General features: G+C 47.8%; 4 protein-coding genes across 4 annotated transcripts; all 4 read left to right on the plus strand.

Annotated features, from left to right (window-relative positions):
• The first annotated feature begins 560 nt into the window (after positions 1-560).
• On the plus strand, positions 561-22,126 carry LOC130032356 (TRPM8 channel-associated factor 2-like). The gene is made up of 8 exons (XM_056123937.1): positions 561-597; positions 1,233-1,872; positions 14,059-15,041; positions 15,661-15,758; positions 16,985-17,198; positions 17,701-17,940; positions 20,698-21,035; positions 21,872-22,126. The coding sequence occupies exons 1-8, from the start codon at positions 561-563 to the stop codon at positions 22,124-22,126; spliced, it is 2,805 nt and encodes a 934-aa protein (XP_055979912.1).
• A 21,978-nt stretch (positions 22,127-44,104) lies between these two features.
• On the plus strand, positions 44,105-45,424 carry LOC130032357 (TRPM8 channel-associated factor 2-like). The gene is made up of 2 exons (XM_056123938.1): positions 44,105-44,189; positions 44,781-45,424. Exons 1-2 carry the CDS (start codon positions 44,105-44,107, stop codon positions 45,422-45,424), a joined length of 729 nt encoding a protein of 242 aa, XP_055979913.1.
• Positions 45,425-72,970: 27,546 nt separating this feature from the next.
• On the plus strand, positions 72,971-77,860 carry LOC130032358 (TRPM8 channel-associated factor 1-like). Its single transcript, XM_056123940.1, has 3 exons — positions 72,971-73,240; positions 74,869-75,119; positions 77,647-77,860. Exons 1-3 carry the CDS (start codon positions 72,971-72,973, stop codon positions 77,654-77,656), a joined length of 531 nt encoding a protein of 176 aa, XP_055979915.1. The 3' UTR covers positions 77,657-77,860.
• Positions 77,861-95,834: 17,974 nt separating this feature from the next.
• LOC130032359 (TRPM8 channel-associated factor 2-like) lies at positions 95,835-115,941 on the plus strand. Its single transcript, XM_056123941.1, has 7 exons — positions 95,835-96,463; positions 107,822-108,804; positions 109,479-109,576; positions 110,802-111,015; positions 111,519-111,758; positions 114,516-114,853; positions 115,687-115,941. Exons 1-7 carry the CDS (start codon positions 95,835-95,837, stop codon positions 115,939-115,941), a joined length of 2,757 nt encoding a protein of 918 aa, XP_055979916.1.
• Positions 115,942-143,236: the final 27,295 nt, after the last annotated feature.

Here is a 143,236-nt window from a genome sequence, read left to right on the forward strand (position 1 = left end):
CCGAGCTGGGGTCCAAGTCTCATCCGACACAGTGGAGTCTTGACAAGTCCCCAACTCTGAATCACAAGCAGCTTATATAGGGTTCCGTCAAGAAGCGGTTTATATGCTGGTCTATTTTTAACATTGGTCTATTACAACAGTGGTCAGCAATTAGACAGTAGGCACCAGTAACGGTTTGGGGTTCTTTCCAAGAAGGGTGCGGCCACCCCTCATGACTGACCAGATCCAACTGCCCAGTTTCTTATCTAGGTGAATTACTCAACTGGGAGTTTACCAGAAACTGCAAGTCCTGCTTTGGGGAAACAGGAACTGGGGCGTAGTTGAGATTTGATGTTAGCTGCATCCTGTCATGGCTTCTGAGGAGCCTGCTTTTGAGCCTCACAAAGGAACCTTTATTGCCCAGAGGGCTAAGTCCAGACAGCAAAGGGGTCAGAGAGCATCATCCATGAGTGGTGGTCTCCCAAACTGCTTTATGGCGCGTTTCTGCAAACTCCCTCTTCGGATTCACACTCAGTATTATGCCTCAGTAACACTGCGGATACACTTCAATTGTGGTGGCAATGACACCGGGACACCTGGGCAGCAAGGACATCTTAGGTAAGGGGCTACGATCACGTCCAGGGAGGTCAGGCAACGTCATTCACAGTAAGAAAAAGGGGGGATGGGGCTGGAGTGATAGCACAGCAGCTAGGGTGTTCAGCTTGCACGCGACCGACCCAGGTTCGATTCCCAGCATCCCATATGGTCCCCTGAGCACTGCCAGGGATAATTCCTGAGTGCAGAGCCAGGAGTGACCCCTGTGCATCGCTGGGTGTGACCCAAAATGCAAAAAAGTGGGGGAGGGGAAATCCCCTGAAATTAGCAGGGGTTCGTGTGCTTTTATTGATTTTGTCTGTTTGCTTGGTTCCTTTTGGAGGCACACCCAGTGATGCTCAGGGGTTACTCCTGGCTCTGCATACGGGAATTACTCTTGCCAGTGCTTGGGGGACCATATGGGATGCTGGAGATCGAACCTGGGTTGGCTGCATGCAAGGCAAACACCCTCTCCACTGTGCTATCTCTCCGGCCCCGTGGTTTTGTAGTTAACAGCACATACAAGCTATGACTCGCACATTGCCATGTGAAAGGGGGCGTAGCCTGGGGTGCTCCTTGCGCACTAGGGACCCGACGGGTGCTGGGCGTGTCGCAATTGTTCTTCGTGCTCTCTGAGACTCTTCCCTGCTCTCCTGCAGCTGCTCCAGCCATGGCAGCGACGACAACTCCTGCCGCTGCTTTCGAGGCTCTCAAGCACGGCGTAACCCACTGGGATGTCCCCAAAGACCCCGTCCCCTGCGAGCTGCTGCTCATCGGCGAGGCCGCCTTCCCGGTGATGGTGAACGACAAGGGCCAGGTGATCATCGCCGCCTCCATGTACGGCCGTGGACGCCTGGTGGTGGTGGCCCACGAGGGCTACCTGGTGGCCGCCAGCCTGTCCCCTTTCCTCCGCAACGCCGTGGATTGGCTCTGTCCCACGCCCGGCTCTCCCGTTGGCGTCCACCCGTCCCTGGAAGCGCTCACCAGCATCCTTCAGGGTGCTGGTACCCAGGCTCAGCTGGAGTCGGAACCAGGAGCGGCCCTGGGGGTTTACTGCATAGACGCCTACAGCGAGGGCCTGAGTGAGGAGCTGGTGCAGTTTGTGAAGCGCGGAGGGGGCTTGCTCATCGGGGGCCAGGCCTGGTACTGGGCAAGCCAGCACGGTGCCCACCAGGTGCTGTCCGCGTTCCCGGGGAACCAGGTGACTTGCGTGGCGGGAGTGTACTTCACCGACACCTACGGGGACACGGGCCGGTTCAAGGTCTCTAAGAATATCCCCAAGATCCCGCTGCATGTCAGGTGAGTGACTGTGGTCTGCTCAGCAGAGGGAGGGTGGTGCCTCTCCTGAGCGACCTGCCATCCTTGGCGTTTCTTTCTTTGTTTTGCTTCATGAACTATCGTTCGCCATGTTCCGGGCTCCCTCTTGGCTCTGTGCTCAGGAATCACTCCTGCCGGTGCTCAGGGCATCCGCTGTGGTGACAGGGATCAAAGCTGGGCCTTGTGTGCAAGGCAGGTGACCCCGTACTGTGTCTCTGGTCCAAACTGCAGTTCTAGGGGCTGGAGAGATAGCACAGCGGGCAGGGCGTTTGCCTTAGAAGCAGCCGACCCGGTTTCGATTCCCAGCATCCCATATGGTCCCCTGAGTACCGCCAGGAATAACCCCTGTGCATCGCTGGGTGTGACCCAAAAAAAGGCCAAAAAAAAAAACGCTGCAGTTCTAACATGTGGTATTAGGACCCACCTCGCATCAAAATCAGGCCGTTTGGGATTCACCGGGTTTCAGGAGGCACTGCATCCTCCCTGCTCTGCCGCAGGCCCCAAGCAGCAGTCAGGCTAGAAACGAGCTCAGTCACCAGCCTGCGCCCCATGTCTCATGCCGGTGACATGGAGAGAGAATGTCCAGCCCTCTTGGGCAAACAGGAATGTTTGTGTGAGATGTTCCGCAGGCCAGACTCCACGTGGCCAAGTCGAAGTGTGCCCACACTTGTATTCCAGGGGAGATTTAGGCCATCAAGGAAACAAACCGTTTCCTGTTCTAACAAGGAAAAGTCAGGCCAGCTAAACAGGAACAGCAGCTGGAGGGGTGTGGGGGCAGGAGAGGACTCTCACTGAGAGAGATCCGGGAAGGTTCAGAGTTGAGGGAATGCATGCAGGTTGAATGCTGGCGTTTCAAACACCAGGAGTTTATTTTATTTATTTATTTATTTATTTATTTATATCTTAATCTCATGGCAATTCAATTTTATTTTATTTTTTAAATTTTTATCAATGAAACACCATAAGGTACAGTTGTAGACATTACAGGTTTTTGTGCTTGGATTTCAGTTATACAATGATTGAGTACCCATCCCTCTACCAGTGCCCATTCTCCACCACCTATGATCCCAGTATCCCTCCCACCCCCCATCCCATCCTGCCTCTGTGGCAGGGTATTCCCTTTTGTTCTCTCTCTCCTCTTGGTTGCTGAGGTTTGCAAAAGAGGCATTGAGTGGCAATCATGTTTGTTCTTATAGTCTACTTTCAGCATGCTTCTCCCATCCTGGGAGGATCCTCACAACACCCTTCACTTGGTGTTCCCTTCTCTTTCTGAGCTGCCTTTTCCCCTCGCATGTGCGGCTGGCCTTCAAGCCATGGAGTGAAACTCCTTGTACTTATCTCGACTATTCTTGGATGTTAATCTCCTATTTTGTTACTTTATATTCCCCAGATGAATACAATCTTTCTGTCCCTCTCTCTCTGACTCATTTCACTTAGCATGATACTTTCCATGTAGTGCCATTTGTGTGTAAATTTCATGACTTCATCTTTCCTAACAGCTACATAGTACTCCATTGTATAGATGTACCAAAGTTTCTTTAACCTGTCAACTGTTCTTGGGCACTCGGGTTTTTTCCAGATTTTGACTATTGTGAACAGTGCAGCAATGAACATCGAAGTGCAGATGTCATTTCGACTATACTTTTTTTGCCTCTCCCGGATATATTCCCAGGAGTGGTATTGCTGGGTCAAATGGGAGCTCAATTTCTAATTTTTTGAGAATCATTCATACTGTTTTCCAAAAGGGCTGAACCAGTCAGCATTCCCACCAGCAGTCAAGCACCAGGAGTTTAACTCGGGGTGGGGGGGGGGGGGGCTAGAGAGCTAGTCCAGCACGTAGGATGCTGACCTTGCATGCAGCCAGCGTGGGTTTGATCCCCGGCATCCCATATGGCCTCCTGAGCTCCACCAGGAATAATTGCTGAGCGCAGAGTCAAGAGTAACCTCTGAGCATCGTCAGGTGTGAGCCACGAAACAAACAAAAAACCCTAAGCAGGGGACCCCGGAGCTGGAACCCCCAGCCCCCAGGAGAGAGGGTAGAGGTACCATAGTTCCGAGTTGCAGGTTGTGGGAGGGAGGGACACTGAGGTGGCCTTGGGGGTGGCGTGGGTGGAGCTTGTGGCCTCTGAGGCTGGTTCAGCAGGGCCTTGACGGCTCCTGTGGAAAGTTATTGCCGGCATCTGAAGTCTTGCAGAAGACACAGTGTGCCAGGGACTTGGACAGAGCGAGAGACACCATATCAGTTCCTTTTTTTCCTGCTGTCTGGATTTTAACTCCTCCATCTGAATCCACCAGCAGCCTGGGGGGAGGGAATCCAGTGGTGTAGACCCACAGCCACAGATCCAGCAGTGTAGATGCAGCCATACAGCATCCCAGAAAAATGGAGTTAGAGATGACCGCCAGCGTGGAAGGCTTCTCTGACCTTTAAGAAGCTGAAAGGAATTGAAACAAGAAACCAGAGTGATGGACATGTGTGAAAGAGGCGCCCAGGGCAGTGAGCTAAGGGACCGCCTGAAGCTGATGTCTGTGTGGGGCCTTCCAGAGTTTCTAAGATGCGATTGCTTGGAGTAACAGGCATGGAGTAGGGACCGGGAGGAGGTTTCTGAGAAAGGTTGGTCCCTGGAAAAATGGTAGCACTTTTTCCTTCTAAAGATAGGGACTCTCTCTCTTGCAAGTAGAACCCAAGCACCATTGTCACACCTAAGAAAAAATTAATAATTTCTTAACTTCATCATTCATTTTTATGGCTTAATATATATGTACATATGTTACTGTCACTGTCACTGTCCTCCCATTGTTCATCGATTTGCTCTAGCGGGCCCAGTAACATTGTGAGACTTGTTACTGTGTTTGGCATATCAAATACGTCACGGGGAGTTTGCCAGGCTTTGCCGTACATAGGTACATATATTGTAAAATATATGTACATATGTACATATATTTTAAAATATATTTTACACATACATATATTTTACATATATGTTATATACTATATATAACATTTGCTCGAGCGGGCCCAGTAACGTCTCCATTGGAGACTTTGTTGTTACTGTGTTTGGCATATCGAATACTCTCGGTAGCTTGCCAGGCTCTCTGAGAGGGGCGGAGGAATCGAACTCGGTTCGGCCATGTTGGCCACTTGTAAGGCAAACACCCTACCTGCTGTGCTATCGCTCCAGCCATCACTGTCATTGTCCTCCCATTATTCATCAATTTGCTCCAGCAGCCCCAGTAACATCTCCTTTGTGAACTTGTGACTGTGTTTGACATATCGAATATGTCACGGGTAGCTTGCCAGGCTTTGCCGTGCAGGCGAGATACTCTCGGTAGCTTGCTGGGCTCTCTGAGAAGGGCAGAGGAATCGAACCTTGGTCAGTGGGGTTGACCGCGTGGAAGGCAAATGCCCTACCCGCTGTGCTATCGCTCCAGCCCAACATATAGATAGATAGATAGATAGATAGACTGTTTGTTGAGTGCTTTACAGTGACTTACTTCCACATCCCTGTCTGCCTAGCAATCTTCCATGAACACTGCCCAGCCCTAAGTTCATTGATTCATTCATGGCTGAGAAACAGTAGCTTTGAAATTCTAGTGTTTCTTCTATTTAGAAGTTCAAAGAACTTCTATAGACACAATTCCTCTTCGTCAGCTGTTGGCTTAGATGACTTCGAGAAGGCCAAGCTTGATTTCTTCCTCCTTTTTTAAAACCTCGTTTCCAAAATATTGAATTATTTTGTGTTTACCCCCAGGTCACCAATACATAAGAATTTCTTTCAGTCTCATGACAAACTCAGAGATGCTCATGAAATTTTTTTTTTTGATTTTTTTTTTTTTTTTTTTTTTTTTAGTGAAACACCATGAGGTACAGTTGTAGATTTACAATTTTTGTGCTTAGGTTTCAATTATACAATGATCAGATACCTATCCCTCCACCAGTGCCCATTTTCCACCACCATGGATAACGTCCCCCCCACCCCCATCCCCCATCCCCCCCCTGCCTCTGTGGCAGGGCAATCCCCTGTGTTCTCTCTCTCCTTTTGGGTGTTGTGGTCTGCAAAAGAGGCATTGAGTGGCAAACATGTTCAGTCCATAGTCCACTTTCGACATGCATCTCCCCTCCCTCCTGGGAGGGACCACCAAACACCCTTTATTTGGTGTTCCCTTCTCTATCTGAGCTGCCCTTTCCTCTAGAATGCCCAATTGTCCACTAAGCTACGGAGTAATCCTCCTGGTGCTGATCTCAGCTATTCTTGGGTATTAATCTCCTATTTTGTTACTTTATATCCCCCAGATGAATGCAATCTTTCTATGTCTATCCCTCTCTTTCTGACTCATTTCGCTTAGCATGATACTTTCCATGTTGTACCACTTGTATGTAAATTTCATGACTTCATCTTTTCTAAGAGCTACATAGTACTCCATTGTGTAGATGTACCAAAGTTTCTTTAACCAGTCATCTGTTCTTGGGCACTCAGGTTTCTTCCAGTTTCTGGCTATTGTAAAGAGTGCTGCAATGAACAAACAAGTGCAGATGTCACTTCGACTATACATTTTTAAGATGAGCCGTGCCTGTCACCAAGAGCCTCTGCAGGGTGACCGTAGAACCTTTATTTTTTTTAATTAATTAATTAATTTATTTTGAATACCCATCCCTCCACCAGTGCCCATTTCCCACCACCACGGATCGCAGTATCCCTCCCACCCTCACCCTCCCCATCCATTCTGCCTTTGTGGCAGTGCATTCCCTTTTGTTTTCTCTCTCCTATTGGGTGTTGTGGTTTGTATAAGAGTTAAGCCTGATTTTCAGGGGGAAACGTTGGATGATTTACTTTCCATTTATCACTTTGTATATACGGAGATGTTGTGTGGCCGCGTAAGCTCTGCTCTTTTTGGGAACTGGTGCATTCTCCGGGAACTGTGGAGCCACCCAGCGGCCTTTCTTCTCTGCTGACTATAGAACCTTTAGAGCCAGCCCCGCAGACATCCAGGCTTTTCAGTGTAACAAGGTCTGTCTCATTGGTCTATGGCCCCAGACCCTGCACCAGTCATTTCTTCAAGGAGCCCTGGTCTCTTCTAGAGGGAAATGACATTTGGAAACCACCATCTCCCTGGTACCATCTTAGAGAATGAGTAGGTTCAGTATTGTTTCTAGGCCTTATGAGTATCCACAATTAGTGTGGATTTTGTTTTAAAAAAATTATTTTTGTTGTAATTCCTGTCCCCGCGCCTGGGTGCCCTCGCCGGGGCCCCTTGGAGGGGAGCGGGTTGAGCTTTCCTCCCCGCCCCGACCAGGGCTCCGGCAGCCAAAGACCTTCAGGACCAGCCACCACCATGCTCAGACCACTCTCCGCACACATGAAGGTACTGGCAGAGGGACAAAGTCACGCGTGTTCCAGGGCCGAGATCTCCAAGCCTACTCAGATTGGGGCCGGGCATCCTCCACCCAAAGCCTCCAAATTCCAGTAGGCGGGGGTCACACCCACCAACTGGCCCCCTGGCGCCGTGTAATCCCATCAACGGCCAAGACCCAGAGACTATAAAAACCACCTCCCGGAATAGCGCGGTCGCATTCACGACTGCGCGACATCTTATTATGACATCTTATTATCTCATTCTTACTTTGGACAAACTGGCAGGCTACCGAATGTAACCTGCCCACACGGCAGAGTCTGGCAAACTCCCCGTGGCGTACCCAATATGCCATATACCAGTAGCAATGATGGGTCTCATTCTCTTAAAGAACCTTGAATATAATCTCAGGGCTAGGATGAAGGAGACGTTACTGGGGCCTGCTCGAGGCAATCGACGAATTTTTATTGTGGCAGAGCCTGGAAAGCTCCCCGTGGAGTATTTGATATGCCAAAAACAGTAACACCAAGTCTCACAATGGAGACGCTACTGGTGCTGGCTCAAGCAAATCAATGAACAACAGGAAGACGGTGCTATACAGTGGTTTGCTCTGAGTTTGTTATTTATCTGGTTTAGGGACCAGAGCCAGTGGTGCTCAGGGCTTACTTCTAGTTCTGTGCTAAGGAATCACTTCTCGGGATGATCAAGGGACCAAATGTGGTGCCAGGGGTCAAACCTGGCAGGCCACATGCCAGGACCATATATCATACCAGGCCTTTTACTATCTCTCGGGTTCCTGAGTTTGACTGATACTTCAGACAGATGCACTGCTCCAAGCTTGTGCTTCATTTCAATGCTCGTCCATCTGCGCCAACTTTCTTCCCAGGATGAAAAGTCCCAATTCTAAAGTGCACTGCTCGGTGATTCATTTGCTTTTACTCATAATGCACACAAGATGGTTGTAAAATACAAGAAACTGTTTACCCTCAGAACAATCAAAGATGCCTTCAGTTCTCTTTATCCTTGTGTTATATTTTGTTTAATATCTTCAGTCAAATTGCCTTATAATAGAATAATACTTATCTTTGTGGCAATACCACCAACATGATGTTCATTTGGATGTTTCACTTTTGCTTTGTTGGAATTGCTTTCATAAATTAATTTATTTCATAATTATATAAAGTGATTATGTGGATCCAAAACCAAAGATTAAGAAGTCTGCCCTCTGTTTTTGTCTGCTTTATGAATTTTCTTCCTTTCTCTGTTCAAAAAAATTCTTATTCTATTATTCATTTATATAGAAAGACATACACATATATCAGTTTGCTTTTTGCATAGGGAAGTGACATACTATACGATTTTTTCCTTCACCTTTTCAATGTGATATTATTCCTTCACTATAGCACTATATTATTATATAAATAATATACAATATATTTTATTAAATTTTAGCGTGTAGATGCAGTATAATTCATTAAGTTAGATCTTTAGTCACTGTACATTTCTAATAGTTTGAAAATTTTCAGTGGTCTATTGCATATATACTGCACTAAATACCCGAGTGCTTGTTTGCACTGCATTCCTAGTCATGAAATTGACAGCTCATAGGGAGAATGGAAACAGTGCCCTGATAAAGATGGTTAAATTCACCTGTTTCAGAGTCAGTTCCTGGGAAATGACTGAAGGGCAGTTAGCCTCTGAAGGATGCTCTCTGGATGGGTTTACACTATCCATCCTTCTTGCATATCTCCCTGGCCACTATGGCATCTTCTTCCAGAAGACCCTCAGACATGAGGAATTGGGAAAAATGGGCTCGAAGGCAAACATTTAGCAAGAGGCATTTTAATAGGATTTTTCACTCGTAAGTGATATACTGGGAAGAAGCTACATATTTATCAACATTGCTTTGGTGATTAGGTTGTATTATGCAGTTTAGACTGAAGAACAATTTTTCAACCATTAAAAGTCACATATTCAAGAGGTACTTACAGGAAATAGGAAAATGATCATGATCTAATAGACAAAAGTTGAGAAATAAAACTCTGTTCTAAATGATACCGATGATCATATGCTTAGGGGGATATGTCAGTATATTCAGCCCTGTTCCATTGGTCTACAGCTCTGCCTTTGTTCCAGTACCATGCTGTTTTAAGTATTACTGCTTTGTAATAGAGCTTGAAGTTAGGGAGGTTGATTCCTCCCATTTTCTTTTTCCCAAGAATTGCTTTTGCAATTCATGGGGGATTATTGTTCCATATAAATTTCAGGAGTGTTTGCTCCATTTCTTTGAAGAATGTCATGGATATCCTTATAGGGATCACATTGAATATGTACCGTGCTTTGGGATGTATTGCCATTTTGACAATGTTAATTCTGCCGATCCATGAACAGGGGACATTTTTCCATTTCTTCATGTCCCCTTGCATAACTGAAAACCAAGTACAAAAATTTAATAAGTCTATAACTGTACCTCATAGTGTTTCACTAATAATAAATAAATAAATAAATAAATAATACCGAGCTTATGGGCTAGAGTGATAGCACGGCGAGTAAAGCGTTTGCCTTCCACATGGCCAACCCAGGTTGTATTCCTCCGCCCCACTCAGAGAGCCCGGCAAGCTATTGAGAGTACCCTGCTCGCACAGCAAAGCCTGGCAAGCTTCCCGTGGCATATTTGATATGCCAAAAACAGTAACAAGTCTCACAATGGAGACATTCCTGGTGCCCGCTCAAGCAAATCGATGAACAACTCGACTACAGTGCTATTGAGCTTATGAAAATAATGTCCATATAGGTAAAGGTAAAGGTAAAGGCCCTCCCGTAGATCGTCAATTTGCTCGAGCGGGCCCAGTAACGTCTCCATTGGAGACTTTGTTGTTACTGTGTCTGGCATATCGAATACTCTCGGTAGCTTGCCGGGCTCTCCGAGAGGGGCGGAGGAATCGAACTCGGGTCGGCCATGTTGGCCGCTTGTAAGGCGAACGCCCTACCCGCTGTGCTATCGCTCCAGCCCTATGTCCATATAGGTGGACTATAAAGCGCTTGGAAAAATAAGAACCCTTGAGTTTTTCCTCAGGACTTGAAAAACCAGTTTATTCCCCTTATTCAGTTTCAACTCAAAACAGCCTCCTGGATGCTTCTCCTGTAGGGACCCCTGGAAACAAGGATCCCCTTTCCACTGCCACCGTCCCTCGCTGGAAACTCCCCCCATGACTCTCCAGGGAAAGCCCCAGTGATTATGTCCTGTTACCACCTCCCCACATGCTCACTCTAGTGCCTCTCTAGATCTGTGACTTCCAACCTTATACCTGCAGAACCACTTCTAAACTATTAAAGTAGAAACAAAACCTGCTTATTTTTTTTTTGTTGTTTTGGTTTTGGTTTTGTTTTGTTTTGCTGCCTCACCTGGCTGTGCTCAGAGCTTTCTCTAGGCTCTGTGTTCAGGGATCACTCTTGGTGGGGCTCAGGGGACTCTATAGGATGCTGGATTTCAAAACCAGTGAGCTGTGTGCAAGGCAAGCCCCCTACCTGCTGTACAATCACTCCAAGCCATTCTCTGTAATAAGAATATTTACCAACATATGATAGTACTAGTCTCCTGTCCCCGCGCTTGGCTGTCCTCACCAGGGCCCCTTGGAGGGGGAAGGGTTGAGTTTCTCCCCTGCCCGCCCTCGAGCAGAGCCCCAGCAGTCTGAGGACCTCTGGAGCCAGCCACGGCCATGCTGGGACTACTCTCCACACATCCAGACGGGCCTCACGCATGAAAGAACTGTCAGAGGAGCCCAGGCGGGAACCCAGGCATGCGGGGCCTGGGGCTGAGGTCTCCAAGCCTACTCGGATTGGGACTGGGCCTTCTCCACCCAGACCCCCCATCTTCCAGTAGGTAGGTGTCACACCCACGAGCTATCACCAGTGCCAGGTTGTTCCCATCAACGGCCAAGACACAGAGACTATAAAACCCAGCTCCCGACATCTTATTATCTTATTTTTCCTTTGGAGAACCTGGCAGGCCACCAAAAGTATCCTGCCCGCATGGCAGAGTCTGGCAAACTTCCTGTGTCGTATTCAATATGGCAAATACCAGTAACAAAGATGGGTCTCATTCTCCTAATCCTTAAAGAGCATTGAAATAGCTCTTTTAAAATCTCAGGGCTAGGAAGGAGACATTACTGGTGCCTGCTCGAGGAAATCGACAAACAACAGGATGATCGTGATCGTGATTGTGATGATAATACTGCTATATGGACACGCGTGGGTATCATGTGTTCCGAGGCAATGACTTTTCATGCACTGACAAGGAATTTCTGTGGGCAGCACCAGTGCCTGAGTAACACTGATCAAAACACCTGGAGTATAGAGCTGAGTAGAAAACATCCAGACCCATTCCAAGACAAAGGGTGACCTAGTATTGTGATGAATCGCCCAACAGACAACTTCGTGACGAGACTCACAGAGGGGCTGGTCTCAGATGTCTCCTGCCTGAACTGAGCTGGGGCTGACCAGCATTGTCAGATCTCAGCTCCAGGAATGCGCTGACAAGCAGCCAACGCCCTCAATGCTGTCCCTTCCCTCAGATCGGGTTCAAAGTGTCCTGTCAACCCATCTTGGTCAAAAGCTCCTGGACCCACTGAGCAGGTTCTGTTCTTTCAAATTGCTGTGGAAGGCTCTGCAGTTCCTGGAGGGAGGAACTGCCCCATCTGGCTAGGGGAGAGGCCACCTCTAAAAATCACCAGAAGGGGGCTGGAGTGATAGCACAGCTGGTAGGGGGTTTGCCTTGCACGCAGCCGACCCGGGTTCGATTCCTAGCATCCCATATGTTCCCCTGATCATCGCCAGGAGTAATTCCTGAGTGCATGAGCCAGGAATAACCCCTGTGCATCGCCGGTTGTGACCCAAAAAGCAAAAAATAAAAAAATAAAAAATAAATAAAAATCAGCAGAAGGGCCTCAAGGGATGTCTTATCCCCAAGGAGAAGCACACCTGTGTTTGTGCACCGCACGGAGGCATTGCGGTAACTGGGATGTAAAATCCAACTGCAAGGCTCCTGCTGCCCTCTGACCACAGTTCAGACATGCCCGCAGAAAGCATTAACCTCAAATTATTATCTCCTTCACAGTTCAGACGTGCCCGCAGAAAGCATTAACCTCAAATTATTATCTCCTTCCACATAGATGTGGGAATGCAGCCTTCAAGACCTTGAACATTAGTCTTTACAGCCGTTAAAGGGTGACCATCTTTCAGAAGAGGAGCAAATAAATCAAAGAGATAACATCAAAACGCCTGAGTTCTTTAAGTTTGTGGGTTATTGGCCCTTGGCTGGTAGGAGTGATAACAACACAATCTTCTAAAGAAACCGTGTTGAAACCAAAAGACATACACTGCATTTTCACAACAGGATGATAACTAAGGATGTCAACAAGATCTGCAAACTCCTGTGTTCCATGCAGTGTTCCAACAGGCAAGATCTGGAAACAACCCAGGTGTCCCAACAGCAAATGAGTGGATCAATGTGTGGTATATTTATATAGTGAGATATTACTCAGCAATGGAAAAACAGAGTATCTCACTGCAACGTGGATGGAATTAGATGGAATCAAGCTGAGTGAAATGAGTCAGAAGGAGAAGGGCAAGTATACCAGCCGATCCCACTCAGAGATAGTATATAAAGGAACCAAGCCAGGGAACAGACGGTGTCTAGTGAAAACTCGTTGTTAGGGTCAGAGGTCAGCTGAGACAACCTAAGAATGAGAGGAGGAAGGAAGGAAGGCACCTATAGAATGTGGTTGGTTACTGGCTCCCGGCTGGTGTGGGACCCATGTAACCTTCACTCTCTTGAACTCATCAATAAATTTCGTCTTAAATCTAGTATGAGTACAATGAAGACTTCCAGAGTTGAAGGCTATGTCATTTAAACCAGTGGTATGTTGTATTATTTAAAAAGACATAGAGGGTGTTGGAGCGATAGCACCTAGGGTAGGGCATTTGCCTTGCACGCGACCAATCCGGGTTCAATTTCTAGCATCCCATATCATCCCCTGAGCACTGCCAGGAGTAATTCCTGAGTGCAGAGCCAGGAGTAACCTCTGTGCATTGCCAGGTGTGACCCAAAAACCAAAAACATTTTTAAAAAATGAAATAAATAAAAAATAAAAAGACACAGGGGTTGGGGCCAGAGCTGTAGCCAAAGGAGGTTAGCACATCCTTGGCATGTATGAGGCTCCATGGTTGACCCTGGCACCGCTCAGGGCAGGACCCATCACGATTGATGGATGGAGAGATGACATGGATTGAATCAGACACTTGGGCATTCCTGTCTGAGAGGAATTCCCAGACTGAGCCTTTGGAGAATGTAGGTTTTGAGGTGTGACAAACCAGCCAGCTCACTCTTAGGTGGTGGTGGTGGTTTTCTTTTTTCCAAATCCATCCAAGGCCTCCTGGGGTACACACAGAGCCCCGTAATTACCGGAAGGTGCTGTGGGCAGTGGCACTGTAGCACTGCACTGTCCTCCTGTTCTTCATTGATTGGCCCAGTAACATTGTGAGACTTGTTACTGTGTTTGGCACATCGAATTCCTCACGGGTAGCTTGCCAAGCTTTTCCAGGCAAGTGAGATACTCTCAGTAGCTTGTCGGGCTCTCTGAGAGGGGTGGAGGAATTGAACTCCGGTGTGGGCAGTGGCATCAACACCTTTTCACCTCACCCTGGGGTCGGGAAGACCATGGACCAGGCAGGCCCTGCGCAATTTCAGCCCTCAGGCTGGAGACCCCTGGCTCTTTGCTAACCGACTGTGACCCCTTTTGTCCCTTGTGTCCCTTGCAGGTGTGGGGAGGACACGAGGCAGGACCAGCAGCAGCTCCTGAAAGGGATCTCGGAACTGGACATCAAGACCGGGGAGTTGCCGTCCAGGCTGCTGGTGCACGGGGCGCTGGCCTTCCCCCTGGGCATGGACCCCTCGCTGGGCTGCTTCCTGGCAGGCGCCCGCTACGGCAAGGGCCGGGTGGTCCTGGCTGCCCACGAGAGCCTCCTCTCCGCCCCCAAGTTGGGGACCTTCCTGCTCAATGCCGTGCACTGGCTGGCCGGGGGCCCCGCGGGCCGAGTGGGGGTGAACCCCAACCTGAAGGGCCTGTGTGCCCTGCTGGACGGCAGTGGCCTGCAGTGCAGCCTGGAGTCCCAGCTGACCGACCAGCTGCAGGTCTACTGCTGTGAGGCCTACAGCGACGCGGAGGCCGGGCCCTTGCGCGAGTTCGTGGCCGAGGGCGGTGGCCTGCTGATGGGGGGCCAGGCCTGGTGGTGGGCCTCACAGAACCCCGGTCGCCCCGCCCTGGCTCGTTTCCCGGGAAACCGCCTCCTCAATGGCTTGGGCCTCAGCATCACAGCCCGGACCCTGCAACCAGACTGTTTCCCTGCGGCCACGCCTGAGATGCTCGGGTACCACTTCCGCCAGGCCCTGGCGGCCTTTCTGCAGCAGCTGAAACAGGGCCGCGGCTGCGTGGACCAGAGGAGGCTGGCCAAGCTGGGCAGCGACGGGGCCGCCTTCCTGAGCATCCCAGCGCGGGGCATCCCCGCCTACGCCTCCGTGCACCGCCTCCTGCTCAAGACTTTGCCTCTGGCAGGCCTCCCGGCCGTCAGCAAGAAGAACCCGGTGGCCGCTGGCTCCCTGGAGGCTGCCATGCTCAGCCTGGCCACCGAGCTGGCGCGATCGGGGACTGACTGCACCCAGCTGGCCGCGGGGCTGGGCGGCTGCGCTTGCGCGGACCCCGCAGAGCGGACCATCACCGTGCAGGTGGACGCCTGCAACCCAGGTGTGCAGCGCGCAGAGGGGCTGACGGGGTCCCCCTGGGTGGGGTGTCCCCACGCCCCAGGCAGTAGGGGTAGGGGCCAGAGAGAGGGTGAGGCAGGGAGGGCTCCCTCTCGCCTTGCACACGGCCCACCTGGGTGCAGTGTCCAGCTTCTGACCTAGGGGCTACCCCAAGGCCATCAGGAGGAGTCCCCGGAGTGCAGAACCAGGAGTAAGCTTGAGACCCAGAGCTGGAATGATAGCACAGCGGGTAGAATGTTTGCCTTGCATGCGGCCCACCCAGGTTCGATTCCCAGCATCCCATATGGTCCCCTAAACACCGCCAGGAGTAATTCCTGAGCCAGGAGTAACCCCTGTGCATCGCTGGGTGTGGCCCAAAAATCAGGGAAAGGAAGGAAGGAAGGAAGGAAGGAAGGAAGGAAGGAAGGAAGGAAGGAAGGAAGGAAGGAAGAAAGAAAGTACCTGAATCCCAAGGTGTGGCCCCAAAACCAAACAAAGAAGGAAGTTGGGGTGGAGGGTCAGCTTGGATGGCCAGAAGTGAGTGTACAGGGAAGGGGATTGGGAGCAGGTGTGTTTGGGGGGAGGGGGAATGAGGGACTGAGCCTCCCTGTGCTGATTTCCAGGCCCAGGGGAACGCTGGATGAGCACCGGCCGCTACCTGCTGAACGGGAAGAACGTGGAGTTCTCGCTGCCGGACTCCGCTAGTTCTGCTGGGCTGAAGGTGAGGCCCCAGCCCCGTGCTCAGCCCCCTCCAGGCTCAGAGCCACTCGCTGGCCCCCAGCAGCATAGGATGGGTCCGCGGCCCCCTGGATGGGTGCTGGAGGGTTTTCTGTGAAGTGGGTGATGAGGCCTAACACTGGCCATTCTCAGTGCCCTGTGCGAGGTCCAGTGGCATGTGTGGGGTGTGGGAGGGGGCCAAGGCAGAAGAACGCAGAAACAAAGATGCCAAGGAGGGACTGGAGCAATAGTACAGCCGGTAGACTGTTTACCATGCATGCGGCCGACCCGATTTGATCCCCGGCATCCCATATGGTCCCCCAAGCATTGGCAGGAGTAATTCTTGAGTGTGGCCAGGAGGAGCTCCTGAGCATCAGTGGGTGTGACCCCCCCCCCCCCTTGCAGAAAAGGAAAAAAAAACATGCTAAGGAAAGGAGGGATAGGAAGGAGAAGAGGAAGTCATGGGCAGAGAACAGGGGTCTCGGCTCCTCTGTAGTGTAGAGGTGACATGTCTGTGCACTGTGGCCCAAACAGTTCAACTTCAAACTAACTGTCAGGGAGTCCGGCTGGTGGCTGGAAGGGATTGTGGGCTGAGTGCTGGAGAGCCTGGCAGTGGGAACCAGGTATGCCTGGGAATAGGGACCTCTATCCCGGCGTCTGAATGAAAGGGGTTACTGCCTTGGAGGAAGCAGCTGAGTCTCGGGGCTCCTATGAACTAGCCAGGCCCAAGCCTTTGGGGTAGGGAGCGGTGATGTTCCTGGCTGGGAGCTGGGGCACCCAGGGGCACCCAGGGACACCCACACCTGCCCCCAGGTCCCTGTAGCCATACCTCCTCCTGTCATCCCCCAAATTGGGCCAGAAGTCCGTTTCCTCCTCCCTTGTCCTGGGGGTTCACTTCCTACTCACTGGGGTCTCTTTCCTGCCCCCTAGCGTCTTCCCTGAGAATTGCAGGACCCCAGCCAGACAGCCCAGGGACTCCCCAAACACACGGGGAGGCATCCTCTCACCTTGGCTTGGACCCACTCCCTCCTCCGGGCACCCCGTGGCACCCCTGTGGCTCATCACAGCGTGGCCCCCCGCTCAGGTCTCTGAGGGTGCCTGGCCTTGCTCCCACGGGGGGAGCCTGGACTTTGTCTCAGCCTCCATCCACACATTCCCACCCTCAGCCCCTCAGACCTGCAGGGCTCTGTTCTCCCACACACAGGGGGACCCTGGGAACTTTCCCTCCAGGTTCTCATCGGCTGCCACACGGACGACCTGAGCGATGCCCACCAGCTAGCCCGGGCCCCGGTGGTCACTCACCAGTGCTGCGTGGACCAAGCCACAGAGTCCGTGTTCTGTCTCTGGGGGGGTCTGATCTATGTCATCGTGCCCAAGGGCAGCCAACTGGGGCCCGTGTCCCTCACCATCACCGGCTCCGTGCCTGCTCCCTACTACAGGCTGGGTGAGTGTGGGGACCGAGGGGCTGTGTGAGCTACGGCTGGAGAGGATGGGGAGAACTGTGGGGTTGGGCCCGCAGGAGATGGGAGACCCCATGCCCCATCCCCTGTGCCTCATGTCCAGTGTCTTCTCCCTGCATCCTGCATCCTGTGTCCAGTGGAGACTTGGGGACCAAAGAGGGAAGACCTGAGACCCTTGTTGATAGTTGTTCATTCTGTGTTTGCCCGCCCCTCGCAGCCCCCAGCATTTTCTGCCACCAGGGAGCTGTGGATATAGAGAGACATTTTCCATCTTGTTTCTTGACTCCCCCAGGGCGCACAGGTCGCTGTCCATCATGCACAGACTGCCTGGCAGTAGTGTGGGTTTATTGCTGGGGCTGCAGTGCTCTCGGTGCCGGGGTGCCGGGGGCGTGCAATTCAGGGCATAACTTAGGGCGGGTGCTCGCTCAGTCAAGGCTCCCTCCCGGTGCTATTGGCCCCCGGCCCCGCTCTGGTCACTGTTCCCAGGTAAAACGTCCCTGGCGGAGTGGCGGCACAGTGTCCAGCACAGCCCGGCCCCCTGGGGGGAGCTGGCCACGGACAACATCATCCTGACGGTGCCCACCGCGGACCTCCGGACCCTGGAGGACCCTGAGCCCCTGCTGCGCCTCTGGGACGAGATAATGCTGGCCATCGCCAAGCTGGCTGCCCAGCCCTTCCCTTTCCACTGCCCCGAGCGGATCGTGGCCGACGTGCAGATCTCGGCAGGTATGTGACTGGGACAGGGGGCTGCCTGGGGCAGAGTGGGAGGGGTTGCCTCTTAAGGCCCACGGTGCGCTTTTTGGGTCACACCTGGCAATGCACAGGGGTTCCTTCTGGCTCTTCACTCAGGAATTACTCCTGGCGGTGCTCAAGGGATCATGTGGGATGCTAGGGATCAAACCCGGGTCAGCCACATGCAAGGCAAATTCTCTACCCACTGTGCTGTCGCTCCAGACCCAAGGTTCACAGTGTGCGGTAGTCAAGTTGGCAGTAAAGCCATGTGGTGGGGGAGGAGACAGGGGAGAGACACAGCCTTGATGGGGATGACAATGTGTTCCCATGTGCATGGTGAGGAGAGTCGGGTGAGCTCATGGGTAGGGATGGGCAGGGACATCTCAGAATCAGTGGCCTGAGCAAACACAAGGAGGCTCGCACTGATCCGGATGAGGAAACGAAATGTCATAAAGGGGGGATGCCTAGACCATTCTTGACCCCAGAGCTTAGGGAAGGACAGAGGAAATCAATGGGGGAGGAAGAAGATGAAAAGGGGGAAGGGGGTGGGAGGAAACAGGTCAGGGCATTGGTTACCTGATGATGTGGATAGTTCCACAACCAGAGCACAGACTCTACAACACTGAAACCATGAGAGCAAGCTGCAGCTACCGAACTTTGTAAAGTGCTTGTCAAGGTGGTGGGAGTGGAGAGCAGGGGGCAGGTGGGAGTGGGGGAGGGGGATGAAGTAAGGGAACACAGGTGGAGGGAAGTTGACACTGATGGTGGGATTGGTGTTGAAATATATGCCGAAAATTCACCTAGTCGCAGTTCTTTCATTAATTACAAAATTATTTTTATGAAAAGCAAACAAAAGGAATGTTGGCCTTGGGAGTTCTCAGAGGCAAGGGGCATTGCTTCCAGGAGAGGCTGAAACAGAAATATTTCCTTCCGGGTGATGTTGCTTGTCTGTGGTCACTGTCACTGTCCTCCCGTTGTTCATCGATTTGCTCGAGCAGGCCCAGTAACATTTCCATTCCACTTGTTACTGTGTTTGGCATATCGAATACGTCACAGGGAGCTTGCCAGGCTTTGCAATGCAGACGAAATATTCTCGCTACCTTGCCGGGCTCTCCGAGAGTGGCGGAGAAATCGAACCTGGGTTGGTCAGGTTGGCTTCATGCAAGACAAACGCCCTACCCGCTGGGCTATCTGTGGTATGTGGACGAATATTGAGGAGAGAATGCGAGATATCAGCGTTGGGGGTGGCAGAGATTACCTATGATTACCCTTGACCCTAAAATGTAGAAATGAGAATGATAGGGAAAGAAGGGGGGCTGTAAAAAGAGATAAACAGGGGGTAACAGGAGGGGGCAGAAGCCTTGGGCACAGCTAGGGGTGTGGAGGAATTGTATGTGTTTAAGTCTGAGCCACCAAACCAACCTTTCTGCAAGCACTCAATCCAGAAGACAGCAACCAGACTTCAAAATGTGCCTGTCACAGAGACAGGTTGGGCCTCGGAGGGATCCCGGGAACCCTGGGACAGGCCTAATGCTGGATCATTGTGTGCCTGAAACTCAATATGAATTTGTTAATCATGGTGCCTTAATATTTTCTTGAAATTTCTCAGTGAACTATTTTTTCCTAGCACACATCACAGGCATCAGTGGCAAGGGAGTAAAGAGGTTTCTGTTGAGTGTTTTGGGGGAGAGAACATCTAGAGAGGTGTAAGGACTCTGGAAAATTCCTCCAGACCTGTTTGCTTGGTGGTGGTTGTTTTTCCTTCTGGCTTTTGAACTACACCTGCTGGTGCTGAGGGCTTACTCCTGGTTCTGCAGTCAAGCATCACTCCTGGTGGGGCTTAGGGAACCACACGGGATCACGGTTATGGTCCTCCCATTGTTCATCGATTTGCTCGAGCAGGCCCAGTAATGTCTCCATCGTGAGACTTGTTGTTACTGTGTTTGGCATATCAAATACATCATGGGTAGCTTGCCATGTGGACGAGATACTCTCGGTAGTTTGCCGGGCTCTCCAAGAGGGGTGGAGGAATCGAACTCAGGTGGGCCATGTTGGCTGCGTGCAAGGCAAACGCCCTACCCCCTGTGCTATCACTCCAGCCCGGGATGCCAGGTATAAAACGTAGGGTGGCCACCTATAAAGCAAGCACTGTACTGTGTCTCTGTCCCTAAACCTGTTTCCTTATGCTTAATAAAGGATGAGGTTCACAGCTGGAGCTACAGTATAGCAGGTAGGATGTTTGCCTCGAAGGCGGCCAAAGAGGTCCCCTAAGTATCACGAGGAGTAATTCCTGAGTGTAGAGCCAGGAGTAATTCCTATGCATCACTGGGTGTGATCAAAAAAAAGAAAGAAAGAAAAAAGAAAGAAAGGAGGAGGTTCATTCTCCTTGTGAAACACAGGGAGAATATAAATCAGGACAGCAGTCATGGGAGAAGGCAAGAGGTTCTTCTAGCCTGGAGGGAGTCAGGTCCCAGCCTGGGACATCCGGGGAAGACCTGCACACAAGAGAAACCCATAGAACTTGTGTCCAGTGATACAGGGAGGAGCGCTGGGCTTAGGCGACAGTGCTGGAGACCAGGAGAAGAAGCACAGTGGGCAGGGGTCCACTCCCTGGCATGTGGGTGTGGGCCCCACCAAGTGGGGGACCATGGTTCTCTCCTCTCCTTGGAGATTCTGGGATTGTGGAAGGTCTCAGAGAGGGAGCCGGAATTGGGATTAAGGTTGACCTCCACTTTCCCCACCGCACCCCAGGCTGGATGCACTCCGGGTACCCCATCATGTGCCACGTGGAGTCGGTGCAGGACCTGCTGAGTATCGAGAGCATCCGTAGCCAGGGCCTCTGGGGGCTCATCCACGAGCTGGGTCACAACCAGCAACAGGACGGGTGGGAGTTCCCACCGCACACCACGGAAGCCACATGCAACCTCTGGTCAGTCTACGTGCACGAGACGGTGCTGAGCATCCCCCGGGCTCAGGCCCACCCTGACCTGAGTGCTGTGGAACGAGACAAGAGGATCAGAGAGCACCTGGGCAAGGGGGCGCCCCTGGAGAACTGGAGCATGTGGACAGCTCTGGAGACCTACCTGCAGGTACCGCACAGATTGCGGGGGGCATCCTCTACCCGGTAGCACCCCAGAGACCAGGAGCCCCTTCACGGGCCCTGCCAGCATAAACCCCTCATCCCATCTCCCTGGACTCGGGATGCCAATGCTATAAGGTGCGGAAAGGATCTCCCGTTCCGTTTGCTCCCCAGTTTTCTGATGGTGCACAGAGGAAATGAGAAGTGTTACAGGGGAAAACCTCACTGGGAGAACAGAGGGCTGTGATAAGGCAGGAGGGGAAACTCGAAGTCAGCCCTGCCAATGGGGGTCGGCACTTGCCTTGTATGTGTGAGGACCCTGGGATCGGTTGCTGCCGCTTCATGGGGAGCCCCAGTGCCACATTGGGAGTAGTGCTCAAGTCCCACCACATATGACCAAGCGCGCCACCCCCACCCCAAGGAGAGAAAGGATGGGAGCTGGAGTGATAGTATAGCAGGAGGGCGCTTGCCTTGCATGCAGTAGACCCAGGTTCGATACCCACACCCTATATGGTCCCCTGAGCTCTGTCAAGGGTAATTCTTGAGTAGAGAGCTAGGACTTAGCCCTGAGCATTGCTAGGTGAGACCCAGAAACTGAGAAAGAAAGAAGGAAAGAAAGAAAGAGAGAGAGAGAGAAAGAAAGAAAGAAAGAAAGAAAGAAAGAAAGAAAGAAAGGTGGAGGAGAAGGAAGGAGGGAGGGAGGAGGGAGGGAGGAGGAAAAGAAGGAAGGGAAGTGAAAACCATCTAGACACATACACACACACACACACACACGTATGCATGCACACTGCAGCCACTACCACAACTTCTGCATCCCCTTCCTCACTTTCCTGTTTGTCTCCCCAGCTCCAGGAGGCCTTTGGGTGGGAGCCGTTCAGTCAGCTCTTCGCAGAGTACCAGACCCTCTCAGGCCTCCCCAACACCAACACCGGCCGGATGAATCTGTGGGTGAAGAAGTTCTCTGAGAAAGTGCAGAAGAACCTGGTCCCTTTCTTTGAGACCTGGGGCTGGCCCATGCAGCCGGATGTGGCCAAGAGCCTGGCCCATCTGCCTCCGTGGCAGGACCACCCCATGAGGACCTACGTGTGTGCTGAGGAGTAAAGGCCATGCAGGATGTGCTGCGAGCGCAGTGGCCAGCAGCAGCCCCATGTCCGTGGCCTTTTGTTCTTGAGCCGGGACCCTGCACCCTAGCGTGTTTTCTGGATGGCAGCCAGGGGCCAGAGACAAAATGAAACCAGCCCTCGCAGGAAGATGACCCTTGATGCTATTTCTTCTTGCTCCAGCTCTCAGCAAGACACTTCCTCCTCCTCCTCCTCCTCCTTCTCCTCCTCCTCCTCCTCCTCCTCCTCCTGCTCTTCCTCCTCCTCCTCCTCCTCCTCCTCCTGCTCTTCCTCCTCCTCCTCAACCTCCGAGATTTTGTTTCTTTTTTTATGGGTGGTGGGAGCATACTTGGCAGTGCTCAGGGACTACTCCTAGCTCTGCACTCAGGAATCACTCCGGGGGTGCTTGGGGGAGCATATGGGAAGCCAGGGATCGAACCCGGGTAGGCCGGATGCAAAGGCAGCGACCTCCCTACTGGATTATCAGTCCGGCTCCCCGCAGTGAATTTTTTGCCGTGGCCTCTTGAAGTCTACAGGCTCTCGCCTTCTGTTTTCTAACAATGATGCTCTGAAGTACACGGATGCCTTAGGGACCTGCTGTCCCTCCAGCCAATTCTGCCTCTCTGAACAAGCTCTTCATTTCTTCCTCTTGGAGATGTCTGAGAACAAGAGCCAGGCTGGTGTAACCGCGAGCCCGGAACCAGCTCTGGTTCTGTAGAAAAATCACTTCTCACTGGGTCCATATTCTTATTACATGGGGATGACAGTCCCGGTATCTCCTACACATGGGTTTTCTTTGTCCTCGGCGTGGTCCCACATGGCCTTCCTATCCGGTTTATGGGGACAGTTTGCAAAATGTCTCACTCAGAGAATCACTTCGGGTACTTGGGTGATAATGTCCAATAAACATCAGTGCTATTTGCCGACATGTTTGTTAACAGTAATTGGGATTCTCGCCCATCCCAAAGAGTCTTGCTCATAACCGGAACCAAAGAATGGTGTTGACAGCTCAGATTGGCTGCTCCCACACTACTGAATTCAGTTGATTCTCACTTTCTCCCTGAAAGGGGAAGGGGTCTGAGAGGGCCCAAGATCCTTACTAACTTCAAATGCAGACTGTAGTACTTTTGTGTCGACTAAAGACAAGAGTCACCTAGTTACCTGGACAGAATCCATATCCTGTTTTTTCTTAGCACAAGGGAGGTGATAGATCTCTTTGTCTGCCTTGGCATATGATCCCTATCAGCTGCCCAATGCTGAGAGGTGTGGGGATCCGCTAGGATACTGAGAACAGTGAACCAAGACCGTCACTTTATCCTCAACCCACCACGCTCTGAGCTCGCCCAGTCTCCTTCCAGGCCATCCCAGTTCTTTGACTCGGTGGGATTTAAATTCAGGCTTTGCCTCTAGCATGAGGAGATACCCACTAACCGTCCCTCCTACTCAATCTAAAACCACTTTTCTGTTGTTTTTGACTCCCACTCCCCTGGTTTTGTGGAGATCGAATGGATCCTCAGAAAAACTGATTTAGGAACACCCTTCTCTCCATTCCAGAAAGTTTCCTTTCCTTTCATGAGCATCTGTGGTCAGGTTGGGGATTCGGGAATCACTTGTTAATCAAGCAACATCGTTACTTAACACATACATACATGTCCAGATGAACCAGACACTGTGTGAGGGAGTTTCTTTAACTGTGTCCTGGAATCTTTACCACAGACTTCTGGAGCAGGTACTGGGATTCAACCCATAGATGAGAAATGAAGCTCCGAGATAAGCTAACTTCTGAAGCCATAAAGCTAAGGAAAATAGGAAGCCCAGCATGAGAACATCATGGAGCCCCTGGCCCCCCGTAGATCATTCCTGGAGATAATGAATGGAAGGACACACAGCAGCATGTCGGGTCCTTCTCAAGAGGAGTGGCTGAAGGTGGGCACCACCAACAGACTACCGAAGACAAAGATGTTGGCCCCTTGAGAGCAGCCCAGGGCTTCGGCTGAGGGTGCTGTCTCCATGGGTCATGCTCCTCATATCAAGAGGATGAGGTGTAGAGCCAGCCCGGATGGAGTCCACTGGTGAACATTTTCCATCTCAATTCACTAAGAAGGACCCTTATGGGGGAGGGTCAGCTGGGGTGAGACAATTCTTCCCCCATGATGGCTACCTGTTCACTCTCCCTTTATGTGCAATTATCTGAAGAGAGCCAGTTCTTTTGGTTGAGGGGTACAGGTGGAAGGAGATAATTAAAGCATAAACAAAGAAAGAAAGAAAGAAAGAAAGAAGAAAGAAGGAAGGAAGGAAGGAAGGTAGAAGAAAAGAGAAAGAACGATAAAAAGAGGAAAGACAGAAAGAAAGAAAGAAAGAAAGAAAGAAAGAAAGAAAGAAAGAAGAAGAAGGAAGGAAGGAAGGAAGGAAGGAAGGAAGGAAGGAAGGAAGGAAGGAGAAAAGAGAACGATAAGAAGAGGAAAGACAGAAAGAAAGAAAGAAAGAAAGAAAGAAAGAAAGAAAGAGAAAAGAAGAGAGAAAGAAAGAAAGAAAAAAGAAAGAAAGAAAGAAAGAAAGAAAGAAAGAAAGAAAGAGGAAGGAAGGAAGGAAGGAAGGAAGGAAGGAAGGAAGGAAGGAAGGAAGAGAAAAGAAAATCCATGAGGGGGTCCTACTAACTGTCCCAGTCTTTATGGCGCTAAGACCATGATAGTGAAATCACAAAATGTCCGTGGAAAATGGGAGATTCAAATCCTACATAATTCTCCTCGCCAAGAAAAAGTCAAGCCGCAGCAAAGACACTCACAAATCACAACAGCGATGAATACATCACAGAGACAAAACAGTATCTCCTAGACCTGCAGGGACTAGGCCACACAAGCTGCATCCTGCCACAGATAAGGGCAAGGTGCACACACAGAAGCTCACAAATGGCCCCTTTTAAACAGAATCGCGTTGTCTGCTCTCGACCACATGGTTTAGTTGTCCTGGATAAGACAAGTCTAGCAGGCATGTCCATGAGGAACCGCTGATTGAATTCTCGATGTGCTCCAGGGGAAGGGTCAGTGAACTGTGACAAAGGGGATGCTGTAATAAACAGTCCCCGTGCTCTTAGAATCCAGCCCAAAGCCAAGAGCCGAAAAATCTATATTCCAGAGTACATTTGCTTTTAAGGATGTCAACGTTGGTCTAGCAAATCATCCATAATCTGCCAGGGACAGTTTTTAGTTTGTTCTGCTCAGAGCCATGCTAGAGGGTAAGTGCTACTGCTCCGCCCAGTTGCAGAGAAAACACATAAATACGGGGCTTGCAAGGAACTTGCCCACATTTCCAGTGGGGGAAGTTGGACTGAGCAGACACTTAGACAACAAGCGATCCCCTATCGTGGGTTCATCTGTCACCAGCTGCAGTTCTACATACGAGAAATGATGTGTCTATTATGTCCCCAGACTAACAGACCCAAACTGCAAAAAAATTATATATTTTTAAAAACATTTTATGGGGCTAGATCAATAGCACAGCAGGTAGGGTGTTTGCCTTGCACGTGGCCAACCTGGGTTTGATTCCCAACATCCATATGGTCCCCCAAGCACTGCCAGGAGTAATTTCTGAGTGTATGAGCCTGGAGTAAGCCCTGTGCATCGCCGAGTGTGACCCAAAAAGAAAAATAATTAAAAAATAAGGTTCTTTCCATTGATTGCCTTAGCAAGGCAAGACGTGTGACTCATCTAAAGCCCCCATTCCTTTTTAACCAAGAATCTGCTGTGTCTTGTCTGGGAAGTTTTGAAGAACTCATGACACAGAATCGGTCTATGTGTTTATTTTTCTTTTTTTTCTCCATTTTATAAAATGTTTATTAATCTGGTAACAAAACTAAGCAAAATATTTTAAACAATTAGATATGAATATTTTTTTCTCAAAATATTTGTATTTGTATTTGTATTTATTTATTTATTTATTGAATCACTGTGGGAAAGGTTACAAAGCTTTCAGGTTTAGGTCTCAGTCATGCAAATATCAAACACATTTCCCTTTACCAATACTTATTTTTTACCATGAAGAACCCCAATAAAACCCCACCCCCCACCCCTCCCAGTCCCTGTGAGGCAGATGAATTCTAGTTAACACTCTATCTGCTTTGATTAGATTCATTGTTTCAATAAAAGATTCACCACTATTATTTAGAGTTTAACCCCCCCCCCCAAATCAGACATGCTGAAAAAGCATTGTGAAGTGATTTGCTTTCTACAGCTGGGTTCAAGAATTAAATGTTGGTTTTGGATTTCTGCTATTTTACTTATTGACCCTGGAAGTATTTCTACTGAAAGTCAGATAGTTCAGAAATTGGTTTCTGTGCTCTGGAGTCGTGGCCATGCTGGAAAGTCGCTAGTGGGGGGCAACTGGTGGCCTCGGTAGGGCGTGAAGGACAGACCAGAACGCCCCCCTTCCCATGAGGTTTTAGTTTTAGTTGCCCCCACACCCCCGGCTCATACCTGCTGTCCACAAGGCTCCCATGCGGCCGCCATCCTTCTTTCCAGAGAAGAGAGAGCAACTGGGGCAACACCCTTTCCCCTCCGGACAGACATGATGGCCTGGATTAACGCATAGTCCATTCACTTTTCTGCTCCAAGCTGCTGGGTTCTGCATTAAGTCCTTGTGCTTCTGGGGCTGTGGCCGTGCTGGAGAGCCGCTCGTGGGGGGAAACTGGTGACCTCGGTAGGGCATGAAGGACGGACCGGAACGCCCCATCCAGAAGGAAGTGGCAACCAGCCTGGCCTACCTACCTGAGTGGAAGGAAAATATAATGAAACTGTACCTCCTCACACAGATGTAAGGAGTGCCCAGCGAGGTGGCAGGTTAGAGAGGTCCCGGGAGGCAGGCAGAGAATGGGCCTTCGCTCCGCCACCTCTGTCACTCAGAGCACGAGCCTGGTCTTCTGCTCCCATTAGCCCCGTAACCCCCTGATCCCCCCTGATCCGCACCCCCAGTTCTGTCTGGAGGAAGTAGGCTCAGAGCACACAGAGAGGTGGAATCGGAGCTTTGCAGAAGCAAGGTCTTGGAACTTGCAAGGCTCATGTCTCTGCTCTCAGATTTCGGTCCTTGCCTGTTTCCAGGCCTTGTTCTGAGAGTGTCACGTCCTGGACTGGGTCCACAAAGGGAGCCCCCTCCTCTTGACATCCTGGGGTCTCTCTGGGCTTGTATTTCTGATCAGTTCTCCCCCAAGGCTCCCTTAGAACCCAGCGCAGACCCGAATGTACCAGGAGCACCAGCCAGTGCCCCGGTGATGTGAGGCGTTTTCTCCAGGAGCTGCTAGGAAGGGCCATTACTAGGCTGAGCTCTGGAGTAGCGAGTGTGGGCTTCTTCGTGGCTAGCTGTGTGATTCCAGGCAAATTCCTGCTCTTTCTCATCTCGAAAATGGGATCTATTTTGTAGGATTATTGTGAAGATTCGATGGTAGTCCTTTGAAAAGTCCTTTGATTTGAAAAGAACCTAGCAATGAATAGGAGGGAGGAAATGAATGAAAAAGAGAGAGAGGGAGGCAGAGAGGGAGGAAGGGAGGGAGAGAGAAATATCGACCCCCACTGTTCTATACCTAACTCACTCATTTTTCAATTCACTCATTTTAAAACAAGGCTTCACCTTAAACTGGCCTTTACAGATGCGGTATAATGAATTCTCTTCCGTCCTGTGCTTGGTCTGCCAGACCCTGAAAAGACTGTGGTACAATGCTTTATGAATTTAAAAATCACAATGGGGTTTTCAGTGTTGCTTGAGGATCAGCCTCTTTATTCAGTTCTGTCTCTCAAGAAAAAAAACAATATCCTGCCTTTGAATAAACGAAGCCTGGAAGTAAAGCTCTTGAAAAACCAGGACAATGTTTGTCTTTAACCAACAATGGACTTCTGGCTCAGGGCCTGGGGCAGGTGCTTATGTTTCCACAGTTGAAACAGTTTCCAATCATGTCCGGAGTTACCACTTTGGCAGATAAAGTGCAGACAGGGGTGATAGTAGAACGGGTAGGGCATTTGCCTGGCATGCAGCCAACCTGGGTTCAATTTCCAGTGTCCCATATGGTCCTCCGACCCCACCAAGAGTTAGCCCAGGCTGCAGAGCCAGGAATAAGCCCAGAGCATCACTAGGTGTGGCCCCCAAGCAGGAAAGTGCACCCAGACAGAAATCTTTCCTTTAGAGCAAGATAACTCAGAACAATTGATGCAAATTTCCTTTTTTTTTAAACAAAACATATAAAGATTTTCTGAAATTTCCTCTGATCTTATTCAGAATCTCTCATTACTTCATTACTTTGTAGCTTTAACTATAATTGAGGGTCTATAATTAAAGTTAGTTCATTAATCTAGACAGCTTTTCTTTGGCTCACTTCTATTTATTTCAATGTTTTACAGTTCTCTCTGCTTTGGGGGACTTTTGGTAGATACAAGCACTTGATGTAAATTGTGATTTTCTTTGGATGCCTTTATCATTTCTCCATCATTAATATGATTTTTTTAAAAATTTAATAATAAAAAGGGAGCCCGGCAAGCTACCGAGAGTATTCGATATGCCAGACACAGTAACAACAAAGTCTCCAAAGGAGACGTTACTGGGCCCGCTCGAGCAAATCGATGATCAACGGGAGGGCCTTTGCTTACTTACTTACTTATCTCATGACTATGTCATCTATTGCTTTGAATGTAGAAGTTGACTTTTCTGTCACCTTGGAAAATAACAACGGGCAGGAAGTGAGTTGTGGAGTCTTGGCAAAGTCTCTGCTAGCGATGGTCTCAGTTAATCTTCACAATAATCTTAGAAGATGGAAACTCATTGCTCCCTGTCAGGTATGAGCAGAACAGATGAGATGAGCAGCGGTAAATTGCCTCAGCTACAGTGCTAATACGAGATGGATCTAGTCTGAACCAGGCCTTCTGGTTGCAGAATGGGTGTTAATAACCGCAGTTCTTTGAACACCTAAGTGAAAAGAGTATATGACAGACTCAGCTATCCAGCGGTAGGACCTGTCTGTCCTCACTCACCTCCTGTTGCTCTGGCCTCCTATACTGGTTCCTCATCTGATTTCATTAGAACAAACGGTCCCTCTGATAATCCCAAGTGCCGGTTTAAAGGAAAAGTCTGAGGTGTTCCCCACTAGTTACAGCTGGGATGACCCCTTTATCGTCATTCAAAGGCTCAACTTCTGGGCTGTTGGGATTTCAGTCTTTCTAGTTCACTAGCTTGCTGGGTTTCAAAATGATGGGTCCCTTCGGTAAAGGACTTACACCCCGGAAGTCCCAGACTCTGCATGTTTTCAGCAAGAATATTAGATTCTCATCCATCCCTTCCCTCTCGATTCCATTCTCATCGCCGTGGGGGGACCTTTTAAAACTGGAAAGCTTATCCAGGTCAGTGCCCTGTGTGCAAGCCTCAAGCGGGACTTGGAACTTAAGATGATGAACTGAACATATAAGTTTACCTCCCCTCCCTCCCCAGGCCCCACTGAAATTGAAGTCAAGACATGCAAAAGCCAACTGACACCTCTCAGCCAAGCAAACAGAGAAGATTTGGTTCTAAGCGAAGAAGAACTCAACCCAGGCCAGGCGGAGCAGGATAGTGGACACGCGGGAAAGCATCTTCCAGGCAGGACATAAGCTGATCCGAATCACACGACCCCCAAGAGACCTGGGCACGCGAAGAGGCTTATCTGTTAGCAAGTCAAATGAGTTGTGAAGCTGAACCCCACTGAACCCCTCGACCCCACTTTCGTGCTCAGAACACAGGCAGTGTATTGCTACCGGTTTCAAGTTCCTTGTCACTGTTATTGTCATGGTGTTTTTTGCTGTTGTTGTTTGTATAAAGGAACTGAATAAACTGCCTGAGGAGAGGTAGGAGTTGGTGCTCCAGAATAAAAATCTTTCTTTCTTTTTTTTTTTTTCTGCAAATAAATAACCCCTTAGCCTATTAGCTAATTCTCTAATTAGAATTAGAATGAGACTCATCCCATCCTCACACCTTCTGTAGTGCCTAAGGGCTTCCAGAGTCTTAGTAGAAAGAAGGCTTGAAACCCAATTGGTAAGGGCAGCAGAAAACCCATCCCAACTCCTAGAAAAGTCAACAGTTATATTGATTCCTCAATGCCAGTCAGGAATTCCCAGACATTGAGCAGAGAAAGGGGAGTCAGAGGGAGGGAGAATCAAATGAGAGAATGTAAGGAAAATAACCAATTTGAGTTAGGAGATTTGAAATTAAACACACACACACACACACCTGGAAGAAAGTTTTTGGGAAAAAAAAATAAGTAACTTAGAAATTTTAGCTGCAGAAAGATCTGGGGTATTTTTATAAGGTGAAAATACAGGGAAAATAAAAGAATTTTTTCAAAGTCCTTTTGAAATTGAAATAAGACTTTCAAACATAGTAGACTGGAAGAGAAAAATAATACTCACAGATACAGAGCCCAAAAGAAAGAGCAGAGCAGAAAGCATGAATAAAGGAAAGAGACAGAGAATCAGTATCTAACTGCTGGAACTTCTGGAAGTAAAAACGAATGAAAAAGGAACGAATTCATGAACAGAACAGTCTTTAGATTGAGGTGGCTCCCATTCTACTTAGATCTGAACAAATCTTGTGACTCTGGAATATTGGGAAAGGAGGGAAGACATTAAAAGTGCCTGAAGAGAAATTAAATTTAGTTTTTTATAATTAGTACAATAAGCAAGGGATTAGGAACTGGCAGATTTTTCATCAGGGCCACTGAAGGTGAGAAATCAGTGAAGCAACGTCTTCAGAAATAGAAAGTATTTTCCCCCACCAGTCCTAGAGTTCCAACCCTTCGAGTCACCTAAAAAAGGAAGACATTTTCTGATATGTAAGTTTTCAAAGTCTCTCCCCCTCTGAACCCCTAATGAGTGGGTACCTTGAGGAAGTTCTCTAGCAAAACTGAAATGGAACCCCAGAAGTGAAATAGAAAAAATAATGGAAGTCCAAGAGGAAGGGCATGGAATCCAGAAAAAGAGCCAGGGGCTCTCACCCATTAGATATAACTCTAGATTCACAGCTCTCCAGTAGGATGCCTCACTCCAGAATAATGTTTATTCCCAAAGAATACCTCACTCCAGACTAAGAGTTTCCCCACAGAATACCTCACTCTAGAGTAACAATTTCCACACAGAATACCCAACAGTTACCCCCACAGAACACCTCACTCCAGAAAAATAGTCACCAACAGGACACTTGAGAATGACAGTTACCAACAGAAAACCTCACTCCAAAGTAATGGGTATCATCAAGATACCTCGCTCCAGAGTGACAGTTACCAACAAGATACCTCACTCCAAAGTGACACTTACCACCAGGATACCTCACTCCACAGTGACAGTTACCAACAGAATACCTCACTTCAGAGTGACAGTCACCCAAAAGGACATCTCCACAGTGAGTAACAACAAGACATCTCACTCTACGGTGACAGTTACCAACAAGGCATCTCACTCCAGAGTGGGTTATCAACAGGACACTTCAGAGTGATAGCAAAATGTTGCCTCACTACAAAGTAACAATTAACCACACAAAATACCTCACTCCAGAGTGATAGTTACCAAGAGGACACTTTACTGCAGAGTAACAGTTACCTTCACAGAACACCTCACTCCAGAGTGACAGTTACCAACAAAGAGGCATCACACTTGAGTAATGGTTATCCAGCAGAACACCTCACCTTAGAGTGACATTTAACGACAAGGCATTGCCTTTCAGATTGGCAGTTATTTCCACAGAACACCTCATTCTAGAGTAATAATTATCCCCACAGAACGTGTCCTGAGTAAGAATTACTCCCAAGTACATCTCCTCTAGATTAATGGTTACCCACAAGATAGACCTCACTCCAGACTGACGATTATCAACAGGACACCTCACTTTAGAGTTGCAGTTATTTCCACAGAACACCTCACTCCAGTGTAGGTTATCCCTGATGAATACCTCACTCTAGAGTAATGATAATCCAACATGACACCTCACTCCAGAGTGACAGTTACCAGCAGGACATCACTACTGGATAACAATTAACAACAGTGCACCCCCAGAGTGATGGTATCCAACAGGACACAACTCCTAAGTGGCAATTACAAGAGGATACCTCACGCGATAGGGATGGGTATCCAACAGACACCACACTCAAGAATCAAAGTTTTCAAAGAGGGTGATTCGCTTTGGAGTGATGACCCACCAGGATACCTCATTCATATGACTGTTACTTGCCAGGACGCATCACTAGAGTGAGTTACATACCTGCCAGGATTCTTCAGTCTGGAGTGATAGTTGTCCAATAAGATACCTCCACTGGAGTGATGGGTATCTAGCACACCCATTTCAGTTAAGAATGTAAGTCTGAGGCTGTCAGGGAAAATCTACCTTGAGTGTCATAGATAGTACCATTGAGAAGCTGGAGTGTTTGAGAATATAGAGAATAAGCATTCTTTAGTCAACAAAAAATAAAACAGAACAATAAGATATCAAGAAATTCATACCCATGAGGCAGTAACAAAATATCCATATATTGTAAAAAGTCTCCATTTAACATTAGTGGTGGGTATGTTTCTTTTTCAGTGGTACAGGCATCACGACATTGGGTGTGTATGATAATACTTTGCTTAGCTCTCAGTAAACAATATTTACATGGACACAATAATGAAGATGGTACTCTGTGTTCTGTATGATCAGCCTAGACGCAAATTATGAAAGACTTAGTTTATTCAGAAAAGATCAAAATGAATCCTGACAAATTAAGGGAGAAGAACAGAAAGATGTTGAGACTCTGTAGAGATGAGAGAGAAGGAAGAGTAGGGCGAATTTATATAAAAATGAAGTAGGAATCAAAAACAAATCTACAGTAATGAGACTTTGTATCACTTTTTCAAGTGAAAAAGTACACTTGAAAAAGTGTACTTTCCAAAATGATAAATTAAACCAATGGAAGCATTAAAAAAGTCACACCAAGAGCATATGGAAAGCTAGGGGTAGTTAAATTCTTATCTTTTGTAATGGGGGAATTGTTAAAAATTGTCTGAAGTTAGTAAGTCAAGAAATTATTGTTCAAACATTATTTAATGCTAGGAAGTCATTTACCAGAAAATCTGACAAATAAAAATTTTTAAAAGAAAAATAAACCATCTTGCTTCTAGAGATAAGACTAGAGTTTAAAAGGATGGGGTCAGAAATCTTGGGGTTTTTTTCCTTTTAAATCCTTCTGTACTATTTCATTTTTTTATCCTGTGCATGTATTACTTTGAAAGTTTTTAATAAACTCTCCTAAAATGTCTCATTGGCTTCATGTTGACTAAGACCATCCCAAAGAGTGTCAACACTCTTGTCTTTCCATTCCACTCTAGCTGGAACCACATCAAATATCTTCCAATGACTTCAACTCACAGAACCTGGTCTTGATCTCTGCGGACGTTCCACAGAAAAGCAAAACAAAATATGCCCATGCAACTAGTGACTATGATAACTGCTAACAGGTTTTCAATATTTGTTGAATGGATGAATATCCAAAACGGTGTTGCAAGATTGGCCAACCAGTGGGTTTTTTTTTATTCTGTTCTGTTTTGTTTTTTCCATTATTTTTGTTCTTAAGCCTGAAAGCATTTTAAGATTATAGATCAAAATGGTACTTTCCTATAGTCCTATTTCTTTGATGATTTGTTTCACATGAGTTTCCTTGATATTATTGCCACTTTCCCTGAATGTCACAATCTGCTTTCTATTACCTTTCCTCCTGTGTTAGAAGAAATAACCATCTATCTACTGGAAATCTCAGACTGGGCTGGAGCGATAGCACAGCGGTAGGGCATTTGCCTTGCATGCAGCCAACATGGCCGACCCAAGTTCGATTCCTCCGCCCTCTCGGAGAGCCCGGCAAGCTACTGAGAGTATCTTGCCCGCACTGCAGAGCCTGGCAGAGGCTGGCAAGCTCCCCTTGACGTATTCGATATGCCAAACACAGTAACAACAAAGTCTCCAATGGAGACACTACTGGGCCCGCTCGAGCAAATCGATGATCAACGGGAGGGCCTTTTACTGGAAATCTCAGACTTCCAAGTTTCTTATTTCCTGACATGCCTGATCTCTAGAAAGCTGTTTCTTCTCAATCATCTCTAACATTTATAAATGAAAATATATTTACAGATTTATTTATTTCTTTTTTTATTTTTTTGTTCTTTGTTTATTTGGGGCACACACCTGGCTATGCTCAGGCCTACTCCTCACTTTGTGCTCAGGGATCACTCATCATGGGCCTCGGGACCAGGTAGAAGATCCAGGGATGAAACCAAGTCAACCATGTGTGAGGCAAGTACCCGACCTGATATACTAGCACTCCGGCTCCAGTTTAAAAACCTTTCTTATCTGCATTAGCGTCTCTATGTTCTATGTTTATCATTAGATTCTAAAACGGAGATAAAGCCCGAAAAATGAGAAGGGTTCCCAGATTAGCGGTACAATCACTGAAATAATTCTTTTGTCCACCACCACACCACTCTGCCTGAATTTCTATATAATCACTTAATCCCCGTTATTCATCGATTTACTCAAGCTGGTGCCAGTAAGGTCTTCATTCATCCCTGTTGCGTGCTAGCATAGCCCAATGGAATCTTTTCATTCTAGGAACATGCAGAGCCTCAAACCAATCATTCAGGGTCTTGACGAAGAAGTCTGACCATCTTGTAGGTGGGCGTCCATGCGATCTTTTGATGTCCCGAGGAATCCAGTCAGTAATGGATCTAGTCCAGCGGTTGTCTGTAAACCTCTTTATGTGTCCAGCCCATCTGATTTTTGATGCCTTGGCAAATGAGACAGCGTCCCTGATTCTTGAGCGTTGACGGAGATCAGAACTCCGGATTCTATCTCTCATTTGACTGAGGCGTGATATTCCAAGCATAGCTCTTTCAATTCCTCTTTGAGTGACCCGAATAGCGTTCTCATCCTGTTTTCGTAGGGCCCAGGTCTCTGAGGCATATGTTAATGCAGGAAGAACAGTGAAATCAAAGAGATGTGCTAGTAGCTGGAGGTTCTTTGTCCTGTTAGTTATTTCTTCAATGCCCTTGAAGGCATTCCAAGCCGCTCTCTTCCTCCTGTGTAACTCAGGTGCCAGTTCATTAATCATGTTGATTTCTCGACCTAGGTATATATAACTGTTGCATTCGGAGATGGTGGTTCCGTTGAGATTAAATGGAGTGTCAGTAACGAGGCTGTTTCTCATAAACATTGTCTCCGTAAATTCATCTGTAGCCCGACCTTTCCACACTCAAGGTCGAAGTCGGTCAGCTTTTGTGCTGTTTGGCTGATGTTTGATGTTATTAGTACGATGTCATCAGCAAAGCGGAGGTGGTATAGTTGCTGACCATCTATCTTCACTCCCATTCTTTCCCATTCCAGTTGTCGCATGATGTTCTCGAGGGTGGCACTGAAGAGTTTTGGTGAAATGGTATCACCCTGCCGAACCCCTCTCTTGACATGGATGATTACTTCTTTGCAGAATGGTGAGATCCTGGTAGTGAATCTGTAATAGAGCTCACGAAGGATCCTGATGTATTGAGTTTGTACATGGAGATAGAGTCTGAAAAATGAGAAGGGTTCCCAGATTAGCTGTACGATCACTGAAATAATTCTTTTGTCCACCACCACACCACTCTGCCTGAATTTCTATATAGTGAACCTAAAATATATTAGTTCTCTTTATTCCATTGTCTAACTCTCAAAAGTGGTGCTTATTGGAAATCCTTCCCATTGCCTCTTCATAAAATTAGTCTCTAGGGGACATTGATAAGACCTTAAATCAATGTCCCCCAAAGAATAAAAGGGCCCTCCATAGAAACAGGGGATATTGAGGGATATTGGTGGTGGGAAATATACATTGATGGAGAGATGGGTTTGCAATATTGTTTGACTGAAACCTGATCACAAAAGCTTTGTAACTGTGTGTCACAGTGATTCAGTAAAAAAAGTGAAAAATAAAAAAATAAATAAATAAATTCCCCGGATGGCCACAGTCTTTAGTATAAGACAAGTTTGTATATGTCCAACCTAGAGATGGAAGGAGTGTAGCAGTATATGAAGATCCTTCTCTTGTTTCTTACTGGAACAAGGAAGTTTCAACCTATGTATCTCCGCAGTGACCGTGAAAGAGGTTTTCCAGGATGTCTTTTTCATTAGAAATAATCGACTTCTGACACATGTGCTTCACAAATCTGGTACCCAAAAGGCTCTAGACAGGCCCAGGGTGGATTCACACAAACACCACAGGAGAATATAGATGCTTTAAGAACTCTCAATAAGGGCTGGCCACCTGTCAGGAGACACAGCAATGTTCAGTTTCAAGCTTTAAATAAGCAAGCAGGCCAGAGCTTGCCCTTAAGGATAGATCAAGCTACTGCTGAATAAAGGTTAGCATAAATGTCCTGCAGAATGAATGACATCATGGGTAAATCTTTCATAAGCACTCATGTTGATGACTTTGTTCTTTTCTCCTACTGTAATATAATCTGAATTAAAAACACTCCAGTTGGAAGATGCATGCTGAAAGTAGACTATAGACCAAACATGATTGCCACTCAATGCCTCTTTTGCAAAACACAGCACCCAAAGGGAGAGAGAGAACAAAAGGGAATGCCCTGCCACAGACGCAGGGTGGAATGGGGGGGATCGGGGAGTGGGAGGGATACTGGGAGCAGTGGTGGTAGAGAATGGGCACTGGTGGAGGGATGGGTACTCGATTATTGTATAACTGAAACCCAAGCACAAAAATGTGTAAGTCTACAACTGCACCTCATGATGTTTCACTAATAAAAATTAAAAAAAACACTCAAGTTAGAGATATAATTATGACAGTACTCATATTAGCCTGGATACCCCCAAGTGCCAGAAACCAAAGTAAAACCAGAGGTGCAAGATAAGGTTTTTTTTTTGAAGGAAACACATGTTAGAGAAAATGGAACTGGGTACAGAGGAGACTGGGGAAATTATGAGAAGAGAAGAAGAGGAGAAACAGAAAGTTTGAAAAGGCTTGTACTGGAGTGTGGGTCTTTGAAAGTGAGACCAATAAAGAGATTCAATCCTCAAGTCAACCCCCCCCCCATCAGAAGAATTCCCTGTTTCCCCAGAATTGGTCCACCTTGGTATTCCTGCCACACTTCATCATTGATAGGAGACACCCCTGGGACGCATGGCGTTGGCATTGAGGAATGCAGAGGACACCAGCTGAGGCTGGGCTGTAACTTCTGCAGTCGGAGAACCCAGAGGAGCGTTTCCAAGACCACCGGAGTCCTGATTCTTCAAGCACTTGTGGGCACCTGCTCCGTATCATCTTAATGACTTCGTAAGCCTCTGCAGTGACTCATGTCGATAAATGCAGAGTGGAGCCACTCATCCGTCTCTACTACTAAATTAGCGTGCAACTAATCCTCTCTAGATTCTTGAGGCCTCTCAGAGAAGAGATATTCAGGGCCTCATTCAGTGTAGCTCGTGGTTAAAAATAGTTGAAGGAGGTCAGGGATTATTAAACCCCAGCCAGTCACCAGGAAGCAGATCTATGAAGTAGAGCCTGCATTGACTTAATGAGAAACTAGAGTACTGCAGAGCCTTTATTGGACAAAAATGGATGGTGTACCACACATAACAATAACAGTTCTACTTGCATATGCATGCTGGGCCATCAATTATTTTGCTGTTTATGAATATTTAGTAGGTACAACTCCAAAAGAGACAGTTAATTGCAATGCCAACTGTAGTCATTGCAATGCAAAAAGTAGGGATTAGTGTTCTTGGTTTAAGACCATGCCCATTGACCTGTGAAATTCGGTAATGACATTTTCTCCTGAATCTTGCAGGCAGTGCCTCACCTAAATGTTCTAAACTGGAGTTTTAGAACTAAGAAAGGGCAATGGAGACACGGTGGGGAGGGATGTTGGGAAAGGAAGCTTGGTACTCCCTGCATGCAACTTTTTAAAGCTCTTGTTCCTGGCTGTAGAAGAAAATGTTTTAGTTCTGAGCGCGTCAACCAAAGCCCCTCGGAACCTGGCTGAAGAAGGGCTCAAGACAGAGGCTGTCCCCCAAAGTCCCCTTAGCAAGTTTTAATTAATCCTTAGGAACACTCATCCTTCTCAGTGGAGCCTTGTGCCAGGCCGGTCTTCGCCGCTGGGGGGCAGCCGGCGCCGCAGGAGCGCGGACGGCGGTGACACACCGGGTAGGACCGAGTCCCAGCGGGTCCCCGCGCACTGGGCTCCCGGGGGCAGGAGCCGGTGGCCGCACGCCCGGTTTCCCAGGGACGTCGAGTTCGCTCCTGCCCGCGGAATCGCAGCGCCTGGGCACCGTCTCCCCCGGGATCCTCGGAGGGTGCGGACACCCAGATTCCGGTGGAGACTTAGGGACAGGGCCAGCGGGGAGAGGAGGGAAGGCAGAGCGGGCAGAGAGAAGAGGGCCGGGGGGGGGGGGGGGGGGGTCAGCAGGGACGGCAGGGATGGGAGAACCGGCAGGGACAGGGATGGGAGCACCGGCAGGGACGGCAGGGATGTTAGGACCACCAGGGACAGTAGGAACAGAAGGACCAGCAGGGATGGGAGGACCAGCAGGGACAAGAATGGGAGGATGAGCAGGATCAGGGATGGGAGGATCAGCAGAGACAGAGATGGGAGGACCAGCAGCGACAGCAGGGATGTTGGGACCACCAGGGACAGGGATGGGAGGACCGGCGGGGATGGCAGGGATGGGAGGACCTGCAGGGACGGCAGGGATGGAAGGACCGGCAGGGACAGGGATGGGAGGACCGGCAGGGACAGGGATGGGAGGACCACCAGGGACAGTAGGAACAGAAGGACCAGCAGGGATGGGAGGACCAGCAGGGACAGCAAAGGGAGGATCAGCAGGATCAGGGATGGGAGGATCAGCAGAGACAGAGATGGGAGGACCAGCAGCGACAGCAGGGATGTTAGGACCACCAGGGACAGGGATGGGAGGACCGGCAGGGACGGCAGGGATGGAAGGACTGGCAGGGACAGGGATGGGAGGACCGGCAGGGACGGCAGGGAGGTGAGGGACCACAGGGACAGGACGCGCGACGCTGCCCGGGGAGGAGCCGCGCGCAGGCCCGCCCCGCCCCGCCCCACGGTCCCGCGGGCAGCACCCGGCACAGGCCGCGGCTCCCGGAACCGGCCGGGCGCACCCGGAATCCGAGCGTGAGTGTTTGCCGCGGGCGCGCCCGGGGGGCAGGGGGGACCCCGCGCACCTACGCGCAGCTGCGCCCCGGGACGCCGATGGCCGGCGGGAGGCCCCACCTGGAGGGATCCGGCTCTGCGTTTCCTTTCGGGTCCCTTCGGTGCATTTCTTCGGGGTTTCTCCGTTTCCTTTCGTGCGTTTTTCCCTAGACGCTTTTGCTCCTGGGATCCGGTTCCCAGGTGTGCGCGCCCGAGGGTCCGAGCAGAGGAGCGAGGAGGCGCCCTGGGAGGGAGGCACGTCTGGGCTTCCGGTGGTTTTTACAGTAACGCCTGGGAGGTCCGAGTGCCTGAGGCGTTCCCTGGCCTCCGGGGTGTTGACTGCGACTTGGAGCAAAAAACCCAAAGCCAAGAGCGCTGCTCACCCAGCGCGCTTCCCCTTTCCTCCACTTCAGCCCGCTCCTGGGCAGTTTCCCGGGAACTGCTAAGGCAGAAGTTGGGAAAAGGAATTTTCTAGGTTTTTTTTTTAATGCGTTTTATTTTCCTTTGATTTGGGGTCACACACCCGGCAGTTCTCAGGGCTGACTCTGTGCACAAGAGTCACTCCTGGCCGGCTGGGGTTTGGGGGGCAGTGGGGACCATATGGGATGCCTCAATAAAATTAGTTTTTAAAGGGATAAGGAGAGTTGCATTAGGGCTGGGAGAGGTAGTATAGCTGGTCGGGCGCTTGCCTTGCCTGCTGCCAACCTGCATTCCATATTGCAGCCAGCTGTGTTCCCCCAAGCCCCTGAAAGTGGTGGGGAGGAATTGGGGGCATTATGTTGGAAGTTCAGACAGCGCAGGGATGGAGGGACAGGCCGGCTGGGAGTTTGGAAACCCCAAGAGAAAACTGCAGTGGTCTACTCTCTCGTTTGTGGGTGGGGCTAGACCCTGGGTTTAAAGCCAGACTGGGTCCTTCCCCGACTAAATATGAACTGCCCCCAGTGGTGTTTGGTGGGCTGTCACAGTGGGTGGGTTTCCGGAGGCTGGAGGGAGCAGACCCCTGAGAGGACAGCGGTCTCTGTCCTTGATGGGCCTGAAGTACAGGTGGTTTGGTGGGGCAGGGAACCCCCACTTACACCCCCAGAGTGAGACCTGGGGAGGATGAGGAAGGCAGGAGGGGGGTTTTGCCACCCTGGGTGACGGGCGTTCACCTCATCCCTGGAGGTAACCTTGATCCCCTCTGTGGATGTCAGCTCACCCCCACAGTACAGCTGCCACCTGGGGGTGACCTGTGGATGGAGGTGAGCACCCAACATAGAGGGGCTCACTCAGAGGCTGGCCTTGGGGTAGGGGGTTTCAGGGGGTGCCCAAACCCCACCGTCCTGCACCACTTTGTACCCCACTTTTTTGAGGGGGTCACACCCGGCGATGTACAGACTTTACTCCTGGCTCATGCACTCAGGAATTACTCCTGGCGATGCTCAGGGGACCATATGGGATGCTGAGAATCGAACCCCGGGTTGGCCGCGTGCAAGACAAACGCCCTACCCGCTGTGCTATCGCACTGGCCACTGACGCTTTGCCCCTTAGGGAAGAAGGAAAGGGCACAGCCAGACCCACAGCTGCTCCAGTGCCCACCCACCCAGGGAGAGTCTTAGGAGGCAGCCTTTGAGCCTCCAAAGCCAGCACCTGAGATGCACATTCTTTTGTTTCTGCAGAGGGGCCCACCGGGCCTACACCCTGGGTTCACCGAGGGCAGAGAGGTCAGCGTTAGACACACAGAATAGTTAAGCTCAGGACACACCCGGGCCAAGAGACAGCCCCCTGGCCAGGCACAGCCCTGGGAAACAGAGGGCATTTCCAGCGGCTGCAGACCAGCTGCACGGGCAGTCGTGTGAAAGGCCAGCGTCGCTTCTTGTTCAGAGGAATCAAACCCTGGCAGCCAGGCGTTGGCTTGGCCCTGCCTGCGAGTTCCAGACACTTGTCCCACCCTCCTCCATCCCTTAACCCCCTCCAGAATCAGCTCGTTTCTGAAGGGGAGTTCCCAGGAGCAGTTACTAAGGAAGAAGTGGAGAAAGGGTATTTTAGGTTGTTTTTTTTTTTCATAAGATAGTCCACAATATTTGATTACATTTAATATTCAAACGCCAATCTCACCACCATTACACCATTCCAACACGATATTTCGGATGTTTCCATCCAGAACCCCAATCCCTGTCCCAAAGCAGAACTGAAATAACATATTTTGTATTGTTTGTTATTAAAAACCTGTGAGTAAAAGTATCCTTAGAGGAAAGAGTGTGAAGATTGTTCTATTTCAACAGGGCCCATTAAGACCTTCTATAAGAGATCACTAACATATTGTTACAGGTTGAGCCTTTGTGTGCTTTACATATATGTATATGTGTGTAAATAGGAGCGATAGCACAGCGGTAGGGCGTTCGCCTTACAAGCGGCCAACATGGCCGACCCGAGTTCGATTCCTCCGCCCCTCTCGGAGAGCCCGGCAAGCTGCCGAGAGTATTCGATATGCCAAACACAGTAACAACAAAGTCTCCAATGGAGACGTTACTGGGCCCGCTCGAGCAAATATATCTATATATATGTAAAAAAAATATATTCCTGGACCACGCAGTCCAGGAATAGGTTCACTCATGGGTGAATCTTGGCCTAAGCGTGTGGAGAGCAGTCTTGAACATTGTGGCAATTGAGTTCTGGAGGTTTTTGGCTGCCTGGGCTGGGTCCCTTGGGGCATGGAGGGGTTTGACCCAGCCCCAAGTGAAACAGGCTGACGTGGGGTCCGGCCACATGATTATGGCAAGCTTCGTGTTATCCTTCCTTCAGGGAGAGAAAGCATAGGATCTGGTTTTGTTGTTGTTATTTAATCATTTTACCTTGGTTTTGGATTACACACCTGGAGGTGCTCAGGGCTTATTCCTTTTTTTTTTTTTATGTAGGAGTACTGCTATTTATTCAGCCACTGATTAGGCTGATTGAATTGGGCATGAACTCCACCTTACTTTTTATAATATTCATTTTTTATAATATTATTTATTGAATCACCATGAGAGCAGTTACAAAGCTTTTGGGTTTAAGTCTCGTTCATAGAATGAAACACCAGTACCTTCACCAGTGCTCATTCTCCACCCCCAAAAACCCCAGTATGCCCCCATCCCACACCTTCCCCCTACCTGTAGGGCAGGTGATTTCCACATTACTCTCTCTCTCTATTTTGATCACATTCAATATTTTGACACCAGACCCACCATTATTATTTGGGATTTTACCCCAACACTCAGATCTGCTGAAAAAGGAACAGTCGACAGTTTGTTTTCTATTGCTGGTTAAGAATAACATATGATGTGGCGTGGCTGCAGTAGTGGCCGCGCGATTTTGAAATTTTGAAATTTCAACAATTGAATCTGGAGGGATTTCTGCCAAAACCTGCTGGGTTCTGAGATTTGTTACTGAGTCTCTGGGATCATGGCTGTTAAGGAGCTCGATCAGGAGCCAGAAAGGCCATTCATGGGCGGCAACTCAGGGTCTCATTGGGATGGGGAGGAAAGGGCCGGCTCCACCCCCATCCCATGAGGCCTCGTGTCTCATCACTGAGGGCCTAAGCCTGACTGTCCAGTGGCCTCTGGAGAATGGCAGCCACCGAGCCGCCTAGGGGGAGCAGGCGTAGGAACAGCACCTCTTCACCCCTGGAGTGTCCCGGCAACAATAACCTACTGCGGGGTCCGCACTCATTTCTGCCAAAAGCCGCTGGATTTCAAGATTTGTTTCTGAGTCTCTGGGGTCATGGTCAGGGCTTATTCTATGCTCAGCATCTGTGTCCAGGCCCCTGGACCTGGCCCTGGGCCTGGTTGTCCTCCCCTGAGCCTTGAAGGTCTCACTCAGCTTGAGCAGGTGGTAGTGGTCGTGACCCTTTCTCAGAGAGGACCTCCCTTAGGTGTCGCCCACCTAAGACTGTTTTTTTCTATAGCCAGTCTCGACTTGATTTTCATTCCTACAAGCATGAATTGCCACATATCACGAGCCCATCCATCGGCCTCCTTACAGAGGGTCCTTCCCTTCCTGAAAGTTTAAGTCCGTGTGTTATACCGGAAGGTTGCTCCATCCAGCACACCTTGACGAAGTCTGTGGCAAGAGAACAAGGTGTTGTGCCCAAGTTTCAGATCCCCAATTACAGAGAGACCCAGTTCCACAGATGATAATGCAAAAGCAATGGAACTTTATCACTAGCCCGAGCCAGCACTAGCCCGAGCTAGGGTCCAAGTCTCATCCGACACAGTGGAGTCTTGACAAGGACCCCGACTCTGAATCACAAGCAGCTTATATAGGGTTCAGTCAAGAAGTGGTTTATATGCTGGTCTATTTTTAACATTGGCCTATTACAACAGTGGTCAGCAATTAGACAGTAGGTACCAGTAACGGTTTGGGGTTCTTTGCAAGAAGGGTGCGGCCACCCCTCATGACTGACCAGATCCAACTGCCCAGTTTCTTATCTAGGTGAATTACTCTACTGGGAGTTTACCAGAAACTGCAAGTCCTGCTTCAGGGAAACAGGAACTGGGGCCTAGTTGAGATTTGATGTTAGCTGCATCCTGTCATGGCTTCTGAGGAGCCTGCTTTTGAGCCTCACAAAGGAACCTTTATTCCCCAGAGGGCTAAGTCCAGACAGCAAAGGGGTCAGAGAGCATCATCCATGAGTGGTGGTCTCCCAAACTGCTTTATGGCGCGTTTCTGCAAACTCCCTCTTCGGATTCACACTCAGTATTATGCCTCAGTAACACTGCGGATACACTTCAATTGTGGTGGCAATGACACCGGGACTCCTGGGCAGCAAGGACATCTTAGATAAGGGTCTACGATCACGTCCAGGGAGGTCAGGCAACGTCATTCACAGTAAGAAAAAGGGGGGATGGGGCTGGAGTGATAGCACAGCAGGTAGGGTGTTCAGCTTGCACGTGGCCGACCCAGGTTTGATTCCCAGCATCCCATATGGTCCCCTGAGCACTGCCAGGAATAATTCCTGAGTGCAGAGCCAGGAGTGACCCCTGTGCATCGCTGGGTGTGACCCAAAATGCAAAAAAAGGGGGGGGGGAGCGGAAATCCCCTGAAATTAGCAGGGGGTCGTGTGCTTTTATTGATTTTGTCTGTTTGCTTGGTTCCTTTTGGGGGCACACCCAGTGATGCTCAGGGGTTACTCCTGGCTCTGCATTCAGGAATTACTCTTGCCAGTGCTTGGGGGACCATATGGGATGCTGGAGATCGAACCCGGGTTGGCTGCATGCAAGGCAAACACCCTCTCCACTGTCCTATTGCTCTGGCCCTGTGGTTTTGTAGTTAACAGCACATACAAGCTATGACTCGCACATTGCCATGTGAAAAGGGGCGTGGCCTGGGGTGTTCCTTGTGCACTAGGGACCCGACCAGTGCTGGGCGTGTTGCAATTGTTCTTTGTGGTCTCTGAGTCTCTTCCCTGCTCTCCTGCAGCTGCTCCAGCCATGGCAGCGACGACAACTCCTGCCTCTGCTTTCGAGGCTCTCATGCACGGCGTAACCCACTGGGATGTCCCCAAAGACCCCGTCCCCTGCGAGCTGCTGCTCATCGGCGAGGCCGCCTTCCCGGTGATGGTGAAGGACAAGGGCCAGGTGATCATCGCCGCCTCCACGTACGGCCGTGGACGCCTGGTGGTGGTGGCCCACGAGGGCTACCTGGTGGCCGCCAGCCTGTCCCCTTTCCTCCGCAACGCCGTGGATTGGCTCCGTCCCACGCCCGGCGCTCCCGTGGGCGTCCACCCGTCCCTGGAAGCGCTCACCAGCATCCTTCAGGGTGCTGGTACCAAGGCTCAGCTGGAGTCGGAACCAGGAGCGGCCCTGGGGGTTTACTGCATGGACGCCTGCAGCGACGGCCTGAGTGAGGAGCTGGTGCAGTTTGTGAAGCGCGGAGGGGGCTTGCTCATCGGGGGCCAGGCCTGGTACTGGGCAAGCCAGCACGGTGCCCACCAGGTGCTGTCCGCGTTCCCGGGGAACCAGGTGACTTGCGTGGCTGGAGTGTACTTCACCGACACCTACGGGGACACGGGCCGGTTCAAGGTCTCTAAGAATATCCCCGAGATCCCGCTGCATGTCAGGTGAGTGACTGTGGTCTGCTCAGCAGAGGGAGGGTGGTGCCTCTCTTGAGCGACCTGCCATCCTTGGTGTTTCTTTCTTTGTTTTGCTTCATGAACTACCGTTCGCCATGTTCCAGGCTCCCTTCACTTAAGTGATTAAGTGAAGTTATGTCATATATATAACATATACATCACTGTCATTGTCCTCCCGTTATTCATCAATTTGCTCGAGCAGTCCCAGTAACATCTCCATTGTGACACTTGTTACTGTGTTTGACATATTGAATATGTCACGGGTAGCTTGCCAGGCATTGCCGTGCGGGCGAAATACTCTCGGTAGCTTGCCAGTCTCTCCAAGAGGGGTGGAGGAATCGAACCTGGGTCAGTGGGGTTGGCCGCATACAAAGCAAACACCCTGCCTGCTGTGCTAGCACTCCAGCCCAAAATACACACACACACACACACACACACACACACACACACACACACACATATATATATATATATTCCTTTTGTTGAGTGCTTTACAGTGACTTACTTCCACATCCCTCTCTGTCTAGCAATCTTCCATAAACACTCCCCAGCCCTAAATTCATTGATTCATTCATGGCTGAGAAACAGCAGCTTTGAAATTCTAGTGTTTCTTCTATTCAGAAGTTCAAATAACTTCTATAGACACAATTCCTCTTTGTCAGCTGTTGGCTTAGATGACTTCGAGAAGGCCAAGCTTGATTTCTTCCTCCTTTTTCTAAACCTCGTTTCCAAAATATTGAATTATTTTGTGTTTACCCCCAGGTCAACAATACATAAGAATTTCTTTCAGTCTCATGACAAACTCAGAGATGCTCATGAAATTTTTTTAAAGAAGTATTATGCTCATGAAAGAAGGTATTTCATTTCGTGTCTCTCTGTCAGTGCTAAAATGAGCCGTGCCTGTCACCAAGAGCCTCTGCAGGGTGACTGTAGAACCTTTATTTTTTTTAATTAATTAATTAATTTATTTATTTTGAATACCCATCCCTCCACCAGTGCCCATTTCCCACCACCACGGATCGCAGTATCCCTCCCACCCTCCCCCTCCCCATCCCACTCTGCCTTTGTGGCAGGGCATTCCCTTTTGTTTTCTCTCTCCTATTGGGTGTTGTGATTTGTATAAGAGTTAAGCCTGATTTTCAGGGAGAAACGTTGCATGATTTACTTTCCATTGATCACTTTGTATATAAGGAGATGTTGTGTGGCCTCGTAAGCTCTGCTCTTTTTGGGAACTGGTGCATTCTCCGGGAACTGCGGAGCCGCCCAGTGGCCTTTCTACACTGTGGACTGTAGAAACTTTAGAGCCAGCCCCGCAGACATCCAGGCTTTTCAGTGTAACAAGGTCTGTCTCATTGGTCTGTGGCCCCAGACACTGCACCAGCCATTTCTGCAAGGAGCCCTGGTCTCTTCTAGAGGGAAATGACATTTGGGAACCACCATCTCATTGGTACCATCTTCAAGAATGAGTAGGTTCAGTATTGTTTCTAGGCCTTATGAGTATCCACAATTAGTGTGGATTTTGTTTTAAAAAAATTATTTTTTTTACCAAATTCATAAAAGAATTTATTGAAAGAAAGGAAAAGAAATGGAGGGAAGTTTCCAGATTATGGGAGGGTTCTCCTAAAGAAGGATTCCAGAGAAAAGCAGAAGCCCTTCTCCTTATACACCTTTTAAACAAAGGTAGGTGAAGGAGTATTTCTTTTTTTTTTTTTTAACAGTTAAGTCCATTTAACTTTAAAATGTAGGAGTAAATATAGACTTTGTTCAGTTGCTCAATATAAGTACTCATTGCTTTTCTTTTTCCTGTATTTTATAATGTCTGTATAAGCCTGGCGCTTTCTCTTTTTATTTTTATTTTTATTTTATTTTTTTCCTGTTTTTATTTTTTTCACAATTAATATACATATATTTTAGTGGATAGCTTCATGTACAGAATCAAGAGGTCAGCATTTTTTTTTACACTTGTAGATTTACAATTTTTTGTGCTTTGGTTTCAATTATACAATGATCAGATACCCATCCCTCCACCAGTGCTCATTTTCCACCACCATGGATAATATCCCCCCACCCCCATCCCCCTATCCCCCCCTGTATCTGTGGCAGGGCAATCCTCTGTGTTCTCTCTCTCCTTTTGGGTGTTGTGGTCTGCAAAAGAGCCATTGAGTGGCAAACATGTTCAGTCCATAGTCTACTTTCGACATGCATCTCCCGTCCTGGGAGGATCCTTCAAACATGCTTTATTTGGTGCTCCCTTCTCTATCTGAACTGCCCTTTCCTCTAGGATACCCGGCTGGCCTCTAAGTTATGGAGTAATCCTCCTGGTGCTGATCTCAGCTATTCTTGGGTATTAATCTCATATTTTGTTACTTTATATCCCCCAGATGAATGCAATCTTTCTATGTCTATCCCTCTCTTTCTGACTCATTTCGCTTAGCATGATACTTTCCATATTGTACCACTTGTATGTAAATTTCATGACTTCATCTTTTCTAACAGCTACATAGTACTCCATTGTGTAGATGTACCAAAGTTTCTTTAACCAGTCATCTGTTCTTGGACATTCAGGTTTCTTCCAGTTTCTGGCTATTGTAAAGAGTGCTGCAATGAACAAACGAGTGCAGATGTCACTTCGACTATACCTTTTTGACTCTCTGGGATATATTCCCAGGAGTGGTATTGCTAGGTCAAATGGGAGCTCAATTTCTAATATTTTGAGAATCGTCCATACTGTTTTCCAGAAGGGCTGAACCAGTGGACATTCCCACCAACAGTGAAGGAGTGCCCCTTTCTCGCCACATCCACGCCAGCATCGGTTGCTTTTGTTCTTTTGAATGTGGGCCAGTCTCTGAGGTGTGAGATGGTATCTCATTGTGGTTTTCATCTGCATCTCCCTGATGATTAATGATGCAGAGCATTTTCTCATGTGATTTTTTGCCATTCGGATTTCTTCTTTGAGAAAGTTTCTGTTCATTTCATTGCCCCATTTTTCGATGGGGTTGAATGTTTTCTTCTTGTGGAGTTTAACCAGTATTTTGTATATCCTGGATATCAACCCCTTGTCAGATGTGTATTCGGTGAATATCCTTTCCCATTCTGTAGACTGTCTTTGTATTTTGGTCACTGTTTCTTTGGAGGTGCAGAAGCTTTTTAGTTTAAGATAGTCCCATTTATCTATCTCTGTTTTCACTTGCTCGGCCAGTGGCGTGGCATCTTTGAAGATACCTTTAGTTTCAATGTCATGGAGGGTTTTGCCAATTTTATCTTCAATGTACCTTATGGTTTCTGGTCTGATGTTGAGGTCTTTAATCCATTTTGATCTTACTTTTGTACATGGTGTTAGGCAGAGTTCTGAGCCTATTTTTTTGCATGTAGCCATCCAGTGATGCCAACACAATTTAATAAAGAGGCTTTCCTTACTCCACTTCACATTACTTGCACCTTTATCAAAGATTAGATGATCATATGATTGAGGGGAGATGTCAGTGTATTCAACCCTGTTCCATTGGTCTGCAGTTCTGCCTTTGTTCCAGTACCATGCTGTTTTAATTATTACTGCTTTGTAGTACAGTTTGGAATTCCGCCTCTGGGTGGAAACTCTCAAAAGAGTTTAGGATTTGAAAAAAAGGGAAGTCTTTTTCATGACTGTGGGCTACTTCAGGGCTGGGAAATCACTTCTGAAGTTTTATTGTTTCCCAAAAGAAAAATAAAATATATTTCACTTTCCTACAGCCCCCTACCTATATGCCTGAAACACTATAAACTAAAACTAGTGTTAAAAATATATTTTAGGTTTACTTGATTTTGGGTTAATCAAAATATGTGTGTTTCTTCTACCCTGAGAATCTAGATAATTTCTACTGGATTTTTTTTTTTTTTTGCTTTTTGGGTCACACCTGGCGATGCACAGGGGTTACTCCTGGCTCTGCACTCAGGAGTTAGTCCTGGCGGTGCTCAGGGGACCATATGGGATGCTGGGAATCGAACCCGGGTCGGCCGCGTGCAAGGCAAATGCCCTACCCGCTGTGCTATCTCTCCAGCCCCTCTTCTGGATTTTTATTATAGCTCCTCACTCACTGTCCATTCATTATTACACTTTCAGTGTGTTACAATTATTAATAGGTTTTTCGAGTCTGTTGTGTGACCTTATTTAAGATAATGACCTTATTTTTAGATAATGGTAAAATAGTATGCCCAAAACACATTCTGGATATAATCCCTCCCAACCAAATGTGATTTTGAATACACTGATGGCACTTATTTTTATATTATGCTATGTATTTATAACTAGAAAGATGATTTTTAAAAGAAATTTCATTTATTTTTGAATTTTTGGGTTACATTCTATAGCACTGTCCTCTCATTGTTCACTGATTTGCTCGAGAGGGCAGCAGCAACTTCTCCATTGTGACACTTGTTGTTACTGTTTTTGGCATACCAAATATGCCACGGGGAGCTTGCCAGGCTACGGGGAGCTTGCCAGGCTCTGCTGTGAGGGCAGGATACTCTCGGTAGCTTTCCAGGCTCTCTGAGTGGGACGAGGGAATTGAACCAGGGTCGGTCGCATGCAAGGTAAACACCCTACCTGCTGTGCTATCAGCTAGAGCAATTGATAAATAACAGGAGGACAGTGTGACAGACAGTTGGTGATACTGAGCGATGCTCAGGGTATTCTCCTGGCTCTGCACTCAGAAATAACTCCTTGCCATGCTTGGGGGAGCATGTTGGATGCTGGGAATTGAACCCGGGTTAGCCGCATGCAAGGCAAATGCCTTCCCAGCTGTGTTATTGCTCCAGCCCCTAGAAAGATGATTTTTGAGGCATGCAAGTATAGCACATTATTCCACATGGCATGATGGTAGAAAGAGATCCATTTTTGGATAGATATAATAATCTAAGAAGTATAAAAATAATTTCTCCAAAATGTATTCTAGAGTTAATGTGTGTGGATACAAACATATATTTATACATACATGTATATATTTCAAATTTAACCTGTGAGTGCAAGAGATAATGGAGCAGAACAAACCAATTTTTAGGTGATGAAATACAGGAAGATATGATACCATTTACTAGATATTTTATGAAAAAGTCTGAGTGTATTTTAAACGAACCAAAGTCCTATATAATCTTCATAAATTAAACAGCAAAAAGTCTAAGTTCTAAGCATTTAAAAGACTACACTGTTATAAAAAGTTAAAATTTTAAAAAGCAGCATACTCAATAAACAAGGGTATCTGATCATTGTATAACTGAAACCAAAGCACAAAAAATTGTAAATCTACAACTTTAAAAAAAAATAAAATAAAATAAAGCGAAAAAAAAAGAATACAATAAGGAATATGAGGAGAAAAATTACACACAATACATTTGCTATAATGGTAATATATCTAATATTATATCCTATAAATATAAATTTACTGAACAAGAAAGAAAACAAACAACCCTAACAAAATTGGGGAGAAGAGCTGAGCTAACAGTTCCTCAAAGAAGACATACAGCTGGTCTGCAGGTATATTAAAAAAGTATTCAACATCACTGATTATTAGGGAAATGCAAATCAAAATGACAATGACATATTACCTCACACCAGTGAGAATGGCCAGAAACAATGAGCTTAGTCAGGATACAATGAAAAAGGAAACCTCACTCCCTGTTGGGATTATCACGAAATTCAGTCTCTTTGAAAAACAACAGGAAACTTCTCAAAAATTAAGAATAAAACTATCATATTCTCAGAAATTCCATTCCTTGGTATCTATGTCAAGAACACTATATCGAGAAGAAATATGTATACCTGTTTTCATTCCAAGACTATTCATGTAGCAAAGATGTGGAAGCAATCCGAGTCCCAAGAGCAAATGAATAGAAAAGGAAATATACACAATAAGAGTCTCCTGCCCCTGCGCCTGACTGTCCTCGCCAGGGCTCCTTGCAGGGGGTGGGTTGAGTTTCCCTCCTTGCCCCCAGCAGAGCTCCAGCAGCTGAAGACCTCCAGAACCAGCCACCGCCATTCTGAGACCACTCTCCATAAGCATGAAGGTTGCGGCAGAGGAACAAAGGCATGCGGGTCCTGGGGCTGAGATCTTCAAGCCTGCTCATATCGGAGCTGAGCATCCTCCACCCAGATGCTCCATCCTCCAATAGGCAGGGATCACACCTACCAACTGGCCCCCTGCCGCTGTGTAATCCTATCAACAGCCAAGACCCAGAGATTATAAAAACCCAGCTCCTGGAAGCAAATGTGGTCACGCGATATCTTAGTATCTCATTCTTACTTTGGGCAACCTGGCAGGCTACCTAATGTTACCTGCCCACACGGCAGAGTCTGGCAAACTCCCCGTGGCGTACCCAATATGCCAAATACCAGTAATAATGATGGGTCTTATTCTCCTAACCCCAAAAGAGTCTTGAATATGACACTTTTTAAAATCTCAGGGCTAGGACGAAGGAGACATTCCTGGGGCCTGCTCGAGGCAATCAATGACAAACACAATAAAATACTATCCAGCTATATGATGAAATCTTGTCTTTTGATGTTTCATGTAACTAAGGTTGTCATGTTAAGTGGAGTAAATCAGAGGGAGAAGGAAAATATGCCAATAACTTCATTCATATGTACTATATAAGTAATAAGAGAATAGACAAGGGCCAGTGAAAGAAAAAAAACCCCTTGGACTCTGATAACAGAACTGAGGTATCAACATAGGGGCAGCAGATGGGATAAGATGGGATAGACTAGGAGTGACAAACATAGTAGTGGAGGGTCTTTGGTCCTTTGGTGGTGTTAGCCGCAATTTTGTACACAAAACCCACAAACATTAACAGTGTTATAAACCATGTTGTGCCAAACAAAATATTGAAACAAAACAGGACAATTAAATTCCATTTACAATTTGGATACCATAGTGTTCTCATATTGTCCTAACCACAAGCTTTCCAGAAAAATCTCCTCACCTTTGATCCTACTTGCTAGCAATTCTAGTGCTCCAACAGATTTTCTTACAGGCTTATGCCCTTACCTTACAGCAACCTCAATCTCAAGATAACTTAGGTAAAGAAAAAAAGATCTCCCCCCGTACCCCACCCCCTGCTTTCTAATAGTGTATTAAGAAGAAAAATTGTATGGAGTCCCAACTTAACAAAGCACATTAAAAGTACCCCGTGATGGCTCAGGTAGAGAGCCACAGAGCATGAGTCTGTCAGTTCCACCCCTTCAATCCCAATTGAGTGTGATTCTGTCATTTGAAATTCTCAGAGCTGTCCCAAAGTGTGCAGTCCCCTGGGATTACTGTGAGCAACACCACAGGAATGCTCATACCATAAGAGAGTGTGAACCCTTGTGAGAGCTCCACAACAAAGGGTGTCAGCATTATTTCCAAAAGTGTGTGACCATGATAACAAGAAAAAAAGTAAATTGAAGAGAATGGGGATAAGCACTTTAACCTTCCTAATCCCCCTAACTTTTGTCATATTTTCACTTTTCTCTCTCCACTGTAATCTGCCACTGTGTCTCCTAGTTTACATTCAACTTACTGTTTTCTCATCAGCTAAACTTGATTGCTATTTTACCTTGACGTTGAAGGTTTTTGTTGGCCATATTTTTCTTTTATTAAAAAGCCTTATGTTGATTTGTCAAATCTGCCTGGTATTTTGTTATTGTCTATGATGGTCTTAAAGTCTTTCAAGTTTTCCATTATCTTGCGTAGTGGCTGTTTTATGTTCTCTTTTATAAATTCGTTGAGTCAAGTGATTGAGGTTCTTGCCTCACAAAATTAGAAAGGCCTGTCAGAATCTTTCTGATTCTGTGATGGGTGATTCTTTTTGGCAGTAGATGCTTTCAGGGGATATTAGTACACTTGACTCCAAGGTTCCACTTATATTAACCCTAGTGTACGTAAAACACAATGAACATCTCTGACCATAACACACCTGGCACCCTGCTTTTTTCATACAACCCACAATCATAAATTAATAAGCAATAAAATAATTGAGTAACAGAAATAAAATTATTAGGAGTTAAAATAATAAAATTAGTAGGTTAATTCTATTATAAATATTAAACATTCAATGCATACCTTTGAATAATGAATAAGTATATGAATAAAACAAAAAATCAAGAACTTGTAAATAATAGTGGGGATTGAGTATTAATTCTTTAACTGTGATTATCAATTTTCATGTCCAATAACAATCATCAATAATGTATGATGGATCTTTACCAAATATACAAGTGCTTGCACCCCAGTTCCTCACTAGAGATACCACATCTCTCCCTGAATATTGTTTGCATCAAAAAACAACACAAAACATTAAAACAAAGTTCTAACTATTCCAATAAATATTGACACAATTAGCAAATTCTATTGATAAATAATTAGATTGAAAGTGACATAATATGTAACGCAATGATGTCCTGCTAGTAAAAGATAAAATGTTTATTCATTGCAATAACCAGAATGAGTCAGAACTAAATAACTCAGAAAGAAAAACAACTATTTTAAGACTTCATATACATGTGAAATATAGAGATTGAAAGAAGCACTATCCTTGCTACTATTATAGTCATCTCTCTCCATGGTGGTTAAAGGGATGCTTCTATCTGTATACCATACCAAACTGAAATGAAAACGTAAAAGGAAAATTGTAGAATTGGGCACTGGAGGATAGACAGATGTCTAACGTCTAACTTCTCATTAATTGCTATTAAAACAGCTATTTTATTATTCTGTCATGGACTGTAGTTTCAAGTGACAAAATCCTGAACAATTGATAAATAAAATCTATTGTCTTATGGTTTTCCAACTTCTCCCAGACATACTAAATCTCTCCACATGTCCTTTCAGGAAAATAATGATCTACAAAGCATTTTTAATACAAATGACTAAGGATAGCATAAAGGTAAAAGGTGAAGGCCCTCCCGTTGTTCATGGATTTGCTCAAGCGGGCCCAGTAATGTCTCCATTGGAGACTTTGTTGTGACTGTGTCTGGCATATCGAATACGTCACGGGGAGCTTGCCAGGCTCTACCGTGTGGGCGAGATACTCTCGGTAGCTTACCCGGCTCTCCGATAGGGGTGGAGGAATCGAACTCGGGTCGGCCATGTTGGCTGTGTGCAAGGCAAACGCCCTACCGCTGTGCTCTCGCTCTAGCCATCTTTTTTCTTTTTGAATATTTTAGTATTTATGTTTACTTGTTTTTTATTATAAAATATATTTTTACTTAAGAATAAGTAATAGTAGAACCTTGTGTGAAGTCATTGTTTTGATTCCTAGAACTACCAATAAATATCTAAGATATTTTCTTGTTACATAACTGATTACACCAACATCATTTGCCACCCTTTTAGGGTGGCATTTCTCTCAAGAGCTTTCCTTTCCTTCCTATTTTCAATGTTTATATTATGAGAGAAGCCTGTGGGGTTCTCACTTTCTTCAACACACTTTGCTTATCTTCTCTACTCCTATGACTCTAATATGCTGATGGATTAATCTAAAAATCAATATCTTCTGCTTATATATCCTGACTGTATGTCTACTCAGTAGCCTCTGATGTACAGGAGGCATGCAAAACCATCAGGGCTGTTACAGGAATAGAGTACTATATGTGTCTGATTTTGTTTATTTTCTTATCTAAAAAATGAGAAAGATACTATACTTAACAAATGTTTACTGTAAGAATCATCAAAGTGTTCTCAGTTTCTTTCTACTTATGTTTCTGGATCACATAAAATATTGTTTGTCTCTATGTGTTCAACCCTCCAAAATATAAATCACTGGAAGTTCTAGGTTATTAAGTATATCTTGTAGAGATTTTCATACATAGACACATTCCTTAGCCATTAATATCCCTGCATCTTTCATCTTGAGTTCCAGTAAAATGAGGAAGCACAAATCTTAAGTCTAATTTTTTTTCATTTTTTTCATTTCATCATCCTGTTAATCGTCGATTGCCTCGAGCAGGCCCCAGTAACGTCTCTTTCATCCTAGCCCTGAGATTATATTCACGGCTCTTTAGGAGAATGAGACCCATCATTGTTACTGGTATTTGGCATATTTGGTACGCCACGGGGAGTTTGCCAGACTCTGCCCTGTGGGCAGGCTACATTCGATAGCCTGCAAGTTTGTCCAAAGTGGGAATGAGATAATAAGATGTCATAAAGAAAAGTTCTGATAAGATGTCGCGGGGCCGCGAATGCGGCCGCGCGGTTCCGGAATCTGGATTTTATACTCTCTGAGTCTTGGCCGCTGATGGGATTACACGGCGCCAGGGGGCCAGGTGGTGGGTGTGACCCCCGCTTACTGGAATTTGGAGGATCTGGGTGGAAGATGCTCGACTCCAATTCGAGTAGGCTTGGAGGTCTCGGCCCCGGAACCCGCGTGGCTTTGTCCCTCTGCCAGTACCTTCATGTGTGCGGAGAGTGGTCTCAGCATGGTGGTGGCTGGTCCTGGAGGTCTTCGGCTGCCGGAGCCCCGGTCGGGGCCGGGAGGAAAGCTCGACCCGCTCCCCTCCAAGGGGTCCCGGCGAGGGACACCCAGGCGCGGGGGCAAAAGACTGCACTGTTCTCGTCCGGGAACAAGATATCATTTTTAATTGACTAAATTAGAAATGATAAAAGATCTATTTGAAAACATCATGGATTCGTAAGTGGAGGACACAATTTTTTGTTCTTCTCGATGGTGTGGGAAGGGAGGCTTGGGTAACAGCAGTGCTCAGAGTTCACTTCTAGCTCTGTGCTCAGGGGTCACTGCTGGTGGTGCTCTGGGACATGTGTGTTGCTGGAGATCAAACTTGGGTCAGCCACATACAAGACAAGCATCTAAAGCCCTAACTTTCTGGCCCCGAAAGAGAAAGTGTTTTTAATTTGAAGACATGATTTCCAGTATTTGGCTATCTAACAGATATATTTTTAAAAAATTAATCATAATTACCATCAAGTTTAAGATATTTTAAAATAGTGAGGAAATACTTTTTGAAACAACTCTAGGAAATGAGAACTATGAAATAGTTCTGATATTGAGAACTATTTCTATAATTAATAGGATTTTATGGCCAGATGACCATTATCATATAAACATTTCCAGACTCACGTACTTACAAGAACCCTTTCCATTTCAATGTCTCACCACATCAACCAGCAGCAGTGTTCCAGTTCTCATAGTACTAAAATGATGACTCTCATCAATATCTCCCAGCCTCTGTCTTTTTACTTTAGCAACCACCCTATTTTTTCACAGTCACAATTAATTTTTGTTAGGCTCTGTCTATGACTCAGGTAACCCTTCTGGGACCAAAGTGATAGCACATCAGGGAGGGTGCCACTCAAACCGGGTTTAATCCCTGGCATCCCTTATGATCCTATAAACACTGCTAGGAATGAACCCTGAGCACAGAGCCAGAAGGTGTTATGTCCTGGGAAGGGAGTTTCGCTCGCACATTGACTAGATTGGACGCGAGGGCACAAATGCAAGGCCCCTTTATTGCTAGCTCAAGCTACGGTCCAAGTCTCACCCAACGCAGTGGAGTCTTGACAAGGACCCCGACTCTGAATTATAAACCATTTATATAGGGTTGGGTTACATAGCAGCATTTTTTTCTAGGAACTAGCGATGTGGGTCCAATTCTGGTCCCTGTCCAGTCCTGTGACGCCACTCTTCTACTTCGCTGGGCAGCACTGCTCATGCCCCCTACTCTGATAGGCTGTTGCCACAGGGCGGTTTATCTGCCCAGGGTGATATTGTTTTTTGGGAAGTCGGGACTTTCTGATGGGGGAAACCGAGACTTAGGCCTGCTGAGTTTTGGTCTGAAAGTGGAGTCTGTCATGGCTCCACTTCGGCCTCCCAAAGGAAGTCTTTCTGAGCACTGCTGGGTGTATCCCCTACCCACCAACTAAAAGACTCTCCTAATTAGCTAGGAAAACTAATTTTTTTAGAATTATTAAAAATTATAGTCCATGTATACTTTGTAGTTGACATTAAAAATTAATATCTTTGCTTAGTACAGTCAATAAAGAATTTCTTTCCAAAAAAAATTTCCTTTTCAAGTATGTCTTTCCATGCAAAATCATTAGGACATTGAAATAAATGGAAATCTTAGATGCAGATTTTGAATCACTATATTTCACCATATTATACCAAAATTTCAAAATTTGCCAAAACATTCACCAATAACATTTCTCACTAAAAATTGATGTTTGATAGTTGGAGGAAGTCATAAACTTTTGATTTGATATTTAAAAATCTAAAGTATTTTGGTAGTCTAATCTGATTGCCATCTGCTTAAGTACTTCCATTTTGGGTGAAGCTGGGGAGGCTGTGCCTGGCTACGTCCCTGCAAACCATCTTCACCTTCAAAGACCCATATAGGGACACGCCCCAGGGACAGCTGGCCACTATGGGGGACACTCACACCAGCATCCGTGGGTAAAGCTGGAAGAAGGGGAGCTAAGGGTGCAGAGGAAGAGAAAGGCAGAGACCTGGTGTCCTCGGGATGCATTCATTCGCTGTGCTTCCCATCCCAACATTCACTCTCCCCCCTTGCTTTGGGAGCCCCTGGGGTGCAGTGTCCCTGGCTCACCATGACTCCCCAACAGTGTTGCTCTAGATTGTGGATCTAAAGACAGTCCTGGGGAAGGGGTCACTTCTCAGGGTGCGTTTCCAGGGCGATGCACAGTGTCCCATAGAGAAGGTGCCTTTGTGCTCCCCCTCCACGCCCAGACGTTGACGCACACCCCGTGTCCACGTCTGCCCCTGTCTTCACATGCTGCTTCCGGGAGCATCTGCGCCTGATTCTTCCCCGCACAGGCTCCAGGACACGGCGGGGGTGGGCTGGGACAGAGGGCTCTACGCTGTGGGCAGCGGTGACCCACCCTTTTCGGAGGAGGGTGGCACCCGATTAGTTTCCCAGGAGCTCCTGGGGACTGTGGGGAACGCAACCCCATCCCCCCGCCCACCCCACCCACGAGTCCACCAAGGCCGCGCAGTCATGAGTTACTATTTTTTTTTCAACATTTTTATTTTATTTTATCTTTAATTTTGATAAGTGAGACTCCAGGAGGTAGTATTTCAAGCGCTCTCCTGGGAACCCGAGCAGCATAAAAATCGCTGCAGTCTTCTCCAGAAGCTGTCATTCCGGTGCGGCTGCGCTGCACTGGAGAGCGTCGAGGGACTGCTTGGGCTCCGTCCCCGCCTGTGTCCACCCCGAAAGGGCCACCACCGTCTCCTCCTCTGTCCACGAGGCCCGTCCCGGCCACTGTGCATTGCTGTAGCACTGGCCTGCCTTTGGACCCCCTGGGGGCGCTGGTCCTGGGGGAAGGCCCAGCTCACAGCGGGGGAGGCTGGCTGCTGCACCCCCGGGAGACTCAGAGGGGGTGTTCCCAGATCGAAGGAAGGAACGTACAGGTAGTCTTCGTCCTCAGGTGGGCTCCCGTCTGCGGGAGGCTCGTCAGAGCAGACGAAGAGAAAGAACATGAATGGTATATACACTGCTGGGGACGGGGGCCTGTCAGATTGTGTTGCAGGTGAATGGTCAGTGTCCTCACGGACTACAAGAGCAGCCCCGTCGTGTTCTGGGTTTGGCAACTCCTCGCCATGGAGAGAGGGCAGAGCCTCGGAGAGCTGTTGCCACACCTGAAGGTCCCCGATTTGGAGAGTTGCTGTGCCTCTGACCCCCCACACGCCTGCCCCCCAGAGGAACAGCACGCTGACTTCGGTCGGGGCATGGAGGCCACGGTCTGCACGGTGGTCTGGGGCCCATGGGCACAAGGACACGCCGTGGGGCCTGGCAGGACACAGGGTCCCCTGGGTGCTCTGGGCCGGGCTCTGCCTCACGCCCCCGACTCTTCGGCCGACTCCTGAGCGCTGACGTGGCAGCAGCGAGACTTCAGGCGTCAGAGGGCGGCCTAAGTGGCTGTTTCCCAGAAGGAACCTGGAGCCAGGGTGGAGCAGTCCATACAGAGAAGCCCTCTGTGTCCAAGGGGCGGTTAGAGAGGTGGATCTACTGAAGTTCAGCTGCTGGGCGCCCGGGGCAGCGGGGGCCATGAAGAGGCAGGGATGCTGTGCAGCTCGTCCCCAGAGTGCAGAAAACGGGGGCACGTGGTACAGAGGCATATGCTGGCGGCGGGGGTCCTGTGGCTGGAGCCATTGTCTGCAGAGGACACAGGGCACAAGGTTGGAGCCAGGAAGAGAGAGTAGAGGCCCCTGCTGACATGGGTGGGAGACCCCCGGTACCCCCCACAGCCTGAGCCCCTCCCCCCCACAGGTCCATGAGGTCACAGTAGCTCTGCCCTCTCCCAGGGCCTCCCCCCACCCCCATTTCGAGGCTCACTGCACTGTGCCCATGGGAGCACTCGGCCCTGAGGTGGCTGGATACGTGGGGAATAGTCACCTGGTTGGCCTAAGGCTCTCCCGTGGTGAAGAAGGGCTCCTGCCAGGGAGGAAGGTCCATCAGGGGCAATGCACAGCTTCCCGGCCAGCCCTGTCCGAGCCCCAAGACCTGCCCAGCCCGTGTCCCAGGCTCCCTGAGGCAACTGCTCGCAGGGAAAGGCCGGACACACCAGCTCCGGGAGCCCAGAGCCCAGTGTCCTCCAGGGACCTACCGTTCACTCTCCTGGGAAACATGGTTTGTCCTGTGTCCCCCGCCCACCTGGAGGGCAGTTCCACTGCTTCCCACCCTGGCGTGGTTCAGTGGGACCCCCGAGGTCTCAGGCTCTGCCTGTCTCCCTTCCGACTCTCCTCCGATGCCCTCAGGGGGCCGCTCTCCACAGGGACATCTTCAGTTTGTGGCCTGGCCCGGATGGCCAGGACAGGGAATGTCCCCTGGCAGAGCCCGGGCGGGAAAGCCAGCCCCCTCACCTCGGTGTGTGCAGAGCCTCTCCTCCTCCAGGCAGCCTTCCAGTGCTGAGAAGAAAGGGGGAATGAGGACCTGGGCCTCTCCGAAGCTCAAGGAGCCTCCCAGGCCTGGACTCCTGCAGGGAACTGCACGCTGGGGCTGAGCTCTCTCGCCTGATTCAGTTCCAGGGACGCTGACCCCATTCTCAGTCCCTGTCAGGCCGCACCCTGGTGCCAGCAGCACCCTGACCAGTCTGTGCGCTGTGCTGCCTCACAGAGGCCCTGGGCGCCCTCTGAGGGTCTCTCAGGTCACCACTGTCCTGTTGGCCCCCATGGAGGCCCCTGTGTGAGTCACCCCTGTCCCGTGGGGTCACTGACCGCAGGTCAGGGGGGAAGCGTGTACTCTCCCCGGGCCTGGGATCCCACAGGGACAGCCATTTCTCCCACTGTGCTGGAGGGGCTCTCCCTCACAGACTCTGACCCTGAGGTAAACTGGGTCCCCCGGAACACCTCGCCCTGTCCCTCACGTCTGCAAGAGGACTTGATGCTCTCTCCTGGCCAGACGCCCCGTCTGGTTCTTACAAACAAACCTGCCCTCAGTCCCCCAGGACGTCTCCAGACTCTACCTGGTGCTGTTCCTTGACCGCAAACAGGAAACAAATCTCTTCAGCAAAATTAAAAAGAGGATTATTATAAAACCCGAGAGGTACGGGTCCTCAAGCGAGAAAACCAGCCACTCAGGCAGGGGTTGAGGGGTTATGGGAGAATAAGAGTTAGACTCCATTCGCATGAGATCAGAGAAGTAATCAGTAATTGCTTGCCTGTGGCAACTGAGCCAGAAAGCAGCAGGTCCGTTTATATACACTCTGCTGACATCACAGAACCCTGAGGAGTCACAAAGGGTCCTGGGCGGGGGAGGGGACCCCATGCATGGCTGCCACCAGCCCTGCCCCACTCAGGCCTGGGTGGTCTCTCTACCTGCCTAGGCCTCAGCTTCCCCTGCCCTCCCTTCCTGCCCCTTCCAAGCCTGGAGCCCTGTCTCCTGGGTCTGGCTTTGTTCTCTCAGGAACCCAGACACCCCCTGTGTCTGCGCTTTCCATCTATCTGCCTCACAGAGCCTCTGACCCTGGCACTTTCCTCTCTGCAGTGTCCTTGTTTCAGGTCCTCTTTCCTCCAGACTCTCCCAGCAGAGTTCCCACATGAACCTGGGCCTTGGGCATCCAGCCCTCTCCCACTGTGTTGGAGCCTCAAAATCCCCCACATCAGTTTGGTCTTTGCTCAGCCTTTAATAAACATCTTTATTTTTTTAAATAAAAAATCTTTATTTCAAACAAACAAATGAAACGATTATTTTACTATTGTGTACAGACAATAGACTCTCAAAGTATAATTTTTTGGCTTTTTGTTTTTTTTTGTTTTGGGGGGGCCACACCTGGTGATGCCCAGGGCTTCTCTTGGCTGTGCATTCAGGAATGACACCTTGCGGTACTTGAGGACCTATATAGGATGCCGGGGATTGAAGCCAGCTTCTCCACGGTACTGTCTCTTAAGCTTTTGGCATTTTTAAGGAAAATAATCTGAATATCAATTTTTTAATGATTTTACACATTTTATTTTCATAAAGTAGTTCACAGGAGTTCATTACAGGTAATATTCAAACACCCATCCAACCAGTGGGCATCTTCCCACCACATTAAGAGGGAAGTGTGTGAAGGTTGTTGAAATTCATTCTGGGGCTAAATATCAATTTGTAAGACTTTTCTATTTGGGAAAACTTCTGGTAGCATTCTACGTTAAATATATAGAACTTTACTTGTTCCTTTCCTCTTTAAATTTTATTTCTTTTCTACTTCCATCATAGTTTTATCATAATTTAATATATTATCACAATTTTTGCTTTAAAGTCTGTTATTGATTACCCCTCATACATTTCACCATAAATATGTATAAGTCACGGTCCTCCCGTTGTTCAACTTGAATAACTAAAAATTTATCAGACTGACTGGAACTGGGACTTATGAGGAGACCTGTAAAAATGTATTTTGCAGAATATATCGTAACAGTGACCTTTTCCAATAAGTTCAACTCTCTAAAACAAGTTCAGAACTGAAATTTCATTTTCTTATAAAAGTCCACTAACACTGTCTTTGGGCTGCTTTTAGTAGACGGCTAATGTTCACTACATCTAAAAATTATATCATTAATTTCCAAAAGTAATGGGTGCATCATTTTCCACAGTTTCCCCTCACCAGCAGGATGTATGCTGGCTGATAAAAGTTCAAAGGGACCCCTTTTAGTAGGAAATTTCTCTCAAATAGCTAAGAACAAGCCTCCATAGGAGTTTATATAATTTTTCCCAAAACTACGCACCTGCATACTCCCAAGACAGAATAAGTTAAGGACTGGCTGAAATGAGGATACATAAACCTGGCTCCCTTAGAGGTTAAGTTTATATTCCAGAGCTTGTGAGAGCACGCTGGAGCTAGCCAAAATCGGATTTTTGCTTTACTTTACCCTTTCCCTACCTCTTCTCCCCAGATATATCACTTTCACAGGATTCCCATCATGGTTTCTCCTTGCAGGAAAGTATTTCTTGTAGGAAATCTTGTGCTATACTAAAATTACAAAATATGTAGTTTGGCAATTAAAAAGCCATGGTATCTTCCATATAGAAAATAAAAAAATTAAAAAAAAACAGGAAAATTGATTGTTTAAAACTTTAAGGAACTGGAGAGATAGTAGAGGGGTTAAAATGTTTGCTTGCATTATAGATAACTGATCCAGGTTTGATTCTTCACACCGCATATGATCCCCAAGCACCACTCGAGATAACCCCTAAATACTGATGGGGTTGACAACCTCCCCCCGCACCCCACTATATCATTTATATCACTTGTAATCCCGTTGAGCATCGATCAGGAGCCAGTAACATCTCCATTCATCCCTGTTGCATGCTAGTGTAGCGCAGTGGCATTTGCTCGCTCCAGAAACACGAAGATCCTCAAACCGTTCATGCAGGGTCTTAATGAAAAAGTCTGATCATCTCATAGTTAGGCAGCTATGCGCTCCTTGGATGTCCTGTGGAATCCAATTGGTAATGACTCTAGTCCAGCGGTCATCTCCAAATCTCATTACGTGTCCAGCCCATCTGATTTTCGACACCTTCGCAAAGGAGACAGCGTCCCTGATCCTCGATTGTTGAGGGATGTCATAACTCCAGTTCTTTCTCTCATTTGAGTGAAATGTGATACTCCAAGCATAGCTCCTTCGATTCCTCTTTGGGAGACCCCAATAGCGTGCTCATCCTGTTTTTGTAGGACCCAGGTCTCTGAGGTATATGTTAGTGCAGGGAGAACGGTGGAGCCAAAAAGATGTGTCAAGAGTCGGAGGTTCTTCATCCTCGTAACAACTTCTTCGATGTTCTTGAAGGCTTCCATGCCACTCTCTTCCTCCTGTGCCGTTCTGATGCCAAGGTGTTCATCATGTTGAATTCTCAACCCAGGTATACATAACTGCTGCATTCGGAGATGTTTATTAGGTTGAGAGCAAATGGAACGTGAGGAACTAGTTCTTTTCTCATGAACATTGATTGTCTTTGTGAGATTCAGCTGCAGTCTGACCTTTCCACACTCATTAAGTTGGCCAGCAGTCATGCCACTTGGCTAATATTTGGTGTTATTAGATCATATATGTGTATATATATGTATATATGTGTGTGTGTGTTTGTTTTTGCACACATATATGTGTATACCACAGTCTCTTTTTAGTTTTCATGAGTTAAATGGTATTAGATTTATACCAGACACTGGTCAATAGATAGCAATGAAAAGTTATCCTTGAAAAATTAAATCCATACTTAAGTCTCATATTTTACTGACTTCCCTCCTAGGGAGAATTTCGCACAGCAGAGAGTGAAGGGATCTTAAAGGGAAGCTACCAATAAAGTTTGAAGTCGCTGGAGTGACTGTTGAACACAGCATCTTAGGAAAAACTGCTGAAAAATGAATGCAAAATTGTGTGTGGGTGGGTGGGGGAAGGAAGTAACCTTTTGGTATTTAAGAAAAGGCTGGTGTTAGGCACAAAACAAATCTCAACAAGATCTGACAGACCAGGCATTCCTTAGACATGAAGAGAATTCATTCAGTACTAGAAGATGTAGGATAATATTGGTTTATCTTTTCTGCCTTGACACAGGGAGTTTAGGTTTATTGGGTTAGTCCCATCACAGTGCTCCCACTCCTCTGTTTACTCGTAATCTCTTGGTTCTCTGCTTCCCCAGCCAGTCAATTACCTTTATTCTCCCAATCAGACTCTCTTAACCTGTAAATATTGCTTTTCTCTTCTCCTTAAATCCTTTTCATAGTTGTCATTGTCACTGTCCTCCCATTGTTCATCAATTTGCTCAAGTGGGCCCAGTAACATTGTGAGACTTGTTACTGTGTTTGGCATATCAAATACGTCACGGGTAGCTTGCCAGGCTTTGCTGTGCAGGCGAGATACTCTCGGTAGCTTGCCAGGCTAATAGTTAATTCAGAGTAAAGTCCTTTTTGTAAAGAGACAGAAAGACAGCTAATGCTATGCTTTTGTAACTTGGGAGTTAATTGTCTCTGAATGATATTCACTCCTGGGCATCTGTTCTCTTGACATAAGTCTTAGTTTCCCTTACTTCCTAGCACCCCAAAAGCAGGATTCTGATGAGGGACTGGATAGACCTAGGGCAAGCTGTGAGCTACCCTGGCATTGAAATGGCAAAAGTGCCATAATACTTCACTGTACATTAAGAGTATGGTCATGGACAAATTCTGTCACGATCCAAAAAATAACAGCTGGATTAGGAAAGATTAATTTGGTCTGAGCACTGTAGTCTGAGATCTATATTGATATGTCCCTAGGAAAGCCACCCTACAAGCTTAATGTATTTCTTACCTGTCCTTACAAAATAATAATGAGAAGTACAATTAAGATGTCATTTAAGATTTTAATTAAGTTATTGGACTAAGAAGAGGAGAAACACCCCTAGTTGGTATTTCCACCCTTGAGCCTGATGGGTAATCAGGAAGGACTTTTGATATGTTGATTGTGCCACCAGATGGGGTGTGGCTACCCCCAAAGGTAGGGAGTTGGTGAGAGACTAGAGACCAAGGCAGCGAATCAGAGTGTGGAGAGACTAGCAAAGGGAGGGAGGGAAGGAGGAAGAGAGAGAGAGAGAGAGAGAGAGAGAGAGAGAGAGAGAGAGGGAGAGGGGGAGAGAGAGAGAGAGAGAGAAAGAGAGAGAGAGAGAGAGACCAAGCTGTGGGGCTTCCTAGCTGCCTCCTGATTACACAAATAGTTTCAGTCTAGCTGAGAGAAGAGAACTAATGATACCTCAGGCATGCAGGTGAGACAACAAAATATTTTTGCCTTTAGAATCAGGACTGTATGCTGGAATAAAAATTCATGATATATGCTTAAGGATGAAACAAAATTTTGAGACCCGTTTAAGGTTAATAATGTCAAAATTCAATAATAACAGGATTACAATTAATGAGTCACAAAAGCAATAACTTTTCTCTTCACTCACTAAAAAGAATGTTCTGTGTAATCACCAAAAAGACAGTTTGCAAATTGGAAGCACTCAAACAAACAAAAATGGAAAGAGGTTGTGAGATAAACTATTATGAAGCTTATTCTATCGTGTGATGGCAGTACTGTTTATGCTTTACAGTGATTGTTTTTAATATTACAAATGCTTTCAAATATCCAGATATTCATGGAATCACTAATATCAATTTTGGGAAGTACTGTAGGTCTTATGAGTTGCAAAAGCATAGCCAAGTTTTTACTTCACCTACGTCTAGTACACTATGATCATCACCAAAAGTCTACTTCAATTAACTACCAGACAATTAACTTTCTTTACCCATTTTACTTATTTCCCATCCCTCCAGCTTTTTGATAACCATAACTTTGCTGTCAAAAATCTCTGTTTTCTTTGATCATATGCTTTGATTTATCTTTAAAAAATATACGGTTACTTGGGTTCTATTTCACAATACCCCGTTTATCTGTTCTAGTCTATAATGAACCAAAACATTAGATTATTTTGTGCAAATTTTCTGAACACGTATAAAGCACAATCAGGATTGTGAATTATTATTGATAATCTGTATCAACATTTCTCACACTATACATGCATATTTACATTCCAACGCTATATAATGAGGTACTTTAATGATTAAAGAATAGTCCATGGACCACACGAAAGAATATTAGAAATACAGATGCACAGACCTACTATATCTAAATATTTCTGAGCTGTTCCAAAGGTTACTTGGAGGAGCATTAAAATTTGAGAAGCATTGACTTTGCAAGAGTTTTAAGTAAAAGTAATAAGAAAACATCTAAGCATGATTAGCTTAACAAAAATCATTTTCATCTTCAAACTATTTTTGCATAATTTGAAATAGTACTTTGCAGTGATTTTCCAGGGTGTATTAGAGACTAATTACCCAATATTTTCTTTTTAAATGGAGATACCCCACACTTGGTGATATTTAGAAGACATTCTAATATTAATTATGAGTCTTAATACTTACCCAACCAATAAATATGTCTAACATTAGGCTAGAAGAGAAAGAAAATTTGAGAGCTAGACAAAGGCATTTCTATTCTCAGATCTCTAGACATTTTCACATCACCATTGAACTCGAGCAGGCTTGGAGATCTCAGTCCTTCAGACCCGCATGCCTGTGTTCCTCTGCAGGTACCGTCATGCCTGTGGAGAGTGGTCTCAGCATGGTGCTGGCTGGTTCTGGTGGTCTTCGGCTGCTGGAGCCCTGGTCAGGGTGGGGAGGGAAACTCAACCCGCTACCCTCCAAGGGGCTCCGGCGAGGAAAGTCTAGTGCAGGGGCTGAGCATCCCATCAATCCCAGCTGCATTCGCTGCCAGGAGACATCTTATTATCTCATTCCTACTTTGGACAAACTGGAAGGCTACCGAATGTAACCTACCACACGGCAGAGTCTGGCAAACTCCCCATGGCGTACCCAATATGCCAAATACCAGTAACAACGATGGGTCTCATTCTCCTAACCCTGAAAGAGCTTTGAATATGGCACTTTAAAAAAAAAATCTCAGGGCTAGGATGAAGGAGACGTTACTGGGGCCTGCTCGAGGCGATTGATGAACAACAGGATGGTCGTGATTGTGATCGTGATCATTGAACTCACTTTCAGAGGCAGTCTTTACTCACCCTAGTGAATAAAATTGTCGTCTATGGCCATACCACCCTGAACGCGCCCGATCTCGTCTCCAAGCTCTTAAGCTGTGAGGTTAGGTTACTTATGTGTGCTCGCTCCTCCTTCCTGAGGAATGCTTGCAGAGCTATAAACTTTCCTCTTAACACAGCTTTTGCTGTGTCCCATAAGTTTTGGTAACTCGTGTCCTCATTTTCATTCGTTTCTAGGAACCTTTTGATTTCCTCTTTGATTTCCTGTCTAAGCCACTCCTTGTTCAGTAGAGCACTGTTTAATTTCCAGGTGTTTGATTTAGTTTTCTGTTTTTGTATGTGATTTACTTGTAATTTCAGCGCATTATGGTCTGAGAAGATTGTCGATACAATCTCTATCTTCTTAATTTTTTGGAGGCATGTTTTGTGGCTCAGCATGTGGTCTATCTTGGAGAATGTTCCATGTACGGTTGAGAAGAATGTGTATTCAGCTTTTTGTGGATGAAGTGTCCTGTATATATCTACTATGTCCCTTTCTTCCATTGTTTCCCTCAGATGAAGTATGTCCTTGCTAAGCTTGAGTCTGGTTGATCTATCAAGAGGTGACAAAGCAGTGTTGAAGTCTCCCACTAGTATTGTGTTGCTGTTGATGTCTTTTTCCAAATCTATGAGTAGTTGCTTTAAGTACTTTGCTGGTCTCTCATTAGGTGCATATACATTTATTATTGTAAGTTCTTCCTGTTGTACAGATCCTTTGATCAATAAGAAATGACCTTCACTGTCTCTTATGACCTTCCTCACTCTGAAATCGATGCTTTACCATTGTGAAAACTGTGGTTTAGTCCTTAACATTCACTGTTACTATTCTGCTTGATATGCAGTGTGAGTTAAGATAGGCTTATGAGTTATTGGCTACTGTGTTTCTAGTGACTGAGTTAAACTAGAGAAGTTTCCATCGAAGAAGTTAGCTTATGGTTCCTATGGCATATGAAGTGGGAAAATATTTCTGCGCCGACGCGGCCGCGGCTCCAGAAAGAGTCCCTGGCACTGAGCGAGGAGTTGGGAACGTCGAGGGAGCTAGCTGTGCATGCGCAGAGAGGGTCCCAGGCCCTTGGGGGCGGGCTGTACCTGGTTGCAATAGGAGCCGTTCGCTTGGTTGCCCAGAGCTGGGCCTCCGTGCCCGTCCCGCGCAGACCAGGGGTGAAACCGGCTTCCTAGGAGGTGGAGCTAGCTGGGCATGCGCACAGAGGGTCCCAGGCCCTTGGGGGCGGGCTGTACCTGGTTGCAATAGGAGCTGTTCGCTTGGTTGCCCAGAGCTGGGCCTCCATGCCCGTCCCGCGCAGACCAGGGGTGAAACCGGCTTCCTAGGAGTTGGAGCTAGCTGGGCATGCGCAGAGAGGGTCCCAGGCCCTTGGGGGCGGGCTGTACCTGGTTGCAATAGGAGCCGTTCGCTTGTTTGCCCAGAGCTGGGCCTCCGTGCCCGTCCCGCACAGACCAGGGGTGAAACCGGCTTCCTAGGAGGTGGAGCTAGCTGGGCATGCGCAGAGAGGGTCCCAGGCCCTTGGGGGCGGGCTGTACCTGGTTGCAATAGGAGCCGTTCGCTTGGTTGCCCAGAGCTGGGCCTCCGTGCCCGTCCCGCGCAGACCAGGGGTGAAACCGGTGCCGTATTTTTTTTTTTTAATTTTTTTTTCCCCTTTATTTTATTTTATTTTTTTTTTAAAGTTGTAGATTTACAATTTTTTGTGCTTTGGTTTCAATTATACAATGATCAGATACCCATCCCTCCACCAGTGCCCATTTTCCAACAGGTACAGCCCGCCCCCAAGGGCCTGGGTTCCTCTCTGGGCACGCGCAGCTAGAAACAGCCCCTAGACAGCCGGTTTTCAACCCCTGATCCGCGTGGGACGGGCACAGAGGCCCAGCTCTGGGCAACAAAGCTGAACGGCTCCAATTCCAACAGGTACAGCCCGCCCCCAAGGGCCTGGGTTCCTCTCTGGGCACGCGCAGCTAGAAACAGCCCCTAGACAGCCGGTTTTCAACCCCTGCTCCGCGTGGGACGGGCACAGAGGCCCAGCTCTGGGCAACAAAGCTGAACGGCTCCAATTCCAAACAGGAGACATTCCCAACTCCTCGCCCAGTGCCAGGGACTCTTTCCGGAGCCGCGGCCGCTAACGCGGCCGCGAAATATTTTCCCACTACATATGCCATAGGAACCATAAGCTAACTTCTTAGATGGAAATTTCTCTATTTTAGCTCAGCCACTAGAAACACAGTTGCCAATAACTCATAAGCCTATCTTAACTCACACTGCATATCAAGCAGAATAGTAACACTGAACGTGAAGGACTAAACCACACCTCTCACAATGGTAAAGCAACGCAAAAGCCCACCAAACATTCACATTGAAGAGTCTAGCCCAGATGACACCAACAGTACTGTAGTGTTAGACAACCTCTCTGACAAGGAATTCAGAAGGGAGCTACTGAGGATGCTTAGGGAATTAAAAGAAACAATGGAAAGCAATGCCAATAGAAGACAAGAGGATCTGAAGTCAGAAATGAGGAAAATGCAATCAGAAATGTCAGACCTGAAAAATCTCGTAGGCGAATTGAAAAGCTCAGTGGAAGGCCTCAGCAGCAGAGTAAGAGCGGCTGAGAACAGAATCAGTGAGCTCGAAGATGAAGTTCAGAGACTCTCCAGAAAAGAGCAGAAAATGGAAAAGAGACTCACAATTCGGGAACAGATGGCAAGAGAAGATCGTGATGAAGCCAAGAGGGGTAACATAAGAATTATTGGAGTCCTAGAGGGACAGGAAGAAAACCTCGATGAAGAAGAAACTGTCAAAGACATCGGTGCCGTATTTTAATGCATGGTCCATTCACTTTTCTGCTACAAGCTTTTGGGCTCTGGATTAAGTCCTTTTGCCTCTGGAGCCATGGCTGTGTATGCGGTCCAGATACATTTCTGCCAAAAGCTGCTGGGTTTCGATATTTGTTTCTGAGTCTCTGGGAGCAATGCCATCAGTCAGCTTAATCAGGAGCCAGAGAGGCCGTTTGTAGGCGGCGACTTAGGGTCTCGCTGGGATGGGGAGAAATGGCTGGTTCCACCCTCATCTCATGAGACCCCGTGAGTCTATTCACTGCAGGCCCAAATCTGGCTGTCTAGTGGTCTCTAGAGGATGGCAGTCACCGGACCGCCAAGGGGAACAGGCCAAGGCACGAAAACTATTCCCACCTAGAGTGGCCCAGCCCTAGTAACCTACTTCAGGAACAGACCGCATTTCTGCCAAAAGCCTTTGGGTTCCGAGATTTGTTTCTGAGTCTCTGGGATCATGGTCATTAAGCAGTTCGATCAGGAACCAGAGAGGCCATGCCTACACTTATATAGCTGAGCCGGAGGTGGTTTGTGGGTGTGTCTCCCACATACCTAACTTCTGGCCGTTCACTTTCTTGCTAAACTTTGCCCCAAGATCTTGGGGTCTGGCCAAAGGCACAGGAGCAATTTTGGGATATCTGAAGGCCTGACGGTGCCTTCAGGCTGCTGATACACCGCCTCACAGGTACAGATTGACCTGCTGGCGGCACCATATCCTCAAGACCACCAACTCTTAACTCTGGCATTGCGCCCACTCTGGAGAATTCCATCTATGTTCTAGTCTTAGTTTACAGAGATATCCTTCCTATGAATCCAACAAAGGTTAACACATTCTTCATTCTTCCCAGCTATAAAATCCAAATCTTTTCCTGACAGGAAAGCAAATTCACCTGCAAATTCACCTTCACTCATAATATTGTCAGATAGATATATATGTATATATATATATATATATATATTCTGTGCCTATAGCATAACCATAATCATCTTCAAATTCCATTTTCAGTGGCATATGGAGAAATAAAATTCTAATCATATCTTTTATTAAATGTATGAGTCTCATAAAGTAGGTGATTGATAAAGCAATGAAGCCCGGGGCTAGACTGAATCCTCTTTGATCACTTGATCACTTGATCACTTGACTTCCCGTTAATCCTCGATTTGCTTGAGCGGTCGCCAGTAACGTCTCCATTTGTCCCTGTCGCGTGCTAGTGGAGCCCAATGGCGTCTGTTCGCTCTAAGAACATGAAGAGCCTCAAACCGATCGTTCATAATCTTGATGAAGAAGTCTGACCATCTGGTAGTTGGGCGGCCACTCAGTCTTTCGACATCCCATGGAATCCAGTCAGTAACAGCTTTAGTCCAGCAGTTGTCTTTAAATCTCATTACGTGACCAGATCATCTGATTTTTGATGCCTTGGTAAATGAGACAGCATTCCTGATTCTTAATCGTGGATAGATGTAGGAACTCCAGATTCTTTCTCTCTTTTAAGTGAAATGTGATATCCCATATTGAACCAGTAACTACAACTGGTCTCATTCACTTGACACTGAAAGCTTCACCGACATGGCAGCACTGAGAAGGATGAGAAAGGAGAGGCCAACAAAATCTCAAGGCCGACCTAGGCTGCCACAACGAAGGAAGACAAAAAATGATCGTCTGTACTTTCAATGCACGTATGCTAGCATCAGATGCATCCATCGAGGACCTGATGGTACAGACGCGAATGATCAAGTACGACATCATTGGTCTGACCGAGACAAGAAGGCACGAATCTCACCATGCCGTTTTCGACACTGGAGAAGAATTGTTCCTCAGAACATGCGATAAAAGAGGTGTTGGAGGCGTCGGAGTCCTTGTCAACACAAACTTGGCCAAGAGCATTGATTCATTCGAATGCCTAACAACCCGAATCGGACGTTTACATTTGAATAGATGTGGCTCACTGCCTGCAGTTTCTATCTTCGTTGTCTACGCACCAACATCTCATTATGATCAAAGAGAAATCGAGAAGTTCTACATGGAGCTAGAGAAGTTCTATAAAGAAGACCACACCTTCTACAAGATCATTGTGGGTGATTTTAATGCCAAGATAGGACCGAGAAGATCAGCTGAAGAACTTCACATCGGGACCCATGGCCTAGAATGGAATGAACAGGTTGAGAGACTGTCTGAGTTCATCATGTTGACCAAGACCATTCATGGTAACTCACAGTTCCAGAAGGCAGAATCTAAACGATGGACATGGGAATCTCCCGGTGGACGATTCCACAACGAAATAGACCACATCATATTCAATCGACGGTTTTGCCTGACTGATGTCGCTGTGGTCCCAAAATTTCGAACGGGATCGGACCACCGTCTCCTTCGTGCAAAATTCTACTTCACAGAGCGGGGAGAAAGGGCTGCAAAGTTCAAAAAGAGAACTCCCAGAATGACCACCAACTGGGAACTCTATGGTACTATTGCGGCAACATGGGAAGATGCCATTGTTGACAACATTGACGAGGAATACAATCGACTGGTTCAGCACCTCCATGAATGTGCGAGGAATGCCAAGAGAGAGATAGCCACAAAAAATCGCCTATCTTCGAAAACTCTTGAGCTAATTCGCCAGCGTGGATTGGCGCATGCCTCAGGCAACCGCAAACCGGTGCACGAGCTGGGGCGCAACCAGCAGCGGCAGGAATGGAAGTTCCCCGACCCCCCCCCAAACCACCGAGGCCACCTGCAACCTGTGGTGCGTGTACGTGCATGAGACGGTGCTGAGCATCCCCCGGGGCCGTGCCAACATCGCCCTGTGGCCCCCGGTGCGGGAGAAGAGAGTCTGCATCTACCTGAGCAAGGGCCCCAACGTGAAGAACTGGAATGCGTGGACAGCGCTGGAGACCTACCTGCAGGTACGGCAGGAGGGAGGGGTCCCCGGGAGCCAGGCCCAGGGTGACTCCTAATGACTCACTTCCTGCCTGTAGCGCCTCACTTCCAGTGCTGCCCCACTCCTGGTGGCGCCTCACTTCCGGGGGCACCCCCACTTTGCACCACCCTGAAGTGGATTCGGTTGTCCTGGTGCCCCGCTGAACTCCCCACCAGGTGTTTTGAGAAGACCCCTGAGAACAGGAGAGGAAGCACCACGGGAGCTTCCAAGTGTTGGACACAAGTGCGGCCCCATCAGTGTGACCTCTGGCACTGGCCTTGAACCCAGCCATGTCCGGGACCCAACCAAACTGATGACCAGTTGCCCAAAACTGAGCATTCCTAGGGCCTGAGAGATCACACAGCAGGAAGGGCATTTGCCTTGCCCACAGCCAGCCCAGCTTCCATCCCGGCACCCCATAAGGTCCCCTGAGCATTGCCAGGAGTGATCACAGAGTGCAGAGGCAGAAACAAACCTTGAGCACCGTCAGGTGTGGCCAAGAAATCAAACAAAATACACTAAGCATTCCCCCACGCACACATAGACATACAGGGTGGAAAATGATGTCTCCCTTCCCAAGGTGAGTGGACCATTCTCCTCTTAGCCCTCCACCCTGCTTCTCTTTCCACCGTAGAGGAGATCCAGAATTACTTCCTGTCATGACCCTGGAGTTACTGCTCAGAGCGCCACTTCCCTTCCCTCCCAGGCCCTGGATTGGTTCCCAGCTTACTGGTGGAGCGTTTCATACCCTCGAATTCTGGAACTCAGTCCTAGGCCAGCCACACGCTATTCCATGTGCTCAAGTATCTCTCCCCACTGTCCAGAATTTGGCAGCGAAGCTTAAGATGGGAAGTTTGACTCCCACCTTATCATGAGGGCCCCTCTGCCCCTGAATAGAGGGTCCTCATTTGTGAACTAGCATGGGGGGTCCTCTGGCTAGCACCCCTCTTTCTTCGTACTCAGAAGTACCATGGCTCAGCCTGGCATGGGCTCTTGCCAAGGGACTGGCCTTTTTCTCAAGTGACTCATTAGCGCTTTTGTCTGGCTACCACTTCTGTGAGACTTGCTTTCTCTCAGAGGCCATTCCAGTCCCTCGGAAGTAGATTCAGACTTGTGTTTCATGAGGATTCGAGTCCTTCGGGTTGGGGGTGGGAGATTATAATCTTGCTCTACTGTAGATACCTAGGAGATGGCCCCCGTGGTCGGAGTGCATGCAGGCTCCCCAGTTTCATCCCAGGCGTCTCATGCTTCTGGTCAACCCCCAGCACTCTGGAGGGCCCAAAAGATGCAATAAAGTCTGTTAGAAGACTAATGCTTCCATTTGAGGCCATTTGATACCCTAATGTCATACCTTGGCATTGCCATCCGGTGTAGGAATCAGGACCTGGTAGTAACTACTCCACCCCCAGCTATTTCCGGTGCTCTGGGTCTAAGTAGAGCTTGTCAACTGCTCCCGACCTTGCTTGGCACAGGAGAGAGTGAGGCTGTTGGGCCCAGTGGGAGAGCGGGTCAACGAAAGAGATCCTAGCCATGTGCATGGGATGACCTCGGTGTGCCACCTGTGGGGGCTTCCTGTCGAGACAGGGTCTCACCCCCGCTGATTTCTCCTTCCAGCTCCAGGAGGCCTTTGGGTGGGAGCCTTTTATCCACCTCTTCACCGAGTACCGCAACCAGACCAACCTGCCCACAGACAACGTTGACAAAATGAACCTGTGGGTGAAGATGTTCTCTCACCAAGTGCAGAAGAACCTGGCACCGTTCTTTGAGGCCTGGGCCTGGTCCATCCAGAAGGAAGTGGCAACCAGCCTGGCCTACCTACCCGAGTGGAAGGAAAATATAATGAAACTGTACCTCCTCACACAGATGTAAGGAGTGCCCAGCGAGGTGGCAGGTTAGAGAGGTCCCGGGAGGCAGGCAGAGAATGGGCCTTCGCTCCGCCACCTCTGTCACTCAGAGCGCGAGCCTGGTCTTCTGCTCCCATTAGCCCCATAACCCCCCGATCCCCCCTGATCCGCACCCCCAGTTCTGTCTGGAGGAAGTAGGCTCAGAGCACACAGAGAGGTGGAATCGGAGCTTTGCAGAAGCAAGGTCTTGGGACTTGCAAGGCCCGTGTCTCTGCTCTCAGATTTCGGTCATTGCCTGTTTCCAGGCCTTGTTCTCAGAGCATCACCTCCTGGACTGGGTCCACAAAGGGAGCCCCTCCTCCTGACATCCTGGGGTCTCTCTGGGCTTGTATTTCTGATCAGTTCTCCCCCCAAGGCTCCCTTAGAACCCAGCCGAGACCCGAATGGGCCAGGAGCACCTGCCAGTGACCCGGTGATGTGAGGCGTTTTCTCCAGGAGCTGCTAGGAAGGGCCATTACTAGGCTGAGCTCTGGAGTAGCAAGTGTGGGCTTCTTCATGGCTAGCTGTGTGATTCCAGGCAAATTCTTGCCCTTTCTCATCTCGAAAATGGGATCTATTTTGTAGGATTATTGTGAAGATTCGATGGTAGTCCTTTGAAAAGTCCTTTGATTTGAAAAGAACCTAGCAATGATTAGGAGGAGGGAAATGAATGAAAAAGAGAGAGAGGGAGGCAGAGAGGGAGGGAGGGAGAGAGAGAAATATCGACCACCACTGTTCTTTACCTAACTCACTCATTTTTCAATTCACTCATTTTAAAACAAGGTTTCACATTCAGCTGGCATTTACAGATGCGGTATAATTAATTCTCTTCCGTCCTGTGCTTGGTCTGCCCGACCCTGAAAAGACTGTGGTACAATGCTTTATGAATGTAAAAATCACAATGGGGTTTTCAGTGTTGCTTGAGGATCAGCCTCTTTATTCAGTTCTGTCTCTCAAGCAAAAAAACAATATCCTGCCTTTGAATAAACGAAGCCTGGAAGTAAAGCTCTTGAAAAACCAGGACAATGTTTGTCTAACCAACAATGGACTTCTGGCTCAGGGCCTGGGGCAGGTGCTTATGTTTCCACAGTTGAGACAGGTTCCAATCACTGTCCCGAGTTACCACTTTGGCAGATAAAGTGCAGACAGGGGTGATAGTAGAACGGGTAGGGCATTTGCCTGGCATGCAGCCAACCTGGGTTCAATTTCCAGTGTCCCATATGGTCCTCCGACCCCACCAAGAGTTAGCCCAGACTGCAGAGCCAGGAATAAGCCCAGAGCATCACTAGGTGTGGCCCCCAAGCAGGAAAGTGCACCGAGAGAGAAATCTTTCTTTTAGAACAAGATAACTCAGCACAATTGATGCAAATTTCCTTTTTTTAAAAACAAAACATATAAAGATTTTCTGAAATTTCCTCTGATCTTATTCAGAACCTCTCATTACTTTGTAGCTTTAACTATAATTGAGGGTCTATAATTAAAGTTAGTTCATTAATCTAGACAGCTTTTCTTTGGCTCCCTTCTATTTATTTCATTGTTTTACAGTTCTCTCTGCTTTGGGGGAGTTTTGGTAGAGAGAAGCACTTGACGTACATTGTGATTTTCTTTGGATGCCTTTATCATTTCTCCATCATTAATATGATTTTTTTAAAAATTGAATAATAAAAAGGGAATTATTTCCCCTTATCTCATGACTATGTCATCTATTGCTTTGAATGTAGAAGTTGACTTTTCAGTCACCTTGGAAAATAACAACGGGCAGGAAGTGAGTTGTGGAGTCTTGGCAATGTCTCTGCTAGCGATGGTCTCAGTTAATCTTCACAATAATCTTAGAAGATGGAAACTCATTGCTCCCTGTCAGGTATGAGCAGAACAGATAAGATGAGCAGCGGTAAATTGCCTCAGCTACAGTGCTAATACGAGATGGATCTAGTCTGAAACAGGCCTCCTGGTTGCAGAATGGTGTTAACAACCGCAGTTCTTTGAACACCCAAGTGAAAAGAGTATATGACAGACCCAGCAATCCAGCCGTAGGATCTGTCTGTCCTCACTCACCTCCTGTTGCTCTGGCCTCCTATACTGGTTCCTCATCTGATTTCATTAGAACAAACAGTCCCTCTGATCATCCCGGGTGCCGGTTTAAAGGGAACGTCTGAGGTGTTCCCCACTAGTTAGAGCTGGGATGACCCCTTTATCATCATTCAAAGGCTCAACTTCTGGGCTGTTGGGATTTCAGTCTTTCTAGTTCACTAGCTTACTGGGTTTCAAAATGATGGGTCCCTTCGGTAAAAAACTCACACCCCGGAAGTCCCAGACTCTGCATGTTTTCAGCAAGCTTATTAGATTCTCATCCATCCCCTCCCTCTCGATTCCATTCTCATCGCCCTAGGGGGACCTTTAAAAACTGGAAAGCTAATCCAGGTCAGTGCCCTGTGTGCAAGCCTCAAGCGGGACTTGGAACTTAAGATGATGAACTGAACCTATAAGTTTACCTCCCCTCCCTCCCCAGGCCCCACTGAAATTGAAGTCAAGACACGAAAAAGCCAACTGACACCTCTCAGCCAAGCAAACAGAGAAGATTTGGTTCTAAGCGAAGAAGAACTCAACCCAGGCCAGCCGGAGCAGGATAGTGGACACGCGGGAAAGCATCTTCCAGGCAGGACATAAGCTGATCCGAATCACACGACCCCCAAGAGACCTGGGCACGCGAAGAGGCTTATCTGTTAGCGAGACAAATGAGTTGTGAAGCTGAACCCCACTGAACCCCTCGACCCCACTTTCGTGCTCAGAACACAGGCAGTGTATTGCTACTGGTTTCAAGTCCCTTGTCACTGTTATTGTCATGGTGTTTTTTGCTGTTGTTGTTTGTATAAAGGAACTAAATAAACTGCCTGAGGAGAGGTAGGAGTTGGTGCTCCAGAATAAAAATCTTTCTTTCTTTTTTTTTTTTAGTGGAAATAAATAACTCCTTAGCCTATTAGCTAATTCTCTAATTAGAATTAGAATGAGACTCATCCCATCCTCACTCCTTCTCTAGTGCCTAAGTGCTTCTAGAGTCTTAGTAGAAAGAAGGCTTGAAATCCAATTGGTAAGGGCAGCAGAAAACCCATGCCAACTCCTAGAAAAGTCAACAGTTATATTGATTCCTCAATGCCAGCCAGGAATTCTCAGACATTGAGCAGAGAAAGGGGAGTCAGAAGGACGGAGAATCAAGTGAGAGAATGTAAGGGAAATAACCAATTTGAGTTAGGAGATTTGAAAATAAATGCACACACACACACCTGGAAGAAAATTTTTGGAAAAAAAATAAGTAACTTAGAAATTTTAGCTGCAGAAAGATCTGGGGTATTTTTATAAGGTGAAAATACAGGGAAAATAAAAGAATTTTTTCAAAGTCCTTTTGAAATTAAAATAAGACTTCCAAACATAGTAGACTGGAAGAGAAAAATAATACTCACAGATACAGAGCCCAAAAGAAAGAGCAGAGCAGAAAGCATGAATAAAGGAAAGAGACAGAGTCAGTATCTAAATGCTGGAACTTCTGGAACTAAAAACGAATGAAAAAAGGAAAGAATTGATGAACAGAACAGTCTTCAGATTGAGGTGAACCCCATTCTACTTAGATCTGTACTAATCTTGTGACTCTGTAGAATATTGGGAAAGGAGGGAAGACATTAAAACTGCCTGGAGAGAAATTAAATTTAGTTTTTTATAATTAGTACAATAAGCAAGGGATGAGGAACTGGCAGATTTTTCATCAGGGCCACTGAAGGTAAGAAATCAGTGAAGCAACGTCTTCAGAAATGGAAAGTATTTTTCCGCACCATTCCTAGAGTTCCAACCCTTAGAGTCGCCTAAAAAGGAAGACATTTTCTGATATGTAAGTTTTCAAAGTCTCTCCCCCTCTGAACCCCTAATGAGTGGGTACCTTGAGGAAGTTCTCTAGCAAAACTGAAATGGAACCCCAGAAGTGAAATAGAAAAATAATGGAAGTCCAAGAGGAAAGGCATGGAATCCAGAAAAAGAGCCAGGGGCTCTCACCCATTAGATATAATTCTAGATTCACAGCTCTCCAGCAGGATGCCTCACTCCAGAATAATGTTTATTCGCAAAGAATACCTCACTCCAGACTAAGAGTTTCCCCACAGAATACCTCACTCTAGAGTAACAATTTCCACACAGAATACCCAACAGTTACCCCCACAGAACACCTCACTCCAGAAAAATAGTCACCAACAGGACACTTGAGAGTGACAGTTACCAACAGAATACCTCACTCCAAAGTAATGGTTACCATCAAGATACCTCGCTCCAGAGTGACAATTACCAACAAGATACCTCACTCCAAAGTGACACTTACCACCAGGATACCTCACTCCACAGTGACAGCTACCAACAGAATACCTCATTTCAGAGTGACAGTCACACAAAAGGACATCTCCACAGTGAGTAACAACAAGACATCTCACTCTACGGTGACAGTTACCAACAAGGCATCTCACTCCAGAGTGGGTTATCAACAGGACACTTCAGAGTGATAGCAAAATGTTGCCTCACTACAAAGTAACAGTTAACCACACAAAATACCTCACTCCAGAGTGATAGTTACCAAGAGGACACTTTACTGCAGAGTAACAGTTACCTTCACAGAACACCTCACTCCAGAGTGACAGTTACCAACAAAGAGGCATCACATTTGAGTAATGGTTATCCAACAGAACACCTCACCTTAGAGTGACATTTACCGACAAGGCATTGCCTTTCAGATTGGCAGTTATTTCCACAGAACACCTCATTCTACAGTAATAATTATACCCACAGAACGCGTCCTGAGTAAGAATTACTCCCAAGTACATCTCTCTCTAGAGTAATGGTTACCCACAAGATAGACCTCACTCCAGAGTGACAATTATCAACAGGACACCTCACTTTAGAGTTGCAGTTATTTCCACAGAACACCTCACTCCAGTGTAAGTTATCCCTGATGAATACCTCAGTCTAGAGTAATGATAATCCAACATGACACCTCACTCCAGAGTGACAGTTACCAGCAGGACATCACTAATGGATAACAATTAACAACAGTGCACCCCCAGAGTGGCGGTATCCAACAGGACACAACTCCTAAATGGCAATTACAAGAGGATACCTCACCCTATCGGGATGGGTATCCAACAGATACCACACTCAAGAATCACAGTTTTCAAAGAGGGTGATTCACTCTGGAGTGATGACCCACCAGGATACCTCATTCATATGACTGTTACTTGACAGGACGCATCATTAGAGTGAGTTACCTACCTGCCAGGATTCTTCAGTCTGGAGTGATAGTTGTTCAATAAGATACCTCCACTGGAGTGATGGGTATCTAGCACACCTGTTTCAGTTAAGAATGTAAGTCTGAGGCTGTCAGGGAAAAATCTACCTTGAGTATCATAGGTAGTACCATTGAGAAGCTGTAGTGTTTGAGAATATAGAGAATAAGCACTCTTTACTCAACAAAAAATAAAACAGAACAATAAGATATCAAGAAATTCATACCCATGAGGCAGTAACAAAATATCCATATATTGTAAAAAGTCTCCATTTAACATTAGTGGTGGGTATGTTTCTTTTTCAGTGGTACAGGCATCACGACATTGGGTGTCTATGATAATACTCTGCTTAGCTCTCAGTAAACAATATTTACATGGACACAATAATGAAGATGGTACTCTGTGTTCTGTATGATCAGCCTAGACGCAAATTATGAAAGACTTAGTTTATTCAGAAAAGATCAAAATGAATCCTGACAAATTAAGGGAGAAGAACAGAAAGATGTTGAGACTCTGTAGAGATGAGAGAGAAGGAAGAGTAGGGGGAATTTATATAAAAATGAAGTAGGAATCAAAAGCAAAGTCTACAGTAATGAGACTTTGTATCACTTTTTCAAGTGAAAAAGTACACTTGAAAAAGTGTACTTTCCAAAATGATAAATTAAACCAATGGAAGCATTAAATAAGTCACACCAAGAGCATATGGAAAGCAAGGGGTAGTTAAATTCTTATCTTTTGTAATGGGGGAATTGTTAAAAATTGTCTGAAGTTAGTAAGTCAAGAAATTATTGTTCAAACATTATTTAATGCTAGGAAGCTATTTACCAGAAAATCTGAAAAATAAAAATTTTTAAAAGAAAAATAAACCATCTTGCTTCTAGAGATAAGACTAGAATTTAAAAGGATGGGGTCAGAAATCTTGTTTTTTTCCTTTTAAATCCTTCTGTACTATTTCATTTTTTTATCCTGTGCATGTATTACTTTGAAAGTTTTTAATAAACTCTGCTAAAATGTCTCAGTGGCTTCATGTTGACTAAGACCATCCCAAAGAGTGTCAACACTCTTGTCTTTCCATTCCACTCTAGCTGGAACCACATGAAATATCTTCCAATGACTTCAACTCACAGAACCTGGTCTTGATCTCTGCGGACGTTCCACAGAAAAGCAAAACAAAATATGCCCATGCAACTAGTGACTATGATAACTGCTAACAGGTTTTCAATATTTGTTGAATGGATGAATATCCAAAACGGTGTTGCAAGATTGGCCAACCAGTGGGTTTTTTTTATTCTGTTCTGTTTTGTTTTTTCCATTATTTTTCTTCTTATGCCTGAAAGGATTTTAAGATTATAGATCAAAATGGTACTTTCCTATAGTCCTATTTCTTTGATGATTTGTTTCACATGAGTTTCCTTGATATTATTGCCACTTTCCCTGAATGTCACAATCTGCTTTCTATTACCTTTCCTCCTGTGTTAGAAGAAATAACCATCTATCTACTGGAAATCTCAGACTGGGCTGGAGCGATAGCACAGCGGTAGCGTGTTTGCCTTGCACGCAGCCAACATGGCCGACCCGAGTTCGATTCCTCTGCCCCTCTCGGAGAGCCCGGCAAGCTACTGAGAGTATCTCGCCTGCACTGCAGAGCCTGGCAGAGCCTGGCAAGCTCCCCATGACGTATTTGATATGCCAAACACAGTAACAACAACGTCTCCAATGGAGACATTATTGGGCCCGCTCGAGCAAATCGATGATCAACGGGAGGGCCTTTTACTGGAAATCTCAGACTTCCAAGTTTCTTATTTCCTGACATGCCTGATCTCTAGAAAGCTGTTTCTTCTCAATCATCTCTAACATTTATAAATGAAAATATATTTACAGATTTTTTGTTTGTTTTTTTGTTCTTTGTTTATTTGGGGAGCACACCTGGCTATGTTCAGGCCTACTCCTCACTTTATGCTCAGGAATCACTCATCGTGGGCCTCAGGATACCAGGTAGAAGATCCAGGGATGAAACCAAGTCAACCATGTGTGAGGCAAGTACCCGATCTGATATACTAGCACTCCAGCTCCAGTTTAAAGACCTTTCTTATCTGCATTAGCATCTCTATGTTCTATGTTTATCATTAGATTCTAAAATGGAGATAAAGCCCGAAAAATGAGAAGGGTTCCCAGATTAGCGGTACAATCACTGAAATAATTCTTTTGTCCACCACCACACCACTCTGCCTGAATTTCTATATAATCACTTAATCCCCGTTATTCATCGATTTATTCGAGCGGTGCCAGTAACGTCTCCATTCATTCCGGTTGCATGCTAGCGTAGCCCAATGGTATTTGTTCGTTCTAGGAACATGCAGAGCCTCAAACCGATCATTTAGGGTCTTGACGAAGAAGTCTGACCATCTTATAGGTGGGCGTCCATGGGATCTTTTGATGTCCCGTGGAATCCAATCAGTAATGGCTCTAGTCCAGCGGTTGTCTGTAAACCTCATTACGTGTCCAGCCCATCTGATTTTTGATGTCTTGGCAAATGAGACAGCGACCCTGATTCTTGAGCGTTGACGAAGATCAGAACTCCGGATTCTACCTCTCATTTGAGTGAGTCGTGATATTCCAAGCATAGTTCTTTCGATTCCTCTTTGAGAGACCCGAATAGTGTTCTCATCCTGTTTTCGTAGGGTGCAGGTCTCTGAGGCATATGTTAATGCAGGAAGAATAGTGGAATCAAAGAGATGTGCTCGTAGCTGGAGGTTCTTTGTCCTTTTAGTTATTTCTTCAATGCTCTTGAAGGCATTCCAAGCCACTCTCTTCCTCCTGCGCAACTCAGGTGCCAGGTCATTCATCATGTTGATTTCTCGACCTAGGTATATATAACTGTTGCATTCGGAGATGGTGGTTCCGTTGAGATTAAATGGAGTGTCATGAACGAGGCTGTTTCTCATAAACATTGTCTCCGTAGATTCATCTGTAGCCCGACCTTTCCACACTCAAGGTCGAAGTCGGTCAGCATTTGTGTTTGGCTGATGTTTGGTGTTATTAGAACGATGTCATCAGCAAAGCAGAGGTGGTATAGTTGTCGACCATCTATCTTCACTCCCATTCTTTCCCATTCCAGTTGTTGCATGATGTTCTCGAGGGTGGCACTGAAGAGTTTTGGTGAAATGGTATCACCCTGCCGAACCCGTCTTGACATGGATGATTACTTCTTTGCAGAATGGTGAGATCCTGGTAGTGAATCTGTAATAGAGCTCACGAAGGATCCTGATGTATTGAGTTTGTACATGGAGATAGAGCCTGAAAAATGAGAAGGGTTCCCAGATTAGCTGTACGATCACTGAAATAATTCTTTTGTCCACCACCACACCACTCTGCCTGAATTTCTATATAGTGAACCTAAAATATATTAGTTCTCTTTATTCCATTGTCTAACTCTCAAAAGTGGTGCTTATTGGAAATACTTCCCATTGCCTCTTCATAAAATTAGTCTCTAGGGGACATTGATAAGACCTTAAATCAATGTCCCCCAAAGAATAAAAGGGCCTTCCATAGAAGCAGGGGATATTGAGGGATATTGGACGTGGGAAATGTACATTAATGGAGATATGGGTTTTGCAATATTGTTTGACTGAAACCTGATCACAAAAGCTTTGTAACTGTGTCTCACAGTGATTCAGTAAAAAAAGTGAAAAATAAAAAAAAAATAAATAAATAAATGCCCCGGATGACCACAGTGTTTAGTGTAAGACAAGTTTGTATATGACCAACCTAGAGATGGAAGGAGCGTAGCTGTATATGAAGATCCTTCTCTTGTTTCTTACTGGAACAAGGAAGTTTCAACCTATGTATCTCCGCAGTGACCATGAAAGAGGTTTTCCAGGATGTCTTTTTCATTAGAAATAATCGACTTCTACCACATGTGCTTCACACATCTGGTACCCAAAAGGCTCTAGACAGGCCCAGGGTGGATTCACACAAACACCACACTAGAATATAGATGCTTTAAGAACTCTCAATAAGGGCTGGCCACCTGTCAGGAGACACAGCAATGTCCAGTTTCAAGCTTTAAATAAGCAAGCAGGCCAGAGCTTGCCCTTAAAGATAGATCAAGCTACTGCTGAATAAAGGTTAGCATAAATGTCCTGCAGAATGAATGACATCATGGGTAAATCTTTCATAAGCACTCATGTTGATGACTATGTTCTTTTCTCCTACTGTAATATAATCTGAATTAAAAACACTCCAGTTGGAAGATGCATGCTGAAAGTAGACTATAGACCAAACATGATTGCCACTCAATGCCTCTTTTGCAAACCACAGCACCCAAAGGGAGAGAGAGAACAAAAGGGAATGCCCTGCCACAGATGCAGGGTGGAATGGGGGGGATCGGGGAGTGGGAGGGATACTGGGAGCAGTGTTGGTAGAGAATGGGCACTGGTGGAGGGATGGGTACTCGATCATTGTATAACTGAAACCCAAGCACAAAAATGTGTAAGTCTACAACTGCACCTCATGATGTTTCACTAATAAAAATTTAAAAAAAAACATTCAAGTGAGAGTTATAATTATGACAGTACTCATATTAGCCTGGATACTGCCAAGTGCCAGAAACCAAAGTAAAACAAGAGGTGCAAGAGAAGGTCTTTTTTTTTTTGAAGGAAATATATGTGAGAGAAAATGGAACTGGGTACAGAGGAGACTGGGGAAATTATGAGAAGAGAAGAAGAGGAGAAACAGAAAGTTTGAAAAGGCTTGTACTGGAGTGTGGGTCTTTGAAAGTGAGACCAATCAAGAGATTCAATCCTCAAGTCAAACCCCCCCATGAGAAGAATTCCCTGTTTCCCCAGAATTGGTCCACCTTGGTATTCCTGCCACACTTCATCATTAGATAGGAGACACCCCTGGGACGCATGGCGTTGGCATTGAGGAATGCAGAGCACACCAGCTGAGGCTGGGCTGTAGCTTCTGCAGTCGGAGAACCAAGAGGAGCGTTTCCAAGACCACCGGAGTCCTGATTCTTCAAGCAGCCGTGGGCACCTGCTCCGTATCATCTTAACGACTTCGTAAGCCTCTGCAGTGACTCATGCCGATAAATGCAGAGTGGAGTCACTCATCCATCTCTACTACTAAATTAGAGCGCAACTAATCCTCTCTAGATTCTTGAGACCTCTCAGAGAAGAGATATTCGGGGCTTCATTCAGTGTAACTCGTGGTTAAAAATAGCTGAAGGAGGCCAGGATTATTAAACCCCAGCCAGTCACTGGGAAGCAGATCTATGAAGTAGAGCCTGCATTGACTTAATGAGAAACTAGAGTACTGCAGAGACTTTATTGGACTAAAACGGATGGAGAACCACACATAACAATAACAGTTCTACTTGCATGTGCATGCTGGGCCGTCAATTATTTTGCTGTTTATGAATATTTAGTAGGTACAACTCCGAACGAGACAGTTAATTGCAATGCCAACTGTAGTCACTGCAATGCAAAATGTAGGGATTAGTGTTCTTGGTTTAAGTCCATGCCCAGTGACCTGTGAAATTCGGTAATGACATTTTCTCCTGAATCTTGTAGGCGGTGCCTCACCTAACTGAAACTGGAGTGTTAGAACTAAGAAAGGGCAATGGAAACGCAGTGGGGAGGGATGATGGGAAAGGATGCTCGGTCCTCCCTGCATGCAACTTATTTTTAAAATTTTTATTAGTGAAACACCATGGGGTACAGTTGTAGATTTGCAAATTTTTGTGCTTGGGTTTCGATTATACAATGATCAAGTACCCATCACTCCACCAGTGCCCATTTTCCACCACAATGGATCCCAGTATCCCTCCCACACCCATCCCCCCGTCCCACCCTGCCTCTGTGGCAGGATATTCACTTTTGTTCTTTCTCTCCTTTTGGGAGTTGTGGCCTGCAAAATAGGCATTGTGTATCAATCATGTTCAGTCCATAGTCTACTTTCAACATGCATCTCCTCTTCTGGGAGGATCCTCCAAACACCCTTTATTTGGTGCTTCCTTCTCTAGCTGAGCTGCCCTTTCCCCCACAGTGTCCGGCTGGCCTCTAAGCCATGGAGTAATCCTCCTGCAAGTGTTTTTGATACTGCAATTTTGTGGAAAAGCTTAAAGAGGATTGGGAGTAAGTCCTCTTTAAAGACTTGGAAGAATTCATTAGTGAATCCATCCGGGCCAGGACTTTTGTGCTTGGGGAGAATTTTTATTACCATTTCAATTTCCTTGATGGTGATAGGTTTGTTTGGGTATTGCAGGTCTTCTTGGTTCAGGCTTGGGAGTCTATAGGAGTCTAGGAATTTATCCATTTCCTCAAGGTTTTGATGTTCTGTGGCATAAAGCTTCTCAAAGTACTCCCTGAGGATCCTTTGAATTTCTGTAGTTTCTTTTGTAATGACCCCCTTCTCATTTCTGATTCGGTTTATTAGTGTTTTCTCTCTCCCTTTCTTTGTGAGTTTTGCTAGAAGCTTATCGATCTTGTTAATTTTCTTAAAGAACCAGCTCTTGGTTTCATTGATCTTTCGGATTGTTTTTTTGGGTTTCCATCTCGTTAATCGCTGCTCTGAGTTTTATTATATCCTTCCTCCTGTTCAGGTTGTGCTCCTTTTGTTGATCCTTCTCCAAGCTCTTAAGCTGTGAGGTTAGGTTATTTATGTGGGCTCGCTCCTCCTTCCTGATGCAATCTTGTAGAGCTATAAACTTTCCTCTTAACACAGCTTTTGCTGTGTCCCATAAGTTTTGGTAACTCGTGTCCTCATTTTCATTCGTTTCTAGGAATCTTTTGATTTCCTCTTTGATTTCCTTTCTAAGCCACTCGTTGTTCAATAGCGCACTGTTTAATTTCCAGGTGTTTGATTTAGTTTTCTGTTTTGGTGTGTGATTTACTTCTAATTTCAGCGCATTATGGTCTGAGAAGATTGTTCATACAATCTCTAGCTTCTTAATTTTATGGAGGTATGTTTTGTGGCTCAGCATGTGGTCTATCTTGGAGAATGCTCCATGTACGCTTGAGAAGAATGTGTATTCAGCTTTTTGAGGAAGAAGTGTCCTATATATGTCTACTAAGTCCCTTTCTTCCATTGTTTCCCTCAGATGAAGTATGTCCTTGCTAAGCTTGAGTCTGGTTGATCTATCAAGATGTGACAAAGTGGTGTTGGAGTCTCCCACTAGTATTGTGTTGCTATTGATGTCTTTTTCCAGATCTATGAGTAGTTGTTTTAGGTACTTAGCTGGTCCCTCATTAGGTGCATATACATTTAGTATTGTAAGTTCTTCCTGTTGTACAGATCCTTTGATCAATAAGAAATGGCCTTGACTGTCTCTTGTGACCTTCTTCACTCTGAAATTGATGTGGTCTGATATAAGGACGGCTACCCCAGCTTTTTTATGGGAGCTGTTTGCCTGTAGGATTGTTTTTCAGCCCTTGACTCTGAGTCTGTGTTTGCTTTGACTATTGAGATGTGTTTCTTGCAGGCAGCAGAATGTTGGGTTCAATGTTCTAATCCATCCTGCCACTCTATGTCTTTTAATTGGTGCGTTTAGCCCATTGACATTGAGAGAGATTATTGTTATGGGATTTTATCCCATTTTTCTGTTGAAATTTGGTGTATTTGAGGGGCCTGTCTTGCCTTAAAGTAGCCCATTTAGTTGTTCTTGTAACCATGGTTCTGAGTCTATGAAGTTCCTGAGCTGTTGTTTGTCTGTGAAACTGTGTGTTGTTCCTTTTATTATGAATGAGAGTCTTGCTGGGTAAAGTATTTTTGGATGGGCATTTATTTCATTGAATTTTTTCACTATGTCCCACCACTGTTTTCGGGCCATGAGGGTTTCATCAGAAAAATCAGCTGTGAATTTTAAGGATGCTGCTTTGTAAGAAATTTCTTTCTTCGATCTTGCTGCTTTCAGAATTTTGTCTCTGTCTAAAGTTTTGGTCATTTTGATCAGGATGTGTCTTGGGGTGTTTTTATTCGGATTTCTTCTAGCTGGTTCCCTTCGGGCCTCCTGAATGTGGTCACAAGTTTTCTTCATCTCTGGAAACTTTGCAGCAATGATGTCTTTGACAGTTTCTTCTTCATCAAGGTTTTCTTCCTGTCCCTCTGGGACTAAAATAATTCTTATGTTACCCCTCTTGGCTTCATCACGATCTTCTCTTGACATCTGTTCCCGAATTGTGAGTCTCTTTTCCATTTTCTGCTCTTTTCTGGAGAGTCTCTGAACTTCATCTTCGAGCTCACTGATTCTGTTCTCAGCAGCTCTTACTCTGCTGCTGAGGCCTTCCACAGAGTTTTTCAATTCGCCTATCAGGTTTTTCAGGTCAGGTCTGACATTTCCGTTTGCATTTTCCTCATTTCTGCCTTCAAATCCTCTTGTCTTTTATTGGCATTGCTTTCCATTGTTTCTTTTAGATCCCCAATCATCCTAAGTACCTCCCTTCTGAATTCCTTGTCAGAGATGCTGTCTAACACTACAGTACTGTTGGTGTCTTCTGGGATAGCCTCTTCAATAAGAAAGTTTGGTGGGCTTTTGCGTTGCTTTACCATTGTAACCAGTGTGGTTTAGTCCTTCACGTTCGCTGTTACTATTCTGCTTGATATGCAGAGTGGGTTGAGACAGGCTTAACGAGTTGTTGGCTAATGTGTTTCTAGTGGTTGAGCTAACCTAGAGAAGGTTCCATCTAAGAGGGTGACGTATGGTTCGTATGGGATATGTAGTGGGAGAATAATTCGCGGCCGCATTAGCGCAAAAGGTCCCTGGCGCCGGGCGCCGGCAGTACCTGTTTGAATGAGGAGAGAGTGCCTGGAGCCGTTCAGCTTTGTTTCCGCGAGATGTGCCTCAGTTCCCCATCTGTCCCACGCAGATCCCGCATGCAACTTCTTAAAACTCTTGTTCCAAAGCAACCGGTGCTGGAGTGGATGTGGCGAGAAAGGGACCCTCCTTCACTGCTGGTGGGAATGGCGACTGGTCCAACCCTTTTGGAAAACAGTATGGACGATTCTCAAAAAGTTATAATTTGATCTCCCATTTGACCCAGCAATACCACTCCTGGGAATATATCCCAGCGAGGCAAAAAAATATAGTCGAAGTCACATCTGCACTTGTTTGTTCATTGCAGCACTCTTTACAATAGCCAGAATCTGGAAAAAACCTGAGTGCTAGAGAACATATGACTGGTTAAAGAAACTTTGGTACATTTACACAATGGAGTACTATGTAGATGTTAGGAAAGATGAAGTCATGAAATTTACATACAAGTGGTACTACATGGGAAGTATCATGTTAATCGAAATGAGTCAGAAAGAGCGGGATAGACCCAGAAAGATTGCATTCATCTGGGGAATATAAAGCAACAAAATGGGAGACTAACACCCAGGAGTGACTGAGAATAGTACCAGGAATTTTGCTCCATGACTTGGAGGCCAGCCACACATGCTAGGGGAAAAGGAATTCCAGAAAGATAAGGGAGCACCAAATAAAGGGTGTTGTGAGGATCCTCCCAGGGTGGGAGAAGCATACTGAAAGTAGACCAAACATGACTGCCATTCAATGCCTCTCTTGCAAAACACAGGACCCAAAAGAAGAGAGAGTGAAAAAAGGGAATGTCCTGACACAGAGGCAGGGTGGGTTGGCGGTGGGGTAGGGGGTGGGAGAGATGCTGGGACCCGTGTTGGTGGAGGATGGGCGCCGGTGGAGGGATGGGTATTTGATCATTGTATAACTGAAACCCAAGCACAAAAATTTGTAAGTCTATAACTGTACCTCATGGTGTTTCACTAATAAAAAAATTAAAAAAAAAAAAAGGTCTTGTTCCTGGCTGCAGAAGAAAGTGCTTTAGTTCTGAGCACGTCAGCCAAAGTCCCTCGGAAACTGGCTGAAGAAGGGCTCAAGAGCCTGCAGAGAGAAGAGGGTCAGGGAGGGGAGGGCCAGCAGGGACGGCAGGGATGTTAGGACCACCAGGGACAGCAGGGACAGAAGAACCAGCAGGGAGGGGAGGGACAGCAGGGCCGGCAGGGATGGGAGGACCGGCAGGGACAGGGATGGGTGGACCGGCAGGGACAGCAGGGATGTTAGGACCACCAGGGACAGCAGAAACAGAAGGACCAGCAGGGATGGGAGGACCAGCAGAGACAACAATGGGAGGATCAGCAGGGACAGGGATGCGGGGATCAGCAGAGACAGGGATGGGAGGACCAGCAGGGACTCAGGAATGTTATGACCACCAGGGACAGGGATGGGAGCACGGCCAGGGACGGCAGGGATGGGAGAACCTGCAGGGAAAGACATGGGAGGACCGCCAGGGACAGCAGGGATGGGAGGACCGACAGGCATTGCAGGGGTGGGAGCACCAGCAGGGATGGCAGGGAGGTGAGGGACCTCAGGGACAGGATACGCAACGCTGCCCTGGGAGGAGCAGGGCGCAGGCCCGCCCCGCCCCGCCCGCCCCACATGCCCGGGGTCAGCACCCATCTGAGGCCGCGGCTCCCAGAACCGGCCCGGCGCACCCTGAAACGAGCGTGAGTGTTTGCCACCAGCGCGCCCGGGGGGCAGGGGGGACCCCGCTCACCTACCCGCAGCTGCGCCCCGGGACGCCGAGGGCGGGCGGGAAGCCCCACCTGGAGGGATCCGGCTCTGCGTCTCCTTTCGGGTCCCGTCAGTGCATTTCTTCGGGGTTTCTCTGTTTCCTTTCGTGCGTTTTCCCCTAGACGCTTTCGCTCCTGGGATCCGGTTCCCAGGTGTGCGCGCCCGAGGGTCCTAGCAGAGGAACGAGGAGGCGCCCTGGGAGGGAGGCACGTATGGGCTTTGGGTGGTTTTTCCTGTAACGCCCAGGAGGTCTGAGTGCCTGAGGCGTTCCCTGGCCTCTGGGATGTTGAGTGCGACTTGGAGCAAAAAACCCAAAGCCCAGAGCACGGCTCGCCCAATGCTTCCCCTTTCCTCCACTTCAGCCCGCTCCTGGGCAGTTTCCCGGGAACTGCTAAGGCAGAAGTTGGGAAAAGGAATTTTCTGGGTTTTTTGTTTTTGAATGCGTTTTATTTTCCTTTGATTTGTGGTCACCCACCCGGCAGTTCTCAGGGCTGACTCTGTGCACAAGAGTCACTCCTGACCGGCTGGGGTTTGGGGGGCAGTGGGGACCATATGGGATGCCTCAATAAAATTAGTTTTTAAAGGGATAAGGAGAGTTGCATTAGGGCTGGGAGAGGTAGTATAGCTGGTCGTGCGCTTCCTTGCATGCTGCCAACCAGCATTCCATATTGCCGCCAGCTGTGTTCCCCCAAGCCCCTGAAAGTGGTGGGGAGAAATTGGGGGCATTATTTTGGAAGTCCAGACAGCGCAGGGATGGAGGGACAGGCCGGCTGGGAGTTTGGAAACCCCAAGGGAAGACTGCAGTGGTCTACTCTCTCGTTTGTGGGTGGGGCTAGACCCTGGGTTTAAGGCCAGAGTGGGTCCTTCCCCGACTAAATATGAACTGCCCCCAGTGGTGTTTGGTGGGCTGTCACAGTGGGTGGGTTTCCGGAGGCTGGAGGGAGCAGACCCCTGAGAGGACAGCGGTCTCTGTCCTTGACGGGCCTGAAGTGCAGGTGGTTTAGTGGGGCAGGGAACCCCCACTTATACCCCCAGAGTGAGACCTGGGGAGGATGAGGAAGGCAGGAGGGGGCTTTTTGCCACCCTAGGTGACGGGCGTTCAACTCCTCCCTGGAGGTAACCTTGATCCCCTCTGTGGATGTCAGCTCACCCCCACAGTACAGCTGCCACCTGGGGGTGACCTGTGGATGGAGGTGAGCACCCAACATAGAGGGGCTCACTCAGAGGCGGCCGTGGGGCAGGGGGTTTCAGTGGGTGCCCAAACCCCACCGTCCCGCACCACTTTGTACCCCCCTTTTTTGAGGGGGTCACACCCGGCGATGTACAGAGTTTATTCCTGGCTCATGCACTCAGGAATTACTCCTGTCGATGCTCAGGGGACCATATGGGATGCTGAGAATCGAACCCCGGGTTGGCCGCATGCAAGGCAAATGCCCTACCCGCTGTGCTATCGCACTGGCCACTGACGCTTTGCCCCTTAGGGAAGAAGGAAAGGGCACAGCCAGACCCACAGCTGCTCCAGCGCCCACCCACCCAGGGAGAGTCTTAGGAGGCAGCCTTTGAGCCTCCAAAGCCAGCACCTGAGATGCACATTCTTTTGTTTCTGCAGAGGGGCCCACCGGGCCTACACCCTGGGTTCACCCAGGGCAGAGAGGTCAGCGTTAGACACACAGAATAGTTAAGCTCAGGACACACCCGGGCCAAGAGACAGCCCCCTGGCCAGGCACAGCCCTGGGAAACAGAGGGCATTTCCAGCGGCTGCAGACCAGCTGCACGGGCAGTCGTGTGAAAGGCCAGTGTCGCTTCTTGTTCAGAGGAATCAAACCCTGGCAGCCAGGCGTTGGCTGGGCCCGTCCTGTGAGTTCCAGACACTTGTCCCACCCTCCTCCATCCCTTAACCCCCTCCAGAATCATCTCGCTTCTGAAGGCGAGTTCCCAGGAGCAGTTACTAAGGAAGAAGTGGAGAAAGGGTATTTTAGATTTTTTTTTCATAAGATAGTCCACAATGTTTGATTACATTTAATATTCAAACACCAGTCCCAACACCATTACACCGTTCCACCACCATATTTCGGATGTTTCCATCCAGAACCCCAATCCCTGTCCCAAAGCAGAACTGAAATAACATATTTTGTATTGTTTGTTATTAAAAACCTGTGAGTAAAAGTATCCTTAGAGGAAAGAGTATGAAGATTGTTCTATTTCAACAGGGCCCATTAAGACCTTCTATAAGAGATCACTAACATGTTGTTACAGGTTGAGCATTTGTGTGCTTCACATATATGTGTATGTGCGTGTAAATATCTATATATATGTAAAAAAATATATTCCTGGACCACGCGGTCCAGGAATAGGTTCACTCATGGGTGAATCTTGGCCTAAGCGTGTGGAGAGCAGCCTTTAACATTGTGGCAGTTGAGTTCTAGAGGTTTTTGGCTGCCCAGGCTGGGTCCCTTGGGGCATGGAGGGGTTTCACCCATCCCCAAGTGAAACAGGCTGACGTGGGGTCCGGCCACATGATTATGGCAAGCTTCGTGTTATCCTTCCTTCAGGGAGAGAAAGCATGGGATTGGTTTTGTTGTTGTTATTTAATCATTTTACCTTGGTTTTGGATTACACACCTGGAGGTGCTCAGGGCTTATTCTTTTTTTTTTTTTTTATGTAGGAGTACTGCTATTTATTCAGCCACTGATTAGGCTGATTGAATTGGGCATGAACTCCACCTTACTTTTTTAATATGCATTTTTTATAATATTATTTATTGAATCACCATGAGAGCAGTTACAAACTTTTGGGTTTAAGTTTCGTTCATAGAATGAAACACCCGTACCTTCACCAGTGCTCATTCTCCACCCCCAAAAACCCCAGTATGCCCCCATCCCACACCTTCCCCCTACCTGTAGGGCAGGTGATTTCCACATTACTCTCTCTCTCTATTTTGATCACATTCAATATTTTGACACCAGACCCACCATTATTATTTGGGATTTTACCCCAACACTCAGATCTGCTGAAAAAGGAACAGTAGACAATTTTTTTTCTATTGCTGGTTATTAATAAAATATGATGTGGCGTGGCTGCAGTAGTGGCCGCGCGATTTTGAAATTCCAAAATTTCAACAATTGAATCTGGAGGGATTTCTGCCAAAACCTGCTGGGTTCTGAGATTTGTTACTGAGTCTCTGGGATCATGGCTGTTAAGGAGCTCGATCAGGAGCCAGAAAGGCCATTCATGGGCGGCAACTCAGGGTCTCATTGGGATGGGGAGGAAAGGGCCGGCTCCACCCCCATCCCACGAGGCCCCGTGTCTCACACTGAGGGCCTAAACCTGACTGTCCAGTGGCCTCTGGAGAATGGCAGCCACCGAGCCACCTAGGGGGACCAGGCGTAGGTACAGCACCTCTTCACCCCTGGAGTGGCCCGGCAACAATAACCTACTGCGGGGTCCACACTCACTTCTGCCAAAAGCCGCTGGATTTCAAGATTTGTTTCTGAGTCTCTGGGGTCATGGTCAGGGCTTATTCTTTATCACTAGCCCGAGCCAGCGCTAGCCCGAGCTGGGGTCCAAGTCTCATCCGACACAGTGGAGTCTTGACAAGGACCCCGACTCTGAATCACAAGCAGCTTATATAGGGTTCAGTCAAGCAGCGGTTTATATGCTGGTCTATTTTTAACATTGGCCTATTACAACAGTGGTCAGCAATTAGACAATAGGCACCAGTAACGGTTTGGGGTTCTTTGCAAGAAGGGTGCGGCCACCCCTCATGTCTGACCAGATCCAACTGCCCAGTTTCTTATCTAGGTGAATTACTCAACTGGGAGTTTACCAGAAACTGCAAGTCCTGCTTCGGGGAAACAGGAACTGGGGCCTAGTTGAGATTTGATGTTAGCTGCATCCTGTCATGGCTTCTGAGGAGCCTGCTTTTGAGCCTCACAAAGGAACCTTTATTCCCCAGAGGGCTAAGTCCAGACAGCAAAGGGGTCAGAGAGCATCATCCATGAGTGGTGGTCTCCCAAACTGCTTTATGGTGCGTTTCTGCAAACTCCCTCTTCAGATTCACACGCAGTATTATGCCTCAGTAACACTGGGGACACACTTCAATTGTGGTGGCAATGACACCGGGACTCCTGGGCAGTAGGGACATCTTAGATAAGGGGCTACGATCACGTCCAGGGAGGTCAGGCAACGCCATTCACAGTAAGAAAAAGGGGGGATGGGGCTGGAGTGATAGCACAGCGGGTATGGTGTTTACCTTGCATGCGGCCGACCCAGGTTTGATTCCCAGCATCACATATGGTCTCCTGAGCACTGCCAGGGATAATTCCTGAGTGCAGAGCCAGGAGTGACCCCTGTGCATCGCTGGGTGTGACCCAAAATGCAAAAAAGGGGGGAGGGGAAATCCCTTGAAATTAGCAGTGGTTCCTGTGCTTTTATTGATTTTGTCTGTTTCCTAGGTTCCTTTTGGGGGCACACCCAGTGATGCTCAGGGATTACTCCTGGCTCTGCATTCAGGAATTACTCCTGCCGGTGCTTGGGGGACCATATGGGATGCTGGAGATCGAACCCGGGTTGGCTGCATGCAAGGCAAACACCCTCTCCACTGTGCTGTTGCTCTGGCCCTGTGGTTTTGTAGTTAACAGCACATACAAGTTATGACTCGCACATTGCCATGTGAAAGGGGGCGTGGCCTGGGCTGTTCCTTGTGCACTAGGGACCGGACCAGTGCTGGGCATGTTGCAATTGTTCTTTGTGGTCTCTGAGTCTCTTCCCTGCTCTCCTGCAGCTGCTCCAGCCATGGCAGCGACGACAACTCCTGCCGCTGCTTTCGAGGCTCTCATGCACGGCGTAACCCACTGGGATGTCCCCAAAGACCCCGTCCCCTGCGAGCTGCTGCTCATCGGCGAGGCCGCCTTCCCGGTGATGGTGAACGACAAGGGCCAGGTGATCATCGCCGCCTCCACGTACGGCCGTGGACGCCTAGTGGTGGTGGCCCACGAGGGCTACCTGGTGGCCGCCAGCCTGTCCCCTTTCCTCCGCAACGCCATGGACTGGCTCTGTCCCACGCCCGGCGCTCCCATTGGCGTCCACCCGTCCCTGGAAGCGCTCACCAGCATCCTTCAGGGTGCTGGTACCCAGGCTCAGCTGGAGTCGGAACCAGGAGCGGCCCTGGGGGTTTACTGCATAGACGCCTATAGCGATGGCCTGAGTGAGGAGCTGGTGCAGTTTGTGAAGCGCGGAGGGGGCTTGCTCATCGGGGTCCAGGCCTGGTACTGGGCAAGCCAGCACGGTGCCCACCAGGTGCTGTCCGCGTTCCCGGGGAACCAGGTGACTTGCGTGGCTGGAGTGTACTTCACCGACACCTACGGGGACACGGGCCGGTTTAAGGTCTCTAAGAATATTCCCAAGATCCCGCTGCATGTCAGGTGAGTGGCTGTGGTCTGCTCAGCAGAGGGAGGGTGGTGCCTCTCCTGAGCGACCTGCCATCCTTGGCGTTTCTTTCTTTGTTTTGCTTCATGAACTACCGTTCGGCATGTTCCGGGCTCCCTCTTGGCTCTGTGCTCAGGAATCACTCCTGCCGTTGCTCAGGGCATCCACTGTGGTGACAGGGATCAAAGCTGGGCTTTGTGTGCAAGGCAGGTGACCCCGTACTGTCTCTCTGGTCCAAACTGCAGTTCTAGGGGCTGGAGAGATCGCACAGCGGGCAGGGCGTTTGCCTTGCAAGCAGCCGACCCGTTTTCGATTCCCAGCATCCCATATGGTCCCCTGAGTACTGCCAGGAATAACCCCTGTGCATCGTTGGGTGTGACCCAAAAAAAGGCCAAAAAAAAAAAACCCCTGCAGTTCTAACATGTGGTATTAGGACCCACCTCGCATCAAAATCAGGCCGTTTGGGATTCACTGGGTTCCAGGCGGCACTGCATCCTCCCTGCTCAGCCGCAGGCCCCAAGCAGCAGTCAGGCTGGAAACGAGCTCAGTCACCAGCCTGCGCCCCATGTCTCATGCCGGTGACATGGAGAGAGGATGTCCAGTCCTCTTGGGCCAACAGGAATGTTTGTGTGAGATGTTCCGCAGGCCAGACTCCACGTGGCCAAGTCGTACTGTGCCCACACTTGTATTCCAGGGGAGATTTAGGCAGTCAAGGAAACAAACGGTTTCCTGTTCTAACAAGGAAAAGTCAGGCCAGCTAAACAGGAACAGCAGCTGGAGGGGTGTGGGGGCAGGAGAAGACTCTCACTGAGAGAGTTCCGGGAAGGCTCAGAGTTGAGGGAATGCATGCAGGTTGAACGCTGGCATTTCAAACACCAGGAGTTTATTTTATTTATTTATTTATTTATTTATTTCTATCTTAATCTCATGGCAATTCAATTTTATTTTATTTTTTAAATTTTTATCAATGAAACACCATAAGGTACAGTTGTAGACATTACAGGTTTTTGTGCTTGGATTTCAGTTATACAATGATTGAGTACCCATCCCTCTACCAGTGCCCATTCTCCACCACCTATGATCCCAGTATCCCTCCCGCCCCCCATCCCATCCTGCTTCTGTGGCAGGGTATTCCCTTTTGTTCTCTCTCTCCTCTTGGTTGCTGAGGTTTGCAAAAGAGGCATTGAGTGGCAATCATGTTTGTTCTTATAGTCTACTTTCAGCATGCTTCTCCCATCCTGGGAGGATCCTCACAACACCCTTCACTTGGTGTTCCCTTCTCTTTCTGAGCTGCCTTTTCCCCTCGCATGTGCGGCTGGCCTTCAAGCCATGGAGTGAAACTCCTTGTACTTATCTCGACTATTCTTGGATGTTAATCTCCTATTTTGTTACTTTATATTCCCCAGATGAATACAATCTTTCTGTCCCTCTCTCTCTGACTCATTTCACTTAGCATGATACTTTCCATGTAGTGCCATTTGTGTGTAAATTTCATGACTTCATCTTTCCTAACAGCTACATAGTACTCCATTGTATAGATGTACCAAAGTTTCTTTAACCTGTCAACTGTTCTTGGGCAGTCGGGTTTTTTCCAGATTTTGACTATTGTGAACAGTGCAGCAATGAACATCGAAGTGCAGATGTCATTTCGACTATACTTTTTTTGCCTCTCCGGGATATATTCCCAGGAGTGGTATTGCTGGGTCAAATGGGAGCTCAATTTCTAATTTTTTGAGAATCATTCATACTGTTTTCCAAAAGGGCTGAACCAGTCAGCATTCCCACCAGCAGTCAAAAACCAGGAGTTTAACTCGGGGCGGGGGGGTGGGCTAGAGAGCTAGTCCAGCACATAGGATGCTGACCTTGCATGCAGCCAGTGTGGGTTTGATCCCCGGCATCCCATATGGCCTCCTGAGCTCCACCAGGAATAATTGCTGAGCGCAGAGTCAAGAGTAACCTCTGAGCATCGTCAGGTGTGAGCCAAGAAACAAACAAAAAACCCTAAGCAGGGGACCACGGAGCTGGAACCCCCCGCCCCCAGGAGAGAGGGAAGAGGTACCATAGTTTCGAGTTGCAGGTTGTGGGAGGGAGGGACACTGAGGTGGCCTTGGGGGTGGCGTGGGTGAAGCTTGTGGCCTCTGAGGCTGTTTCAGCAGGGCCTTGACGGCTCCTGATGAAAGTTATTGCCGGCATCTGAAGTCTTGCAGAAGACACAGTGTGCCAGGGACTTGGACAGAGCGAGAGACACCATATCAGTTCCTTCTTTTCCTGCTGTCTGGATTTTACCTCCTCCATTTGAATCCACCAGCAGCCTGGGGGAGAGGGAATCCAGGGGTGTAGACCCACACTCACAGATCCAGCAGTGTAGACGCAGCCATACAGCATCACAGAAAAATGGGTTTAGAGATGACCACCAGCGTGGAAGGCTTCTCTGACCTTTAAGAAGCTGAAAGGAATTGAAACAAGAAACCAGAGTGATGGACATGTGTGAAAGAGGCGCCCAGGGCAGTGAGCTAAGGGACCGCCTGAAGCTGATGTCTGTGTGGGGCCTTCCAGAGTTTCTAAGATGCGATTGCTTGGAGTAACAGGCATGGAGTAGGGACCGGGAGGAGGTTTCTGAGAATGGGTGGTCCCTGGAAAAATGGTAGCACATTTTCCTTCTAAAGATAGGGACCCGCTCTCTTGCAAGTAGAACCCAAGCACCATTGTCACATCTAAGAAAAAATTAGTAATTTCTTAACTTCATCATTCATTTTTATGGTTTAATATATATGTACATATGTCACTGTCACTGTCCTCCCGTTGTTCATCGATTTGCTCTAGCAGGCCCAGGAACATTGTGAGACTTGTTACTATGTTTGGCATATCAAATACGTCACGGGGAGTTGGCCAGGCTTTGTCATACATATGTACATATATTGTAAAATATATGTACATATCTACATATATTTTACAATATATTTTACTTATACATATATTTTACATATATGTTATATACTATATATAACATATACATCACTGTCATTGTCCTCCCGTTATTCATCAATTTGCTAGAGCAGCCCCAGTAACTTCTCCCTTGTGAACTTGTGACTGTGTTTGACATATCGAATATGTCACGGGTAGCTTGCCAGGCTTTGCCATGCAGGCAAGATACTCTTGGTAGCTTGCTGGGCTCTCTGAAAAGGGCAGAGAAATCGAACCTTGGTCAGTGGGGTTGGCCGCGTGCAAGGCAAATGCCCTACCCGCTGTGCTATCGCTCCAGCCAAACATATACATAGATAGATAGATAGAGAGAGAGAGAGAGAGAGAGAGAGAGAGATTTTCTGTTTGTTGAGTGCTTTACAGTGACTTACTTCAACATCTCTGTCTGTCTAGCAATCTTCCATGAACACTGCCCAGCCCTAAGTTCATTGATTCATTCATGGCTGAGAAACAGTAGCTTTGAAATTCTAGTGTTTCTTTTATTCAGAAGTTCAAATAACTTCTATAGACACAATTCCTCTTCGTCAGCTGTTGGCTTAGATGACTTCGAGAAGGACAAGCTTGATTTCTTCCTTCTTTTTTTTAACCTCGTTTCAAAATATTGAATTATTTTGTGTTTACCCCCCAGGTCACCAATACATAAGAATTTCTTTCAGTCTCATGACAAACTCAGAGATGCTCATGAAATTTTTTTAAAAGAAGTATTATGCTCATGAAAGAAAGTGTTTCATTTCGTGTCTCTCTGTCAGTGCTAAAATGAGCTGTGCCTGTCACCAAGAGCCTCTGCAGGGTGACTGTAGAAACTTTATTTTTTTTAATTAATTAATTTATTTTGAATACCCATCCCTCCACCAGTGCCCATTTCCCACCACCACGGATCGCAGTATCCCTCCCACCCTCACCCTCCCCATCCCACTCTGCCTTTGTGGCAGGGCTTACCCTTTTGTTTTCTCTCTCCTATTGGGTGTTGTGATTTGTATAAGAGTTAAGCCTGATTTTCAGGGAGAAACGTTGCATGATTTACTTTCCATTGATCACTTTCTATATTCGGAGATGTTGTGTGGCCGCGTAAGCTCTGCTCTTTTTGGGAAATGGTGCATTCTCCGGGAACTGTGGAGCCGCCCAGCGGCCTTTCTACTCTGTGGACTGTAGAACCTTTACAGCCAGCCCCGCAGAATCCAGGCTTTTCAGTGTAACAAGGTCTGTCTCATTGGTCTGTGGCCCCAGACCCTGCACCAGCCATTTCTGCAAGGAGCCCTGGTCTCTTCTAGAGGGAAATGACATTTGGAAACCACCATCTCCCTGGTACCATCTTCGAGAATGAGTAGGTTCAGTATTGTTTCTAGGCCTTATGAGTATCCACAATTAGTGTGGATTTTGTTTTTAAAAAATTATTTTTGTTGTAAATCCTGCCCCCGCGTCTGGCTGCCCTCGCCGGGGCCCCTTGGAGGGGAGTAGGTTGAGCTTTCCTCCCTGCCCCAACCAGGGCTCCAGCAGCTGAAGACCTCTAGGACCAGCCACCACCATGCTGAGACCACTCTCCGCACACATGAAGGTACTGGCAGAGGGACAAAGCCACGTATGTTCCGGGGCCGAGATCTCCAAGCCTACTCAGATTGGGGCCGGGCATCCTCCACCCAGAGCCTCCAAATTCCAGTAGGCGGGGGTCACACCCACCAACTGGCCCCCTGGCGCCGTGTAATCCCATCAACGGCCAAGACCCAGAGACTATAAAAACCAGCAACCAGAACCACGCGGCCGCATTTGCGGCCGTGCAACATCTTATTATGACATCTTATTATCTCATTCTTATTTTGGACAAACTGGCAGGCTACTGAATGTAGCCTGCCCACACAGCAGAGTCTGGCAAACTCCCCGTGGCATACCCAATATGCCAAATACCAGTAACAATGATGAGTCTCATTCTTCTAAAAAGCCTTGAATATAATCTCAGGGCTAGGATGAAGGAGATGTTGCTGGGGCCAGCTTGAGGCAATCGACGAATTTTTGTTGTGGCAGAGCCTGGCAAGCTCCCTGAGGAGTATTCGATATGCCAAAAACAGTAACAACAAGTCTCACAATGGAGACGCTACTTGCTGGCTCAAGCAAATCAATGAACAACAGGAAGACGGTGCTATACAGTGGTTTGCTCTGAGTTTGTTATTTATCTGGTTTAGGGACCAGAGCCAGTGGTGCTCAGGGCTTACTTCTAGTTCTGTGCTAAGGAATCACTCCTCGGGATGATCAGGGGACCATGTGTGGTGCCAGGGGTCAAACCTGGCAGGCCACATGCCAGGACCATATATCATGCCAGGCCTTTTACTATCTCTCGGGTTCCTGAGTTTAACTGATACTTCAGACAGATGCACCGCTCCAAGCTTGTGCTTCATTTCAATGCTCGTCCATCTGCACCTACTTTTCTTCCCAGGATGAAAAGTCCCAATTCTAAAGTGCACTGCTCGGTGATTCATTTGCTTTTACTCATAATGCACACAAGATGGTTGTAAAATACAAGAAACTGTTTACCCTCAGAACAATCAAAGATGCCTTCAGTTCTCTTTATCCTTGTGTTATATTTTGTTTGATATCTTCAGTCAAATTGCCTTAATAGAATAATACTTATCTTTGTGGCAATACCACCAACATGATGTTCATTTAGATGTTTCACTTTTGCTTTGTTGGAATTGCTTTCATAAATAAATTTATTTCATAATTATATAAAGTGATTATGTGGATCCAAAACAAAAGATTAAGAAGTATGCACTCTGTTTTTGTCTGCTTTATGAATTTTCTTCCTTTCTCTGTTCAAAAAATTTCTTATTCTATTATTCATTTATATAGAAAGACATACACATATATCAGTTTGCTTTTTGCATAGGGAAGTGACATACTATACGATTTTTTTCTTCACCTTTTCGATGTGATATTATTCTTTCAATATAGCACTATATTATTATATAAATAATATACAATATATTCTATTAAATTTTAGCGTGTAGATGCAGTATAATTCATTAAGTTAGATCTTTAGTCACTGTACATTTCTAATAGTTTGAAAATTTTCAGTGGTCTATTGCATATATACTGCACTAAATACCCGAGTGCTTGTTTGTACTGCATTTCTAGTCATGAAATTGACAGCTCATAGGGGGAATGGAAACAGTGCCCTGATAAAGATGGTTAAATTCACCTGTTTTAGAGTCAGTTCCTGGGAAATGACTGAAGGGAATTTAGCCTCTGAAGGATGCTCTCTGGATGGGTTTACACTATCCGTCCTTCTTGCATATTTCCCTGGCCACTATGGCATCTTCTTCCAGAAGACACTCAGACATGAGGAATTGGGTAAAATGGGCTCGAAGGCAAACATTTAGCAAGAGGCATTTTAATAGGATTTTTCACTAGTAAGTGATATACTGGGAAGAAGCTACATATTTATCAACATTGCTTTGGTGATTAGGTTGTATTACGCAGTTTAGACTGAAGAATAATTTTTCAACCAATAAAAGTCACATATTCAAGAGATACAGGAAATAGGAAAATGATCATGATCTAATAGACAAAAGTTGAGAAATAAAACTCTGTTCTAAATGATACCGATGATCATATGCTTAGGGGGATATGTCAGTATATTCAGCCCTGTTCCATTGGTCTACAGCTCTGCCTTTGTTCCAGTACCACGCTGTTTTAAGTATTACTGCTTTGTAATAGAGCTTGAAGTTAGGGAGGTTGATTCCTCCCATTTTCCTTTTCCCAAGAATTGCTTTTGCAATTCATGGGGGATTATTGTTCCATATAAATTTCAGGAGTGTTTGCTCCATTTCTTTGAAGAATGTCATGGATATCCTTATAGGGATCACATTGAATATGTACCGTGCTTTGGGATGTATTGCCATTTTGACAATGTTAATTCTGCCGATCCATGAACAGGGGACATTTTTCCATTTCTTCATGTCCCCTTGCATAACTGAAAACCAAGTACAAAAATTTAATAAGTCTATAACTGTACCTCATAGTGTTTCACTAATAATAAATAAATAAATAAATAAATAATACCGAGCTTATGGGCTAGAGTGATAGCACGGCGAGTAAAGCGTTTGCCTTCCACATGGCCAACCCAGGTTGTATTCCTCCGCCCCACTCAGAGAGCCCGGCAAGCTACTGAGAGTACCCTGCTCGCACAGCAAAGCCTGGCAAGCTTCCCGTGGCGTATTTGATATGCCAAAAACAGTAACAAGTCTCACAATGGGGACATTCCTGGTGCCCGCTCAAGCAAATCGATGAACAACTCGACTACAGTGCTACTGAGCTTATGAAAATAATGTCCATATAGGCAAAGGTAAAGGTAAGGGCCCTCACGTAGATCGTCAATTTGCTAGAGTGGGCCCAGTAACGTCTCCATTGGAGACTTTGTTGTTACTGTGTCTGGCATATCGAATACTCTCGGTAGCTTGCCGGGCTCTCCGAGAGGGGCGGAGGAATCGAACTCGGGTCGGCCATGTTGGCCGCTTGTAAGGAGAACGTCCTACCCGCTGTGCTATCGCTCCAGCCCTATGTCCATATAGGTGGACTATAAAGCGCTTGGGAAAATAAGAACCCTTGAGTTTTTCCTCAGGACTTGAAAAACCAGTTTATTCCCCTTATTTAGTTTCAACTCAAAACAGCCTCCTGGATGCTTCTCCTGTAGGGACCCCTGGAAACAAGGATCCCCTTTCCACTGCCACTGTCCCTCGCTGGAAACTCCCCCCATGACTCTCCAGGGAAAGCCCCAGTGATTATGTCCTGTTACCACCTCCCCACATGCTCACTCTAGTGCCTCTCTAGATCTGTGACTTCCAACCTTATACCTGCAGAACCACTTCTAAACTATTAAAGTAAAACAAAACCTTCTGTTTTTTTTTTGGTTTTGGTTTTGGTTTTGTTTTGCTGCCTCACCTGGCTGTGCTCAGAGCTTTCTCTAGGCTCTGTGTTCAGGGATCACTCTTGGTGGGGCTCAGGGGACTCTATAGGATGCTGGATTTCAAAACCAGTGAGCTGTGTGCAAGGCAAGCCCCCACCTGCTGTACAATCACTCCAAGCCATTCTCTGTAATAAGAATATTTACCAACATATGATAGTACTAGTCTCCTGTCCCCGCGCTTGGCTGTCCTCACCAGGGCCCCTTGGAGGGGGAAAGGTTGAGTTTCTCCCCCGCCCGCCCTCGAGCAGAGCCCCAGCAGCTGAGGACCTCTGGAGCCAGCCACGGCCATGCTGGGACTACTCTCCATACGTCCAGATGGGCCTCATGCATGAAAGAACTGTCAGAGGAGCCCAGGGGGTAACCCAGGCATGCGGGGCCCGGGGCTGAGGTCTCCAAGCCTACTCGGATTGGGACTGGGCCTTCTCCACCCAGACCCCCCATCTTCCAGTAGGTAGGTGTCACACCCACCAGCTGTCACCAGTGCCAGGTTGGTCCCATCAACGGCCAAGACGCAGAGACTATAAAACCCAGCTCCCGACATCTTATTATCTTATTTTTCCTTTGGAGAACATGGCAGGCAACCAAAAGTATCCTGCCCGCACGGCAGAGTCTGGCAAACTTCCTGTGTCGTATTCAATATGGCAAATACCAGTAACAATGATGGGTCTCATTCTCCTAATCCTGAAAGAGCATTGAAATGGCTCTTTTAAAATCTCAGGCATTGAAATGGCTCTTTTAAAATCTCTGGGCTAGGAAGGAGACATTACTGGTGCCTGCTCGAGGAAATCGACGAACAACAGGATGATCGTGATCGTGATTGTGATGATAATACTGCTATATGGACACGCGTGGGTATCATGTGTTCCGAGGCAATGACTTTTCATGCACTGACAAGGAATTTCTGTGGGCAGCACCAGTGGCTGAGTAACACTGATCAAAACACCTGGAGTATAGAGCTGAGTAGAAAACATCCAGACCCATTCCAAGACAAAGGGTGACCTAGTACTGTGATGAATCGCCCAACAGACAACTTCGTGAAGAGACTCACAGAGGGGCTGGTCTCAGATGTCTCCTGCCTAAACTGAGCTGGGGCTGACCAGCATTGTCAGATCTCATCTCCAGGAATGCGCTGACATGCAGCCAACGCCCTCAATGCTGTCCCTTCACTCAGCTCGGGTTCAAAGTGTCCTGTCAACCCATCTTGGTCAAAAGCTCCTGGACCCACTGAGCAGGTTCTGTTCTTTCAAATTGCTGTGGAAGGCTCTGCAGTTCCTGGAGGGAGGAACTGCCCCATCTGGCTAGGGGAGAGGCCACCTCTAAAAATCACCAGAAGGGGGCTGGAGTGATAGCACAGCTGGTAGGGTGTTTGCCTTGCACGCAGCCGACCCGGGTTCGATTCCTAGCATCCCATATATTCCCCCGATCACCGCCAGGAGTAATTCCTGAGTGCATGAGCCAGGAATAACCCCTGTGCATCGCCGGTTCTGACCCAAAAAGCAAAATATAAAAAAATAAAAAATAAATAAAAATCAGCAGAAGGGCCTCAAGGGATGTCTTATCCCAAAGGAGAAGCACACCTGTGTTTGTGCACCGCACGGAGGCATTGCGGTAACTGGGATGTAAAATCCAACTGCAAGGCTCCTGCTGCCCTCTGACCACAGTTCAGACGTGCCCGCAGAAAGTATTAACCTCAAATTATTATCTCCTTCACAGTTCAGACGTGCCCGCAGAAAGCATTAACCTCAAATTATTATCTCCTTCCACATAGATGTGGGAGTGCAGCCTTCAAGACCTTGAACATTAGTCTTCACAGCCGTTAAAGGGTGACCATCTTTCAGAAGAGGAGCAAATAAATCAAAGAGATAACATCAAAACGCCTGAGTTCTTTAAGTTTGTGGGTTATTGGCCCTTGGCTGGTAGGAGTGATAACAACACAATCTTCTAAAGAAACCGTGTTGAAACCAAAAGACATACACTGCATTTTCACAACAGGATGATAACTAAGGATGTCAACAAGATCTGCAAACTCCTGTGTTCCATGCAGTGTTCCAACAGGCATGATCTGGAAACAACCCAGGTGTCCCAACAGCAAATGAGTGGATCAATGTGTGGTATATTTATATAGTGAGATATTACTCAGCGATGGAAAAACAGAGTATCTCACTGCTGCGTGGATGGAATTAGATGGAATCAAGCTGAGTGAAATGAGTCAGAAGGAGAAGGGCAAGTATACCAGCCGATCCCACTCAGAGGTAGTATATAAAGGAACCAAGCCAGGGAACAGATGGTGTCTAGTGAAAACTAGTTGTTAGGGTCAGAGGTCAGCTGAGACAACCTAAGAATGAGAGGAGGAAGGAAGGAAGGCACCTATAGAATGTGGTTGGTTACTGGCTCCCGGCTGGTGTGGGACCCATGTAACCTTCACTTTCTTGAACTCATCAATAAATTTCGTCTTAAATCTAGTATGAGTACAATGAAGACTTCCAGAGTTGAAGGCTATGTCATTTAAACCAGTGGTATGTTGTATTATTTAAAAAGACATAGAGGGTGTTGTAGCGATAGCACCTCGGGTAGGGCATTTGCCTTGCACGCGACCAATCCGGGTTCAATTTCTAGCATCCCATATCATCCCCTGAGCACTGCCAGGAGTAATTCCTGAGTGCAGAGCCAGGCGTAACCTCTGTGCATTGCCGGGTGTGACCCAAAAACCAAAAACATTTTTTAAAAATTAAATAAATAAAAAATAAAAAGACACAGGGGTTGGGGCCAGAGCTGTAGCCAAAGGAGGTTAGCACATCCTTGGCATGTATGAGGCCCCACGGTTGACCCTGGCACCACTCAGGCAGGCCTCATCACGACTGATGGATGGAGAGATGACATCGATTGAATCAGACCCTTGGGCATTCCTGTCTGAGAGGAATTCCCAGACTGAGCCTTTGGAGAATGTAGGTTTTGAGGTGTGCCAAACTGGCCAGCTCACTCTTAGGTGGTGGTGGTTGTTTTCTTTTTTCCAAATCCATCCAAGGCCTCCTGGGGTACACACAGAGCCCCGTAATTACCGGAAGGTGCTGTGGGCAGTTGCACTGTAGCACTGCACTGTCCTCCTGTTCTTCATTGATTGGCCCAGTAACATTGTGAGACTTGTTACTGTGTTTGGCACATCGAATTCCTCACGGGTAGCTTGCCAAGCTTTGCCAGGAAGGCGAGATACTCTCAGTAGCTTGTCGGGCTCTCTGAGAGGGGTGGAGGAATTGAACTCCGGTGTGGGCAGTGGCATCAACACCTTTTCACCTCACCCTGGGGTCGGGAAGACCATGGACCAGGCAGGCCCTGCGCATTTTCAGCCCTCAGGCTGGAGACCCCTGGCTCTTTGCTAACCGACTGTGACCCCTTTTGTCCCTTGTGTCCCTTGCAGGTGTGGGGAGGACACGAGGCAGGACCAGCAGCAGCTCCTGAAAGGGATCTCGGAACTGGACATCAAGACCGGGGAGTTGCCGTCCAGGCTGCTGGTGCACGGGGCGCTGGCCTTCCCCCTGGGCATGGACCCCTCGCTGGGCTGCTTCGTGGCAGGCGCCCGCTACGGCAAGGGCCGGGTGGTCCTGGCTGCCCACGAGAGCCTCCTCTCCGCCCCCAAGTTGGGGACCTTCCTGCTCAATGCCGTGCACTGGCTGGCCGGGGGCCCCGCGGGCCGAGTGGGGGTGAACCCCAACCTGAAGGGCCTGTGTGCCCTGCTGGACGGCAGTGGCCTGCAGTGCAGCCTGGAGTCCCAGCTGACCGACCAGCTGCAGGTCTACTGCTGTGAGGCCTACAGCGACGCGGAGGCCGGGCCCTTGCGCGAGTTCGTGGCCGAGGGCGGTGGCCTGCTGATGGGGGGCCAGGCCTGGTGGTGGGCCTCACAGAACCCCGGTCGCCCCGCCCTGGCTCGTTTCCCGGGAAACCGCCTCCTCAATGGCTTGGGCCTCAGCATCACAGCCCGGACCCTGCAACCAGACTGTTTCCCTGCGGCCACGCCTGAGATGCTCGGGTACCACTTCCGCCAGGCCCTGGCGGCCTTTCTGCAGCAGCTGAAACAGGGCCGCGGCTGCGTGGACCAGAGGAGGCTGGCCAAGCTGGGCAGCGACGGGGCCGCCTTCCTGAGCATCCCAGCGCGGGGCATCCCCGCCTACGCCTCCGTGCACCGCCTCCTGCTCAAGACTTTGCCTCTGGCAGGCCTCCCGGCCGTCAGCAAGAAGAACCCGGTGGCCGCTGGCTCCCTGGAGGCTGCCATGCTCAGCCTGGCCACCGAGCTGGCGCGATCGGGGACTGACTGCACCCAGCTGGCCGCGGGGCTGGGCGGCTGCGCTTGCGCGGACCCCGCAGAGCGGACCATCACCGTGCAGGTGGACGCCTGCAACCCAGGTGTGCAGCGCGCAGAGGGGCTGACGGGGTCCCCCTGGGTGGGGTGTCCCCACGCCCCAGGCAGTAGGGGTAGGGGCCAGAGGGAGGGTGCGGCAGGGAGGGCTCCCTCTCGCCTTGCACACGGCCCACCTGGGTGCAGTGTCCAGCATCTGACCTAGGGGCTACCCCAAGGCCATCAGGAGGAGTCCCCTGAGTGCAGAACCAGGAGTAAGCCTGAGACCCAGAGCTGGAGTGAGAGCACAGCGGGTAGAATGTTTGCCTTGCATGCAGCCCGCCCAGGTTTGATTCCCAGCATCCCATATGGTCCCCTAAACACCGCCAGGAGTAATTCCTGAGCCTGAAGTAACCCCTGTGCATCGCTGGGTGTGGCCCAAAAAGCAGGAAAAAAAAGAAAGAAGGAAGGAAGGAAGGAAGGAAGGAAGGAAGGAAGGAAGGAAGGAAGAGAGAGAGAGAGAAAGAAAGAAAGAAAGAAAGAAAGAAAGAAAGAAAGAAAGAAAGAAAGAAAGAGCGAGCCTGAATCCCAAGGTGTGGCCCCAAAACCAAACAAAGAAGGAAGTTGGGGTGGAGGGTCAGCTTGGATGGCCAGAAGTGAGCGTACAGGGAAGGGGGTTGGGAGCAGGTCTGTTTGGGGGGAGAGGGGATGAGGGACTGAGCCTCCCTGTGCTGATTTCCAGGCCCAGGGGAACGCTGGATGAGCACCGGCCGCTACCTGCTGAACAGGAAGAACGCGGAGTTCTCCCTGCCGGACTCCGCTAGTTCTGCTGGGCTGAAGGTGAGGCCCCAGCCCCGTGCTCAGCCCCCTCCAGGCTCAGAGCCACTCGCTGGCCCCCAGCAGCATAGGATGGGTCCGCAGCCCACTGGATGGGGTGCTGGAGGGTTTTCTGTGAAGTGGGTGATGAGGCCTAACACTGGCCATTCTCAGTGCCCTGTGCGAGGTCCAGTGGCATGTGTGGGGTGTGGGAAGGGGCCAAGGCAGAAGAACGCAGAAACAAAGATGCCAAGGAGGGACTGGAGCAATAGTACAGCCGGTAGACTGTTTACCATGCATGCGGCCGACCCGGTTTGATCCCCGGCATCCCATATGGTCCCCCAAGCATTAGCAGGAGTAATTCCTGAGTGTGGCCAGGAGGAGCTCCTGAGCATCAGTGGGTGTGACCCCCCCCCTGCAGAAAAGGAAAAAAAAACATGCTAAGGAAAGGAGGGATAGGAAGGAGAAGAGGAAGTCATGGGCAGAGAACAGGGGTCTCGGCTCCTCTGTAGTGTAGAGGTGACATGTCTGTGCACTGTGGCCCAAACAGTTCAACTTCAAACTAACTGTCAGGGAGTCCGGCTGGTGGCTGGAAGGGAATGTGGGCTGAGTGCTGGAGAGCCTGGCAGTGGGAACCTGGTATGCCTGGGAATAGGGACCTCTATCCCGGTGTCTGAATGAAAGGGGTAACTGCCTTGGAGGAAGCAGCTGAGTCTCGGGGCTCCTAAGAACTAGCCAGGCCCAAGCCTTTGGGGTAGGGAGCGGTGATGTTCCTGGCTGGGAGCTGGGGCACCCAGGGGCACCCAGGGGCACACCCACACCTGCCCCCAGGTCCCTGTAGCCATACCTCCTCCTGTCACCCCCCAAATTGGGCCAGAATTCCGTTTCCTCCTCCCTTGTCCTGGGGGTTCACTTCCTACTCACTGGGGTCTCTTTCCTGCCCCCTAGCGTCTTCCCTGAGAATTGCAGGACCCCAGCCAGACAGCCCAGGGACTCCCCAAACACAGGGGAAGGCATCCTCTCACCTTGGCTTGGCCCCACTCCCTCCTCCGGGCACCCCTGTGGCACCCCTGTGGCTCATCGCAGCGTGGCCCCCCGCTCAGGTCTCTGAGGGTGCCTGGCCTTGCTCCCACTGGGGGATCCTGGACTTTGTCTCAGCCTCCATCCACACATTCCCACCCTTAGCCCCTCAGACCTGCAGGGCTCTGTTCTCCCACACACAGGGCGACCCCTGGATCTTTCCCTCCAGGTTCTCATCGGCTGCCACACGGACGACCTGAGCGATGCCCACCAGCTAGCCCGGGCCCCGGTGGTCACTCACCAGTGCTGCGTGGACCAAGCCACGGAGTCCGTGTTCTGTCTCTGGGGGGGTCTGATCTATGTCATCGTGCCCAAGGGCAGCCAACTGGGGCCCGTGTCCCTCACCATCACCGGCTCCGTGCCTGCTCCCTACTACAGGCTGGGTGAGTGTGGGGACTGAGGGGCTGTGTGAGCTACGGCTGGAGAGGATGGGGAGGACTGTGGGGTGGGGCCCGCAGGAGATGGGAGACCCCATGCCCCATCCCCTGTGCCTCATGTCCAGTGTCTTCTCCCTGCATCCTGCATCCTGTGTCCAGTGGAGACTTGGGGACCAAAGAGGGAAGACCTGAGACCCTTGTTGATAGTTGTTCATTCTGTGTTTGCCCGCCCCTCGCAGCCCCCAGCGTTTTCTGCCACCAGGGAGCTGTGGATAAAGAGAGACATTTTCCATCTTGTTTCTTGACTCCCCCAGGGCGCACAGGTCGCTGTCCACCATGCACAGTCTGCCTGGCAGTAGTGTGGGTTTATTGCTCGGGGCTGCAGTGCTCTCGGTGCCGGGGTGCCGGGGGCGTGCAATTCAGGGCATAACTTAGGGCGGGTGCTCGCTCAGTCAAGGCTCCCTCCCGGTGCTATTGGCCCCCGGCCCCGCTCTGGTCACTGTTCCCAGGTAAAACGTCCCTGGCGGAGTGGCGGCACAGTGTCCAGCACAGCCCGGCCCCCTGGGGGGAGCTGGCCACGGACAACATCATCCTGACGGTGCCCACTGCGGACCTCCGGACCCTGGAGGACCCTGAGCCCCTGCTGCGCCTCTGGGACGAGATAATGCTGGCCATCGCCAAGCTGGCTGCCCAGCCCTTCCCTTTCCACTGCCCTGAGCGGATCGTGGCCGACGTGCAGATCTCGGCAGGTATGTGACTGGGACAGGGGGCTGCCTGGGGCAGAGTGGGAGGGGTTGCCTCTTAAGGCCCACAGTGTGCTTTGTGGGTCACACCTGGCAATGCACAGGGGTTCCTTCTGGCTCTTCACTCAGGAATTACTCCTGGCGGTGCTCAAGGGATCATGTGGGATGCTAGGGATCAAACCCGGGTCAGCCACATGCAAGGCAAATTCTCTACCCACTGTGCTGGTGCTCCAGCCCCAAGGTTCACAGTGTGCGGTAGTCAAGGTGGCAGTAAAGCCATGTGGTGGGGGAGGAGGCAGGGGAGAGACACAGCCTTGACGGGGATGACAATGTGTTCCCATGTGCGTGGTGAGGAGAGTCGGGAGAGCTCATGGGTAGGGATAGGCAGGGACATCTCAGAATCAGTGGCCTGAGCAAACACAAGGAGGCTCTCACTGATCCGGATGAGGAAACGAAATGTCATAAAGGGGGGGATGCCTAGACAATTCTTGACCCCAGAGCTTAGGGAAGGACAGAGGAAATCAATGGCGGAGGAAGAAGATGAAAAGGGGGAAGGGGGTGGGAGGAAACAGGTCAGGGCATTCGTTACCTGATGATGTGGATAGTTCCACAACCAGAGCACAGACTCTACAACACTGAAACCATGAGAGCAAGCTGCAGCTACCGAACTTTGTAAAGTGCTTGTCAAGGTGATGGGAGTGGAGAGAAGGGGGCAGGTGGGAGTGGGGGAGGGGGATGAAGTAAGGGAACACAGGTGGAGGGAAGTTGACACTGAGGGTGGGATTGGTGTTGAAATATATGCCGAAAACTCACCTAGTCGCAGTTCTTTCATTAATTACAAAATTATTTTTATGAAAAGCAAACAAAAGGAATGTTGGCCTTGGGAGTTCTCAGAGGCAAGGGGCATTGCTTCCAGGAGAGGCTGAAACAGAAATATTTCCTTCTGGGTGATGTTGCTTGTCTGTGGTCACTGTCACTGTCCTCCCGTTGTTCATCGATTTGCTCGAGCAGGCCCAGTAACATTTCCATTCCACTTGTTACTGTGTTTGGCATATCGAATACGTCACGGGGAGCTTGCCAGGCTTTGCAATGCAGACGAAATATTCTTGCTACCTTGCCGGGCTCTCCGAGAGTGGCGGAGAAATCGAACCTGGGTTGGTCAGGTTGGCTTCATGCAAGACAAACGCCCTACCCACTGGGCTATCTGTGGTATGTGGACGAATATTGAGGAGAGAATGCGAGATATCAGGGTTGGGGTGGCAGAGATTACCTATGATTACCCTTGACCCTAATATGTAGAAATGAGAATGATAGGGAAAGAAGGGGGGCTGTAAAAAGAGATAAACAGGGGGTAAAAGGAGGGGGCAGAAGCCTTGGGCACAGCTAGGGGTGTGGAGGAATTGTATGTGTTTAAGTCTGAGCCACCAAACCAACCTTTCTGCAAGCACTCAATCCAAAAGACAGCAACCAGACTTCAAAATGTGCCTGTCACAGAGACAGGCTGGGGCCTCGGAGGGATCCCGGGAACCCTGGGACAGGCCTAATGCTGGATCATTGTGTGCCTGAAACTCACTATGAATTTGTTAATCATGGTGCCTTAATATTTTCTTGAAATTTCTCAGTGAACTATTTTTTCCTAGCACACATCACAGTCATCAGTGGCAAGGGAGTAAAGAGGTTTCTGTTGAGTGTTTTGGGGGAGAGAACATCTAGAGAGGTGTAAGGACTCTGGAAAATTCCTCCAGACCTGTTTGCTTGGTGGTGGTTGTTTTTCCTTCTGGATTTAGAACCACACCTGCTGGTGCTGAGGGCTTACTCCTGGTTCTGCAGTCAAGCATCACTCCTGGTGGGGCTTAGGGAACCACACGGGATCACGGTTATGGTCCTCCAATTGTTCATCGATTTGCTCGAGCAGGCCCAGTAATGTCTCCATCGTGAGACTTGTTGTTACTGTGTTTGGCATATCAAATACATCATGGGTAGCTTGCCATGTGGGTGAGATACTCTCGGTAGTTTGCCGGGCTCTCCAAGAGGGGTGGAGGAATCGAACTCAGGTGGGCCATGTTGGCTGCGTGCAAGGCAAATGCCCTACCCCCTGTGCTATCGCTCCAGCCCGGGATGCCAGGTATAAAATGGAGGGTGGCCACCTGTAAAGCAAGCACTGTACTGTGTCTCTGTCCCTAAACCTGTTTCCTTATGCTTAATAAAGGATGAGGTTCACAGCTGGAGCTACAGTATAGCAGGTAGGATGTTTTTCTCGAAGGCGGCCAACCAGGTCCCCTAAGTATCACCAGGAGTAATTCCTGAGTGTAGAGCCAGGAGTAATTCCTATGCATCACTGGGTGTGATCAAAAAAAAAAAGAAAGAAAAAAGAAAGAAAAGAGGAGGTTCATTCTCCTTGTGAAACACAGGGAGAATATAAATCAGGACAGCAGTCATGGGAGAAGGCAAGAGGTTCTTCTAGCCTGGAGGGAGTCAGGTCCCAGCCTGGGACATCCGGGGAAGACCTGCACACAAGAGAAACCCATAGAACTTGTGTCCAGTGATACAGGGAGGAGCGCTGGGCTTAGGCGACAGTGCTGGAGACCAGGAGAAGAAGCACAGTGGGCAGGGGTCCACTCCCTGGCATGTGGGTGTGGGCCCCACCAAGTGGGGGACCATGGTTCTCTCCTCCCCTTGGAGATTCTGGGATTGTGGAAGGTCTCAGAGAGGGAGCCGGAATTGGGATTAAGGTTGACCGCCACTTTCCCCACCGCACCCCAGGCTGGATGCACTCCGGGTACCCCATCATGTGCCACGTGGAGTCGGTGCAGGACCTGCTGAGTATCGAGAGCATCCGTAGCCAGGGCCTCTGGGGGCTCATCCACGAGCTGGGTCACAACCAGCAACAGGACGGGTGGGAGTTCCCACCGCACACCACGGAAGCCACATGCAACCTCTGGTCAGTCTACGTGCACGAGACGGTGCTGAGCATCCCCCGGGCTCAGGCCCACCCTGACCTGAGTGCTGTGGAACGAGACAAGAGGATCAGAGAGCACCTGGGCAAGGGGGCGCCCCTGGAGAACTGGAGCATGTGGACAGCTCTGGAGACCTACCTGCAGGTACCGCACAGACTTGCGGGGGGCATCCTCTACCCGGTAGCACCCCAGAGACCAGGAGCCCCTTCACGGGCCCTGCCAGCATAAACCCCTCATCCCATCTCCCTGGACTCGGGATGCCAATACTATAAGGTGCGGAAAGGAGCTCCCGTTCCGTTTGCTCCCCGGTTTTCTGATGGTGCACAGAGGAAATGAGAAGTGTTACAGGGGAAAACCTCACTGGGAGAACAGAGGGCTGTGATAAGGCAGGAGGGGAAACTCGAAGTCAGCCCTGCCAATGGGGGTCGGCACTTGCCTTGTATGTGTGAGGACCCTGGGATCGGTTGCTGCCGCTTCATGGGGAGCCCCAGTGCCACATTGGGAGTAGTGCTCAAGTCCCACCACATATGACCAAGCGCGCCACACCCACCCCAAGGAAAGAAAGGATGGGAGCTGGAGTGATAGTATAGCAGGAGGGCGCTTGCCTTGCATGCAGTAGACCCAGGTTCGATACCCACACCCTATATGGTCCCTTGAGCTCTGTCAAGGGTAATTCTTGAGTAGAGAGCTAGGACGTAGCCCTGAGCATTGCTAGGTGAGACCCAGAAACTGAGAAAGAAAGAAGGAAAGAAAGAAAGAGAGAGAGAGAGAGAGAGAAAGAAAGAAAGAAAGAAAGAAAGAAAGAAAGAAAGGTGGAGGAGAAGGAAGGAGGGAGGGAGGAGGGAGGGAGGAGGAAAAGAAGGAAGGGAAGTGAAAACCATCTAGACACATAAACACAAACACACGTATGCATGCACACTGCAGCCACTACCACAACTTCTGCATCCCCTTCCTCACTTTCCTGTTTGTCTCCCCAGCTCCAGGAGGCCTTTGGGTGGGAGCCGTTCACTCAGCTCTTCGCAGAGTACCAGACCCTCTCAGGCCTCCCCAACACCAACACCGGCCGGATGAATCTATGGGTGAAGAAGTTCTCTGAGAAAGTGCAGAAGAACCTGGTCCCTTTCTTTGAGACCTGGGGCTGGCCCATGCAGCCGGATGTGGCCAAGAGCCTGGCCCATCTGCCTCCGTGGCAGGACCACCCCATGCGGACCTACGTCTGTGCTGAGGAGTAAAGGCCATGCAGGATGTGCTGCAGAGCGCAGTGGCCAGCAGCAGCCCCACGTCCGTGGCCTTTTGTTCTTGAGCCGGGACCCTGCACCCTAGCGTGTCTTCTGGATGGCAGCCAGGGGCCAGAGACAAAATGAAACCAGCCCTCGCAGGAAGATGACCCTTGATGCTATTTCTTCTTGCTCCAGCTCTCAGCAAGACACTTCCTCCTCCTCCTCCTCCTCCTTCTCCTCCTCCTCCTCCTCTCCTGCTCTTCCTCCTCCTCCTCCTCCTCCTGCTCTTCCTCCTCCTCCTCCTCCTCCTCCTCCTCCTCCTGCTCTTCCTCCTCCTCCTCAACCTCCGAGATTTTGTTTCTTTTTTTATGGGTGGTGGGAGCATACTTGGCAGTGCTCAGGGACTACTCCTAGCTCTGCACTCAGGAATCACTCCGGGGGTGCTTGGGGGAGCATATGGGAAGCCAGGGATCGAACCCGGGTAGGCCGGATGCAAAGGCAGCGACCTCCCTACTGGATTATCAGTCCGGCTCCCCGCAGTGAATTTTTTGCCGTGGCCTCTTGAAGTCTACAGGCTCTCGCCTTCTGTTTTCTAACAATGATGCGCTGAAGTACACGGATGCCTTAGGGACCTGCTGTCCCTCCTGCCATTTCTGCCTCTCTGAACAAGCTCTTCATTTCTTCCTCTTCGAGATGTCTGAGAACAAGAGCCAGGCTGGTGTAACCGCGAGCCCGGTACCAGCTCTGGTTCTGTAGTAAAATCACTTCTCACTGGGTCCATATTCTTATTACATGGGGATGACAGTCCCGGTATCTCCTACACATGGGTTTTCTTTGTCCTCGGCGTGGTCCCACATGGCCTTCCTATCCGGTTTATGGGGACAGTTTGCAAAATGTCTCACTCAGAGAATCACTTTGGGTACTTGGGTGATAATGTCCAATAAACATCAGTGCTATTTGCCGACATGTTTGTTAACAGTAATTGGGATTCTCGCCCATCCCAAAGAGTCTTGCTCATAACCGGAACCAAAGAATGGTGTTGACAGCTCAGATTGGCTGCTCCCACACTACTGAATTCAGTTGATTCTCACTTTCTCCCTGAAAGGGGAAGGGGTCTGAGAGGGCCCAAGATCCTTACTAACTTCAAATGCAGACTGTAGTACTTTTGTGTCGACTAAAGACAAGAGTCACCTAGTTACCTGGACAGAATCCATATCCTCTTTTTTCTTAGCACAAGGGAGGTGATAGATCTCTTTGGCTGCCTTGGCATATGATCCCTATCAGCTGCCCAATGCTGAGAGGTGTGGGGATCCGCTAGGATACTGAGAACAGTGAACCAAGACCGTCACTTTATCCTCAACCCACCACGCTCTGAGCTCGCCCAGTCTCCTTCCAGGCCATCCCAGTTCTTTGACTCGGTGGGATTTAAATTCAGGCTTTGCCTCTAGCATGAGGAGATACCCACTAACCGTCCCTCCTACTCAATCTAAAACCACTTTTCTGTTGTTTTTGACTCCCACTCCCCTGGTTGTGTGGAGATCGAATGGATCCTCAGAAAAACTGATTTAGGAACACCCTTCTCTCCATTCCAGAAAGTTTCCTTTCCTTTCATGAGCATCTGTGGTCAGGTTGGGGATTCGGGAATCACTTGTTAATCAAGCAACATCGTTACTTAACACATACATACATGTCCAGATGAACCAGACACTGTGTGAGGGAGTTTCTTTAACTATGTCCTGGAATCTTTACCACAGACTTCTGGAGCAGGTACTGGGATTCAACCCATAGATGAGAAATGAAGCTCCGAGATAAGCTAACTTCTGAAGCCATAAAGCTAAGGAAAATAGGAAGCCCAGCATGAGAACATCATGGAGCCCCTGGCCCCCCGTAGATGATTCCTGGAGATAATGAATGGAAGGACACACAGCAGCATGTCGGGTCGTTCTCAAGAGGAGTGGCTGAAGGTGGGCACCACCAACAGACTACCGAAGACAAAGATGTTGGCCCCTTGAGAGCAGCCCAGGGCTTCGGCTGAGGGTGCTGTCTCCATGGGTCATGCTCCTCATATCAAGAGGATGAGGTGTAGAGCCAGCCCGGATGGAGTCCACTGGTGAATATTTTCCATCTCAATTCACTAAGAAGGACCCTTATGGGGGAGGGTCAGCTGGGGTGAGACAATTCTTCCCCCATGATGGCTACCTGTTCACTCTCCCTTTATGTGCAATTATCTGAAGAGAGCCAGTTCTTTTGGTTGAGGGGTACAGGTGGAAGGAGATAATTAAAGCATAAAGAAAGTAAGAAAGAAAGAAAGAAAGAAAGAAAGAAAGAAAGAAGGAAGGAGAAAGAACGATAAAAAGAGGAAAGACAGAAAGAAAAAAAAGAAAGAAAGAAAGAAAGAAAGAAAGAAAGAAAGAAAGAGAAAAGAAGAGAGAAAGAAAGAAAGAAAGAAAGAAAGAAAGAAAGAAAGAAAGAAAGAGGAAGGAAGGAAGGAAGGAAGGAAGGAAGGAAGGAGAAAAGAGAAAGAACAATAAAAAGAGGAAAGAAAGAAAGAAAGAAAGAGAACAGAAGAGAGAAAGAAAGAAAGAAAGAAAGAAAGAAAGAAAGGAAGGAAGGAAGGAAGGAAGGAAGGAAGGAAGGAAAAGAAAATCCATGAGGGGGTCTCTACTAACTGTCCCAGTCTTTATGGCGCTAAGACCATGATAGTGAAATCACAAAATGTCCGTGGAAAATGGGAGATTCAAATCCTACATAATTCTCCTCGCCAAGGAAAAGTCAAGCCGCAGCAAAGACACTCACAAATCACAACAGCGATGAATACATCACGGAGACAAAACAGTATCTCCTGGACCTGCAGGGACTAGGCCACACAAGCTGCATCCTGCCACAGATAAGGGCAAGGTGCACACACAGAAGCTCACAAATGGCCCCTTTTAAACAGAATCGCGTTGTCTGCTCTCGACCACATGGTTTAGTTGTCCTGGATAAGACAAGTCTAGCAGGCATGTCCATGAGGAACCGCTGATTGAATTCTCGATGTGCTCCAGGGGAAGGGTCAGTGAACTGTGACAAAGGGGAAGCTGTAATAAACAGTCCCCGTGCTCTTAGAATCCAGCCCAAAGCCAAGAGCCTAAAAATCTATATTCCAGAGTACATTTGCTTTTAAGGATGTCAACGTTGGTCTAGCAAATCATCCATAATCTGCCAGGGACAGTTTTTAGTTTGTTCTGCTCAGAGCCATGCTAGAGAGTCAGTGCTACCGCTACACCCCGTTGCGGAGAAAACATATAAATACGGGGCTTGCAAGGAACTTGCCCACATTTCCAGTGGGGGAAGTTGGACTGAGCAGACACTTAGACAACAAGCGATCCCCTATCGTGGGTTCATCTGTCACCAACTGCAGTTCTACATACGAGAAATGATGTGTCTATTATGTCCCCAGACTAACAGACTCAAACTGCAGAAAAAAAAATATATTTTTAAAAACATTTTATGGGGCTAGAGCAATAGCACAGCAGGTAGGGCGTTTGCCTTGCACGTGGCCAACCTGGGTTTGATTCCCAACATCCATATGGTCCCCCAAGCACTGCCAGGAGTAATTTCTGAGTGTATGAGCCTGGAGTAAGCCCTGTGCATCGCCGAGTGTGACCCAAAAAGAAAAATAATTAAAAAATGAGGTTCTTTCTAATGATTGCCTTAGCAAGGCAAGACGTGTGATTCATCTAAAGTCCCCATTCCTTTTTAACCAAGAATCTACTGTGTCTTATCTGGGAAGTTTTGAAGAACTCATGACACAGAATCGGTCTATGTGTTTCTTTTTCTTTTTTTTTCTCCATTTTATAAAATGTTTATTAATCTGGTAAAAAAACTAAGCAAAATATTTTAAACAATTAGATATGAATATTTTTTTTCTCAAAATGTATTTGTATCTTTATTTTTATTTATTTATTTATTTATTGAATCACTGTGGGAAAGGTTACAAAGCTTTCAGGTTTAGGTCTCAGTCATGCAAATATCAAACACATTTCCCTTTACCAATACTTATTTTTTACCATGAAGAACCCCAATAAAACCCCACCCCCAACCACTCCCAGTCCCTGTGAGGCAGATGAATTCTAGTTAACACTCTATCTGCTTTGATTAGATTCATTGTTTCAATAAAAGATTCACCACTATTATTTAGAGTTTACCCCCCCCCCAAATCAGACATGCTGAAAAAGCATTGTGAAGTGATTTGCTTTCTACAGCTGGGTTCAAGAATTAAATGTTGGTTTTGGATTTCTGCTATTTTACTTATTGACCCTGGAAGTATTTCTACTGAAAGTCAGATAGTTCAGAAATTGGTTTCTGTGCTCTGGAGTCGTGGCCATGCTGGAGAGCCGCTAGTGGGGGGCAAATGATGGCCTCGGTAGGGCGTGAAGGACGGACCGGAACGCCCCCCTTCCCATGAGGTTTTAGTCGCCCCCACACCCCCGTCTCATACTTGCTGTCCACAAGGCTCCCATGCGGCCGCCGTCTTTCTTTACAGAGAGGAGAGGGCGACTGGGGCAACACCCTTTCCCCTCCGGACAGACATGATGGCCTGGATTAACGCATAGTCCATGCACTTTTCTGCTCCAAGCTACTGGGTTCTGCATTAAGTCCTTGTGCTTCTGGGGCCGTGGCTGTGCTGGAGAACTGCTTGCGGGGGGCAACTGGTGACCTCGGTAGGGCGTGAAGGACGGACTGGAACGCCCCCCCTTCCCATGAGGTTTTAGTCGCCCCCACACCCCCAGCTCATACCTGCTGTCCACAAGGCTCCCATGCGGCCGCCATCTTTCTTTCCAGAGAAGAGAGGGCGACTGGGGCAACACCCTTTCCCCTCTGGGCAGACATGATGGCCTGGATTAACGCATAGTCCATTCACTTTTCTGCTCCAAGCTGCTGGGTTCTGCATTAAGTCCTTGTGCTTCTGGGGCTCTGGCCGTGCTGGAGAGCCGCTCGTGGGGGAAAACTGGTGACCTCGGTAGGGCATGAAGGATGGACCGGAACGTCCCCCTTCCCATGAGGTTTTAGTTGCCCCAGCACCCCCGGCTCATACGTGCTGTCCACAAGGCTCCCATGCGGCCGCCATCCTTCTTTCCAGAGAAGAGAGGGCGAATGGGGCAACACCCTTTCCTCTCCGGGCAGACATGATGGCCTGGATTAACGCATAGTCCGTTCACTTTTCTGCTCCAAGCTGCTGGGTTATGCATTAAGTCCTTGTGTTTCTGGGGCTGTGGCCCTGCTCCAAACTTAACTCTGATTTTCAGGGAGAAACGTTGGGTGGTTTACTTCCCATGGATCACTTTGTATATAGAGAGATGTTGCGTGGCCATGTAAGCGGCCGCGTGGTTTGGAGGAAAAGTCCTAGTTCCCCCATACTCGAGCTGTGCTTGTAGAGGCTTCTGGTATCCGGGGTTCCATCTGGGGGAGGCGGGATGCGGTACCTACCCCATCTGGGACTTCCCAATGATCTCGGCTCTTTTTGGAACCTTTTTTTTTTTCTTCGGGAGCTGTGGATCCCCGCCCTCCATGTGGCCCTTCTCTTTGGCTGTATGCTGAAAAGATGGTGCTGGGGGCAGGCTGTGGGCATGACTTCCGGAATCAGAGCTTATCTGGGAGTTGTAGTTCCGGCAGATTTGAGGAAAAGTTCTAGTTCCCGCATACTCAAGCTGTGCTTGTAGAGGCTTCTGGTCACCGGGGTTCCATCTGGGGGAGGTGGGATGCGGTACCTACCCCATCTGGGACTTCCCGATGATCTCGGCTCTTTTTGGAACCTTTTTTTTTTTCCCTTCGGAAGCTGTGGATCCCCGCTCTCCATGTGGCCCTTCTCTTTGGCTATATCTACGTGTTTATTTTTCGGTGCGGAAATCCCCAGTTCTTCCTGCAATTCTTCTCTGTGCCCATCCCCCACTGCTCAGAGAAAGGGCATCTAGGCACCAAATGTGCACAGATGGTGCTCCAGTTCTGTGCAACGCCAACTGAGGTCCTCCAGTGTAACCAACTACAACTATCTTCCCACAGATACAGAGCTACAGGTAAATGACCCAGTCCCACCACGTAAATCTCTCTGTCTCTGTCTGTCTCTCTCCCTCTCTTCCTCTCACTCTCTCCTTCTCTCTCTCCTCTCTCGCCTTCTCTCTCCCTCCCTCTCTTTCACTCCCTCTCTCTCCGTCTCTTCTTCTCTCCCCTCTCAACCTCTCTCTTTCTCTCTCTCCCTCTCTCCCTCTTTCCTCTACATCTCTCTCTATCTCTCTCTCACACACACACACAAACACACACACACACACTGCATTTCAGATGCCAGTAGCAAGCCCAAGTATTTCAAATGCCAGTTAGCAAACCCAGGTTATCAGCTCTGCTTCTAGATAAGTTTGACAAAATTGAAAGAAATTATTTCATATGGAAGCAGAAATAGCAACTTCTTAAAGTCTTCAAGGAGATGGAAAGGACCCGGTCTTCTATTTCTTACCTTTCCTAAGCAAAATACAGCTGCTGACTTGTGAGAGCAATGACCCACTCATTAAAAAGACACTTATTAAAGTATTCATGGTTGGGGCTGGAGCAATCGCACAGCAGGTAGGGCGTTTGCCTTGCACGTGGCCAACCCGGCTTCGATTCCCAGCATCCCATACGGTCCCCTGAGCACTGCCAGGAGTGATTCCTAAGTGCAGAGCCAGGAGTGACCCCTGAGCATAGCCGAGTGTGACCCAAAAAGCAATAAATAAAAATAAATAAAAATTAAGTATTCATGGTTGATAGCATTAAGTACAATTGTGTGTCCTCCTATATCTGACACATACTGTTAAAATGAGATAAGAAGAACTTAAAGGGAATTCAAAGCCATTCCAGTTTTTTTTCAATTTATTTTTTTATTAGTGAAACACCATGAGGCACAGTTATAGACTTACAAATTTTTGTGCTTGGGTTTCAGTTATACAATGATCTAATATCCATCCCTGCACCAGTGCCCATTCTCCACCACCACCAGTCCCAGTATCCCTCCCACCCCCCATCCCCCCAATCCCACCCTACCTCTGTGGCAGGGCATTCCCTTTTGTTATCTCTCTCCTTTTGAGTGCTGTGGTTTGCAAAAGAGACATTGAGTGGCAATCTTGTTCAGTCTATAGTCTACTTTCAGCATGCTTCTCTCACCCGGGGAGGATCCTCACAACACCCTTTATTTGGTGCTCTCTTCTCTATCGAGGCCACCCAAGCCAAACATGCCATTCCAGTTTTGAGCCAGTGACTCAAGCATTGCAGTCTATGGTCACACATGGTGCTCTTGGCCCCCCCCTTCAGGTCACTTGGAAAACGTCTTAGGAAACCATTCACTTACTTTTTTTTTTTTTTTAACTTGAGCTCCTAATTTACAAAGTCCACCAACTATGTCAGGGTCCCCCCATCAATAACCCAATTTCCGTCCCTTTCCTCCCCACACATACTTAGAAAAATCATTGTTTAAAGATGTTTTTACTTATTAAGACTTGAGTGACTTGTAATAGTGTTGACTCAGGGATTTGATGTACAAAGTCAAATCATCTCTAAACCATAAAGCTGCCCAAGACCCTTGACCGCTGCCCCTATGTTATCACCTTCCCACCTCCTCACTGTCTCCTCCCCACTCCCCCTTCTTCTTTCTTAGCATCCTCCTTCCTTCATCCATGCCAAGGTTGGCCATCCTTGGGTGCCTTCCAGTCATTTGTCTTGTTGCTCTGTACTCCACAGATTAGTAAGAACATATGCTATCTGTCTTCGTCCCTCTAAATTCCTGCACTAGGCATGATTCCCTCCAGTTCAATCCTAATTACAGTGGACTTCTGTGAATTCACCTTTTAGAGACCACAGACTTTCTGTTTTGTTTTGGTTTTGAATCACTGTGAGATACACAGTTGCAATAATGTTCCAACACCCATCCCTCCACCAGTGTGCATTTCATTCCACCAGTGTCTGAAGTGTCCCTCCCAGACTGCCTCTATGGCATATGGCAAGCACTTTTCCTCCTCCTCCTCCTCCTCTTTCTCCTCTTCCTCCTCCTTTCTTCTTCTTCTACTTCTTCTTCTTCTTCCTTTCTCTTCTTCTTCCTCCTCCTATTCTTCCTCTTCCTCTTCTTCCTCCTCTTCTTCCTCTTCTTCCTCCTCCGCTTCTTCTTCTTCCTCTTCCTCTTATTCTTCCTCTTCCTCCTCCTCCTCTTCTTCTTCTTCTTCTTCTTCCTCTTCTTCTTCCTCCTCCTCTTCTTCATCTTCTTCCTCCTCTTCTTCCTCTTCTTCTTACTCTTCCTCCTCCTCCTCTTCTTCCTCTTCTTCTTCTTCTTCCTCTTCCTCTTCCTCTTCCTCTTATTCTTCCTCCTCTTCCTCTTCTGCTTCCTCCTCCTCTTCTTCTTCATCCTCCTTCTCTTCTTCTTCTTCTTCCTCTTCCTCTTATTCTTCCTCCTCTTCTTCCTCTTGCTCTTCCTCCTCCTCTTCTTCTTCTTCTTCTTCTTCCTCTTCCTCTTCTTCTTCCTCCTCCTCTTCTTCCTCCTCTTCTTCCTCTTCTTCTTCCTCTTCCTCCTCCTCCTCCTCCTCTTCTTCTTCTTCTTCTTCTCCTTCTTCTTCTTCTTCCTCTTCCTCTTCTTCTTATTCTTCCTCCTCTTCCTCTGCTTCTTCCTCTTCCTCCTCCTCTTCCTCTTCCTCTTCCTCCTCCTCCTTCTCCTTCTCCTCCTCCTCCTCTTCTTCTTCTTCTCCTCTTCCTCCTCCTCCTCCTCCTCCTCATCCTCCTCTTCTCTCTCTCTCTCTAAATCCCTCCTCTCCCCTTCTCCTCCTCTCCCCTACCCCTTTTGGGCATTATGGTTTGCAATACAGATACTGAGAGGCCATCATATTTGGTTCCTTACTCACCTGCAGCATGCAATTCTTACCTAGAGTGATAGCTTTCAACCATCATTGTCATAGTGGTCCCTTCTCTATCTCAACTGCCTTCTCCCCTCCTCTCCCGACTTCTCACTGTCTCCTCCCCACGCCCACTTCTCCTTTCTTAGCATTCTCCTTCCTTCATCCATGCCAAGGTTGGCCATCCTTGGGTGCCTTCCTTCCATTCCTCTTTAGCAGGCTTCCGACCATGAACCAATTTTCCTGACCTTTGTGTCTACTGACCTTTGGTATTAGTCCCACGCTATGTGTTTTTTTTTTGCTATGTGTTTTTATATCCCACAAATGAGTGCAGTCATTCTATGTCTGTCCCTCTCTTTCTGACTCTCTTCACTTAGCAAGATACTCTCTATGCCCGTCCACTTATAAGCAAATTTTATGACTTCATTTCTCCTAACAGCTGCATGGATTTCCATTGTGTAGATGAACCATAGTTTCTTTAACCAGTTATCTGTTCTTGGACACTCCAGTTGTTGCCAGATTCTGGCTATTGTGAACAGGAGACCGCTGACTCTTTTTTTTTATGTAGGAGTACTGCCATTTATTCAGCCACTGATTAGCTGATTGAATTGGGCATGAACTCCACCTTACTTTTTTTTCACAGTTTTATTTATTTATTTTTCGTCTTATATTTATTTATTGAATCTCTGTGGGAAAAGTTACTAAGCTTTCAGATTTAAGTCTCAGTCATACAATGATCAAACACCTTTTCTTTCACCAGTACTCACATTTCCCCACCAAGAACCCCAATGTACCCCCATTCCCACCCCACCCAATGCCTGTGAGGCAGATGATTTCTACTTAACTCTTCTCTACATTGATTACATTCATCATTTTGACAAAAGATGCACCATTATTGTTTAGAATCCCCCCATCATAATTGCTGAAAAGGCATTGTGAAATACTTTGTTTTCTATACTGGTTATGAGAATCATATAATCTTGCGCGGCAGCTATTGTGGCCACGCAATTTTGGATTTCTGCAAAGAGCCAGATAATTAAGAGATTGGTTTTTGTGCATATGGTGTTACGGTTTCCCGGAGAGCTGCTCTTGGGGGGTAACTCAGGACGTCGGTAGTGCATGAAGGATGAGCCGGTACCCGCCACCACTTCCCATGAGACTGCAGTTGCCCCATCACCGCCATCTCATACCTGGCTTTCCTATAAGCTCTGAGGCGGCGGCCACTTTGCTGCCGGAGCAGTGGAGGGGGGAGCGGGGGAGGGGGGAGAAAAGGCTGAAGGGTGCAACACCCTTTCCCTCCCGGGGAGGTATGGCGAAATAGTTTAACGCATGGTCCATTCACTTTTCTGCCGCAAGCTGCCAGGCTCTGGATTAAGTCCTTTTGTCTCTGGAGACATAGCTATGCCAGAGAGCCGCTGGTGGGAGGCAACTCATGACCTCAGTAGGGTGTGAAGGACGAGCCAGTGCCTCCCCCCTTCCCATGAGACTGCAGTTGCCCTATCACTGCCGGCTCATACCTTGCTTTCCAATAAGCTCTGAGGAGGTGGCCACCTTGCTCCCAGAGGGGAAAAGGGGGGAAAGGAGCAACACCCTTTCCCTCCTGGGGAGTCATGGCGCTGTAGTTTAACGCATGGTCCATTTACTTTTCTGCCGCAAGCTGCCGGGCTCTGGATTATGTCCTTTTGCCCCTGGAGCCATTGCCTCTGGAGCCATGCCTGTGCTGGAGAGCTACTCATTGGGGCAACTTATGACGTCGGTAGGCATGAAAAACGAGCCGGTACAGTCCTCCTTCCCACGAGACTGCAGTTGCCCCATCACCACTGGCTCATACCTGGATTTCCAATAAGCTCTGAGGTGGGGCGGCCATCTTGCTGCCAGGGGGAGAAAGGCAGAATGGAGCAACACCCTTTCCCTCCTGGGGAGGCATGGTGCCGTATTTTAATGCACGGTCCATTCACTTTTCTGTTGCAAGCTTTTGGGCTCTGGATTAAGTCCTTTTGCCTCTGGAGCCATGGCCGTGTATGCGGTCCAGATACATTTCTGCCAAAAGCTGCTGGGTTTTGATATTTGTTTCTGAGTCTCTGGGAGCATGGCCATCAATCAGCTTGATCAGGAGCCAGAGAGGCCGTTTGTAGGCGGCGACTTGGGGTCTCGCTGGGATGGGGAGAAAAGGGCTGGTTCCACCCTCATCTGGTGAGACCCCGTGAGTCTCATCACTGCAGGCCCAAATCTGGCTGTCTAGTGGCCTCTAGAGGATGGCGGTCACCGGGCCGCCAAGGAGAACAGGCCAAGGCACGAAACCTATTCTCACCTAGAGTGGCCCAGCCCCAGTAACCTACTTCAGGAACAGAACTCATTTCTGCCAAAAGCCCTTGGGTTCTGAGATTTGTTTCTGAGTCTCTGGGATCATGGTCATTAAGCAGTTCGATCAGGACTCAGAGAGGCCATACCTCCACTTATATAGCTGAGCCGGAGGTGGTTTGTGGGTGTGTCTCCCACATACCTAACTTTTGGCCGTTTACTTTCTTGTTAAACTTTGCCCAAAGTTTTGGGGGTATGGCCAAAGGCACAGCAGCAATTTTGGGATATCTGAAGGCCTGACGGTGCCTTCAGGCTGCTGATACACCGCCTCGCAGGTACAGATTGACCTGCTGGCGGCACCATACAGTCAAGACCACGAACTCTTAACTGTGGCATTGCGCCCACTCTGGAGAATTCCATCTATGTTCTAGTCTTAGTTTACATGAGATATCCTTCCTATGAATCCACCAAAGGTCAACACATTCTTCATTCTTCCCAGCTATAAAATCCAAATCTTTTCCTGACAGAAAAGCAAATTCACCTGCAAATTCACCTTCACTCATAATATTGTCATATATATGTATAGATATATATATATGTATATATATATTCTGTGCCTACAGCATAACCATAATCATCTTTAAATTCCATTTTCGGTGGCATATGGAGAAATAAAATTCTAATCATATCTTTTATTAAATGTATGAATCTCATAAAGTAGGTGATTAATAAAGCAATGAAGCCCGGGGCTAGACTGAATCCTCTTTGATCACTTGATCACTTGACTTCCTGTTAATCGTCGATTTCCTCGAGTGGTCACCAGTAATGTCTCCATTTGTCCCTGTTGCGTGCTAGTGGAGCCCAATGGTCAGTCTTTTGACATCCCATGGAATCCAGTCGGTAACAGCTTTAGTCCAGCAGTTGTCTTTAAATCTCATTACGTGACCAGATCATCTGATTTTTGATGCCTTGGTAAATGAGACAGCGTCCCTGATTCTTGATCGTCGACAGATGTCGGAACTCCTGATTCTTTCTCTCTTTTAAGTGAAACGTGATATTCCAAGCATAACTCTTGCAATTCCTCTTTGGGAGACCCGAATAGCATTCTCATCCTGTTTGCGTAGGGTCCAGGTTTCTGAGGCGTATGTTAATGCAGAAAAAACAGTGGAATCAAAGAGATGTGCCCCGAACCAGGGGTTCTTCATCCTCTTAGCTATTTCTTCGATGCTCTTGAAGATGTTCCAAGCCACTCTCTTCCTGCTGCGCAGCTCGGGTGCGAGGCCTTTGGGTGTGAGCCTTTTATCCGCCTCTTCACCGAGTACCGCAACCAGACCAACCTGCCCACAGACAACGTTGACAAAATGAACCTGTGGGTGAAGATGTTCTCTCACCAAGTGCAGTAGAACCTGGCGCCGTTCTTTGAGGCCTGGGCCTGGCCCATCCAGAAGGAAGTGGCAACCAGCCTGGCCTACCTACCTGAGTGGAAGGAAAATATAATGAAACTGTACCTCCTCACACAGATGTAAGGAGTGCCCAGCGAGGTGGCAGGTTAGAGAGGTCCCGGGAGGCAGGCAGAGAATGGGCCTTCGCTCCGCCACCTCTGTCACTCAGAGCGCGAGCCTGGTCTTCTGCTCCCATTAGCCCCGTAACCCCCTGATCCCCCCTGATCCGCAGCCCCAGTTCTGTCTGGAGGAAGTAGGCTCAGAGCACAAAGAGAGGTGGAATCGGAGCTCTGCAGAAGCAAGGTCTTGGGACTTGCAAGGCCCGTGTCTTTGCTCTCAGATTTCGGTCCTTGCCTGTTTCCAGGCCTTGTTCTGAGAGTGTCACCTCCTGGACTGGGTCCACAAAGGGAGCCCCCTCCTCCTGACATCCTGGGGTCTCTCTGGGCTTGTATATCTGATCAGTTCTCCCCCAAGGCTCCATTAGAACCTAGCGCATACCGGAATGTGCCAGGAGCACCAGCCAGTGCCCCGGTGATGCGAGGCGTTTTCTCCAGAAGCTGCTAGGAAGGGCTATACCTAGGCCGAGCTCTGGAGTAGCAAGTGTGGGCTTCTTCGTGGCTAGCTGTGTGATTCCAGGCAAATTCTTGCCCTTTCTCATCTCGAAAATGGGATCTATTTTGTAGGATTATTGTGAAGATTCGATGGTAGTCCTTTGAAAAGTCCTTTGATTTGAAAAGAACCTAGCAATGAATAGGAGGGAGGAAATGAATGAAAAAGAGAGAGAGGGAGGCAGAGAGGGAGGAAGGGAGGGAGAGAGAAATATCGACCACCACTGTTCTATACCTAACTCACTCAATTTTCAATTCACTCATTTTAAAACAAGGTTTCACATTCAGCTGGCATTTACAGATGCGGTATAATTAATTCTCTTCCGTCCTGTGCTTGGTCTGCCAGACCCTGAAAAGACTGTGGTACAATGCTTTATGAATTTAAAAATCAAAATGGGGTTTTCAGTGTTGCTTGAGGATCAGCCTCTTTATTCAGTTCTGTCTCTCAAGCAAAAAAACAATATCCTGCCTTTGAATAAACGAAGCCTGGAAGTAAAGCTCTTGAAAAACCAGGACAAGGCTGGAGCGATAGCACAGCGGGTAGGGCGTTCGCCTTACAAGTGGCCAACATGACCGACCCGAGTTCGATTCCTCCGCCCCTCTCGGAGAGCCCGGCAAGCTACCGAGAGTATTCGATATGCCAGACACAGTAACAACAAAGTCTCCAATGGAGACGTTACTGGGCCCGCTCGAGCAAATCGACGATCAACGGGAAGGCCTTAATTAAATGTTTGTCTTTAACCAACAATGGACTTCTGGCTCAGGGCCTGGGGCAGGTGCTTATGTTTCCACAGTTGAGACAGGTTCCAATCACTGTCCGGAGTTACCACTTTGGCAGATAAAGTGCAGACAGGGGTGATAGTAGAATGGGTAGGGCATTTGCCTGGCATGCAGCCAACCTGGGTTCAATTTCCAGTGTCCCATATGGTCCTCCGACCCCACCAAGAGTGAGCCCAGGCTGCAGAGCCAGGAATAAGCCCAGAGCATCACTAGGTGTGGCCCCCAAGCAGGAAAGTGCACCCAGAGAGAAATCTTTCCTTGAGAGCAAGATAACTCAGAACAATTGATAAAAATTTCCTTTTTTTAAAACAAAACATATAAAGATTTTCTGAAATTTCCTCTGATCTTTTTCAGAACCTCTCATTACTTTGTAGCTTTAACTATAATTGAGGGTCTATAATTAAAGTTAGTTCATTAATCTCGACAGCTTTTCTTTGGCTCCCTTCTATTTATTTCATTGTTTTACAGTTCTCTCTGCTTTGGGGGAGTTTTGGTAGAGAGAAGCACTTGACGTAAATTGTGATTTTCTTTGGATGCCTTTATCATTTCTCTATCATTAATATTATTTTTTAAAAAATTGAATAATAAAAAGGGAATTATTTCCCCTTATCTCATGACTATGTCATCTATTGCTTTGAATGTAGAAGTTGACTTTTCAGTCACCTTGGAAAATAACACCGGGCAGGAAGTGAGTTGTGGAGTCTTGGCAAAGTCTCTGTTAGCGATGGTCTCAGTTAATCTTCACAATAATCTTAGAAGATGGAAACTCATTGCTCCCTGTCAGGTATGAGCAGAACAGATGAGATGAGCAGCGGTAAATTGCCTCAGCTACAGTGCTAATACGAGATGGATCTATTCTGAACCAGGCCTCCTGGTTGCAGAATGGGTGTTAACAACCGCAGTTCTTTGAACACCCAAGTGAAAAGAGTATATGACAGACCCAGCCATCCAGCCGTAGGATCTGTCTGTCCTCACTCACCTCCTGTTGCTCTGGCCTCCTATACTGGTTCCTCATCTGATTTCATTAGAAAAAACAGTTCCTCTGATCATCCCGGGTGCCGGTTTAAAGGGAACGTCTGAGGTGTTCCCCACTAGTTAGAGCTGGGATGACCCCTTTATCATCATTCAAAGGCTCAACTTCTGGGCTGTTGGGATTTCAGTCTTTCTAGTTCACTAGTTTACTGGGTTTCAAAATGATGGGTCCCTTCGGTAAAAAACTCACACCCCGGAAGTCCCAGACTCTGCATGTTTTCAGCAAGCTTATTAGATTCTCATCCATCCCCTCCCTCTCGATTCCATTCTCATCGCCCTAGGGGGACCTTTAAAAACTGGAAAGCTAATCCAGGTCAGTGCCCTGTGTGCAAGCCTCAAGCGGGACTTGGAACTTAAGATGATGAACTGAACATATAAGTTTACCTCCCCTCCCTCCCCAGGCCCCACTGAAATTGAAGTCAAGACATGCAAAAGCCAACTGACACCTCTCAGCCAAGCAAACGGACAAGATTTGGTTCTAAGCGAAGAAGAACTCAACCCAGGCCAGCCGGAGCAGGATAGTGGACATGCGGGAAAGCATCTTCCAGGCAGGACATAAGCTGATCCGAATCACACGACCCCCAAGAGACCTGGGAACGCGAAGAGGCTTATCTGTTAGCGAGTCATACGAGTTGTGAAGCTGAACCACACTGAACCCCTCGACCCCACTTTCATGCTCAGAACACAGGCAGTGTATTGCTACTGGTTTCAAGTCCCTTGTCACTGTTATTGTCATGGTGTTTTTGCTGTTGTTGTTTGTATAAAGGAACTGAATAAACTGCCTGAGGAGAGGTAGGAGTTGGTGCTCCAGAATAAAAATCTTTCTTTCTTTTTTTTTTTTTTTGAGTGCAAATAAATAACCCCTTAGCCTACTAGCTAATTCTCTAGTTAGAATTAGAATGAGACTCATCCCATTATCACTCCTTCTCTAGTGCCTAAGTGCTTCCAGAGTCTTAGTAGAAAGAAGGCTTGAAACCCAATTGGTAAGGGCAGCAGAAAATCCATGCCAACTCCTAGAAAAGTCAACAGTTATATTGATTCCTCAATGCCAGCCAGGAATTCCCAGACATTGAGCAGAGAAAGGGGAGTCAGAGGGAGGAAGAATCAAGTGAGACAATGTAAGGAAAATAACCAATTTGAGTTAGGAGATTTGAAATTAAACGCACACACACACACACCTGGAAGAAAATTTTTGGAAAAAAAAATAAGTAACTTAGAAATTTTAGCTGCAGAAAGATCTGGGGTATTTTTATAAGGTGAAAATACAGGGAAAATAAAAGAATTTTTTCAAAGTCCTTTTGAAATTAAAATAGACTTTCAAACATAGTAGACTCGAAGAGAAAAATAATACTCACAGATACAGAGCCCAAAAGAAAGAGCAGAGCAGAAAGCATGAATAAAGGAAAGAGACAGAGTCAGTATCTAACTGCTGGAACTTCTGGAAGTAAAAACGAATGAAAAGAAGGAAAGAATTGATGGACAGAACAGTCTTCAGATTGAGGTGGCCCCCATTCTACTTAGATCTGTACAAATCTTGTGACTCTGTGGAATATTGGGAAAGGAGGGAAGACATTAAAAGTGCCTGGAGAGAAATTATATTTAGTTTTTTATAATTATTACAATAAGCAAGGGATGAGGAACTGGCAGATTTTTCATCAGGGCCACTGAAGGTGAGAAATCAGTGAAGCAACGTCTTCAGAAATGGAAAGTATTTTCCCCCACCATTCCTAGAGTTCCAACCCTTCGAGTCACCTAAAAAGGAAGACATTTTCTGATATGTAAGTTTTCAAAGTCTCTCCCCCTCTGAACCCCTAATGAGTGGGTACCTTGAGGAAGTTCTCTAGCAAAACTGAAATGGAACCCCAGAAGTGAAATAGAAAAATAATGGAAGTCCAAGAGGAAAGGCATGGAATCCAGAAAAAGAGCCAGGGGCTCTCACCCATTAGATATAACTCTAGATTCACAGCTCTCCAGCAGGATGCCTCACTCCAGAATAATGTTTATTCCCAAAGAATACCTCACTCCAGACTAAGAGTTTCCCCACAGAATACCTCACTCTAGAGTAACAATTTCCACACAGAATACCCAACAGTTACCCCCACAGAACACCTCACTCCAGAAAAATAGTCACCAACAGGACACTTGAGAGTGACATTTACCAACAGAATACCTCACTCCAAAGTAATGGTTACCATCAAGATACCTCGCTCCAGAGTGACAATTACCAACAAGATACCTCACTCCAAAGTGACACTTACCACCAGGATACCTCACTCCACAGTGACAGCTACCAACAGAATACCTCACTTCAGAGTGACAGTCACACAAAAGGACATCTCCACAGTGAGTAACAACAAGACATCTCACTCTACGGTGACAGTTACCAACAAGGCATTTCACTCCAGAGTGGGTTATCAACAGGACCCTTCAGAGTGATAGCAAAATGTTGCCTCACTACAAAGTAACAGTTAACCACACAAAATACCTCACTCCAGAGTGATAGTTACCAAGAGGACACTTTACTGCAGAGTAACAGTTACCTTCACAGAACACCTCACTCCAGAGTGACAGTTACCAACAAAGAGGCATCACATTTGAGTAATGGTTATCCAGCAGAACACCTCACCTTAGAGTGACATTTACCGACAAGGCATTGCCTTTCAGATTGGCAGTTATTTCCACAGAACACCTCATTCTAGAGTAAAAATTATCCCCACAGAACGCGTCCTGAGTAAGAATTACTCCCAAGTACATCTCACTCTAGAGTAATGGTTACCCACAAGATAGACCTCACTCCAGAGTGACAATTATCAACAGGACACCTCACTTTAGTGTTGCAGTTATTTCCACAGAACACCTCACTCCAGTGTAGGTTATCCCTGATGAATACCTCACTCTAGAGTAATGATAATCCAACATGACACCTCACTCCAGAGTGACAGTTACCAGCAGGACATGACTACTGGATAACAATTAACAACAGTGCACTCCCAGAGTGGCGGTATCCAACAGGACACAACTCCTAAATGGCAATTACAAGAGGATACCTCACCCTATCGGGATGGGTATCCAACAGACACCACACTCAAGAATCACAGTTTTCAAAGAGGGTGATTCACTCTGGAGTGATGACCCACCAGGATACCTCATTCATATGACTGTTACTTGACAGGACGCATCATTAGAGTGAGTTACCTACCTGCCAGGATTCTTCAGTCTGGAGTGATAGTTGTCCAATAAGATACCTCCACTGGAGTGATGGGTATGAAGCACACCTGTTTCAGTTAAGAATGTAAGTCTGAGGCTGTCAGGGAGAAATCTACCTTGAGTATCATAGATAGTACCATTGAGAAGCTGGAGTGTTTGAGAATATAGAGAATAAGCATTCTTTAGTCAACAAAAAATAAAACAGAACAATAAGAGATCAAGAAATTCATACCCATGAGGCAGCAACAAAATATCCATATATTGTAAAAAGTCTCCATTTAACATTAGTGGTGGGTATGTTTCTTTTTCAGTGGTACAGGCATCACGACATTGGGTGTGTATGATAAAACTCTGCTTAGCTCTCAGTAAACAATATTTACATGGACACAATAATGAAGATGGTACTCTGTGTTCTGTATGATCAGCCTAGACGCAAATTATAAAAGACTTAGTTTATTCAGAAAAGATCAAAATGAATCCTGACAAATTAAGGGAGAAGAACAGAAAGATGTTGAGACTCTGTAGAGATGAGAGAAAAGGAAGAGTAGGGCGAATTTATATAAAAATGAAGTAGGAATCAAAAGCAAAGTCTACAGTAATGAGACTTTGTATCACTTTTTCAAGTGAAAAAGTACACTTGAAAAAGTGTACTTTCCAAAATGATAAATTAAACCAATGGAAGCATTAAAAAAGTCACACCAAGAGCATATGGAAAGCTAGGGGTAGTTAAATTCTTATCTTTTGTAATGGGGGAATTGTTAAAAATTGTCTGAAGTTAATAAGTCAAGAAATTATTGTTCAAACATTATTTAATGCTAGGAAGTCATTTACCAGAAAATCTGAAAAATAAAAATTTTTAAAAGAAAAATAAACCACCTTGCTTCTAGAGATAAGACTAGAGTTTAAATGGATGGGGTCAGAAATCTTGGTTTTTTTTTTCCTTTTAAATCCTTCTGTACTATTTCATTTTTTTATCCTGTGCATGTATTACTTTGAAAGTTTTTAATAAACTCTGCTAAAATGTCTCAGTGGCTTCATGTTGACTAAGACCATCCCAAAGAGTGTCAAAACTCTTGTCTTTCCATTCCACTCTAGCTGGAACCACATCAAATATCTTCCAATGACTTCAACGCACAGAACCTGGTCTTGATCTCTGCGGACGTTCCACAGAAAAGTAAAACAAAATATGCCCATGCAACTAGTGACTATGATAACTGCTAACAGGTTTTCAATATTTGTTGAATGGATGAATATCCAAAACGGTGTTCCAAGATTGGCCAACCAGTGGGGTTTTTTTTTTCTGTTCTGTTTTTGTTTTTTCCATTATTTTTGTTCTTATGTCTGAAAGCATTTTAAGATTATAGATCAAAATGGTACTTTCCTATAGTCCTATTTCTGGGTTGGAGCGATAGCACAGCGGTAGGGCATTTGCCTTGCACGCAGCCAACATGGCCGACCTGAGTTCGATTCCTCCGCCCTCTCGGAGAGCCCGGCAAGCTACTGAGAGTATCTCGCCCGCACTGCAGAGCCTGGCAGAGCCTGGCAAGCTCCCCGTGACGTATTCGATATGCCAAACACAGTAACAACAAAGTCCCCAATGGAGACATTACTGGGCCCGCTTGAGCAAATCATGATCAACGGGAGGGCCTTTTACTGGAAATCTCAGACTTCCAAGTTTCTTATTTCCTCACATGCCTGATCTCTAGAAAGCTGTTTCTTCTCAATCATCTCTAACATTTATAAATGAAAATATATTTATAGATTTTTTGTTTGTTTTTTTGTTCTTTGTTTATTTGGGGAGCACACCTGGCTATGTTCAGGCCTACTCCTCACCTTGTGCTGAGGGATCACTCATCGTGGGCCTCAGGAGACCAGGTAGAAGATCCAGGGATGAAACCAAGTCAACCATGTGTGAGGCAAGTACCCGACCTGATATACTAGCACTCCGGCTCCAGTTTAAAGACCTTTCTTATCTGCATTAGCATCTCTATGTTCTATGTTTATCATTAGATTCTAAAATGGAGATAAAGCCCGAAAAATGAGAAGGGTTCCCTGATTAGCGGTACAATCACTGAAATAATTCTTTTGTCCACCACCACACCACTCTGCCTGAATTTCTATATAGTGAACCTAAAATATATTAGTTCTCTAGACCTTTCTTATCTGCATTAGCTTCTCTATGATCTATGTTTATCATTATATTCTAAAATGGGAGATCACTTGATCACTTGATCCCCCGTTATTCATCGATTTACTCAAGCTGGTGCCAGTAATGTCTCCATTCATCCCTGTTGCGTGCTAGCATACCCCAATGGAATCTGTTCATTCTAGGAACATGCAGAGCCTCAAACCAATCATTCAGGGTCTTGACGAAGACGTCTGACCATCTTGTAGGTGGGCGTCCATGCGATCTTTTGATGTCCCGAGGAATCCAGTCAGTAATGGCTCTAGTCCAGCGGTTGTCTGTAAACCTCTTTATGTGTCCAGCCCATCTGATTTTTGATGCCTTGGCAAATGAGACAGCGTCCCTGATTCTTGAGCATTGACGGAGATCAGAACTCCGGATTCTACCTCTCATTTGACTTAGGCGTGATATTCCAAGCATAGCTCTTTCAATTCCTCTTTGAGTGACCCAAATAGCGTTCTCATCCTGTTTTCGTAGGGCCCAGGTCTCTGAGGCATATGTTAATGCAGGAAGAACAGTGAAATCAAAAAGATGTGCTAGTAGCTGGAGGTTCTTTGTCCTCTTAGTTATTTCTTCAATGCTCTTGAAGGCATTCCAAGCCGCTCTCTTCCTCCTGTGTAACTCAGGTGCCGGGTCATTCATCATGTTGATTTCTCGACCTAGGTATATATAACTGTTGCATTCGGAGATGGTGGTTCCGTTGAGATTAAATGGAGTGTCAGGAACGAGGCTGTTTCTCATAAACATTGTCTCCGTAAATTCATCTGTAGCCCGACCTTTCCACACTCAAGGTCGAAGTCGGTCAGCTTTTGTGCTGTTTGGCTGATGTTTGATGTTATTAGTACGATGTCATCAGCAAAGCGGAGGTGGTATAGTTGCCGACCATCTATCTTCACTTCCATTCTTTCCCATTCCAGTTGTCGCATGATGTTCTCGAGGGTGGCACTGAAGAGTTTTGGTGAAATGGTATCACCCTACCGAACCCCTCTCTTGACATGGATGATTACTTCTTTGCAGAATGGTGAGATCCTGGTAGTGAATCTGTAATAGAGCTCACGAAGGATCCTGATGTATTGAGTTTGTACATGGAGATAGAGTCTGAAAAATGAGAAGGGTTCCCAGATTAGCTGTACGATCACTGAAATAATTCTTTGGTCCACCAAAACACCACTCTGCCTGAATTTCTATATAGTGAACCTAAAATATATTAGTTCTCTTTATTCCATTGTCTAACTCTCAAAAATGGTGCTTATTGGAAATCCTTCCCATTGCCTCTTCATAAAATTAGTCTCTAGGGGACATTGATAAGACCTTAAATCAATGTCCCCCAAAGAATAAAAGGACCCTACATAGAAACATGGGATATTGAGGGATATTGGTGGTGAGAAATGTACATTGATGGAGAGATGGGTTTTGAAATATTGTTTGACTGAAACCTGATCACAAAAGCTTTGTAACTGTGTCTGACAGTGATTCAGTAAAAAAAGTGAAAAATAAAAAAATAAATAAATCATTGCCCTGGATGGCCACAGTCTTTAGTATAAGACAAGTTTGTATATGTCCAACCTAGAGATGGAAGGAGTGTAGCAGTATATGAAGATCCTTCTCTTGTTTCTTACTGGAACAAGGAAGTTTCAACCTATGTATCTCCGCAGTGACCGTGAAAGAGGTTTTCCAGGATGTCTTTTTCATTAGAAATAATCGACTTCTGACACATGTGCTTCACACATCTGGTACCCAAAAGGCTCTAGACAGGCCCAGGGTGGATTCACACAAACACCACAGGAGAATATAGATGCTTTAAGAACTCTCAATAAGGGCTGGCCACCTGTCAGGAGACACAGCAATGTCCAGTTTCAAGCTTTAAATAAGCAAGCAGGCCAGAGCTTGCCCTTAAGGATAGATCAAGCTATTGCTGAATAAAGGTTAGCATAAATGTCCTGCAGAATGAATGACATCATGGGAGAGAGAGAACAAAAGGGAATGCCCTGCCACAGACGCAGGGTGGAATGGAGGGGATCGGGGAGTGGGAGGGATACTGGGAGCAGTGGTGGTAGAGAATGGGCACTGGTGGAGGGATGGGTACTCGATTATTGTATAACTGAAACCCAAGCACAAAAATGTGTAAGTCTACAACTGCACCTCATGATGTTTCACTAATAAAAATTAAAAAAAACACTCAAGTTAGAGATATAATTATGACAGTACTCATATTAGCCTGGATACCCCCAAGTGCCAGAAACCAAAGTAAAACCAGAGGTGCAAGATAAGGTTTTTTTTTGAAGGAAACACATGTGAGAGAAAATGGAACTGGGTACAGAGGAGACTGGGGAAATTATCAGAAGAGAAGAAGAGGAGAAACAGAAAGTTTGAAAAGGCTTGTACTGGAGTGTGGGTCTTTGAAAGTGAGACCAATCAAGAAATTCAATCCTCAAGTCAACCCCCCCCCATCAGAAGAATTCCCTGTTTCCCCAGAATTGGTCCACCTTGGTATTCCTGCCACACTTCATCATTGATAGGAGACACCCCTGGGACGCATGGCGTTGGCATTGAGGAATGCAGAGGACACCAGCTGAGGCTGGGCTGTAACTTCTGCAGTCGGAGAACCAAGAGGAGCGTTTCCAAGACCACCAGAGTCCTGATTCTTCAAGCAGCCGTGGGCACCTGCTCCGTATCATCTTAACGACTTCGTAAGCCTCTGCAGTGACTCATGCCGATAAATGCAGAGTGGAGCCACTCATCCGTCTCTACTACTAAATTAGCGTGCAACTAATCCTCTCTAGATTCTTGAGGCCTCTCAGAGAAGAGATATTCGGGGCCTCATTCAGTGTAGCTCGTGGTTAAAAATAGTTGAAGGAGGTCAGGGATTATTAAACCCCAGCCAGTCACCATGAAGCAGATCTATGAAGTAGAGCCTGCATTGACTTAATGAGAAACTAGAGTACTGCAGAGACTTTATTGGACAAAAATGGATGGTGTACCACACATAACAATAACAGTTCTACTTGCATATGCATGCTGGGCCATCAATTATTTTGCTGTTTATGAATATTTAGTAGGTACAACTCCAAAAGAGACAGTTAATTGCAATGCCAACTGTAGTCACTGCAATGCAAAAAGTAGGGATTAGTGTTCTTGGTTTAAGACCATGCCCATTGACCTGTGAAATTCGGTAATGACATTTTCTCCTGAATCTTGCAGGCAGTGCCTCACCTAAATGTTCTAAACTGGAGTTTTAGAACTAAGAAAGGGCAATGGAGACACGGTGGGGAGGGATGTTGGGAAAGGAAGCTTGGTACTCCCTGCATGCAACTTTTTAAAGCTCTTGTTACTGGCTGTAGAAGAAAATGTTTTAGTTCTGAGCGCGTCAACCAAAGCCCCTCGGAACCTGGCTGAAGAAGGGCTCAAGACAGAGGCTGTCCCCCAAAGTCCCCTTAGCAAGTTTTAATTAATCCTTAGGAACACTCATCCTTCTCAGTGGAGCCTTGTGCCAGGCCGGTCTTCGCCGCTGGGGGGCAGCCAGCGCCGCAGGAGCGCGGACGGCGGTGACGCACCGGGTAGGACCGAGTCCCAGCGGGTCCCCGCGCACTGGGCTCCCGGGGGCAGGAGCCGGTGGCCGCACGCCCGGTTTCCCGGGGACGTCGCGTTCGCTCCTGCCCGCGGAATCGCAGCGCCTGGGCACCGTCTCTCCCGGGATCCTCGGAGGGTGCGGACACCCAGATTCCGGTGGCGACTTAGGGACAGGGCCAGCGGGGAGAGGAGGGAAGGCAGAGCCGGCAGAGAGAAGAGGGTCAGGGGGGAGGGCCAGCAGGGACTGCAGGGATGGGAGAACCGGCAGGGACAGGGATGGGAGCACCGGCAGGGACGGCAGGGATGTTAGGACCACCAGGGACAGTAGGAACAGAAGGACCAGCAGGGATGGGAGGACCAGCAGGGACAGCAATGGGAGGATCAGCAGGATCAGGGATGGGAGGATCAGCAGAAACAGAGATGGGAGGACCAGCAGCGACAGCAGGGATGTTGGGACCACCAGGGACAGGGATGGGAGGACCGGCGGGGATGGCAGGGATGGGAGGACCGGCAGGGACGGCAGGGATGGAAGGACCGGCAGGGACAGGGATGGGAGGACCGGCAGGGACGGCAGGGAGGTGAGGGACCGCAGGGACAGGACGCGCGACGCTGCCCGGGGAGGAGCCGCGCGCAGGCCCGCCCCGCCCCGCCCCACGGTCCCGCGGGCAGCACCCGGCACAGGCCGCGGCTCCCGGAACCGGCCGGGCGCACCCGGAATCCGAGCGTGAGTGTTTGCCGCGGGCGCGCCCGGGGGGCAGGGGGGACCCCGCGCACCTACGCGCAGCTGCGCCCCGGGACGCCGAGGGCGGGCGGGAGGACCCAGCCAGAAGGATCCGGCTCTGCGTTTCCTTTCGGGTCCCTTCGGTGCATTTCTTCGGGGTTTCTCCGTTTCCTTTCGTGCGTTTTTCCCTAGACGCTTTCGCTCCTGGGATCCGGTTCCCAGGTGTGCCCGCCCGAGGGTCCGAGCAGAGGAGCGAGGAGGCGCCCTGGGAGGGAGGCACATCTGGGCTGCGGGTGGTTTTTCCTGTAACGCCCGGGAGGTCCGAGTGCCTGAGGCGTTCCCTGGCCTCGGGGGTGTTGAGTGCGACTTGGAGCAAAAAACCCAAAGCCAAGAGCGCTGCTCACCCAGCGCGCTTCCCCTTTCCTCCACTTCAGCCCACTCCTGGGCAGTTTCCCGGGAACTGCTAAGGCAGAAGTTGGGAAAAGGAATTTTCTAGGTTTTTTTTTTTTAATGCGTTTTATTTTCCTTTGATTTGTGGTCACACACCCGGCAGTTCTCAGGGCTGACTCTGTGCACAAGAGTCACTCCTGGCCGGCTGGGGTTGGGGGGCAGTGGGGACCATATGGGATGCCTCAATAAAATTAGTTTTTAAAGGGATAAGGAGAGTTGCATTAGGGCTGGGAGAGGTAGTATAGCTGGTCGGGCGCTTGCCTTGCCTGCTGCCAACCTGCATTCCATATTGCCGCCAGCTGTGTTCCCCCAAGCCCCTGAAAGTGGTGGGGAGGAATTGGGGGCATTATGTTGGAAGTCCAGATAGCACAGGGATGGAGGGACAGGCCGGCTGGGAGTTTGGAAACCCCAAGGGAAGACTGCAGTGGTCTACTCTCTCGTTTGTGGGTGGGGCTAGACCCTGGGTTTAAAGCCAGACTGGGTCCTTCCCCGACTAAATATGAACTGCTCCCAGTGGTGTTTGGTGGGCTGTCACAGTGGGTGGGTTTCCGGAGGCTGGAGGGAGCAGACCCCTGAGAGGACAGCGGTCTCTGTCCTTGATGGGCCTGAAGTGCAGGTAGTTTAGTGGGGCAGGGAACCCACACTTACACCCCCAGAGTGAGACCTGGGGAGGATGAGGAAGGCAGGAGGGGGCTTTTTGCCACCCTGGGTGACGGGCGTTCACCTCCTCCCTGGAGGTAACCTTGATTCCCTCTGTGGATGTCAGCTCACCCCCACAGTACAGCTGCCACCAGGGGGTGATCTGTGGAGGGAGGTGAGCACCCAACATAGAGGGGCTCACTCAGAGGCCGGCCTTGGGGTGGGGGTTTCAGGGGGTGCCCAAACCCCAACGTCCTGCACCACTTTGACCCCCCTTTTTTTGAGGGTGTCACACCCGGCGATATACAGAGTTTACTCCTGGCTCATGCACTCAGGAATTACTCCTGTCGATACTCAGGGGACCATATGGGATGCTGAGAATCGAACCCCGGGTTGGCCGCGTGCAAGATAAACGCCCTACCCGCTGTGCTACTGCACTGGCCACTGACGCTTTGCCCCTTAGGGAAGAAGGAAAGGGCACAGCCAGACCCACAGCTGCTCCAGCGCCCACCCACCCAGGGAGAGTCTTAGGAGGCAGCCTTTGAGCCTCCAAAGCCAGCACCTGAGATGCACATTCTTTTGTTTCTGAAGAGGGGCCCAATGAGCCTACACCCTGGGTTCACCCAGGGCAGAGAGGTCAGCGTTAGACACACAGAATAGGTAAGCTCAGGACACACCCGGGCCAAGAGACAGCCCCCTGGCCAGGCACAGCCCTGGGAAACAGAGGGCATTTCCAGCGGCTGCAGACCAGCTGCACGGGCAGTCGTGTGAAAGGCCAGTGTCGCTTCTTGTTCAGAGGAATCAAACCCTGGCAGCCAGGCGTTGGCTGGGCCCTGCCTGCGAGTCCCAGACACTTGTCCCACCCTCCTTCATCCCTTAACCCCCTCCAGAATCAACTCGCTTCTGAAGGCGAGTTCCCAGGAGCAGTTACTAAGGAAGAAGTGGAGAAAGGGTATTTTAGATTGTTTTTTTTTCATAAGATAGTCCACAATGTTTGATTACATTTAATATTCAAACGCCAATCCCATCACCATTACACCATTCCATCACCATATTTCGAATGTTTCCATCCAGAACCCCAATCCCTGTCCCAAAGCAGAACTGAAATAACATATTTTGTATTGTTTGTTATTAAAAACCTGTGAGTAAAAGTATCCTTAGAGGAAAGAGTGTGAAGATTGTTCTATTTCAACAGGGCCCATTAAGACCTTCTATAAGAGATCACTAACATGTTGTTACAGGTTGAGCCTTTGTGTGCTTTACATATATGTTTATGTGTGTAAATATCTATATATATGTAAAAAAAAATATTCCTGGACCACGCGGTCCAGGAATAGGTTCACTCATGGGTGAATCTTGGCCTAAGCGTGTGGAGAGCAGCCTTAAACATTGTGGCAATTGAGTTCTGGAGGTTTTTGGCTGCCTGGGCTGGGTCCCTTGGGGCATGCAGGGGTTTCACCCAGCCCCAAGTGAAACAGGCTGACGTG

The sequence above is a fragment of the Sorex fumeus genome, unplaced genomic scaffold (genome assembly GCF_029834395.1).
Source record: "Sorex fumeus unplaced genomic scaffold, SorFum_2.1 ptg000048l, whole genome shotgun sequence".
Classification (NCBI taxonomy): domain Eukaryota; kingdom Metazoa; phylum Chordata; class Mammalia; order Eulipotyphla; family Soricidae; genus Sorex; species Sorex fumeus.

Excerpts from the sequence above, each read along its gene's own strand:
- LOC130032359 (XM_056123941.1), top strand. The coding sequence starts at position 95,835 with ATGGCAGCGACGACAACTCCTGCCGCTGCTTTCGAGGCTCTCATGCAC. Across the intron at positions 111,016-111,518 it reads TGCTCCCTACTACAGGCTGG|GTAAAACGTCCCTGGCGGAG; the intron begins GTGAGTGTGGGG and ends CACTGTTCCCAG. Across the intron at positions 111,759-114,515 it reads CGACGTGCAGATCTCGGCAG|GCTGGATGCACTCCGGGTAC; the intron begins GTATGTGACTGG and ends ACCGCACCCCAG.
- LOC130032357 (XM_056123938.1), top strand. The coding sequence starts at position 44,105 with ATGACACCGGGACTCCTGGGCAGCAAGGACATCTTAGATAAGGGTCTA. Across the intron at positions 44,190-44,780 it reads GTCAGGCAACGTCATTCACA|CTGCTCCAGCCATGGCAGCG; the intron begins GTAAGAAAAAGG and ends GCTCTCCTGCAG.
- LOC130032356 (XM_056123937.1), top strand. The coding sequence starts at position 561 with ATGACACCGGGACACCTGGGCAGCAAGGACATCTTAG. Across the intron at positions 15,042-15,660 it reads GGTGGACGCCTGCAACCCAG|GCCCAGGGGAACGCTGGATG; the intron begins GTGTGCAGCGCG and ends GCTGATTTCCAG. Across the intron at positions 17,199-17,700 it reads TGCTCCCTACTACAGGCTGG|GTAAAACGTCCCTGGCGGAG; the intron begins GTGAGTGTGGGG and ends CACTGTTCCCAG.
- LOC130032358 (XM_056123940.1), top strand. The coding sequence starts at position 72,971 with ATGCCTCAGGCAACCGCAAACCGGTGCACGAGCTGGGGCGCAACCAGC. Across the intron at positions 73,241-74,868 it reads CGCTGGAGACCTACCTGCAG|CTCCAGGAGGCCTTTGGGTG; the intron begins GTACGGCAGGAG and ends TTCTCCTTCCAG.